This window comes from Pagrus pagrus, assembly GCF_965226575.1.
Source record: "Pagrus pagrus genome assembly, chromosome: 2".
Lineage (NCBI taxonomy): Eukaryota > Metazoa > Chordata > Actinopteri > Spariformes > Sparidae > Pagrus > Pagrus pagrus.
The window spans coordinates 33,882,415-34,026,593 of NC_140186.1; the positions used below are offsets into that span (position 1 = coordinate 33,882,415).

The following is a 144,179-nucleotide window of genomic DNA, read 5'->3' on the forward strand; positions in this document are numbered from 1 at the left end:
ACGTGTCTGTAGTTTAAGTGTAATCAGTTCAGACATTTACGTGATCAAAGTTATAGTGAATATAGCAACTGGCAGAATGCGTTTATATATTGATTCATCATTTGCCTCTGTATTCAGTGTTATTCTGATTGTGAAATCATCATTTAATGTGATTATGGTGTCTTTTGAACACTGGAAACTATGTTTAGGCTAAATTTTTCAGGTAAAACTGAAATGATGTAACATATGAAACCTGACACTCAGGACTGATCAGCCTGACGCGTTTAAAACAGACCATGAAAAGAAAAAAGTTTCCACTGAGTAAAGAAAGTCCTTTGTTTGTGGTCCTTTTGTTCTCCCACAGTCAGGCTGACACATTTTAACTTGCTGGTGAATCAGAAAACAAACTAAAAAAAATAAAACTTGATGGTGCCACACTTGAGTTGAATCTGTTATCTATCTTCACTCAGGTATGAAACTCCAGTCATGTGTGACCTATCAGATCAGTCTGATCTGCTGCAGTGTCTAGTCAATAACTAAGGGGGCGTATGCTGGTGAAAGACTTCCGTGAAGGCAGCTCTTATGTGTCCTCGCTCATCGCTCCTCAGAGGTCGCCTCTCGATCCTCGGAGCACAAATAGTAGAATTTGGATGGCCTGCAAGATGGCAGACAGGAACGACTTCCGGTTCAAGCGAGGAGCGAGGAAAACGACAAATAAGAGATATGAAAAGTACCCTTAGAGGAGCTAAAGGCCACACCCTCCCTACTTCTCATCCACAAACACATCAGTGACTAGTGGAAGCTGGTAATCATCTGTTGAGATTCATTGTGTAACAGAAACTATAAGCACTTGCTTCGTCAGAGAAACTGTCACACCTATCTGTGATGCAGAGGGCGGTGGATGATGTGGCTTTGTATGTTCCCGTACATTGTTCGTGACAAGAATCAGGATATTTTTGCAAAGTGAGGTCATCCTGAATATTTCTCAAAGTCAGGGTGAAGGGAGCGGGAAATAAAGGTAGTCAGTGACGTGTCCTCACATATAAATAGCAGTACAAGGATGTGTGTGTGTGTGTGTGTGTGTGTGTGTGTGTGTGTGTGCACATACTGAATAATCTATTCCCTTTCTTCCACTATTGCTTATGTACATCTTCATGTCTAAGTATCTTATAAAGAACCCAGTAGAATATATTGAAGAAGAGAAAGGCCAGAGGGAAGCCAGCTCTCGACACAGTGTCAATCTTTTTGGCTCTGTCGATAAATAACTTCCTCATCTCTTCAGTGCTTTTACCCCCTCCACCTGCTGCCACTCCAGGTGGATTCTGGGTTGTGTTTGCTGTGGCTCCTGGGGTGTTCAGTGCACTAACAGCATTGTTAGCGCTGGCCTTGGAGTCCTTGCTGTTGCTGGGAGTGGAGGTCACAGCAGCTGTGGAGGTCAGTCTGCTCTCATGTACTTCCCCTTCCTGTTGGGGAGACAACGAGGAGGAGGAAGAGGACGAGGGGGTCACAGATCAGATAATAGAGCTCATTATTTTCTTTACCGATGGCCATGCCAATTATGGGCCCTTCTGCAAGGCTCTGAATGAGGTATAACACTTTTTTTCTAAATGATATTGATCTTGGATTAGTTAGCACAAAAATTTGACATTTCACAGGAATGTCAGTGAGTTATTTTGTAGTTTGTTTAAGAGGCTTAAAGGTGAATTCAGGTATTTTTAAGCCTGGGCCCTATATTTACATGTTTTGGTGTGTAAATTATTCATACTTAACAAAAGTTTTGGAATCATCAAAAGTTTGGAATCATCAGCCGCAACACGGCTGCAACAGCATTGTTAGGGGCAACTCCGACTGTCAAAGTTACGTCCACTGATAGTGTTTTTGTCACTGACAGGCTCAGGTTGTTATTCTGACTATCTGACAACATTATGGAAATTATTCCTACAGAGAGAGAGAGTTTTAATAATAATATCCTTTTTGTAACCAGAAACACAAGTTTTGAAGTCAAGAAGAAGTCTGAAATCATGTAAACACCACAAGGCCCAGGTTTAAAAATACCAGAATTCTTCAACAGCCTGAATGATGAAACATAACAACTCACAATCAAACCTGCTTTTGTTCCTGTGCAAACACCTCCAAAAATGAAGTGTTGTTTACATTTTTATCTATGCATGTTGTGCAAATTAAAACTTTTTAATAGGTTGAAAACTGGCCAATATGGAACATTTCCTAAGCTCACTAAATATTTTAAAAGTGTTGTTGTGTACAGACACTATACTTAGCACATTACTTTTCACAAGCTAAAAGGGGCATCAATTTGAACTATAAGAGTGGCTAATGGTACCAAGCTAAATCTGAGGAGGCACGTGATGAAGTGATAAGAAAGACTTAGAATACATCTCTACGAGGGGTGTAACGGTACATGTATTCATCCTGAAACATCACAGTTCAGTGCATATAGTCTTACAAAGAATACGTCTGACTCATGTCAGTACATCTGTTCTGATCCACAGTCCAATCAAGTAGGTGGATTGAATGCACATAAAAGCTGTTTTCCAACTGTCATGAAACAACAAAAGTAGAAGGAGAAGACACTGTGACTGACTGTACACTATGACAAGTGCAAATCAGAGCTAGAGGACGCACCTACTTCTTTCAAATCAGATGCGTGGGAAAATTTAGGAAAAAGCGAGTGGAGGATTGGATGAGGACGGTGTGTCTGCATTGTTCAACAGCTGAATGTGAGTGAAAACACAAAAAAACTTCAGCGCATATTAGATGGCATCACCCAGATGTGTCAGTCAACGTGCGTTATATAGGGGCTGTGTTTCGGTGCCCCGTCACTCGCATTATATGGATATAGCGGCGCTATGCTGGATCTAATTTCGTCCGAACGACTTCAAATGACACCAAAGTTATCTGGGTGAGTAAATGATCATATATTTTGCTAGAAATAAGGTCCAGGTTGTAAAAAACAGTAGTTATCCTTTAAAGGGTAACTCCATGAAAGTGTGTGTACAGGTCTTGGAGAGCACTACTGCCTATGTGAACAAAGTAGTATAAAGCCTTTTGTGGCTCCAGAGGAAGCTGCATGTATTCTGATAAGCTGCCTCCAGTCATGTCACTCAGTGATGAAGTTGCATTGTGGGTAATGTAGGCACCCAGATTTTCAGTCCACTGGTCTGCATTACACTCCTTTAACACTGTTGGACTCATTAAGGACAGTTTAAAAACAAATGATCCAAATCAATACAGCAGAACCAGACATATGACCTTTTTATTCCACACATTCTTATTCCTTTTCAAAGCCTGATGCCTACATTACCCACAATGCAACATAGCCACTGAGTGACATCACTGGATGTCATGCAGTTATCAGGTTACATGCACAGTCACAAAAAGGCTTTATACCACTTTGTTCACATATGCAGTAGTACTCCCCAAGACCTGTAAACACTTTAATGTGTACAATTAATGGAGTTACTTTGAAATGCACTAGAGGCTGCAGTAATTATCTCAGGTGGAACAAACTGTAACTTCCACTACTGCCTGTTGATAATAAAAGAAACATAGCCTCTTGCATTTGGGATTTTGTTGTTGCTATTCTTTTCAATTCTTTCTAACTTTCGTACTGAACCGTGACACAAAAACTGAGTTACAAACCAAAGTGTGACCTCTTTCTCTCATTTTCACTCAAAATTAAAAATCCTTTCAATAATACAATCCAATAAGGGACAGGCTTTAAAGGGGTCGCATGTACACATTGCTTGTGAAGGTGAAAAAACTAAATGTTCATTAAAAATTGATGAGGACATGATTGTTCTACATGTTTTATACGTTAAATGCTCAGAATGGGAATGGGACATTCAATGTTGAAATAATGCCAAATGAATATAATAATGATCATGATTGATGATCATGATCATTAATATGATAATCATCACCCAGTGTCCTGTCCATGTCTTCACTACACCAGCAAACTGATGGGGGAGGACTTACACTTACAACATCACATTAGATGGATCATGCAAATGAAACATGCAAACCACAACCCACCCACCCACCCAACACACACACACACACACACACACACACACACACACACACACACACACACACACACACACACACACACACACACACACACATTACCCTGTGGTTGCTGGTGTAGATGTTGGTCATAGATCCATACAGAGGGTCTGTTGCTTTGAGGCCGTTGTCAATGTTAACACGACGGAGGGAATCAGCTAGCTCCTCTGGATCAACTGCACCTCCACTGTTCTACCAGTCGACAGCATGCACACCAGTAATCAACACACAGAAACCAAAAGGAAAACAAAAACAAATAACATCCAAAAAGAGGGTTGGGACACCCGTTCATTCAGTCAACCTGTGTTTGATGTTTAAATGATAATTCTGTCAAATTCATTTTTTTGTGTGTCTAAATTCTGAACAGCTCATTTATATTTATAGAACAGCTGAAATAGTATAAACTAATGCATGTTGAAATTAAAACACTGTCCAATCAATACAAAACGTACTAAAAGTGGCCTTTTATGTGTTGCCATATTGCAATCATTCCATTCGTCTTTTTATCTTATATACCAAAATCTACATTTACTGTAATAAGTTGTTTTGCGCTGCTCAGGTGTCTTGTGTTTTTGCTCGTCTCATCCTGTACATGTCTACTAACACTCTTTTGAGACAGATTTCGAGCAGATCCAGCCATCTCCTCCAATTATTTAATAAAGACAGCTCTACTTCCTACTACCCCCCTACATTAGACCAACATTATACTATATGCTCTAGTTGTTTTAATCCATTTAATCAATATTTCCTTAACAACACTGACTGTTTTTGAAGTTTTATTTGATTTTATTGAAATCACATTATGACTAAAACATAGCAAGTCTGTCCAGCTGGTAAAACATTGTAAAATAACAATCAATTAATCAATCATAAACTTTATTGGTATTTGTGATTGTGATATACTATATGTATTTTCCCCTGTAATTTGTTTCACTACAACTGAACTGAGGAAAAACACAGTGTTTGATCAGATAACAATACTGTAAGCATATTTTTACTGAGATGCTTCTGAGTTGACTGACACATATTGACATTTTTGATTTCCCGCTTCCTCTCAGGTAAATGCTGTTTGTGTACATGAGTTGACTGAATGCTGAGTTGATCCTTTCCCAACCCACAGAGATCCCAATCATGCACTGACAACAGGCTCATGCTCTGTTTGGATGGCCCTCTGTCAGAGAAATAACTCGACTGTGAACTAAAGAATCATAAAACCACATAGATGAAGTTACAGCCATGCTTTATCATGCACTGATAAGACAAGTGAAATGTGGTGTTTCAGGAAACTCAGGAAGCATGCACAGTCACATGCATTAACACTTTACATCTACTGTCACACATGGTGTTGTTTTTATTACTCTCCAACATCATGATTATTACCCCTCCCTCCCTCGGTCTCATCTAATGCTGTGCCTGAGTAGCAAACTGTAATAGCAACAGGTCACCACAAGGTGACAGCCTCGAACCAGAGATCAGTTATAATTCCATGTCTGTGTGCAAGTTTAGAGTATGTATATGTGTTAAGATGTAATTTGTTTTTTTTGTCTGCTCACACTGGATGATGCGACTGTGCTCTGTGTTGTGGGACATTTCAGTACCTTGCTCTTGCTCTTGTGATGCCGTCTGAATCTCAGCAGCTCTTTATGTTGCCTCGACACAAAGTTTACAGCAGCATACTCCAACAGTGCAGAGAACACGAAGAGAAGACACACTGCCATCCAGATGTCTATGGCCTTCACATAAGAGACCTGAAAATACACACACACACACACACACATACACACACACTTCGTGAGTCCATCAGCCACCACCACTGATTGTCACCCAGTAGAGGCCTCTTGTAAACCTGGTATGGATGAGATGGTCCTGTTACAGTTTCATAAAGAGTTGAAAATATTTTTATAGCACTGAAGATCTCTAACTTTGTTTAGGTCATCAGCAAAGCATCTTCTACTCCCAATCAGTCCAGCCCCCAGTTATGTTGATATGCTAGCTCCAGTCTGTCCGTCTGTCTAGCTAACCTAGCTGATCAGTGTATTCCTTGGTCTGTTTTTTTGCCAGCCACTTCCAGCGCTGTTTTGTGACTTTGTGCCTGACAAACTTGAGACTGAAATAAACTCACATTGTCACATTTGATAAATGCAAACAGGGTAACTGTTTATGAACTACAGCTCTGACAAGATAACTTGCATTTTTCAGCAGCTGCCTTGTGTGGACCAGACGAGAAGACAGTCCAGACAATGGGCCTAGTGACACTCCTCACAGTTTAGTTTTAAAACCAGACAATGATGATCTTGTCTCTCAGTCAAGGTTTAGATACCACTCTGAACTAATACAAGATTGAAAGCAAAGGATTGATATTGACTATTGACTCCCACCTATGAGCTTGTGATGATATTGTAGCCAAAGCTGTATAACATTGCTAGAACTGGACTAATCACCAGGCAGTAGAGAAACAGCTCAGTGTTATATTTTATTAGTTTCTACATTTTATATTTTCTACAAATTCTTATTTATGTATTTATCAATGCATGTATGCAAACTTTCCTCCAGGGCAGCCGACCCTGGACCCGCCTAGAGAGTCTAAGGTTCACCCACCACGTCTCCCAAAATCCTCTGGGAAAAACTCCTGCAAATGAGAGTTTGTTTCAAGGTATACACATTTATTTCATACTGTATGAGGTAATGCTGAACACTAGTGAACTTTCAGATTCAGGCCCACTAGAGCGGTAAATGTTGGTTAGTATGTTGGTCAGTCCACTTTTGATCTTTGGTCTTCAAGAAAGATCCAATATTCTTATTTCTATACTGAAAACTGCCTTTTTCTTTCAACTGAACATCTCAACCTGACTGAACTATTCTGTCACAATAGTAAGTCAACAATATCGTTACACAAAAAGTTAATATCAAGATATAAGTTTACAGTGACAATGGGTTTCATTTGGTCTCTGTTGCTGTAACCTCCAGGAGAGAGTCAGAGAGTGAGGAAGGAAGTCAGAGAACGAGACCACACATAACGTAAATAAAACTCTAATACATTACCTCAGTTGTTTAACAATGAGACAACAACTCCCATGATACCACATTACTGACTCTTTTGTTTTGTTTTAATAGAGAGATAGAGGCAGAAATTACATACTGTGAGCTTCACTTTTTCTAATGTATGTCCTAACTAATTCATATTGTCCTACCATCATTACAGACACTACTTTAGGTCTGCAGCTGCTGCCCCTCACACACATCCACAGTGCCACAGATACTTTTGGTGTCAAAATGACACATCCTCCTCCCTTCATGTGATAATGACTTATTCAGACACGTGTAACATACTGGAGTGCAAAATTCTGTTGAGCAATGGAAACATGAGAAACCTCTAAACACACACACACACACACACACACACACACACACACACAGAAAGACACGTCGACAGACAGACAGAAAGAACAGTCAGACAGACAGACACACACACACACACACACACACACACACACACACACACACACACACACACAGCCTCTCTCATGTTGTTAAGGTGTAAGTGTACAGGATGTGTGAGAGAGGTGGCTGTGCTAATAAGGGTTATGTAACAAAGTGCTCCATGTCGGATTTTTTCTCATGCATACAAGATACCAGAACAAGACTAAGGGGCTCTTTCTCACACACGCTCTAGCGGACGCATGATGTGTGTAATCAACACATACTTGTGCTTGCTCATGCAAAACATCCAGCAATTAAAAATGGAGGGAAAAAAGAGGCATTTCAGGTCTCTGCAGAGTGAGTAAATCCCCCTCACTCACCTACTATACAGTACATATATATATATATATATATATATATATACAGTACATCTATATATATACATATATACAGTACATATTTATATATATATTTGGTATGTCCACCTTTTGCAGGAATTACAGCAGCACATCTCTCTGGCATAGCGTCAATATATTTCCTGAGAACTTTAACACTAATGTTATTCCATGCCTTCTGCAACTCCAGCCAAAGGCTTTCGTTTGAATGTACAATAGATCTGTCCAGTTTATTTTCCAACTCAGCCCAAATTTGCTCGATGGGGTTGAGGTCCTGACAGCCGAGGTCCGGACAACAGATTCCTTCTGTCGCAGGTAGTCCCGGCAATAGTTAGAAGAATGTTTAGGGTCATTGTCCTCTTGGAAAATAAATCCACGCCCAATTAGACGACTCCCAGATGGTACTCCATGCCTCACCAGAATGTTGTGGTATACTTTCTTGTCCATGATGCCATCAATTTTAACCAAGTCACCTGTTCCAGAGGCTGAAATGGCACCCCACACCATAATACTACCCCCTCCATGTTTAATTCTTGGCAAGAGACACTCATTTTTATATCTCTCCCCCTCCCTCCGTCGGACATACACTCTTCGCTTGTTCAAACTTGGACTCATCAGTCCACAACACTTTATACCAATCTTCCTCTGTCCATTTCTTGTGTTCTTTTGCAAATTTCAGGCGTTTCACTCCATTTTTCTAATTCAGTAATGGTTTCTTTGCTGCTATTCTGCCAACAAGTCCTTCTTCTCCCAGTTTTCAACGCACAGTTCTTGAAGACACTGTTGCACCATTAGTCATTGCGGTGTTGATCTCGTCACGTAGTTTTTGTGAGGTCTTTCTTCGGTCCTTAAGACTGAGAATTTTGAGATGCTTCACTTCTCTGTCTGAAAGTTTATTTTTTCTACCTCTCCCCTTTCGGTTCTGGTGTGAATTGGTAGCATCATGGTGGTCTAAAGTGTACTTTACAGTGCTTGGACTGCATCTCAAGTCCTTCGCTATGCGGCGGTAACTCCAGCCAGCATCAGAAAGGGCCTTTATTCGAGCCCGTTGCTCACTCGTTAGCTCCTTCTTCACCTTATCACCTTATATGTGTGCTCTAGCAAAAGCCTGGGAGTTTAACCCTGAACTGGATGGTCACAGTCTGTCTGCATATCCAATGTTAAAGTACAAACAGGAAATGCCTGCAGCTAACGCAGCAGGGCTTGTTATATAGGGCAGATTTACTAAAAACGATAAACTAAGCTCAAAACTACTGTCTCAAACTATTTCACTTTGTCTCCCTCCAACAACTATCAACCTGCCTCTCTGCTCTCCTCCCGCCACTACCTGTGTCATCTTGTTTTGCAGTGCATGTAACGTAAATGTTATTTATTTATTTATTTAACGTAAACGTTATGTATTATTGGCAATAAGGGTAGCGGACGCCAAAAGACTGAACAGACTGATCCACAAGGCCAGTGACGTTGTGGGGGTGGAGCTGGACTCTCTGATGGTGGTGTCAGAGAGGACGATGCTGTCCAAGTTACATGTCATCTTGGACAATGGCTCTCATCCTCTCCATGAAGTGGTGTTTCAGCCACAGGAGTATGTTCAGCACTAGACTGATCACACCAAGATGCACCACAGAGCGCACTCTGAGTCAATAGCAGGACTCTGGACGCTTTGTTTCTCTCTTTTGTATTTTTTATTGAGTTGACAAACCAAATAATGTGCAATAATTATGACAAATAATGTGCAATAACCCATATTTCAACTGTAGCATTATTTATTACACTGTATATATAGATATATTTCTAGTAGAATGTACATTTATTATATTTTTATTCCATTTTATTATTCTTGCTTATATATAGTTTTTATTTTTCTGCATATTTTCCCCTCAGGGATCAATAAAGTATTTCTGATTCTGAGTCTGATTAATGTTATACCCAAAATAATATATGACATGGCTAGCTAACACTCGTTGTGGCAATGTCATAAGCCTGTTATTAAAAGTGTGAAAAACAAGCAAAAACAGCCTTTGGTTGAAACAGTTAAGGGCTCAGTGTAGTGTCTTGTTGACATGAACTTGAGCTAGATTATATGGTCTGTGATATGAGGACTCCAAACTGATGTGATGCCAGTTTTTTTTACCTGTATATCTGTAACTGGCTTATCCAGTGCATGGGGCTAGAGCATATCCCTGTACACACTAGCTTAGTGGCAAAGATAAAGTGTGGACAGCTTGCCAGACAACCACAGAGCTGACAAAATCAGACAGACAGCCATTCACACTCACATTCATACCGATGGGCAGTCTAGAGTCTCTAAGAGGGAATTCAGACCTGGTATTAGGATTCCTACAGAGTGATCCCATCTGAAGTCCGTCAGTTCACACCTGACATTAAGATGTATGTGAGTGACCACTTGTGATCATATCTCACTTCCCCACTCTATATGCAAATAAACACATACATCACTGGGACAAACAGACACAATATTTTTTACACAAAGAATAACTTATTGTAGAACATATGCTGAATTTACAAGAAGGCCCACATAATGAAGAATTTGTCAGAGACAGCGTTTCACAAAGTTTATAAAGTTTCTCCTAACTCAACAACTCACTAAATTGAGAACTTTTCTGGAGAGCCTGGAGACTTTCTTAACAAGGACAAAGAAGTAGCCTATATTGGTTACTGTTTACTGCATTTGTAATATTTGACATATTTACCTTCAATAAAATGTTGTCAGTGAAGTGTGAATTTACAAGAAGACACCAATGATTCAGAATTGTTGCAATTTAAAAAATAAACAAAATAAACAAAAGAAAGGCAGCCTCCCAGACCAACCCACCAGGGCTGTCAGAGCTGGTGACTAACCCTCTACCCTAACCAGAAGAAGCAACTAAACCTAACTGAGACAAAGCCATGAAAACAGGAATACCGCACCCATCAGATAAACATAAAACAAAACATAATACCACAGCCAGCCTCCAGGCTGACTGACTGCGTCGCTGGATAGAAGGTGGAATGGAGAGAGAGACAGAGCCTAGTGCCCCTACCCCCTCTTTTTGGTTGATAATCAGCCAGACCGGAAAGGCAGGAGGCCAAGCATCAGCCATAGTTGCATGTCCTGCTAAAAGAATGTGGTCACATGTGGTCTAGACGACTTCTGAATGTGGTCTGAATGATCAGATCTTAAATGTGTCCTAAATGTATCTTGGGGGTGTTCACAGCTGTACTTACAGCTGTCCACCTGTGATTAGATCACTCAGGACGATGATAATACCTGGTCTGAACAGGGCTGAACTCTCCTAAGCTGAACATGATGGACTGTGGGAGAACAGTGAGGCCATCTAAAGGGAGCCCACACAGATACAGTTGAATAATAAGATACACAAACCCAGACCTTAGGTAGTGAAGTCCTGGAGCCTGAGCTCTGTGTTGTCATTGTGAGGACAGTGGTGATGCCCAGTGCAACCCTGGCTGGGGCCGCATCCATGTTGATCCAGAAGGAGACCCAGGACAGGATGACGATGAGCAGAGAGGGGATGTACATCTGGATCAGGTAGTAGCCCATCTGACGCTCCAGGTGGAACCGCACCTCAATACAAGTAAATTTACCTGCAACAAAGATGAGACACACTTAAATAATATTCACTTATTATTACTACATGATTATTTTATAAAATTATTAAGCACAATAATCATCTGCACATAAGGGCCACAGTTGAAATCTTATAAGGCACTGTTTGCTTTTTTTTATCTTGGCTTCAACCCTGCTCCTTCCATGCTTTACCCAGTGCCCAAATTTGGATTTCCTGATTTTCTGATGAAAGCAGACATTCACTTTATGCCGGTCTTAAAAAAACATCCCTTCAGAAACGAGGGGCGTGGCTTCAGAACGTGTTCCTGACTCAGGGTCAGCTCATTATGCGGCCCAAAATCTATAAATATCTATAATCCCAGTCCTTCTCTAAGCCTCCTGAATTATTCAATGTCCTGACCCCTACACAGTGGCCCCAGGTCAGACATACCACATCCATGTTTGTCTACTGTCAATGGTCAAATCCCATTTAATGAAAAGCCTATATCAGTCTGGATGTCAGTCTGCTTGTTTCTTCCTCTTGCAGCTGATTTGTTCTTGTCTTGATCCCAGCAGCACAAACATGATTGATGAAATGTGGCAACTGCTTCACCCTGTGTGCATGTTACCTGTGTTATGATGCTCACGGCAGTGTGTGTGTGTGTGTCTGTGTATGTGTTACCTGTGTTGTAGTGCTTGGTGCAGTATCTAAGGTCTGATTCATCTTTGAGGATGAACTGTGGGAGCGTGAGGCCTTCGGCCACTTGGACTGGTCCATTCTCCTGCCACTCAAAGATCAGGTCGTTCATGGTGTAACCAACTGAAAACAGTAAACAAAGAACAATTTAATAATCAACTATAATAAAACATTATATAATAGAAATAGAAATAGATTCATGATTCTCTGACATTTGACTTATTGTCAGTTATTTGAAGGGCCTGGTGCTCCTTGCTGAGATTTTTCAGCCTCAGTTTGGAATGTTGGGCCATTTTCTCAAATTCTATTGACACTGCTGTATGGCAGAATATGAATTTTGCCACAAAAAATATATTATCTGAGGAATAAAAATAAACAACAACTGCAAAAGCAGCTTTATCCTCAGCAGACTGATGCTATCTCGTTAACATATTGCCAGCCAGTTGTGGCAGAAGTGGCCAGATGCATTATTTAGGCAAAAGTAGCACACCACACAATAAAATGACCCCATTCAAAGAAAAAGTTCTGCTTTAAGTAAAAATATATAAATAGTCTGAGCAAAATGTACTGAAAGTATTGAAAGTAGTATTAAAAGGAATTGACACAATGAGTTTAGGGCCGTCCACTCCAGGAACCATCACTATAACGATGTCAACCTTTAGGCCTGGAACGATATCAGATGTTATCAAATATCGTGATGTCTGCTGGAGTGAGGGTGAGAGGAGTAAGGATGAAAGGAGTTAGGGTGAGAGGAGTAAGGATGAGAGGAGTTAGGATGAAAGGAGTTAGGATGAAAGGAGTTAGGGTGAGAGGAGTAAGGATGAGAGGAGTTAGGGTGAGAGGAGTAAGGATGAGAGGAGTTAGGATGAAAGGAGTTAGGGTGAGAGGAGTAAGGATGAGAGGAGTTAGGGTGAGAGGAGTTAGGGTGAGAGGAGTAAGGATGAGAGGAGTTAGGAAGAGAGGAGTTAGGTTAGGATGAAAGGAGTTAGGGTGAGAGGAGTAAGGATGAGAGGAGTTAGGATGAAAGGAGTTAGGGTGAGAGGAGTATGGATGAGAGGAGTTAGGGTGAGAGGAGTTAGGGTGAGAGGAGTTAGGGTGATAGGAGTAAGGATGAGAGGAGTTAGGAAGAGAGGAGTTAGGGTGAGAGGAGTAAGGATGAGAGGAGTTAGGGTGAGAGGAGTAAGGATGAGAGGAGTTAGGGTGAGAGGAGTTAGGGTGATAGGAGTAAGGGTGAGAGGAGTTAGGAAGAGAGGAGTTAGGGTGAGAGGAGTAAGGATGAGAGGAGTTAGGGTGAGAGGAGTAAGGATGACAGGAGTTAGGGTGAGAGGAGTAAGGATGAGAGGAGTTAGGGTGAGAGGAGTTAGGGTGAGAGGAGTAAGGATGAGAGGAGTTAGGAAGAGAGGAGTTAGGTTAGGATGAGAGGAGTTAGGGTGAGAGGAGTAAGGGTGAGAGGAGTTAGGATGAGAGGGGTTAGGATGAGAGGAGTTAGGATGAGAGGAGTAAGGGTGAGAGGAGTTAGGGTGAGAGGAGTTAGGATGAGAGGAGTTAGGGTGAGAGGAGTTAGGATGAGAGGAGTAAGGGTGAGAGGAGTAAGGATGAGAGGAGTTAGGGTGAGAGGAGTTAGGGTGAGAGGAGTTAGGATGAGAGGAGTAAGGATGAGAGGAGTAAGGGTGAGAGGAGTAAGGATGAGAGGAGTTAGGATGAGAGGAGTAAGGGTGAGAGGAGTTAGGGTGAGAGGAGTTAGGGTGAGAGGAGTAAGGATGAGAGGAGTTAGGAAGAGAGGGGTTAGGATGAGAGGAGTTAGGGTGAGAGGAGTTAGGATGAGAGGAGTTAGGATGAGAGGAGTAAGGATGAGAGGAGTTAGGATGAGAGGAGTAAGGGTGAGAGGAGTTAGGATGAGAGGAGTAAGGATGAGAGGAGTAAGGGTGAGAGGAGTTAGGGTGAGAGGAGTTAGGATGAGAGGAGTTAGGGTGAGAGGAGTTAGGATGAGAGGAGTAAGGGTGAGAGGAGTAAGGATGAGAGGAGTTAGGGTGAGAGGAGTTAGGGTGAGAGGAGTTAGGATGAGAGGAGTAAGGATGAGAGGAGTAAGGGTGAGAGGAGTAAGGATGAGAGGAGTTAGGATGAGAGGAGTTAGGGTGAGAGGAGTTAGGGTGAGAGGAGTTAGGGTGAGAGGAGTAAGGATGAGAGGAGTTAGGAAGAGAGGGGTTAGGATGAGAGGAGTTAGGGTGAGAGGAGTTAGGATGAGAGGAGTTAGGATGAGAGGAGTAAGGATGAGAGGAGTTAGGATGAGAGGAGTAAGGGTGAGAGGAGTTAGGATGAGAGGAGTAAGGATGAGAGGAGTTAGGATGAGAGGAGTAAGGGTGAGAGGAGTTAGGATGAGAGGAGTAAGGGTGAGAGGAGTAAGGGTGAGAGGAGTAAGGGTGAGAGGAGTTAGGATGAGAGGAGTAAGGGTGAGAGGAGTAAGGGTGAGAGGAGTAAGGGTGAGAGGAGTTAGGATGAGAGGAGTAAGGATGAGAGGAGTAAGGGTGAGAGGAGTAAGGATGAGAGGAGTAAGGGTGAGAGGAGTAAGGGTGAGAGGAGTAAGGATGAGAGGAGTAAGGGTGAGAGGAGTTAGGATGAGAGGAGTAAGGGTGAGAGGAGTAAGGGTGAGAGGAGTAAGGATGAGAGGAGTAAGGATGAGAGGAGTTAGGATGAGAGGAGTAAGGGTGAGAGGAGTAAGGGTGAGAGGAGTAAGGGTGAGAGGAGTTAGGATGAGAGGAGTTAGGATGAGAGGAGTAAGGGTGAGAGGAGTAAGGGTGAGAGGAGTAAGGATGAGAGGAGTTAGGATGAGAGGAGTTAGGGTGAGAGGAGTTAGGATGAGAGGAGTAAGGGTGAGAGGAGTAAGGGTGAGAGGAGTAAGGATAAGAGGAGTTAGGATGAGAGGAGTTAGGGTGAGAGGAGTTAGGATGAGAGGAGTTAGGATGAGAGGAGTTAGGGTGAGAGGAGTTAGGGTGAGAGGAGTTAGGATGAGAGGAGTTAGGGTGAGAGGAGTTAGGATGAGAGGAGTTAGGGTGAGAGGAGTTAGGATGAGAGGAGTTAGGATGAGAGGAGTAAGGATGAGAGGAGTTAGGGTGAGAGGAGTTAGGGTGAGAGGAGTTAGGATGAGAGGAGTTAGGATGAGAGGAGTTAGGGTGAGAGGAGTAAGGATGAGAGGAGTTAGGGTGAGAGAAGTTAGGAGAATCCAACACTCTTGAATGAATATCAATTATCCTGGCAATTGTCAGAGAGCATTAGTGAAGACAAAATTAACTTCAGAGACACCATCAGCACCAAAGACTGTTCGGCAGTTTTAAAATTGTGTAATTAGCAGCTAAATATATGTTTAATAAGTTGTATTAATAACCAGCTACTGAAGTACATCATTTAAAAAGTGTCTCCTAAATGTCATCAATTAGCTTTCATAAAAGAAGTTGAGTACAGTTAGAGACTGATATTATAATCATTCCTGCATCATTACTTTGTAGGAAAATGTCCCCTAAATCGAGCTTGTGAATTCAGATGGATTCTGATTGGCTGTCAGTGTTTCTATCTACAGAACATGATCCCAAAGACATCTTTTGCCACTGCTTAAGTGTTGGAAAATGAGCAAAGTTTAATTTGATAATTTAAAGCAATCCATCATCCATTTTGTAAGCAGCATCACATTTTATTTGTAACATTTAATCTGTACAGTAACTAGTAACTTTAGTAACTCACTAGTAACTAACTGCCAAAATAAATTAAGTGGAGTAGATTTATAAAGCATAAAGCATTAAATGCAAACTCCAGAGAAGTACAAGTACAGCAAAATTGTATATAAGTACAGTATTCGAGTAAATGTACTCAGTTACATTCTAGCACTGTTGTCAGCACAGCAGCTGCAGTCCTGCTGCACTGAGAACCATTTTGACAGAGCTCACAGCCAAATACTCAATCAATGTAGTTACACACACAAGTCAAATGGAAATACATGTGACAGCTCCAGAGTACGTCCAGACACATGATCAGTCCCGAAGTGTCTTGATGGATGGCTTAACCTCGACACAAACTATTCTCACTATTATGATGATGGTGGTAAAAAAGAAGTCCCTCGAGTTTTTGTTAAAGAACAATGTAAACAAAGGCTCCACTAATATTCTCATTTACATGTTGTCTCAAGCACTCAAACATACAGACATCCTTAACTTCAGTTAAATTGTTATGCTGCCTCTTCCAAACATGCTTGGTTAAAGTTACTAACGGAAATGAGTGGTAAAAGAAACTAGGAAGAAGAACAAATGTATGTGCATAATGACTGGGAGAGTAGAGGCCACATTAAAATGCATGCACTCAGTGCACTGTAGGGCTTTTTGAAAAAAGCAGAAAGCAGCTGGTACGTGCTGGTACAAGCCTACAGCCATACACAAAAGATTTAGTTCATCTCTCCTCTTCAGGTTCAGCTAAAAGTGTGTGAAAAGTGTTGAATGTTGGAAAAAACAAAAAGAAAAAAGAAAAAACGGAGAAGACCATGCCCTCAGCCTTTCACACAAGGAAGCTTCGTGCTTAGCTCTGGATGTTTTTAAATCTAACAATTGCCCGTGGTGGTAGCAGTGTCCGACTGTCAACTCAGAGCATTTACAAACTCTGCTGGTCACACCAACTGCATCTACTCATAACACTTGTTTTTCCATATCAACTACTTCTGTCTGGTAAAAAAGAAAATAACAAATGAAGGACAATCTGAACAATATGTTACCCTCCAATTTAATTTCATACTACACATTGTATCTAAATGTGATGCATAATAATAAATCAAACTGGAGATGGAGTTGGATCAAAGCAAACATGCATCATGTCATGACTGGAACCATTGACTCTCATCCTCCCTCCCTCCCTCTCTCTCTCTCTCTGTCTCTCTCTCGTGTGCGTGTCTTCATGCTCCCTGTGTTCTCATGACATCAGAGACAGCAGCGACACAGCAATGAAAATAATCTATATACATATATAAATATAAAAACACAGAGCTAGATCTATGTATGGTAATGCCTCTGGCCAGTAGGCTGGAGCAGAAGAAAACCACCAATGAAGTCAAATTATGTGCCCAAGTGTTTTTCGTGTCCCCTGCGGCCAGGCTAAGCTCCTGATTGGACAAAGGATGAATTAGTCATAATAACCCTATCATCATTATATACACGGCTGTGTGTTTCCTTAAAAAGATGCGGCCATGTGTCTGCGTTAATACTGTTTCAAAGTGGGGGAAGTCGAGGGGAAGGAGCATGGTACTAAATATACTTTGGTAAGATGTATGGGTGAATGAAGAATGAGGGACCACGTGAGATACATGGCAAAAGGAACAAATGGATAACATGGGAATTTATGCTTAATATGATATATGTAGTTGTTTGCATATCTTTATCCACACAGATACAGTATACATAGTTTATACAATGTCCACTTGTTCTAATTCATTTTATTCTACAGTATCCAGCTCCTGTCTGCACAGGTGGTGGCACACATTGTGCTCCCTGTATGAATCAAGGCAGCATGCTAAACATTAAGTAGTGTGCACAGTAAAAGTCCCTGTGGGTATAGAGACAGACCCCAGCAGTCACATCACTGAGGTATGTAATATATATATGGCACGAACAAGAGAAGCCAACGCAATTATAATGAATAATAAACTGAAGCAGGAGGAGATGGAAGAGGCAGGAGTGGGGGGCCGTGGGCTGAGTGATGTTAACTTATTAATCAACAATTTGTGACTGACATTGTTGATTTGTAAGGACATTGATGTAAGCAGTTTTTATTTTTTTTAACCAATTCAATTACAAGTGCCTCTTATGATGAATAAGAAATAAGAGAACAGGGGGCAATGGAGGTGAAGCAAGAAATCAGCAGAACTAGAAACATGGAGTTTATGTGGTCCTGAGGTGAAACAGAGCGCCTTGTTCAGAGGTTTAAGATGGGTACTGTTCAATAGAGCTGGGTTCTTTCCCCAATCAACTCAATGCTGATTCACAAGGTTCAATCAAATTTGATTTCCGATTTGTTTCAATATCATTTCAGTTAGGGACATTTCAATTACAGTATCAGAGTTGCTTAGATGTGAAATCATTTCTGAGATGACAAATGCTGTATATTGTTCAGTAAAGAAGCCTCTAACCTGGTGCATCATAAAAAATACTAAGGCCTACAATAAGAATTAAATAAATGGTTTCAGAGATTTGTGGTTGCTGTAGTGAAATAACTAGACGGTAATGACAGATGTAAGCCTGTATACACCGATCAGCCACAACATTAAAACCACTGACAGGTGATGTGAATAACATTGATCATCTCATCACAATGCGATGTTCTGCTGGGAAACCTTGGGTGCTGGCATTCATGTGAATGCCACTTGACACGCACCACCCATCCAAACACTGTTGTGGACCAAGTTCACCCCCTCATCACAACACTATCCGATGGCAGTGGCCCCCCAGCAGGACAATGTGCCCTGACACACCACAAACACTGCTCAGGAACAGCTCGAGGAACACAATAAAGGGCCCAAGGTGTTGACCGGGCCTCCAACTTCCCCAGATCCCAATCTGATCGAGCATCTGTAAGACGTGCTGGAGCAGGTCTGATCCATGGAGGCGCCACCCCCCAACGTACAGGACCCAGAGGATCCACCCTGGTGCCAGACACCACAGGACACCCTCAGAGGTCTTAAGTCCATTGACAGGTCAGAGCTGTTTTGGCTGCACAAGGGGAACCTTCACAATATTAGGCAGGTGGTCATAATGTTATGCCTGATCGGTGTATGTCAACAACGGAAAAAAAAAAATAATGGAAAATCCTTTGTGGCCATTTGTGCATAGATTTCTGAGTTGCGCTGAAAGATCTCGAGATATTATGAATTGTTGTACCCAATAAGTCAGCTACTAGTGTTTTAACTATGCTCATCCATTTCATAGCTGTCTAGTGCAGGGGCGATTCTAGGGTCAGAGCTTTAGGGGTGCTGAGCACCCAATGAGCCCCACTGCCACCACCCACCCTTTTTTCACACAAAAACAAAAAATACGTCTATTGAAAAATAACTTTATCATTTTAACATTGGTTAAGCTAACTCCAAAATCCAGATTTTTTTTTTTCTTTTTTTGGAGACCTTTCCAGAACACCAGCTTTATTGTAACAGTTCACACAGACACCTCCCTGTAACAAACACAAAACCTTCTTCACTCAGCTGGTTTTCCTGACCGTTAACTCCATGTGCCTCCTTTTGTATCAACAGACATTAGATTAGATCTGTAATTTTAGCTTAACACTTTTCAGAAGAAAAAAAAAAAAAAAACGAGACAGAGGTCATTATGGACTGTCCCTAGTCTCTCACCTGAATCTGTCTTTTTTCTTTTAAAGAACTGTCGTATGTCCATTAGTCACTGGCAGGCCACACACACACACACACACACACACACACACACAAACACAGAGAGAGAGAGAGTAACGCTAGGAGTTATCTTTCACACATCTCATACCTGTGTGTTATAAATAGCCTATATATATAGACCTTCTGTGTGTGTGTGTGTGTGTGTGTGTGTGTGTGTGTGTAGTATATGCTACTACGCCTGCATGAATGTGATGTGATTATTATTGTTGCAAAGCCTGGTTCAGTTTAAATCCTCTGTAAAACATGAATGAATACAGCAAAAGAAAGACATTTAACTTTCTTTTATTGTCTAGTTTGATAGTCAGACACAACTGAAAAATAACAGATATAAATCTAGGAATAAACAACAATTCATTTAAAAAGCCACAGTGAGTGTTTTCACACATACTGGTGGTATACAGTGATATGTCGTTTCGTTTTTCAGCTCGTACACACGCTTGTTTTCACTCTGGTCCAAACGCCGCACCACTGGCAGGGCTTCATGTTTCCATGACGACTGACCAGAAAAGATGCGCGTGACGTCATGTTTAAATGACTCCCGATTGTTAAAATGAGTCTCAAAGTAACGATAAACAACAGAGACACACATACGCACCACACAGGTACGCAGTTTATTTGTCGCGCTGCTGTTTTTGTTTAATAAACGGACCGCTCCAGTTCGACTGTAGCCGCGCTAATGGCGCTAACGGAGCTAACCAGGCTAACGGAGCTAACTGGTAAACGGTGCCTGGACTCCAGTACTCACCGAAATGGTATCGGATTTGGAACAACTCTAGGTAAAAGGAAAGAAGTGTGAGACACAGCTTTGGAGCAACTTACTTAGTTGATTCACAACACTACAACTAAACGGATTCTTACTCTGCGTGTGTGTCGCGCTGGACGACGGTTGGGCTGTGGAGCGGTGCAGGTACAGACGAGAAGTAGCAGGTGAGAAGAGGATGATACCATTTGCTAAGCGGGGGTCTTTTCATTTTGGTCCTTAACATATACATTTTAAACCACAAACTACGGAGTATGTTCTGGACATTATTTAACCTTGTCAAAGACGAACAAAAATTTTAGAATAACATTTCTTACTTCAAGTTTTAGGGGTGCTGAGCCCCTCGCCCATGGTCTAGTGTAACTGAAGGAAATTGAATTTAAACAAATATTTTCCTCATTTGTACTCCTTACAAATGAGGAAAATATTTGTTTGAATTTAACTTCCTTCAGATAGCTTTAATTAGCTGCAGTAATGTGGCAATAGAAGCAGTGTCAGTCCATTATGGTACTCTCATTAAGGAGTACACTGTGTGCAAACACATTAATATGCAAATATACTGTCACAGACTTGTAAGGTAATCTTTATGAGAGTTTTAGAACTAGTGAATAAGGATATTGGGTGTGTGCGTGGTGTGTGTCTCAACTTACAACTCTCCAGCTGCATGATACAGGTCTGAACATCCATCGGGAAGTTTTTTAGGTCCATGGGACATGACAGAGTTAATGTTAGTCTGAAAGTGAAGAGAGAGGATAGAACGAGTGAGAAGTGATTCAAAGACACTGACAGCGTTTAAATACTTTTATAAATGTCATACGTAGTATCAAAAAGCTTTTATCTGTGCTTATCTTATATTAATGTGGCACTAAGTGGGACATCTTCAAGGCTCCAAAAACAGAAGCATAACCTCTCTGCAATACTTCTGCCACTTTTACTCTTGCTTTCCATCGCATCTACTGTAGTGAGTTTAACCAGAAGTATAACCTGGTTCTCTTGTTTTACAATCACATGCATGTTAAAGCATTTGGCAAATACAGTGAAGACAAACACAGAAACTTACATACAGACCTACTGTTAACAGAGCACCTCCTCTTGAAAGTCAGAGTTGTGGCATTAAAGGCAAACTAATGTGTATTCCTCAGTTATTAGTAACTACTGACCCAAATCAAACCTTTTGAGGTCAGATATTAGGAACAATTGCTTTTGAACAGGAAAATACTTTTTGAGACTTTGCTGTCAGGTATTTGAGGCCACAACAGCACAGAGGGAGAATAAGCGGTGAATGACACCAGAATTAACACTGACTCAAATAACTTTCAGTCACTGGGTTGGTTCTGTCAACAGACACGTCCTAAAGGTCCCTGCAAGGTTCTATTTTTAGTCCTGTCCATATTTTATCAAAGAAGATCAATTTGAGTTTCATATCTTTGCAGATGACACCCAGCTGTACATTTCTGTGTCTCCAGATGATTTTAGTCCGATTGATAGGTAAGTGTTATGTCTTCATACATAAATGTATGGATGTCACAGAACTTCTTACAGCTTCAAGAAGACAAATCATTAGCCGTTCATACCAAGGACTAGATACTCCACCTGCAGACCTCAAGACTACTCTTTTTGGCCCGATTTTGATTTAAGGTGTCTTTTCATGATTTGTCATTGATTTTTAAGACTTTTGTTGTAATCCTTTGTCTTTATTTGATTTACATATTTTAATGATTTTTACTTATTTTAACATTTTATTGCTTTATTGTTCTAATTCTTAAGTTTTGCAAAATACTCTTTATTGTTGTCTACTTTGTTTTTGTATGAGCTACATTCATTTTGCTAAGCACTGTAGGCTGTCTGTCTCTATGACAGGTGCTGTAAAGTTAAGTTGATTTGAGTTGTTGGTTCATGCATTGCAAAAAAAGAATTATATCAGACAATGTTCAAATTCATTCTTCAAAGAAATATCCTAGCAGTGCACCATCGTACAGAACTATAGTACACATGCCGATGTATTCACGCCACAGATAATGTGTTCCTCTAAATCCTGTCTCTTCCCAGCTGTACTGTAGGTGTACTGTGTGCCTCTAGCCTTGAAAATGCTAAAAGTTTATGTGTTGACACACTGTTTCTTGATTAATGCACACAGGGCTTTATAGATTCTCAGTCTGATCAAATTCAAGTATGTTCAAAATGGAACCTGCCGGTAACTGTCAAAACAATAACTTATTTTGGATTGTCTTAACTCAGATATGACTGTGCATATAGTGTTGGTCTTTGACCTCCCCATCCCTCAATTTGTCACCACAAGCTAAAAAGGGTATGTTCCCACACTTACCTTATAGAATACAAAACATTTCCATTCTTAAATATCCTGAGAAGTTTGTTGTCTGTAGTGACTTCGTGAAAGTGGGCCCCCTTCTCATTCGCAAAGAACAGATCTGGCTTCCAGATGGAGTCTAACATGGAGGGGTCCAGGTCCAGAGAGTCATCAGGGTATTCAGCATAGGCGAGCCTGGGATCATTCCACTGCTGACGGAGGAAGATATTTACTCTGTAGTCCTACAGACACAGAGAATAACATGAGAACATCACACAGACACATTTATAAGAACACTTTTATGGAACCTGAAGTAACTGGGTGATTACTTAACCAATTACATAAAAAAATTGCATGATGAGCCATGTTTGGCTTGGTACTAGCATCATGGACCATTTTCTACATCTGAATGACAACCATGAAGTTACACCACTTTATTTAGCGTCTTTACTCCAGTGTTAGATGATCCAATTATAATACCTACAGTAAGTGAATCTGAGAAACTTAGTTACTTTGATTTCCACTGAGAAGCACATAGGCATAGTTGCCATTGGTGGGTTATTACAAATGAATACAAAATAAAGCTACACTCATCATTTTCATACAGTGTCTGAAACCAGATTTCCTAGAATCAATCATCCGAGCTGCTCAGTTTATCACATTTTCATCCTGATTGCAACCTGCTCAAGGTGCACTGATGAGGCAGAGGCGTGCAAATCATCTCCATCCCTGTATGCCAGCTGTCTCAACAGTCACAGTGATGTATACTGTGTCATGTCACGTGTCAGCAGGGGAACAGTATAGTACATGAGTACACATGTTACAACTGGAGTCTTCATGTCTGCATGCACACACCTTCCACCACATTTGTAGGCAGTTGTAGCCTCAACATTACCATCAGCACACACAGCACAGACACCGGGGGGGGGGGGGATGGGGGGGCACTGGCGCTTACTAATACCACTCTCACACTAAAATTAGCATGTATATGCTGGTTTTTAAACGTTGGTACAAAACAGGTGCCTTCTCCATTGCCAGTGGGTGTGTTTGCCTTTCTGTTTTATTTTGTTGTGCGTCACGTTCATCATCGCCTATCCCACACTGGAAAAAGAGGGAACAGTATATAGTAGCTGATCATAATCCCAATCAGAATACATCTAAGACATTGCTATGGAGTGAGACATCTCACTTCTATCTCCATCTGTGTTGAGAGCATTGACTGTAAAACTAGTGGACAGAGCCACTGTGACGTCACCTATAGGTTGTGCCTGACTCCTCCCATCTCCGTCTCATCAAAAACGAGCAACGACGTGGAGGGTGGGTGGAGCGCCTTGTTCGTTAAACAAGCCCACTGAGCTGGAAGCTACTAAGCTAGCTAAAGCTAACAAGCTATCTGTTTTCACACCAAAAGAATGAAGTGAATCTCACTGCGGCCAGAATATCTTGTACATTATCAGAAAGATAGTGAGCAACAACTGGCAACAAGGATGTGTGTTTGTTTTCAACCTGAGCAAAGTTACACTCACTAGATACTCGTTTTTTACTCCTTTTCCCATCTCCTCTCTGTACGTGCATGAAGTAAAGTAACCTTACATTTCTCCTTCATTCAGCAGTCAAATAAAAGAGGTACCATACACTTCAGCTGATTTGGGCACCTCTGCAGCTCAGTATGGCAGGCGAGTAATCCTCTTTTTATTCCCAACAGTTTTAAGAAACTCTATGTTCTCCTCAACTCCTGCTGCTGTCTACCGGTTGATCCTAACAGAGTGGCGTGTTACTCCAAAACACCCGCCTTTGTCCCTCCACACCTGTCTGTTAGTCCAATTTACCTCCCAGAGAGAACTATTATGTGTCTGATATCCAATTTAAATTCCACCAAAAGACACAAACCAAATGCTATTTTACAAACCATCTGGGATCACATTTAACCACAGCATCATATTTAACAGCAGTAACATAAACAGCAGTGTGCTGCCAATCTGACTGTTGCCCAGCTGCTTTAACCTGTCTCTCTGTGGAAATTAAAAACAATAGGAGGAGATAAAACTGGCTTAGATGGGGGAGGGGAATGGTGGTGCATAACTCAGGCATGTTATCATACATGGTTCTAGGTTCTTTTATGTGGAGCAGAAAATGCTTTTGGGGAAATTTGGGTCATTTGTTTGTTTCTGAACGACTTAAATAGTCCATGAAAATAAAAGCAGCATAAGTGACTGGGGGGAACACAGGGTGTCTCAAACTGGTCCCCTAGATAGTATACCGAGTGTCCCGGTGCCAGTATCACTCCATTGAAGTGCAAGTTCAGCTCCCTTGAAAATTCCCAGAATGCACTATAAAAGGCGGTGAGCCTCTCTGCTCACTGTGCTCACTGACTGGAAGTGACATCACTACTCTTCCACTTCACTTCTCTTCCAGCCGGAGTCATCGCACGGTGAACACAGATGCAGCTAATGAAATAAAACAAGGTGAGTCTGATTCAGGTGAGACAGTAATATTAACTGTTGCTGATGATTTTGGCCCACATGAGTTGAACATGCAATTTGTATTCTATATGTCTTCTGCATTTATGATGACTCCCCTTGAAAATCAATGCAACTAACTGAATTTACAAATGTATCATTACAGTTATATAAACCTGTTTACACTCTTTATTCTTTATTTTTCATTGCCTTTTAAACCACCGCTGGCCCAGCTCTCAGAAGAACACATATGCAGTTATCACTGCTGCCTAGGAATCATGTAGCTGATTCATCAGAGCTCCAGTGCTCACTGATGCACGAACCTCATCAGAGCTTGAAATAAAATTCACTGTACAGTGAATCACTGCCTGCCCGGGGTTATCCTGGACGTCCATACCTACAGATGTGATCTGTGTTGGCCGATAGAGAGGCCTACATTTCAGCTATTCACAGTAATCAGTTCTTTCTGCTGGTTTCCTCATTACCAGTGTCTGAACAACAAGAATTCAATATACATCTGTCTCTTACTGCCAACTCTTTCCCCAACTGCATACTGCATACCACTTTTGAAAAATAAAGAACACAAAGAAAAAACAGAAAAGAGTGTATTTAAAATAAAAGTGCTGAGTTTAAGAGACATTAAGCTATTCATTCAAGTCAAAGTGAGCAATGCATCAACATGAATAGTGTACAGACCAGAACGACCAAAACTATCCCACACTAATTATCTACAGTATGTTGAGAAGATGTCCATTACCTTTATCAGTAAGACACACAACTCTGTTTATGGAGCTTAAAACTGCATTAAATCAATATTTTTTTGACAATAGATCAAATGGCTTTCACCGAATGTTTAATGTAAGAGGTATTGCTTATAGTGGACATAATTATATTCTCTCTCTGGAGTCTCCCTCAGCTCTTTAAGCCTCTTGCAGCTCTTTATTTTGGCGATATAATCCACTAACTCTCATTGACTCGCTAACACAATTGGCTGTTTTCATAAAAAAAGCTCAGTTAAAGGGAAACTTTGCAAATTTTCAGCCAGCTTTGTATCACTACAATGTTGGTAGTATACTGTAAGAACAATGGTAAACCTCTGTCTATTTGGCCTGCTCCCAGAGCAAGAAAGGACAGTTGTGCAGCATGAACTAAAGATTAGACTTCCACATTTTGTATGTGTGCATCCACGGACACAACGTGTATGGTCGAATTCAGAGGGCAAGAGCTGCCTCTCTATCTCTTGGATTGAGTCGTCTCACCAAACTAATCAAACTGTCTAAACCAGGCAGTGCTAATACCCCTTTTCTACTTGGTTTTTCTACAAAAATCCCACTTAAACCCAATAAGATCAGGCTTTTGTGTGCAATGGGAATGTGCACATTTACACCCGGGTCAATTGACTCTGCAGTAGACACAGGTTTTTATCACCTCGGCTCGGCTTTGATCTAAACGTAAGCTCCGTGTGAGCACGCTAAATTCTGACTTATATCCTGCCCCACAAGTGATGACGTGTAATCAACATCCGGTGGTGGTGCGTAAATAATGATACTGTAGTAAAATGTACAAACTGGTGATCAACATAAGATCGTCACTGGCCTCGATGCTGCCTACTGCTTGCTTGTATTTACTTTAACTGGTGTTAACCTGTTTCCAGCGCATTCGTCACATGAAATGTGACGTCAGTGACGTACAACATAAACCTTCAGATAAAAATCACAGACGGGCTGCCTTGGTAGATATAGCTGAGCTAAAGAAATACGTTTCTTTCAGGAGTAGGCTGAGACTGAATTTCATCAGGTGGAAGAAACGTGACTCCATAATGCGTGTTTTGCACCATGCCTGTTGAAACTGTAAACAGGAAATTGACTGTTAAAAAGAATGTCATATCAATTGAATAAGATGTTAATATGTCAACACTGAATCACTCCAGGTGCACTGCTAACATGACAGTAAAAACTGCTCTCCCATAGCCATTAACTTGAAGTGGTGCATGTGAGCACAAACCTGTGGCATTATCATGTCTCCCTGTGTGGTCGGAAAAACTGCTCGCACATAGATAGAGAATGGATTAAGAGGGATGGAGAGATTGAGTGAACAAATGAAAAAAACACTAATCTAACAGTCTAACAGTAGTAAATCTGTTTAACATAGATAGCGTGTATAGACCAGAGTGAACCAACCTGGCACTAAGCCCCCTGTGTTTGTGTGTGTGTGTCTGTGTGTGTGTGTGTGTGTGTGTGTGTGTGTGTGTACTGTATCTGTGACACGGGGCATTCAAAAATTAACCCTCAATCTCTCCTCCACTTATATTATCAGTCAAATGTTCTGTTATCTGAGTCTTTGACAGCACTACAATGCATGCTCCATAAACCTCCTGATAATGTATAGGTGGTTGAACTAAGCTCTCCATAACAAAACAGATATGAGTACATTTAATGGGTGGTTTAAGAACCATTCACATAATGCCATTGCTTCAAACTAAGACTTAAGAGGCCCTCAGAAATCTGCCTTTCTCTGTGTCATCGTTACACTCTCAGGATGAACATCTTGGTGAGCTGGTGGGTTCTTTGTGTTCAGCAAAGACTAGTTTTGGCAACATGCAGTCCTTATGGACATAACACTTCTCACTGTTGAAACAGGGAAAATAGTGCATTAAAAAAAGACTGCATGCAGTCATATAAAGTGCCAGGCAGTGGGATGAAAGTCAAACAAATATCAGCCACCTGGAGCCGAGTGGGCGTTACATCAACAGCCTGGAGTGACCTCAATAGTTTTCTGAGGCTGTTAGGTCAACAAATAAATACACAAACAAAAGAAAAGCAGTACATCCTCATTCATTACAGCCATACATTTATAATAATAATAATAATAATAATAATAATAAAAAATCCAACTATATTAGATATTCACATATCTCAAGACTGTTCATCACGGTCTGGCTTCATGGCTTTGCAGACTGAAGCTGGACCCACACGTGATCCCTTTCATGAGATCTCATAGGGAAGCAGACAAACAAAATGGAGAGCGTGGTGCAGCAACTTGCTGTAGTAACGTGTTGCAGTGAGAAAAACTAAAAACAAAAGCTTAAACGAGTCTGAATGAGTGAGGAGACGCAGTCAACACAGGTTTACTACTCTTCAGTGAGAACTGTATGCAAGATTTTAAGTTTCTGTCAACAGTAGTATGCTAACATTAGCCTCAAGGGCTACAATGTTTACCGTTGCTTGGCAGCACTGCCAGCTGCTGTGGGAGGCCTCTCTCATTGGTTGTGATGGTCCAGCTCAGAAAGTACTGATGTAAGCATCCAGATTTAAAATCTTCAGAATCAAATAATAGATAATCTGTGCCAAACAGCATGTTTTGAATGGACACCGCACTACTACTACTACTACTACTACTAATAATAATAATGTCAATACAAACAGCACCAATTCAATCTATGAAGGACATAAAAGAAATTTTTTTGACACCGGAGTCAATCCATTATCTCCACTCCAGCTGTTAATCTGTCAGCTGAAATGATATCCAGCTGCAGTTACTAGTTGCTACTTGTTAATACTTCCTGTCATGTCAGTAAAACATATTTGAAATGTGTTGTTCATGTGTTGAGGTTATGTCACTGTGCTCTCTTGTTTGTCAGAGGAAGAGAGGAGTGGATAGATGAAAAGACAGATGGTGAGAAGAGAGAAAGGTCTTAATCCTAATGTGACATATGGCCCCTGTATACGTATCTCTCAGCGCTCCTCTCGCTCTACAGCTTCTACTATAAACTGTATATCATGACCTCTGCATTTGTACAAACCTTTACTCTGCATAATACTGAAGGTTTTGCCTTTTTTTTATTGAAGTCCCTTCATTATACTAAAAGCCAGAACAAGCTTTTGACTTAACAACAGACATCCTGAATCCTAAATTAAAAGAAATTAAAAATGATAACAATGTCCCTGCAGTGTAGTCCAGCAGACAGACTCTAAAAAGAATTCACACAGACAGAGGGCCAGGATGACACACTCACAAAGCTGGCTCACTGTTGTGTCAACACACACACACACACACACACACACACACACATGCGCGCGCACGCACGCATACGCACACACAGTCATGAAAAATTCATTTGAGTTAGATAAATAATAAAAGTCAAATGAAAGCAATATTGTACATTCTGAAATGTTTCATGACAGTTCTTGCTTGGCAAACACACACACACACACGCACCGCATACATACAAATGGCACCCCTGTCAGAAATACTCCCAGCGGTGCAGAAAGCACTTAGACCTTGTCGCTTCAATCATCCATCCACTCGTCCATCCATCCATCTTTAGAGAGGGCTTGACTGATCACAACCAGTTCTGCTCTGCTAATTATGCAGGAGACTGAAAGTGAAGTGGTGTCGGAGTGAAGTGAAGAGTCACAAATGTGTTCAATCATTACTGACTTACAGACAAAGAAAAATGGAGTTCTGGCTCACTATCAGTCAGCTTTGGCTTATGAAAACTGTCAGATGTTCTGATTGAAGCTGCTGATGAACTAGGCCTTACTGTGAGACAACAAGTCTAACACTGTCTGTACAGGATGCACTCAGGCAGAGAATTAAGTGTTTTGGTGATGCTCAGAGCTAAATACACTATCACTATAGCTACACTAGCAACACATGAATATAAAGCAGTTGAATGAAATATGCTTTGGTTCATAAGTTAAACGTGAGCCGGAACAGCCTTTTACTATGGTGGCCGACAAGGGAAAACTACGACTTAAAGCTCAAGCTGTGTGTGCCGTGTCAGCCTTGTTGTGTCTTGTTTTCGTTTCCCTGTTGTGTTTTCCAACCTGTTTCCCCCCTCCTTTGTCCCTCACCGGCTCCTTCTCAGTGTGTGTGTGTGTGTGTGTGTGTGTGTGTGTGTGTGTTTGTGGCCATGGCTTTCTGGTTCCTGCTGCAGCAGAGAGACACACCTGACAATCATCCACTCATCACCTCCTGCTACATTACCCTGATCTCCCCACCAAAGCGTTCGGTGGCTATACCTGCGCTCTCTTTACCCTCGGTGATTTTCAGTGTTTAAGATAAACATAAACAATCATACATGGACCACCTGACTGCAACAACTTTACAATGTAGCAACCACAAGTGTGTCCAAGCTGTGTTTAGCACTAGTGTCCTGTGGAAGCACTGCTGTCTTCTGTAATTGTAGTGAGTTCATGTATTTGCTTGTGTTGTGTGTATTTGCAGTGTGTTTGTGTATTCTGCTTCTGTGTGGGCACACTCTTAATGTGTTAAACCAGCTAGTGGCCCTTGAGCTGCAATTTTCAGCATTTTTTTCAGCGAAGTATCTGTGCATTCAGGTTTGATCATGGTTTTTACAACACTGAAGAATCCATCCTCATATTTACTTACATTCTGCATACAGTATAACTGTCTGTCCTTGTTGATAATGAAGCATAAATTGCAAGTGTGGATGGGCAACATCCTGGAAAGCATCACAGCTACTTTGAATCCACCACTATCTTTGAAGTGCATTCTGTATTTCCACACAAACTGAAATTTGTCTTGTCCCAGCCTGGTTCGGGGACTCCCAGGTTGGGACAACTCTGCAGCTCTCCTAAAGCCTGGAGGAGATGGAGGGACTTATGAGGGTTATGAAAGCTGATAAAATGTTTGCACTCCTGTGCCAGGAGGTCAGACCAAATTTCCCTCACCAACATTTTTAGCACATTTTTACTCATCTAATAGCCACACACCCTGAAACCCATTAAAATCCTGATCCTGGTCTATGTACATGTGTGTGCACACATAATATTGATGAAAGCAACTTGTGTGCAGCCTGCAGTGACTTCATGTCACTTTAAAGTATCTGCTGTCAGAGTCACTAAATGTCTTCACTGCACATCTGCTATTCCTGTCTGCCTGTCTGTCTCTTCTGATTTCTGTCTGTGTCTGCCTCCCTCTGTTATTATTTCTGCTTGTCACTGTGCCAGCCTGTCTGGACACTGTGTGGAGCTTTTCCTTCTTCCCCTTCCAAATGATTTGCCCTTCTGGTAGGTGCTAATATCTGCCTCAACAGCAATTACTGATTACAATTACATGACAAAATGTAATTGTTACTAACAGTGAATAATTTATACCACCTGTTTTGCTGAAAAGATATCTATGGATTTTACTCTTCTGACTGGTCTCACCAATCAATGTGCTGTCTTAATTAGAGCAAAATGTTAAAATATAACATTTTAAATGTAAATTTAAGCCCCCCCTCCAAATGCCCATTTTAATCTTGACAAGATGTGAAACTGTATTCAATAATTCACAACAGACCTTGAGGCTTAATAATGACTGACAGACTGCTACTCTCCATGCCTTCACTATCTGCGCATGACCGCCAAACTCAAAGCTTTTTAACAACTGCTGTACTTCTCTTCACAGTTTTGAAAACCCACATGAATCACAGGTGAGACTTGTGCCTCTTCTTAACCAGAAACCATTTCAAATGTCAAACTACCAGATATCCTTACTAAAGTGGCTAAATTTGGGTTTCTAGAGTAGATTAGATTAGACACACATTCTGCTGTTCTGCTGATATTCCCACTGGTCTGAAGTATATACTGCAATCTGCATCTACATATAAACACATGAAGAATCTACACCCTGTGCACTCATCAGGAGAGCAGTGATCAAAGACTTAAATCCTCAATGCTGCCCTCAGTGGCCTAAAGGTCCACATTCTGAATTAATGATTTCTGACCTGACTGAAGCGTGACAGCATCCTGTCTGGGCACTGAGTGAAAACCAGAATTTTCAGCCCTCCACACTAAACTCTCTAAACTGTAACTGAATGCAGGTCTGTGTGAATCAAGTTGCACAGAGCAGTGCACAAAGCCTGATACTCACAAATAGGCAAAGTAATGCTGCTTACTGTGTTCACCTCTAATACACATAACATTGTTCTATTTGGCTGCTGGTTTACAGGGAGTATGTTGTGTTAAGATGCTGGAACAACTCACTGTGAGAAGATACTTGTTATTTTAACATATAATAATTTTATGAATGCTTTTTGATGAAACAAGGTTTATGTAACACTCACGTTTAAACTTTGTTTGTGCCTTTATGCTAATTTAACCTTTCTGCTAATTTATTTTGGTTTCTCTGTTACTCACCATGGTGGTCTCAGCAATGGAGCCAAAGCTGTTGATGAAAATGTTACAGGAAACATTGACTGGAGGACCTGCAGGGAGAAGAATAGAGAGATTACAGTAGATAGATATAATACAAAACATCTGTTTTTCTAAGATAAACTAACAAGATGCTTGAGAATATCCAGGCTGGTTTCTTTGAAGCTGTTTTGAAGTGTACCTTCTGCCCTCCAGCAATCAATCCTTTCTTGGTGCAGCCTGGGGGGATGCACAGCACATTTGACATCACAAGTGTCGAGCCGTTATAGATGCATAATCCAGCGTGAGGTTGAGGTATCTTCAGGAAATTTAAAGCAGCCTCATGAAGAACATTAACAGGATCATGTCTTTGGTTGTTCTTCCTTCATTTCCTCTGTGTTCTTCTGCAGCCCTTCTGATTTGAGTGCAATGAAAGCAACTTGAATGAAATTTAATGATTTTAAGGATGACAGTAAAAACTGTCTTTAACGGTAACAGATTGAAGAAAAACTCAAAATACAAACTATGCCATGGGCTACAGTACATATGAAGTTTAGATGAAATAAGGTGCTAAGATCAGCAGCACTATTGAACGATATATATATTCCTCTATTCATTTGAGGTGGGAGACAGCAGCAGGTGGCCGGCGCTGCAGTCCCAGCTGCAGGTGTTTGATAATCACTGGTCAACTACTATCTCTCCTGCTGTGAACGCTGACTGTGCATGCTAACAACTTCGTCTGAGTTGAGATGTAAGGTTTTAGTTTTGTGTCTTGGAGCTGTTAGTCAGATTCTACTCTCTAATAAAACCATCAGTGTGTACAAATTGCTGCAAGGCTGAGCTGAGTTTCACCAGTGACAACAATGTGCTGCAGATGATGTGTAAATGTTTCTCACTGTAAAGTATCACACTTAAGGCCTTATACATGTAAATATGGGGAGAGCCATAACAGGATACTGGTGATATTTTGGCACATTACAGCAGGTGTTTGGTGTCTATGTTTATATTTATACGGACAATCTAAAGAAGCAGAGTGACTCTGCTCTGGTCTGTTGGACTTAGAGAGGAGAGAGAAACAGCCTTGCCTTTTATATGATATGACTTGAGATACCCTTGCATGGCGTCTACCACAGTGCATGGCGTCTACCACAGTGAAAAGATATGTGACAGATCTTTTTAACCATTTCAGAAGGAGTGCTATGTCCCAATTAGCAGGTGGTGCACCCCCAAAGCCTTCTCCACAATTCCATCTGTTTAAAAAATGTTTTTTTTTTAACTAAATAAGATGTGATAAATTCTCTTATCCACACTTTTACTAGATGTTTTTTGTATGTTTTTTCTGTGACTGAAACACCACTCCAGTGGGCATTTAATTGTTTTAATTAAAATTATTATAAAATTAACAATTTTATCAAATAACACTAAATAGTCTTCCAATTTAATCTAATTATAGGTCCATTTTATCCAAATATAGGCCCAATAAGCTGAATATACCCTTTGGTGCATAACGTCCACTGGAGTGGACAGATCTATTTTCTGTCACATGGACAAAGAAAAATGTATTGAAATCCAGATAAAAGTATTTCTTCCATCTTATTTAGTGAAACATTTTTTTCCCCAGTCTGGCTTTCTGACAATCAAAGGATTTAAAAGTTATTCCTGAGTCACTTTTGAGACTGTCCATACATGCTGTCCACTTGAGTTTACATAACTCCTTAAAATAACATACTTTAAAAAAAGTCATTGGAATAATTTTTCACTTGTTTAAAGGTATAGTTGGTAATCCTGTTCAGAAACACTCTTTGTTATACTGGGTGAAATGGTCTTTCCACCCTGAGAGTAGTCCATACATAATGTGTTCAGAAAAAGGAACGAAATAAATCAGACCTCTGTGGCAAGCTGCATGTCTGTAAAAACTCTGACCAATCCCTGCCTCTCGGCCCGAGTTGAAAGAACCAATCAGATGCCTTCATGTCTCGTCCTGCCTGCACCCCTCTCTGTCCCCCCCTCCTCCCTGCGCGCACTAATCACGTGTCACCGTTGCCGGATATATTCAGCACACTGCATATGGAGTTAGCAGGAGATACACACTCCAGGTCAGAAGGTGGCGGTAATGCACACCTAACAGTTGTTTGCCAACAGCCATAAAACAACAGCAGAAGAAGAGTTAGCACAGTTAGCAAGAGACAACAATGGCAGAGAAAATGCAGCCAAAAGTAGCACTTCCAGAAGTGATGCAGAGGTTGCTGTCTTTCTGTTGGACAGGTAATTATTTGTTTTGCTTCGGGGGGATTTGTTATTTTCATGAAATATGTAACGTTAGCCAACTAAGCTACTTTTGTAGCTTGTATTAGCCCAATGCTAACGGCTCTCCTCTGCCCTGCAGACGGACTGTCTGATGCGCGTTCAAGTTTGTGGGGGCGGGGCTTTGGACGGAGCACTGACGGGAGGGGGAGAAGGGGGTGGAGCTTAGACGAGGTGCCACTTTCAAATCTTGCTAGCTCTCCAACATTACCAACTATACCTTTAAGAGTTAAAATAAACATTTTATTTAATGAAGTGTCTTTGAGGTTCTGTCCAGTAAGCAAAATGAGAAGTTTATACAATACTGTGTATTGTGGTATTTTACATGATGTGTCCCCACATCAAACTAGCACTTCTATCGAGGAACATTTAAAATGCTTCTGTTGTCAAAGATAAAACACTGATTGGTGGATGTGCTTTACATTGAATGTGTTTCAATGTAAAGGCACTTTAGTGAAGCCATCTCAGAAATGTGGACAGTGAGAAAACAATAGAGGAGGATATCCAGCCTGGATCTCAATAAGAACAGTTACATTTCAGCAACTGGATTTAGGTTTTTACTAAATGTGAAGCTGCCTTTCACTGTGTGGGCTAGCCTCAAATTATGTACTGGTCATTCAACATGTTGCCCTGTCTGTTCTCAGGAAGGGACATGGTTCAAAGTTAAGCTCAAGTTCAATTCAAGTTTCACGACGTGTGTAGCAAACAAACAGAGGGGGCAATACCTGTGGCTGTTGTCACCACCCGATGTGAGTGGCTGCCCGATTTCCGTAGTGTACCTAAGAGTGCATCCGCCATCTTGGACAGTTAGGTGGACCTTCACATAAACCGTAAATTTGTTAATGATGATTTCGAATGGTAGTGCTCGGTTGCCTTTCATAGCATAGCATTTTTTCAATTCAGTTCAATTGTAAGGGGCTATATTGACATGTAAATTATAAGAACAAAATTAACAAAGCAGGGCCAAAATGCGAATGCCAAAAGTAAAATTTGTCCAAATAGTAGGACAGTACACAGTAACAGCAAGATGGACACTGAAAAATCTGCTAAGACGGGTAACCACACCCTGCCATCAGAAATAATCATTAGGAAAACTAACAAGGTCATAAACTAACTCAACAGTATTTACGGCTTTACTGCAGTTCTGCTTGTGGTTTGTCCTTGTGGTGTTGCCCTACCTAGCTGTTCAAGATGGTGGACGCACTCTTGCAAGCACTACTCAGGTCAGGTGGTGACAGCTGCCTCTCATATAACGTAAAAGAAGATGTTAGAGTTAGACACAATCATTATAAACTGTAGCACAATGTATCCATGTTATTATGGATAGTGCTTCACAAGGGTGGCTTAGTTAAAAAAGAAAATGCAGACAGACATAAATAGCCAGATAGATACCTTTAAAGTTGGGTCTTATCCTGGCATCATATCCAGATGTCCTCCCCATCAGTTTGTCCAGGAAATCAGACGGAGACATTGGGACCTGCCGTGTCCTTGCAGCATTGTCCACCTCCTTACACTGACCCACACTGTCATGGAAACAAAACACAGATTACACAAAGTAATCATCTGTGACATTTTCACAGCAGGAGGCGTATTGTGCTGCCCTCCTTGTCAGCTGATGTAAAGCACCATACTGAGTCCAGGTAGTGACTGCTTATGGCAGCTTTGATGTTTGCTATTTTAAATTCCTTGGACCTAATCTTTAAAAAACAAGAGCATAAAACCTTCAAAATACAACTGTTAACAATGCTCCTATTGGCGGCATCTCAGCTGGCTACAGCTGGGGGGCGTATGACTTCTGTGTCCTGCATGAACTAACGTTAAGCTTCATTTATATTACAGTCATCACACTGTCATTTTGTACAGACATGGCACAACAAGGTGTGTTTGTGGGCGTGTGTGTATGTGTCTTCTTGGGTCAATGGGTGGTAGCGTCGTAGACACACAATACATAGTAACAGACAAAGGAAAATGGTAACACACATATATCCATGATGTGTACAGTAGTGTCTATGTGTATGTACAGTAGGGGTGTGCAGAGCAGCCGATATTTGTATCTGTATTTGTATTTGTATTTGTTGAGGGGGGAAAAGTATTTGTATTTGTATTTGTATTTGTATTCGAGTAAAATTCAAAATAGGTGTAAATATATATATCTTTTTGAGTTACACTTCTAATTTTCGTTATAGTGTAAGTATTCTTTAATTATCCATTATAATAATTATGGATATGCAATATTGGTTGATGTTTTTCCATAAATCCAGCAATGAACATGTCATTGAGAAGAAAATAACATAACAGCCATTACCTCATCCATGGTTAACCAACAACTAATAAAATATCATTGTGAACATTATGAACCCCACCACCACCCGTCCTTGTTGGAGGACGTTGAACAGACAGAATAAAAACAAATAATACTTAAAAGAACTGTTCTTTGTAATGCACAGCGCTCCAAGAACTAAACTTGATCTGTAAATAATATGACATAGTGGCCTATAGCTAACGGTCATTATGCTTCTGGCCTCTACCTGGTCTTTTTAGTAAACTTTTCTCCCCCGGTCTGCTGTCAGCAGGGTCGCTGGCTGCAGCAGCCTCGCGCCCGTGAAGTGGGCTCAAGCCGCGTTCAGCCGCGCTCGAGTGTGACACCCGAGCCTGTGACACAATGTGTATTTCTTTTACTCTGTGGAAGATCTCCCAACGGAGTGAGGGACAAAGCGAGTGGGACAGATCTGCCCAGTCCCTGAGCAGCGCGCGTTTCACAGACAAGCCACAACGCAGAGTGTAAACAACGTCACCTGGTTCAGCAGCACCATGGACAGCTGCGGGGGCGGGGGGGTCGGAACAGCGGTGTTTCGACTCCCCCGCCCCCACCTCCGACTCCTGAACGTCACTCACTCACTCATCCGGGCATGTACTGCGGTCTCATGAGGAAACGTAGCTTTTTGATATGATGTTTTTCTTGTTCCCGAATACAAATATTTTTTAAAGTATTTGTTCGAAATAAGTATTTGTAAAAAACACATTATTTGTGCCTTTCCGAATACCGTATTCGGGTTCGGCTCCACCCCTAATGTACAGTATATTATATATATGTGTGTGTGTGTGTGTGAGAGAGAGAGATAGAGAAAGGCAAAATGTGGAAAAACACTAAATAAAAGTTATAACGACACTGAAGTACACAACTATCCAAAGCACCGCATGGCACTCTGGCTTGGTGGGGGTCAGCTGGATTTGGCTTGCTAGTCATTCAACTGTTTTGGGATGCCCAAAGCAGCCATCAAGGAACTGTGTCCTCTGATGAATGATTTCTTTGAGATCACAGCTCAAGTTTGGAATTCATACATTTTATTTTGTCTTTAAGTTTGTCACAGTGCTATGGCAGTCTGGTTTTTTACGTTGTTTTGTGTCTTTTCCTCTATCTGCCTTTCCCCCTCACCTGCTCCTTTCCCTGTGTGTGTGTGTGTCTGTGGGCGTTTGCAGCAGCGGCGAGGTGCACCTGCAGATCATCAGCTCATCAACTTCTGCTATTTAATCCTGGTCTCGTCTCCACTCCGGTGCCAGATTGTTCTGTCCCGTACAGTGATTATCAGTGCCACTTGCTATTGTGTTTAGCTTTCTTCAAAGTATTTTCTAGTGTTGGGCTTTCTCTCGTGCCTGTGCTCCAGTATGTCTCATGCTCATGTTTTGTTTCCCTCATGTGCAGAACCTCCAGCGCCTCTCCATTCTGCTTCCTGCTCCACTGGCTCACCTGAGTTCCCCCCGCGCTGCCACCAGACAACCCAGCCTGCCTGCCTCATCCAATACTTCCTCAAGAATGTCCTGTAAATAAATTCCTTTAAACCTGATTTCCAGCCACCGATCTCTGCATTTTTGGTCTTGACCAAAACCCCATGGTAACAAAGTTCTTGCAACATATCTTGTTCTTTCCTCTTCTTGTGTGTAGAATGAGATATGTCCTTCCACTTCCCACAACGGAGATGATTATGTTTCTGGAGAGTTATACTGTCTGGAAAGAAATTTGTTTCAATTTTTGTCTGTTAAGAGTGAGGTGTTGAATTGCACATACTTTGAGGGGTCAGGTGTGTTTCATGCACTAGGTGGAAGCCGACCGATGCATTGTCTAAAATAATATCCGGATGAATTTTGGGAGAGTTGGGATCTTGTCTAGATTTGGGTTAATGATTGCATTATTGTGAGTGTCCCACTATGATTACCGAGTCAAAAAGTTCCATAAAGGTGTGAAGTAAAGGAATAGCTGACTGTGGCTATCCTGTCTTGACTGTTGCCAGTGTGGGGAAACGAACCCACCATGGATGATCGATCAGAATCATGAGTCAGTAGTTCAGGTTTAATTCAACTCTTTATTGCCGCTTGTAATTGAAAGTGTAATAACCCGTAGAGCACCCAGTGAACCAACATCCTAACACCAGCTCCCATAATGTGTACAAACCTATAGCAAATATCACATCAAGAACACCAATTCATGACCTTACTCACATAAGTATGTATGCCCACCGTGCTGAGGGACAAAGGACTGGCTGTGTGGGAGAGGATCAACTGTATAGGGGATAACAGATGGACTAATTGGGTGCACTGCAGGTGAAAATGGCCCATCCCACGGAATGTACCATTGTGGTGGGGGAGTTTGATTACCTTTTGTACAAGGTGGGGGAAAACTGTGTGAAAGAATGTTGGATTGTTATTGGTATTCACAATCACAGTCCTGAGTACTCCATTAATAGTAACAAGCGGCCATCTGGGTGTACAATTTTATTTTTGTCCTGGTATACAACATTTTCATACTAAGCAGAAAATATGTGGTTTATTCATTTACCTCTGGGTCTTAAGCCAAAAGCTGGGGTACGTTTATGTAAGATTAAGGACTTTCACTTTGCCAGTGAGCCCATTCCCCAGATGTTACCTTCAGTTTGTGGGTTAGTACTGTTAAGAATGACAGTTTTACTGATGCACTGCGGAAGTCGTGTGTGTATTCCTCTGGTAGTAGCTTCTAAATGCTAAAGGTAAAGCTTGATGATCCTGAAACAACACTTGTGTTCATGTTTGTCTGTTGGGAGAAGAAGGAACATTTCCAAAAATAACTCTGCTCACTGCCAGGGTCATACTGCTATACACAGGGACACACACACATACATGCACACACACCCTATTCAGCCCATGCAAGTGTAGTTTCAGGATCATCAACCTTTACTTTGGCATTTGGAAGAGGCTTCCATTTACCCCAGCAGGGTGGAGCCTTACCCAATCCTGAGAATAGAATAAGGGTGTTTACCATGAGTTTGATTACTCATTTAACCTCCTCTAAACATGCACACACACTGGCGCCGACAGCAAGAGACAAAAAGAGACATGTACTCATTCATTTCCAATGCGCTCTGGGAGATGAGGAGCGACAGACAGCAGAGTGACAGCTGGAAAAGGAATCTTACCAACGTGAGGTCAGGGGAAAGTCGACTTCAGCAACAAGCAAAGGAGAAGAGAGGAGTAGTGATAAATGTTCATCTAATTGTTGGGACCCACAGATTAAGTTGTTCACTGAAGTCGTGGATTTTAAAATGGACTCTGAACTGAACTCAGTTTCCCAGAATTCCCCAGTCTTCACACCTAGGTGCAAATTCAAATCCACTGACCAGATAGTCAAAACTCCAGCTCTTTCCTTTGTTCTTGCTCTTCTCCACCTCTCTCTCTGCATTTCCAGCAGGCCCAAAGAACTTCTCACAGCAGCGACATGAGGTCCTGCTAGTATTCCAGCTTAGTTAGTGCCAGCAGTGGCAACGCAAAGCTTTACCAGCTAACTACACAATCCAAGAAATACGTAGCAGTTAGCACTGAGCTGCTATCCCTGCAAAGGTAAGGAGTGACCAGTTTGTGTTTGTGCTGTCTTTCATCAGATCTTGTACGGCAATAATAGCATTGTTCTGCTTGGCTCATCAGCCAAGGAACCACCAGCACTTTTTCTTCAAAGAATGTTAATGTTGAACTGGGCCTAGATAGCACACGGTCCCTTTTGATCAGCCATTTTGTTTGTAGTCTTTCTTTGTCCATGCCGTACGGCGTGGTACTTTGAACCCTAGCCACCTTTTTGCTTTTGTTCTTACACACACACACACACACACACACACCTGTATATAGTACATGTTAGTTAGTGTGTTTTCATCTTTGTGTTAAATAAAAGGCTTTTGAACCTTCATGCTGTCTATTTAATATTGTACAAGAGTGACTTTTGCCAACCTCTACTCTGTCAAGAACTCCAAAATCCTTCAACCATTACAGCTGTTATGGTAATTGTGGTGGTAGTTATGAAGTTTACTATTATTCAGAGTTACAAACTGACAGTTTAGTACCTTTTTATGAGACTGATTTGGTGAATTGGCTATCTTTTCCCTTCTTCAAGGGTGGTGCCCCTGAGGTGATCTAATGTTAATTGGATCTTATTATTTATCATAATTAATGATTATCCCTAATAATCATTAATTATTATTGATAGCCAAATTTAACCCAAAACTCCCTATTACTGTTGCATGAAACACTACATAATCATCTCATGATCTTCTGCTAAATAAACTCTTGACTTTAGTTCCTATCAGCAAGTCTGTTCCTATCTATAACAAAAAAAAAAGAAAGAAAAACAATTGTAGTTGTAGCTTTGTAGCTTGCTTGGCCTTATCATTGTGTACTGTACACACAAGGACAGTTAATGTATATAGTATGTTTATCTTTATTCTATTCTAAAAAAATTTTTATTATATTTTTTATTCAAATCGTTATTTTACTCTTTCTAATATCTCTGTATTAATGTCTCTTTATTATTATAAACATGTCATGTAGGTGTCATGTTTTCCACACACACGTTTAACTGATGCCCTTTTAATAATGTCATGTTGTTGTGCTCTCTTCTTCTGCAGTGGTTTAAAGGCACCCACCTGGAGAATTAAACCACAAAGTGGAATGCAGTAATTCTCATTTTCTTTGATTTTCTGTAAATTTGGTTACATTTTGCACTAGATTTGGATGGATACCTGGGTAATGTTAGAGATTTTACAATAAAAAGAATGCAAATGAGGTGATGAGGGTGATGAGGGTCTGCCAACATGACCTTTGCCCTCTGAGTGGCTCTGATTTGACAAATATGGCCAAGATTATTCAAGTTAGTGCTAATGGTATTTGGCCCTACCGCATGTTAACTTTTGAATATAAAACCAAGCATCCATCTGCAATAAAAACTTGTCTTTAACCAATTTATCGTTACATTAGAAAGGCTTACACAACCATTTGAGAGCAACCAATTGAAATAAACCTCTGTATAAACAAACATTTCTTAAGTACGTGCATGCAGGTGTAACCCACATAACAGAGTGACTTGCATATGAGAAAAAAAAAGGAAAAATGAGTTATAATATTATAGTTAAGTCACTCAGTTTAAGTTCAGAGTATTGTCTTTAAGGAGGGTATTTAATATCCATTGGGCATTTTAGAGGAGAGTGACATGTTAGTTTTGACCAATCAGCAACGATTTGAGAGCGAGTGTGTGTATCTTTCTTCTGGTCTGTACGGAGAAACGGAGCAGACAGAACAGACGGTAAACTGAGTGAAAAGTGAGAGATTTAAGAGGATACAGTTTAAACTTCATAATACTTTGAGTTTATTGAAGTGCTAGTGAAGTACTGCTTGGAAGAAGTGCATTAGCATAGCCGCTAGCTGCAACGCTAGCAGCTCCAGCTAATAGCATTAGCTTTGAAAGTGACCTAAGTCTCCAACACGCAGTTCATCTGTACAGCTCCGAGGAGCAAGGTAATTTAGTAACAAAGGACTTTCCAAATGTTTAATTTAATAGTGAGAGCTAACTTAACTGTGGGTTATGTATTAAGCATTTTGTTGCTCTTGTTGTATGTTTTGGTTTTAGAGACTTTACTGAGCTCCGCCATTTTGTGTCTGAGCGCCCAGCCTGTTACATGAGATCGGTGAGATGTTCATTTTCTTTCCAAATAAGAGGTTTCATGTAAATTGCATCACATTGGGCTAATATATGCACTTTACTGTAGGCTGTGAGAAGCTATTTTGTTACAAAAGAGTAACAAGAGTTATGGTTTACATTTTGATTATACAGTGGATAAAAATGATTTTGTGTTGCACTTATGCATATGTACTTTGTATATTGAACTTTACATACAATTAAAGGTATAGTTGGTAATGTTGTCGAGCTAGCAAGATTTGAAAGTGGCACCTCGTCTAAGCTCCATACCATGGATGTATTATTAGTGGATACCGGATTGGAAAATGGCCGCCATTGATTTCAACGTAGTTGCTCGCCTGGCGCATACGCCGAAAAAGTTTCTGACTTCCGGGTTTACTTCCGCGTTATGGGGCCCATAGAGCATGCGCAGTTGAGTCACCCCCCATGATGCTCTGGGGCCTCGCATCATGCCCTGGGGCAATGAGAACGAGCAAATTGCGTTCTGGACAAGCTTGTGGATGAGTTTGACAAGTAACGACAGATCTCCACATGACTATATGTGTTTAATTTGTGTTGTTTTATTTTTTCTAAGTAAGGATAAAACGTTGTTCTCTGCTGTTTTCCTAACCCTCCTCCCGATCGTATGCATTTGTTTCAGCGAAGTCAATCAGTGGATCGATGGATTATCATATACATGTTATGTTGTGTGTATTTGTGTAGTCTGATCTGTCATAAACAACAGATTACATGTTACGGGGCGCGTTTGTGTCGCGGACTCACGGTGCCACAGAGATGGGAGCTTTTCTTTTTTTTTTCACTGAGACGAGAGAGCTGAGCCTGTGGCCAGAGCGACTGTCTGTTTAGTGTTTCATACTGTACACAATGACTCAACTAAATCACACACTTATGGCACTATATTGTACACATGTAAGCCACAGTAATTATGGCACATGTTCCACCAAATACTAACAAAGTGATACACCATGTCCAGTCTCCCTCTATTCAGGATCCTGACTCTCCCTTTCAGGTGGAGCTGGTGTGATGTGTGAACAATGTTGTGTGCGAATCCAATAATCTCTACCGAAGTGCAAGTGTCATTATTCATGTGCATTGTTAAGTTGATTGTGCATATAGGCTAATTCCAGGCCATCAGACTGAGACGGTTCAAACCGTAATAAAAGGTTGTTAAGACAGGATGAAAAGGATATTGAACATCAGTCATCAGACCCTGGTAACACCGTCACCGAAACTATCACATGCATGGTAAATAACTTTTCGACTTTTACACAGCAGTGGCACTGGCAGTAAGTGAAAATGCGGTCATTAAGCGGGTAATTTAACGCCAAAATACCTTTAGAATTGCATTTAAAAATACATGCCATTAAAATATGAAACTTGTATCACAACTCTGTCTTGAAAAAGACTCACCCTGGAGTCATTTAATTCACTTTTCCAACCTCATTTAGCCCCGTTCAGAGCTGTCATTAAGCCAACAGGCATCCTCACTCCTGAGACACAGCACGACCGCGCTTGGGAGTTCACGCACACAGCTGTGACGTCACCATGGAAAATGAGACTTTGGGGGGGGGCTTTTCTGGGATTTAGAAAACTTTTTGACAGTTTAAAAGTCCATGACTTAAAAATATGGAATACACAGATTAGCAATTAACAGTGGTGACAGCTGGAGGTGTCCTGAGGACAGTTTTACAGGCTTCTCTTTTACTATTACGGCTTATGGGAAAAATACTTTCTGGGCCCCATGGGATTTTTTGTTGCAATACCACGAGTGGCCACTGGAAAAAATCGGCGTGCCTGCTGAGAGGCTTCGTCATATCCAGGTTATATTATAGATCCATGCTCCACCCCCTTCTCCCCCTCCCGTCAGTGCTCCGTCCAAAGTCCCGCCCCCACAAACGCGCATCAGACAGTCCGTCAGCAGGGCAGAGGATAGCCGTTAGCATTGGGCTAATACAAGCTACAAAAGTAGCTAAGTTGGCTAACGTTACATATTTCATGCAAATAACAAATCCCCCCGAAGCAAAACAAATAATTACCTGTCCAACAGAAAGACAGCAACCTCTGCATCACTTCTGGAAGTGCTACTTTAGCTGCATTTTCTCTGCCATTGTTCTCTCCTGCCAACTGTGCTAACCCTTCTTCTTCTGCTGTTTTATGGCTGTTGGCAAACAACTGTTAGGTGTGCATTACCGCCACCTTCTGACCTGGAGTGTGTATCTCCTGCTAACTCCATATGGAGTGTGCTGAATATATCCGGCAACGGTGACACGTGATTAGTGCGCGCAGGGAGGAGGGGGGGACAGAGGGGGGTGCGGGCAGGACGAGACATGAAGGCATCTGATTGGTTCTTTCAACTCGGACCGAGAGGCAGGGATTGGTCAGAGTTTTTACAGACATGCAGCTGCCACAGAGGTCTGATTTATTTCGTTCCTTTTTCTGAACACATTATGTATGGACTACTCTCAGGGTGGAAAGACCATTTCACCCAGTATAACAAAGAGTGTTTCTGAACAGGATTACCAACTATACCTTTAATATGTTGAAATTTAAGGTTAAAGGACCTAGGAAAGAAACGTGTTAAGGTTACACAACATGATATAAACTACTGCTAGGACAGACAGTAAATAATTGAAACTCATGATATTTCTCTGACACTGTCTGTTGACAGGTCAGGTTTTTTCTTTTGTGTTTTGCTTTCCCTGGATTTGATTTTCCAGTGATGTTGATGGCGAGCCTTCCCACCTGGATCTAGAGAGAGAGAAAGAGTGGCAGTATCTCAAGATACTACAGTGGCTACTGAACGAATCCTGTTACTACTGCACTTGGTGGTGTGGTAGGCCAATTGCAACAGACACTCTCACACTCAACCCCATCATTCCCATTCCCCCGGATCGACACACACACACACCCACACACACACACACACACTTTTACAACACAAAACAATCAAGAAGTCACCATTATAAGATACACATGCACCCTACACAGGGATGGGCAAAAACAAGCAAAAATTTATTTTGATACAAAATAATAACACTTTGTTGTGTAGCGGTAGCATCAAAAAACAAATGACTGGTTTAAAAGCAGCACATTGACTGCACCAGTTTTCTATGGCAAACACCCCCACACCCCCGATTTCTGAGTCCAACACCACGGTCGTAAATACAAATCCCAGGTCTGTAACAATTTGGCAGACGTAATGTAGGTGCTAGCTACAAACAAAAGTCATCACATTATAACAGTGTTATGTCTGAAAACATGCATGGAATGATGTGATCCCACCCTCTCACTGAAGTTACATAGTCCAGAAACAAGAAACTGTACCATCAAAATGATTTTAAAGCTTTTATTTTAATGTAAAAACAGTTACACAATGTTGCTTTAATGAACTGCGCTCCCCTTGAACTCTGGACTTGAATTCACACTTTAATTTTAATTTTTTCTTCTTGGACTCTGGACTGAATTAACCGAAAGACTTACCTAGTCATTCTGTGGAACTGTGTGGTGGGATATTTTCCTTCATAGTGGTGATTGTATGCATAACTTGTTTTTTTTTTTTTTTGAGAAACTTGAATTTAATGGCGGTAACTTTAAATTCATGTTATAAGGGTAAACCCAGGATAGAAATAAGATACAGAGATATAAGGTGAATCTAAGCAATTGCTAAGGTGTTATTCTGTGATTCAACGCAACTAGTGTCGTGATTGCTGTGAGTGGTACCTATATTTAGTTTGTATGTTTATATCTCTTATTTTTTATTTTTTTTTCACTTTATTACAAGAAGGCGCCTTACAAAAAATTAACCTTTTATCTCTGAGTCTCATTTGAACATTTCACTGTGCTCCAGCAGCCAAACCTACTGGTCCATCACACATTATAGTATTGCTCACTACCTACCAGTTCCTTAAAGGGGTGTTACATATAAATTTGCCGAGCCAGCCAGGAGCACTGTGAATGTTTAAATTGTCAGACACATGAATTTGACCGGCAGCTTTTACAGCAGTTCTTCCGTGGTTGTTGGGATAATGCCCTCATAATAGACCTAAAGCTAGAACATAGAAAACAGAGCCCGCCTTCCTTTGTAGAACCTTACTGCTGCTCAGAACTGAGGAGGATAAGCAGGCTGCAAAAGTCAACTGTATGAGACAGCACTTGGGCACGGCCAAGACTGCTTCCAGCGGCACTAAGCAGCTTGTCATGTCTCATCTGCAAACTGCACATGCTGTTGCTGAATCAGAATATGAAGTGTTAAAGAAACAACTAGCAGACATTAGTGCCCAGCTCAGTAACATGAAACCAAAGAGTCATAAACAGAATCAAACTTACCAACAGAAATCTAAGTCTCCTGTGGCAAGTGCCAAAATCGAGGCCTGGCCTTTGAAAAAGAAAGCAGCACAACAGCAGACTCCTCCCACCAATACAAACAGCAGGCCATGGCCTTGGTATTGCTTTCAGTGCGGGGAGGATGGTCACATTGTGTCAGCTTGTGAGAATGAGCCAAATCCTTCCCTTGTAGCTGTCAAGAGAAAGCAGCTGAGAGACAGGCTAACTGGGACAATTCCAATGTTTTGGAAGGAGGTGAATATTTAAACTGAGACCTGCTCCCATTGAGGGACAAATGAGAGCAACATCTGACAATGCGAGTCCCAAGTCAAAGAAATCTGTCTCCAACAGAGCTCAGGTCAAGTCACATTCTGTCAAACTCCCAAAGGGCCTTGTAGGAACTAAAACTACAGCCCAAGTGACTATCGCAGGAAAAGACACAAACTGTCTCTTGGATACGGGGTCACAGTTGATGACTGTATCCAAGTCTTTCTAGAAGCAGCATCTTTCAGAACTGGCTATCCATCCACTACATGATCTCCTTGATGTGGAAGGTAACAACGGCCAGTCAGTTCCCTATTTAGGATACATTGAGCTCTCTATCATCTTTCCCAAAGACTTTGTAGGGTCAGAAATTAAGATTGACACCCTGGCTCTGGTCATCCCTCACCTTCATTCTACAGCCCAAGAACAAGTACTTGTTGGTACGAACACTCTTGATATCCTTTATGCAGATTTCATCTCTGATCCAAAGCTCTCTACCCTCCAGCCGTTGCCCTATGGCTATCGAGACGTTCTCAACATTCTTGAACTGCGTCAGAAAACCTCCAGCAGTGGAAATCTTGGCTGTGCCAAACTGCAAGGAAAGAGCCCAGAGATTGTCCCTGCACAACAGACAGTTGTTCTGGAAGGCTTTGTTGGCATCCCCAGTCCTCATTCTGAGAGGTGGGCAATTATTAACAACCATCAACCTCTTCCTTAACTGGCGGTCTTCTGGTTTCAGCCTGCATTGTGAGTTTGCCAAGACTGCCTGTGGTGTTGAAAAATGAAACTGATCATGATATTGTCATACCTCCCAGAACGGTGTTGGCAGATGTTAAGGCCATAGTGCGAGTGCCGCATGAGGAGCAAACTGTGAAAGAGTCACCTACCTCTGAAACACGAAAAGAGTCACCCCAGACTGCAAAGCTTAACTTTGATTTTAGAGACTCCCCATTGCCTACTGAGTGGAAAGACAGAGTGACAGATATGCTGCACTCCATGCCAGAGGTCTTTTCTCAGCATGACCTGGATTTTGGACACACAGATAAGGTGAGGCACCATATAAAGCTCAGCGATGAGACACCATTCAAGTATAGAGCACAACCAATACATCCTCACAATGTGGATGCGGTGAGGAAACACCTACAGGAACTCCTTGACTCTGGAGTCATATGAGAGTCAGAGTCTCCTTTTGCTTCTCCCATAGTCATCTTGAGGAAGAAGAATGGCTCGGTTCGCCTTTGCATTGGCTACAGAAAGTTGAACCTCCAAACCATCAAGGATGCGTATGCTCTCCCGAATCTTGAGGAGGCGTTCTCTGCTCTAGCAGGGTCAAAGTGGTTTTCTGTTCTTGATCTTAAATTTGGTTATTACTAGATCGAAATGGAGGAATCTGACAAGCAGAAAACAGCGTTCGTCCGCCCACTGGGGTTTTGGGAATTCAACAGGATGCCCCAGGGCATCACCAACGTGCCATCAACCTTCCAACGCCTTATGGAGAAATGTATGGGGCATATGAACCTAAAAGAAGCTTTAGTGTTCATTGATGATCTCATAATTTTTTCCTCATCCTTGGAGGAACACGAGCAGCGTCTGAAGCATGTGCTTCAGCAACTGAGGGACTATGGATTGAAGCTGGCTCCGGAGAAATGTAAATTTTTCCAAACCTCTGTGAAGTACCTCGGCCATGTTGTCTCAAAAAAGGGTGTGGAAACTGACCCAGAGAAAATAAAGGCCCTGACAACTTGGCCAGTCCCCACGAACCTGAAGGAACTCAGGTCCTTTCTAGGTTTTGTGGGCTATTATAGGAGGTTCATTCAGGGGTACTCTCACATCACCAAGCCCCTTAATGAGCTCACCTCTGGTTATCCACCGCTGAGAAAGGGAAACAAGAGACCTGAGAAAGGTGCCAGTACAGAGTGCCACAACCCAAAGGAGCCTTTTGGCCAAAGGTGGACACCTCGCTGCCAGCAAGCATTCAATCTCATAGTTCAGAGCTTGACCTCTGCTCCGGTTTTGGGCTTTGCAGACCCCCAGCTTCCCTACATACTGCATACAGATGCAAGCACAATTGGCTTAGGGGCTGCATTGTATCAAGTCCAAGATGGCCAGCCGAGAGTCGTAGCCTTCGCCAGTTGAGGTCTCTCAAAGAGTGAAATGAAGTATCCTGCCCATAAGCTTGAGTTCTTGGCCCTCAAGTGGGCAGTCACGGACAAGTTCTCTAATTACTTATATGGCACTGACTTCACAGTGGTGACTGACAGCAACCCGTTCACTTGTATCTTAATATCTGCGAAACTCGATGCAATGAGCTACAGGTGGCTGTCTGCCTTGTCCACTTACTCCTTTCAACTCCAATACAGAGCTGGCAAGCAGAATCTAGATGCCGATGCACTGTCTCGCCGCTCTCATGGGGTCACCAGAAGAAGATCCCACATCACGAAAGGAGAGTGAGAGAATTCGGCAGTTCACACTTCACCACCTAAGTGATGCGGAACCCTCATGCACGATTCCCCAAGATGTGATTCAGGCCATCTGTGACTGGCATATACTCACTACTGAGGAAGAGACCTCAAACCCTGAGTTAGCGCTGGTTGAATCCCTCACTCATCATTCTACAGCCATCCCAGACAGCTTTCAAGAAGAAGAAGCTGATGGATTTCCTCTTATTCCCTCTCTGTCTGATGATGAGCTGAGGGAAAAGCAGAGATCAGATCCTGCGATCAATGAGGTGATTGTTCGCATAGAGACTGGTCAAGCCTCACCTCCCAGTCTCAGCGAAGAACTGCCTGACCTCCCCTTACTGCTGCGAGAACTCAACTGGTTGGAGTTACTTAATGGAGTGCTCTATAGAAAGAGGCAAGATGGACCCCACATCATCTTTCAGCTTGTACTGCCTCAGGAACTGAGAGCAGTGGTGTTTGAGAGCCTCCATAACAATATGGGACATATAGGGGTCGAGGAGACAGTGGATATGGCAAGAGCTAGATTTTATTGGCCAAAAATGCAAATGACCATTGAGAAGATAATCAGAACCTGTGAATGTTGTGTCCGCAGGAAGTCCCCACCTGAGAGAGACGCACCCCTGGTGAACATTAAGACCAGTAGGGCTCTAGAACTTGTGTGCATGGACTTCTTATCTTTGGAACCAGACCAGTCCAACACAAAAGACATATTAGTCATCACTGATCATTTCACTAAGTACGCAGTAGCTGTCCCTACCCCAAACCAGAAAGCACATACTGTGGAAAAGAGTCTCTGGGAAAACTTTATTGGCCATTATGGATTTCCAGAGAGGCTTCACAGTGACCAAGGCCCTGACTTTGAATCAAAGACCATAAAGCAACTCTGTGAGCTCACTGGCATGAAGAAGGTGCAGACCACTTCGTACCATCCCAGAGGAAACCCGGTTGAGAGGTTCAACCGAACCCCCCTCCAAATGCTTGGAACACTAAGTCAACATGAGAAACAGCAGTGGAAGAACTTTGTAAAGCCTCTTGTCCATGCTTACAATTGCACAAAACACAAAACAACAGGGTTCTCTCCATAAGAGCTAATGTTTGGGAGGCAGCCGAGACTTCCGATTGATCTTGCTTTTGGGTTGCGCATCAATACCCATAGGAAGTATCACTCCCAATATGTCAATGACTTAAAAAGTCGCCTGGAGGAGAGTTACAAGATTGCAACCTCTCATGCACAAAAGAATGCTGATCACAACAAGATCAGATTCGACAAGTGAGTCACGGCCTCACCCTTGGAGGTGGGTGATAGAGTTCTCGTCCGTAATGTGAAGTTAAGTGGGAAGCACAAACTTGCAGACAGGTGGGAAGTTGATGTTTATGTTGTCCTCAAGCAAGCTGGTGATATACCAGTTTACACAGTCAAGCCTGAGGGTAGGGATGGACCTGTGCGCACCGTACATCATGATCTGCTTCTGCCTTGTGGCTTTCTGCCCTCAACTGTACCAGATGAACCTGTTAAACAACCTTCAGTCAGGAGACCGAGAACAAGACAATGTCCAGTGAGGAGGATGATCATTCTGACTCAGAGGATCCACCTACTTGGATATCTGCCCCTCTCCTTATTCAGAATCCTGATGTGTTTATCACAGTCCATGAGACTCACAAAGTTGAGAAACCCTCCATGTGTGACCAGACAATCAAATGCACTGGATGTGTCACCCACTTCAGTCCCTCCTGCTCCTCTAGCAGTTGACCTCCTCGCAGAGGATGGAGAAAGGGACTTACCCTTAAAGAACTTACCATTGATACCTGAAACGAGAGAACCTGTGAAGGGAAACTTACCTGAACCCGTCAATCCACCCATCAGTCAACTTACCCGATAAAGACATCCCATCAGTATGTGACGACTCAACTAAACCAGATCTCTAACCTGATGGTGATTCACTTGTCAATCAGCAACAACCTGAGGGAACATCCTTCATTGCAAACGAGGCATTTCCAGCTTTGTCAGATATGGCTGATCAAGAAGAGACATCTGATAGAGGACAAACTCTCACTGAACAACCTAAATCGGTGAAGTCACAGAATGAAAAACTCAGAAAAGCTGAAGTCCCTCTTCGTCGCTCCAAAATTCACATTTGGGCAGTTCTTTATTGTATGTGGTGAATGCCCTTTTTCAAGGTCTGAGTGATGCATTTGCTAGTTCCCTGCAATAAGTTGACTATCCACCTGTAGGACATGAGAAAATGTACATGTGATGCACAGGGACATGCATACCGTCAAGAGGGGAGGGAATTTATATGTAACACCCCTTTAAGGAACTGATTAGTGGTGAGGTAGTGAGCAATACTTTAATGTGTGATGGACCAGTAGGTTCGGCTGCTGGAGCACAGTGAAATGTTCAAATGAGACTCGGAGACAAAAGGTTAATTTTTTGTAAGGCGCCTTCTTGTACTAAAGTGAAAAAATAAAAAAAACATAAAAGATATAAACATACAAACTAAATATAGGTACCACTCACAGCAATGACAACACTAGTTGCGTTGAATCACAGAATATCACCTTAGCAATTGCTTAGATTCACCTTAAATCTCTGTATCTTATCTTTGTCCTGGATTTACCCTTATAACATGAATTTAAAGTTACCGCCATTAAATTCAAGTTTCTCTCTGATCAGATCTAGCTCAATTTCACATTTCACAGTTCCACAGAATGGCGAGGTAAGTCTTTCAGTTAATTCAGTCCAGAGTCCAAGAAGAAAAAATAAAAAAATTTAAGTGTGAATTCAAGTCCAGAGTTCAAGGGGAATGTGTGTGTGTGTGTGTGTGTGTGTGTGTGTGTGTGTGTGTGTATGTGTGTGTGTGTGTCGATCCGGGGGAATGGGAATGATGGGGTTGAGTGTGAGAGTGCCTGTTGCAATTGGCCTACCAGACCACCAAGTGCAGTAGTAATGTAACGGATTCGTTCAGTAGCCACTGTAGTATCTTGAGATACTGCCACTCTTTCTCTCTCTCTAGATCCAGGTGGGAAGGCTCGCCATCAACATCACTGGAAAATCAAATCCAGGGAAAGCAAAACACAAAAGAAAAAACCTGACCTGTCAACGGACAGTTTCAGAGAAATATCATGAGTTTCAATTATCTACTGTCTGTCCTAGCAGTAGTTTATATCATGTTGTGTAACCTTAAAGGAATAGTTCACTCTAGAACGAAATTCAGTCATAATCGACTCACCCTCATGCTGATGAGAAGTCCGGTGTAGTTTCTCATCAGCATGAGGGTGACTATTTCGCATGTCGGAATAGTGGTATGTCGGAATGGTGACATGTCGGAAAGGCGGTATGTCGGAATTTTGGTATGTCGGAATACCAGCATGTAACCCAACGAGACTCGTGATAGATACACACCGGTATTTACATCCTGCTGTGAGCGACCGAGCGACACACAAACACAAGAGGGATCTGCCTGCACTAGTGATTTGAAACTTTGAAACTCACAGCTGGATGTAAACGAGTCTCGTTGATCTTGTCTGGTGCGGCATCCGTAGTGCAAATGCTGTGAGGGAGACTCGCGTGCACGCAGGAGCGTGCCTTCAAGGCAAATATAGTATAGTGACTGTTTAGGCTAGAAAAATTTACTATATGACGTCATATCAAGTCTCTGGATGTCGCCACTTCAGGACACTTGGATTGCAGCGGACGAGCAGTATGGAGGAATATTACAAAGTTTTTGTGTAGTTTTAATGGATCTTTTCGTCTCGGACACCATTTACGCACGTTATATGGATTTTTGCTACAGGAGGGTACCCCCGCGGGTCTCCAGCTGCACTTGACGAATAAGAAACTACACCGGACTTCTCATCAGCATGAGAGTCGATAATGACTGAATTTCGATCTAGAGTGAACTATTCCTTTAACATGTTTCTTTCCTAGGTCCTTTAACCTTAAATTTCAACATATTAACTGTATGTAAAGTTCAATATACAAAGTACATATGCATAAGTACAACACAAAATTATTTTTATCCACTGTATAATCAAAATGTAAACCATAACTCATCTCTTTTGTAACAAAATAGCTTCTCACAGCCTACAATAAAGTGCATACATTAGACCAATGTGGTGCAATTTACATGAAACCTCTTATTTGGAAAGAAAATGAACATCTCACCGATCTCATGTAACAGGCTGGGCGCTCGGACACAAAATGGCGGCACTCAGTAAAACACTGTAGCTGTGTCCAAATTCAGGGGCTGCATCCTTCGAAGGGCGCTTTTGAAGGCCAATTACGTCACAACGCTGCGCGAAGGCTGTCAAAATTAGAAGGCTCCATCAAATGCAGCCCACAAATGCAGCCTTCTTTTCCCGCTTTTCGGAGGACGCACCGCTACTATCCTTCGCGGCCTCCCATATCCCAAGATTCTTTGCGCGCCACTGCTCAGTCCCGAAAAAGAAGAGGGAAAGCAAGGAAAATGGCGACATCAAGTGGCGCAGACTTGACATTTAAATGTAAGTATTGGGTTTATACTCGGTTTTTACTCACTTGAACATCCAACGGCTGATATGTTAAACTTCAAGGGACTTGGAAAACTTTCAGTTAAAATATGTGACGCTGGTAGTGCATTAGCATACGGCATAAATTAGCATTATGCCGTTGGAAGTAAAGCCTTAAAAGACTTCACTTTCAAAATGTTAGACGTTCAGAAAACCATAAAATCCATTCAGTCAACTCTCTTTCACGGTCCTGGGCGGCAGAAATCGTGACGTAAGGGTAAGGGCGGGAACATCTGGTGACGCAACCAGGAAATACTCCGAAGGCTAGACCGTCCAAGGTCTCTCCGAAGGACTCGCCTTCGGAGGCCGCAAAGGCCAGGTCCTTCGAAGGATGCAGTCCCTGTATTTGGACACAGCTAGTTTCTAAAACCAAAACATACAACAAGAGCAAAAATGCTTAATACATAACCCACAGTTAAGTTAGCTCTCACTATTAAATTAAACATTTGGAAAGTCCTTTGTTACTGAATTACCTTGCTCCTTGGAGCTGTACAGATGAAGCATGTGTTGGAGACTCACAGTCACCTTCAAAGCTAATGCTATTAGCGGAGCTGCTAGCGTTGCAGCTAGCGACTATGCTAATGCACTTCTTCCAAGCAGTACTTCACTAGCACTTCAATAAACTCAAAGCGGACTTCAGTATTATGAAGTTTAAGCTGTATCCTCTTAAATCTCTCTCACTTTTCACTCAGTTTACCGTCTGTTAGCAATGTTACCACACGATGCTTGCTCCGTTTCTCCGTACAGACCAGAAGAAAGATACACAGGCTGTATTCAAAACCACATACTATACTGCCAGTACGTACTTATTTGGCCAAAATGTAGTATGTAGTATGCAGTATGCAAACAAAAGCAAAATCTGCAGTATGCGAAAAGTTCCCGGATGTCGTACTGATTCGGAAAATATTTCCAGTATGCATCCGACCAGTCTTCTTTGCCTACTGTTTCCCACAATGCAATGCGCTGGAGCCTGGATCATGACGTCCTCTTCACGTACTCCGGAGCAGTACAGCATTTATGTTTGTTCACATAGCATAAGTACAAGTGCATGGGCGACTATTGTGATGAAAGCTATATAGGTACAAGTACTTTTTTTTTTCATTAATATTTGGTGATTTCGGTACATACAGAGCTCCCGAGACAGCGCTATACTGTATACTGTCCACTACAAACATGAAGCTTCCCTCTAGCGTTTAATCTTCAAAGAGCAGCGGTTAAGATAACTGGCCTGCTGTCTCCCCTGGGACGATGATGCATGTTGGCCGGCGGAACACCTCTGGAGACAGGGCTGCTGCCTCTGAGACGAGCTGAACTTAAACTGAGTGAAACAACTTAACTATAATATTATAACTCATTTTTCCTTTTTTTTTTTCTCTTATGCAAGTCACTCTGTTATGTGGGTTACACATGCCAACTGTTTGAAGATTAATTGATTCTCTTCTGCCAACTACTACAGTGTTTCAATGAGCAGCTGAACTGAAATTAACAACATGGATTTAAGCCTAGCTGCAAAGCCAAACACAACAGCATCACATCGCATGGCATAAAATTAATAGAAACAGACAATTACACCTTTAATCAAATATATTTGTACAATAATTGTCACCTAAATTTCAAGATTGTGATAGCCTTGCTGTAGCTTTAGTGTAGGTTAACATATAAATCAATAAATGCGCTTACATGTCATATATATTCTCTTTTGAAATTGCACATATGTCCTCAAAGCAGATGAGGACACTGTCTCTGCTGACCTTGGAATCATGAAGAAAAACTCATGGTCAAATCACTGCTGTGATTAGAGAGGAAAATCTCTTCAAATACACACTCAGACATAAATCTGTTCTTATTGTCATGTCTGACTTTAGCACCGTCTTGCTTGGCAGGGATACAATCTCCCGTCCTGCCCTCGGCCACAGAGTGCTGACACAGAAGCACGCTGCTTGGAGCCGAGTGGAGAGCTGCTTCCTAGGTCGCTGCCTCACCACATACACTGTCTGCTGTCTGTGTGAGTCTGCCCATGGATACGGATGTGTCTGCTTGGAGTGAGTGAGTCATGCTCAACATCATGTATGTGTGTTTGTGCTGTGTGTGTCTGTGTGTCTCTTCATGTTACTCCCTCTTAGACAATAGCCCAGCAATGTTTCTACCTGGCAGTGGATGCAGGTGCTGCTGAAGACTCTGTTGATGATGTCTCAGGTCCACAGACAATATTAACAGTTGATGCAGATTAAAGTTGCTGTAAGTGATATATTTTTATTCAAATAAGTGTGAAATAGCTCTTTATTCCAGCAATAATCACTGTTAGAGTGCATTTGGTCAGTAACCCATGTCGCTTCTCCTCCTGCTCATTCAGTAATGGAGAAAAGACATTTTCTGGTATCCCTCCCCACATCCAGTCAGGACAGAGAACTGGATCCTCCTGTTCTGATACATACGCCGACAGTGGTGGAACAGGGAAAGCTACCAATTGCAGCGCTTCTGGTTAGGGCTTATACTACCAGACAGGTCAAGCGATGAAAAACACTTGAAGAAGAGAAAGAGGCAAAGAGAGCTGCCTCGAAAAAAAGAGAGGGGCCGTGTAAGGGTGGGGATCAGAATTCAGAATCAGAATCAGAATTCCTTTATTTGTCCCGCAAATGGGGAAATTTCTTTGTTTGTTTGATGTAGAGCGGAGGGGGTGGACTGCTAACTGCAAAATGGACAGGAAGTTAGCTAAAACTACAACAACGCTTACAGCAGCTTTAAGTATCCATTGCAATATTTAATCAGATTTATTACATTCTTAATGATTTTGTTGAACCATTTCACTTTGTCATGATAATAACAATTAAAAAGCTAGTGTGGAACTCGCATCTGGTTCTGGATTGAAACTAAGCACAGCCCCAAATCTCTTCCAGATATCTGCAGGAATTTGCTAATTTTTTTAATCAAAAATCCTTTTGTCCATTCCTGTTCGTCTGAAGAACTGCTTAGGTTTGGAAAACTAATCTAACCGTTTGAGGTGGAATTTGAACATGCTGACACAACAGAGTGTATTGTGTTGCTCCTTTTTCTACCACTTAATCTTGTTTTAAACACCAACACACATTACAACGATTGTAGTGTGAACCAGTGCTTGCTCATTATGTGATCTACAGACAGTAGTCACAGCTCCACCGTCACAGTGCAGTACAATGCCCACATTACTGCTGACACTGCACCAGTCTGCCTGTTGATCTCACGCTCCATTTTACCCTCACTCCCGGACAAGACCCAGAGGTACAGTACTTGAACTGAGCAATCAAGGTGCTGTGGCTACCTCAAACATGTCTGTAACCAGAGCAGGTCAGAGAGAACTGTAGACTGACGTAGACGGCAGTGATTACAGCAAAAAAAAAAATGCGACAAAAAGTATTGTAGAAAAGGGCTCTGCTGAATTTTATGGATATGAACCAAACATGCTACAATGACACAAGTACCTGTGCGGTGGTTTTCCTGGTATTTTCAAAACCTGGGACCTATATTTACATGTTTTGGTGTGTAATTGATTCATACTTACCAAAGGTTTTGGAATCATTTCAATAGATCTCTTCAACTGCAATGGCCGCATCGCAGTTCCTTGGGGCAACTCCGAATGTCAAAGTTACATCCACTCTAAGTGCTTGTTTTTGTCACTGGGAAGCTGAAGTTGTTATTCTAACCCTCTAATTCCACCAAATCCAAGTTCGGTCCGTCTCTGATCTGCCACAGAACTTCCATTGGCTGTGAGGCGTATTTACTTCATTGCAGCTCTGGCAGTCCAGACCCTTCCTCAGAAGATAAGCAAGGCTTCTATTTGCAGGAGAGAGAGTCTCTGGGTGAGAGAGAGTGGACAGGCTTGAAGTCTGCAGGGCAGGGTTTCATGTGTCTTAGTAGAGTTGGTTTAAAGTAATATTTACTGCACTTACAATTGTGACAGCATCAGCAGGTATTGTTTTCACTGTGTGTGTGTGTGTGTGTGTGTGTGTGTGTGTGTGTGTGTGTGTGTGTGGGTGTGTGTGTGTGTGTGCGTGCATGCGTGCGTGCTTGCGTGTGCGCGTGCGTTTGTGTGTGTCTGTCATCATGGCAAACTGTGGTCCTGGAGACACCTTTAGTAGCGGTAACTAACACAGAAGCAGCTTTGAGTACTTTGTCAGGTGTTTATCTGCCTGTCTGTCTGTGGATAGGCCCTTGCAGGATATAGTCATAAAACTTCCCAGGTGTGTAGTTAAGCTCAAACTAAAGGCTGAGTTCAAAGATGGTTGTGGACCTACCCATGAGGGCTGAGCATCCCTGAGTAGGGGTAAGTGTATTCCCATCTCAAGGTGGTCTTTATGTGTTGTTTTGTTTTTTGAATGGCCACAAACAGAAAAGAAAGTGGTTACAGCTTCTTCTGTAACTGATTGTGTTAAATAGGCAGATATATTGTCTCATATTGATCACAGGCCCCTGAATCAAAGCAACAGAAATTGTATTGTGGCAGTCTTTGCGATATCGGCATATATTGTATCATTGTCCAAAGAATCAATAAAATATCGTATCCTGATGAAACTAGTGATTTACACCTGTAGTTATTACAGTCATGTAGATTGTCATGATATGTTAAATATTCAGCCATGACTTTGAAAATAACCATTTGTCCGCAGTTCCTGTAAAATGCAAAACACACTGGCTCCACAGTAGAGCGTCATATGACACGCGTCATGTGCCACCTAGAGCCCAACCGATAAAGGATTTTTAAGGCCGATACCGATACAAATATTTGGTGATTTAAGAATCCGAAATTCCGATATATCGGCTGATATATATATATATATATATATAAAATAAATCCAGAAACGCGTAACAAAACATTAACAGATTTCCATAACATTAGTTATTTGTAGTTATTTATGAGTCCTCACTGAAATAATATGATAATGCAGTTTAAAAATAAACTTGTTTGTTTTATTGTCACAATAGAACAGAGGAACATCAAAATTACTAGCAAATTCAGTTTCACTCTCGGCTTACACCTAACAGCAGCAAAACTGGACATGGTAGTCACAAATTTTGTCATGCTTATTTGAGTTAAGAGAACTGATGGGGATGTTCTTTTAATTGTTAATCAAGCATTTTTTCATGACAGTTGCCAACTTACAATGAACACACTTCAACGATGATCTTAGATCAGAAATATCATTTGTGGAAATAATGTATTCTGTGGGTAACGGGGGCGGGACTAGATAAGCATCTGCTTCTCCCGCTTTCCCTTTCGGCCATGTGTACTACCTGATTTTAACTAAGATGATGTGTGATGATGACTGTCTAATAACATGCCGAAATAAATAAATAAATAAAATAAATAAATAGTCGTGGATAACTGGTTTGCTCTGCCCGACTCTGGCTGGATCAGCTGGTTGTAGGGTTTGTGGCGTTCTAAACACGAGTGTTGCCAGCAGGGACGTTGTAGAGTGTCCTCTGGCTGACAAACTATGCAACGGCAACACTAACATGGTTGAAGAGTGTTTCATCCATTTTTATTTTATTTTTTAAATATTCATTTATCAAAAACATGAACTGCCTACCACGGACAGAGCCAGAGACTGCTGGAAAACAAAACGGCAGATGGTGTTGCTGTGACTCAGCTTATCAGGTGTCAGGTGTGTGGTTTAGAATAGTGTTTAAGAAAATTGGGTTCTTTTTTAAAATGTTTTGTAGGATTAAATAGTTTGCGTTAAAATGAGTTTGCAACCTTGTATTACACGCAGTCATAAAAAATAAAGGTACTTGAACTGAATAGTGTTATAGTGTGTTTCTGGATGCTGGATGCTAAGTTGCTTTCAGGAGAAGTCCGACAGCGAGATTTCCACTTGTTCATTTGTAACTATGGTGATAACTTGGTGTCCAAAGTTTATCACCAGGAAAAATTCATTCTTGATGCATGTTTCCATCATCGTCTCCCTTCAACAACTCGCCTCTCACGAGATTTCAGAGCAAGACTTGTGTTTCTTGTTACAAAAAGGTCCATATTATTTAACAAATAGGTCCATCGCTGTAAGAATAATTCCACTGATGTTGTCAGACACTCTGTCAAACAAGCACTTTTAGTGAACGTAATTTTGACGGTCGTTGGTGCCCCAAAGGATTACGCTACAGCCATTGCAGTTGGTATAAGTATGAATCAATTACACACCAGAACATGTACATATAGGTTTAAAATTACTGGAATTCCCCTGTAAGAGATTGTATTGATAACAGAGACTGAGACTGAACACACTGGTCAGGAGGGGCCAGCTCCATCCTGGACTGTCCACTGGATTCCATAAAGGTGGTGGGTGAGAGGAGGATGTTAGCCAAGCTGACAACAATCATGGACAACAGTTCTCACCCCCTGCACCAGACTGTGGAAGCCCTGAGCAGTTCTTTCCTCAGCAGACTCTTACACCCACTGTGTACAAGGAGCGCTACCGTAGCTCATTCATCCCCACAGCCATCAGACTGTTCAACTCAAGCACTACATGAACAGTCACTTTCCACTCACTTGTTTGTTTTTTGTAAATATCTTGTGTTTTTCTATTTATTTTCTATTTAATATTTCTATGCATATTTTTATTCTTACTTGTACTGTTGCACCTCGAGCTGTTGTAACATGTGAATTTCCCCATTGCAGGATAAATAAAGACAATCTTAATCTTAATCTTAACAGAGGCAGGTGGAACAGAGTCTAGTGTGACATCAAGACTTAAACTGAAAAATCCATCTTAAATTATTACAGCTAATCAGTCCAACCTTTTAACTTAACTTAACTATTTATGCCCACAGGCCATAGCCATAGCCATAACACTCAGAGACACCGCCACCAAACTTGAGGCCTCATTATTCAATATGTCAGTCGTACTCCACCTCTCCAGTTTTATCCTTTGGACGCTACGGTTAACAGTCACACTCACGCAGAGTTGTCAGCTCAGAGCATCTTAAAAATCAGCTGTTAAGCTGCTTAGGTTGCTGTAGCGCTACCTCTCCCCATCTTTTCCTCTGTTCTCTCCCCCTCTCCTCTCTGCAATTTCCTCTCCTCCTCTTCTTTCTGAACCCTCTCTTTTCTATACTCTCCTCCTTTAAACACAATAGGAAGCAATGTCGAGAGAAACAGCGTAACATCCAATCCTTATCAATAATGGATGAGCTTTTAATCTAGAGCTACCGCCTCTCTCTCACACACAAAGGCCATCCAAAAGGGAGAGCTGAATATATTTAATGCATTTTTGTCATGTTTTAACCTGCTGCTACTACTGCAGTTACCACCGCTTGTGGTAGCAGTTCGGCTGCTTCTCTGTAATATCATTAATAAAAAAATCACTGGTGGTTTCTAACTAGAGGGTTCAAGTGAGCATAATTTAAACTGAGTAAACCACCAAGCTACGATTTTGTGGATGTGAAGCACACAAACCATCCCCCACCTTAATGCATGGATTTCTACACAGAACCTGGAAATTAAATAAGTGCTTATCAACAGCTAATAATAAAACTGGTATTATATTGTACGTGAAAGTGCAGAGCATGCTTCAAGTGCAAGAGGGAAAAAAATTCCAAGCCAAGTAATGCCACTTTATGGTAACAAAAATGGTTGGGCAGGTTGAGCATAGCTTACTTCAGGCCTGCCTTAAAGGGATTCATCCAGCCCATTATGTTTTTAATCTGAACCTGAATGATAGTGGGTTGTGAATCTATGGGTCCTTTCTGTTGTGTTGGCACATTACAAATGTTGTGTGGATTAGGCCAACTGTGTCACACTTAAATGTCACACTCTACAGTATGTGTGGTTGTGCATGCTGTCAACAACTGAACAGCATTTCATTACAAGCTGAAGGGGTGTCAAAAGTCTGAGACCACATTGAAAAATTGTCACATGAATCTGGAACTTATAGTGTCAGATGTCAAATTGTTATTCTAATCAGAGAGGGTCTTTCTTAAATTATGACTTGATGAAAGTTTTTTTTAAGGGAGCAGTGCATGTACATCCATTATGTTGTACAGAAACTGGATCAGTTGTATCCAAAGCACGAGGAGCCAGAGCCATACTGAGCACAGCACACCATCAGGAGATCAATGCATCAAGCTCAGTTCACTGAGAGATAGAAAAGCAACTTCATCACAGATACAGAATTCACTAAATAAACAACACGAGTCCAATCAGCAGTGGTCCTGTCAGAAGGCCGTCTTGTAGTGTCTCAGGACGAGCAGCAGTTTCTAAACCACTTCTGAGGAGGGAAACAAGGACAGAGAATTGACTCCTGCCTGACTGAGGAGAAACACCACTCCATTCATGCTCCGACCTCTGGTTTGATCTTTGAGGAGAAAGTCTCAGTCTCTCATTGTAACTTTGCATGTACTGTCTAGCGTTCAGTATCAGCATCGATCAGTTTTTTGATATATGATCACTTTAAACAGGCTTATTACGATATGAAATAAACACAGAATGAACGCTTTCCTTTAGAGTTGATAACTGCATTTTGCGAACATACAGCTAGAATAGAAAGTGATTACAGTGGTCATACTTAAAGAAGAGAGGACGAGCTTGTCTGTTACTGAATTCCTGGGCTTCTCTGTATGTACCACTGTACGCCTGAACAAAACCCATCTATATCCTATTGACATTTGTATAAAGAGAGGGATAAAGAGAGCTCATTGGCATAGGTGAAAAAAATTCAGCCATTTTCCATTTACTGTACACATGACATTCTACAGTTCACCTGTTGGAGAAATTGAAGTGGAATATTTAATCACAAGAAGTGATACATAGAACATAGAGTTAAATTATTATTGTCTTAATATCATGTTAGATGTTTCCTTTTTAGGAAACAGCAAAAATAATTTCTCCAAACTTGATTTGTGATAATTTGGTACAGTATATTCAGACCATTAGACTCCGACTCACAGATCCCACAGGATTTAGCATCAGCATTCATCTGCACATATATACAACGTATCACCTGCTCTCTGAAACTAAGATGCTAAAAGCCCAAGTCTGTCTGGGAGAGGTTTGGGTTAAAGTGCTGACAGAATTATTTATAACTAGCTCTCTGATTATGCAATGAAACATCCCCATGAAGCCAACATGAAGAGACAGAGAGAAGGCCTTTCTCATCTGGCCATACCGAGTGTGCCTAGGAGACCTTGGTTTATCCCGACCATTATGTAACATCCCCTCAATCAGCACGACAACAAGCATGCAGGAAACTAAAACTATCCATTATTCTAGTGTATGATCCGTGGGTGTGTGTGAGTGTCAGCTAAATGTATAACAGGACTGTTTAGACCTTGAGCTGTCATTAAAAATGAAAAAAATCAGTTTATCAGCAGAGACATCCACAACATCAATCCCCATAATCTGTTTACACCATGGCTGCCGAAAGTAGGGCCGGGGGGCCAAAGCTTGCCCACCGTAAGGTTAAATGTGGCCTGCCAGATGTTTCAATTAATAAAACATTTTAAAATTTGTCAAAATAATAATAATAATACAGTTTATGTTTTTTATTTTTACTTTTTACTTTAAATATGTAGGACCCTGTTAAACTCCTGGTCATCATTCAGGGAAAGGAGAAGAGGGGGCAGACTCATACAGGTTCAAATCAACCAAAAGATTTGACTGGTAACATCGACCCCCAACTCATGAAGGGACAGAGCAGATCCTTCACTGTGTCATCTATAAGTGTTGTGTACACTGTAATCATAGACTTCATAACAAACACATTTCCCCATCAATAAAGGTTTACCTTGTCTTTAGTTTCCCCCAAACCATCCACCCATCCACCCATTCATTCATCAATCCATCATCTATCCATCCATCCAGATGGATATCTGTCCCACGAGGCCCAGACACTAACATTCTCAATGATCTATTTTATCGCCAAACACAAAACCAATGTGTTCATCACAAAAAAGCTTAAAAAAACCAAAACAAAAAGGTTAAACAGGTTGGTGAAAATGTATGGCGCATCTCCGTTTTCTAATTTTGAAAAGCTGGCCCAACAGAAATTGTAATTGAATAGCCCTGCTCTATTGCATTGCCACTGAAAAAGAAGAAACTAGTGAGAATAAAGGATATGGATTGTCTGGGGGCCTGAGCAGCTGCATTTCAAATGAAAAGAAGAATGGCAGAGGGTCACTGATGCGGTTAGTCATGTGAGTTCTGAGCACCACAAGCTGGAAGAAATACAAAGAAAGTGGCATGATTTAAAAGGAAGGCCAAAAAGTGCATTAGCACACAAAGGCAGAGCCACTGCTGCTGGAGGAGGAGGATGGACACCGGGCTGCTGGCTCAACTGTCACACTGAACACTGATAAAAAGACAAATTCTGATGTGGAGCTTTTACACACAAGAGATCGAAACATTTCAGTATAAGAATGAATAGTCACGCCTATGCTGACTGGGGAAGGGGAAGTTCACCCAAGTTTCAAAAGAACAGATTTTCTAATCATCCATCCTGGTATCTGCAAGAAAGTTTCCTTTTCTTGGGTTTTGAGATCTTTCTCCTTCCCACCCATATACAACTGAATTTAATTTGGTTCACAAAGATGTGTAAAGGGACGTCATCATTTTGTGATTTCCTGTTTTATTTTGTAGTTCTCTCCTCATGTGTCATGATTCACTTTCCACTTCCTCCCTTTGTCTGTTTTCGAGCCCTTTTCTGCTGACACCTGTGTGTCATTAGTTAATCACCCCGTGTATTTAAACCAGCGTTTTCTCCTGACTCTGTGTTGGTCGTCTGTTTTGCTCCTGTGCTGCCTGGTCCTGTCTTCTTATCATGTTAATTTGCATTTGCTTCCTGATTCCTCATGCTATTTCTGGTTTGTACTTTGTTTAGCTTTTTGCTCTTTCAGATATCTGTCAGAAATCTTTAAGATTTCTCGTGTTTTGTTGTCTGCCTTTTATTGCTGGTATTTTCACAAATGCTTGCTTTGAGTTTTCCACCTGCTTGCCTCAGTCAGTGATGTTGCTAGGTTTTTGATTTAGTGACTCCCCAGGGTCATTAATTTAGGAAATTTAGTGAGTCCCCAATAAAATATGGGATTCCTGACAAACTGTAGCGTTAAACCTGTGTTTGTGTTTATTTTAACAAATAAAAAACAAATAAAATCCCAATTCTGAAAACAAAACACTGGCACAACACTGACTTCTGTGTACCATTACACACTCTCAGCGTATTAACAGTGGAGGTAAAACAAACTTTGCATGATATTTAAGTTGGCAACATCTTATAGGTAACATAATATTAGGTTGTTTAATATTAGAGATGTGAATCTTCACTGACCTCAGACCCTCAGGTTTCGATTCAAGTAAGATTGAGCGGTCAGCAATTAGAATGCAAAACGATTCTCGATGCAACTTGATGCATCCTCAACGATCTATATTACTGCACATGGCTACTTTTTCAGAAAGTCCTTGCAATAATCAGACTACAGCAGTCTACAAAATAAAAGCTTCATCTTTTCAATACATAAACATTACAAAAACAAAACATTTATCCATCTGCCTACATGTTTGTTGTAATCTACAATAATATTGTTTTCACATGGCAGCTTTAAGATAAGGCCATTTATAGACTCTGCTGCACACACCTCTCTTAGAGTTGGACATCAAAGTTAACAGAGCCTCCTCAGATCATGGCTGATTAGCTGGGCTTGCTGTTACAGTTATTATTTATGGCTGCAGACGTTAGCTTCAGGTGGAAATGGCAAATGTGATTAGTAATTGTTGTGAGGCAGAAGTCACGCTCAGCGTAGGTCTGGTCCAGTTCATGCTTCCCAGCAAGATCATAAAATCCAACATTTGGCCTGTGATGTCCATTTAAAAATTTATTTTTTTTAATCACTTACAGATGATCTCTGCCTCCCTCCGACATACCTACTACAAAAGTAACTTTAGGCTAATGTCCGTCTTCAATTCAAAAAATGGGAGCAACGTCACAACATAACTTTATTGTCTAGCTGAGGCCGGACAATCAACAATGAACATAAGCTGCAGACTCTTGGTTATGCTCTGTCTCTGCATCGATACAGAATCTTCCACGTCCAGATGCAACTTATAACTGAGAAATTTCCACACCTCTAGTGAATATGCTGTTAATTCATTCATTCATTTGGCATGTTTCCCACAGGCCATTTTTCATCTGCAACAACTACATGTGATACCGTCGCAAACGTAAACCTTTTTCAAAAAAACACATAATTCACCACCTTTCACAATCACAACATTGAGTATACTTCTTACATAAATAAATGGGCCTTTTCATTTGGGTACAACAAGTGAACTGCACATATTTAATGACCAAATCATAGTTTTTTTTTATATAAATTTGTTATTATGATAAAAGAAAATCTGAAAAATGTCAACATGCAATTAAAACTATCTACAACCTTTACAGTCAATATAGTATTCAATAGAAATAAACTGCAGATGAGAAAATGAATGACCTATCCCAAACTATAGTGTTGTGCTCATATTTTCACTGTTCTCTCCAACAGTTTCAGTCTCACTGTTCGCCTGTTGTTGCTGCTGAATCCAATTGCAGGTTTACAAATTATTTAGTAATATATAGTTGCTTTTGGTGTAAGCAGAATCTCCAAACACCAAACCTCAATTTCAGGCCTTCTGGAGGTGAAAGTGTTCCTCTGTACTGCTGACGAGACATGCAGGAAGACCTACCAGAACAACATCTATTCCGCCTGGGTGATTTCTATTCATGTGTTAATCTCTGGCCAAAAACAACCAAATGAGCCTCGTCCTGATGTTCAACTCAAAATATGAATGGATGTCTGTGCCCTGCTTCACCAAAGCACTGCTTAATTAGGCCAATCGTTGGTGACTCGTTGTTACGGCTCTTCTGTGTCAGTGACAATGCAGTGCTCAGTGAGAAAATAGTCATCAGCTGGTGCACTGACATAACTGCAATTTCCAACCACTGCTCTCCAGATTTGGAATATGTGATCATCCGCTGTGGGCCCTTTCACTGCTACCTCAAACACAGTCCATTCTGCTTGGCTAGATTCACAACTGCATAATGTATCACTGCATAATGTACCACAGTGAGGATATTTCTCACGGGGGATTTTAATCATGCAAACAGGAAGACTAGTCTACCCAAGTACAAACAGCTGATCACCTTCTCAGTGGAGGGACGTCATAGAAAATGATGGGCTTTTAGAATGTGCACATAAAAGCATCAGACATTTTTTCTACAAGCCTCCTGGGAGATTCAGATAACGCTGATTCCAGACAGACGAGGCTGAGCTACAACTAGCAGGAGGAGGAGTGTAACAAGACTGAAACACGTCCAGTTGCCCACGATACAGCACTTAGGGTTAGAAGACTGAGCAGCCTGAAGATGGTTGCACATACATGCGGTATGCACTGTCACATGATTAATTTCAGGTAAGTAAATCATCCATTATTGTCACCCCTTTGAGGATTGACCTCTGTAGGAAAGCTTACCTTGGCACCACTCCTTTTTTTATTCTCATTTTAAGTTACTCAAATTGATTTGGTTAGTGATGAATCTTTAGTCCTGATGAGACAACTCATGTGGATGTTTCTGTTTAAGGGTTGCAGACACTTGACTCCACTTTGAGGTGACAGCTCTTGCCTGCCGTCCTCTTTATTTATTTTCCTTGTGTTAATATGCAGCCTTTCTAGTCTATTTGCGGCTGTAGTACTTGTTCAGACTAATTAGCTGCTGGATTAACGCATACATCAGAAACACTACATTTCCCAGCTACCCCTGGGGTATTTTTGGCATTACAGCCTAGGACAGCCCAGTGCAGTGACAGGGACGGGGTCGACTATTGCCTTCAGCCAAATGTTCACTTGGTGTGGAGACTACCACCATCGCCTCCCCTCTACTACTACATACACACAGCCAGGCAGAGCACCATTTAACTGAGCTTCAGCTTCAGCCACATGATTTCTTCAGCAGTAACAAGTGTTCTTATGGTTATATTTGTCATGCACCATTACAATGACCATGACAGACACGCACAAGCTCACATACACATACACACACATAAACTTCATCCTGGTTTGATATGATATAAAGTTTGGTTCCTTATTTTTTTGAAGAATTTATTAATACCACAGCGGCAACTAGCACTGATTCTCTTAAAACTTGACAAAGCTTGACCACGTGACATGAGCTTTTAATGGGACAACAGATTAGATACTGTCCAACAAGCTGTCCCCAAGGGAAGTTAAAGATGTATGATATGATATGTAAGATTTCTGCATTAAAGTGCCTAAAATGTATGAGCTGGGTTCTTACATTATCCCAAATGTTTCCATCACATAAAGCCTCAAATAAAACCACAGGATAGAAAGTTTACTCAAGGTAATGGTGCGTTTTAGTGAGAGATCAACCTCACAAAATTCAGCACTCACCACAGACCCTGGTGCTCTCTAATTCCCCCCTCTCTTCTCTGTAATGTCTTCATAAAGTCCACTGAGGCAATGTGATTGTGATTTTGGGCTATATAAATAAAACTGATTTGAAATTGATTCGATAAAGTAAAGTACAGTTCCCCTCCAGCTCCAGTCAGCAGTGAACATTACAGAACATAAACACCCGACAATGGAGGTCACCTCCACGAATCACTGCTGCAGTCAGGTTGATAAACAGGAGTGAAGATAAATCCACTTTTTAATCCAAAAATTCAAAAGTAATCTCTGAGCTCTCCTCCCATCAGTAAACAGCTCCAGATCGGAGCAGAATCTGATGTGAATGCAAGTGTTTATTCCTCTAGGAGGTCTGACTCTGCACACAAGTCTCTCCTCCAGAGCTGGCTGGCCCTGAGCAGACAGCAAACAGAGGACCAGCCCTTTACCCTCACCCGTGGTGAGGAGATTGTCCGGTTTGGGAACCTCAGAACTGCATCCCTGCTTCTTACAGATGACGTGGTTCTTGCTGGCTTTTTAAGTCAGTGACCTCCACCAGGCACTGGGGCAGTTTGCAGCCAGGTGCAAAGCTGTCAAGATGAGGGTCAGCACCTTTAAGTCAGAGGCTATGGTTTTCTGCCAGAAAACAGTGTAATTTCCCCTCCAGTTGTCGGGTGAGCTCCTGCCCCAAGCGAAAGAGATCTGGATCTGGCCTGGAATACGCTACTGAGCCTGCTGCCAGTGGACCCAACCCCGGATAAGAGGACGACAATGGATGGGTGGATGGATGAATTATATGAATTAATGTCCAAAAAACAATCAAATCTTTAAATGGCTGTACCATTTTCTGATTGTTTTGTTAATAATGATAAGTTATGAAAAGTTTACAAGCAATATACAGTATATTTGAATATATGGCTTAATTTGTGTTACATAAGGGTCGGGGTACAGACCAGAGGCATGTAGGAATGTTTGAAAAACACTTGTGCATTTTAAGGGCTAAATGGGACACGATAAACTTGTATGCATGCATTAAAATGTGTATTTGCTTTTATTTGAGCTTTTACATGCCATCTGTAGGCAGTAATTTCTGGTATTTTTGTGACAACTGAATCATTTACACCGTATGTTGCTCAGAGGGATTACACCCGCTAACATCTTGTGCCTGCATGGTAAATATGTTTGACTTTGTTTGATGCTATGGTGGATCTAGAACCATATTATCTCATTTTATATCTGTTTATACTTTGCATTCTTTTAACTGGATTATAGCCACATGCTATGAAATGCTGGTTAAATAAAGCCTGCATGAGCTGACAGATTAGAGCACACTGAGGCAGGCCTCTGGCTGAAATGTTGATACTGCTTTAATTCCCCTGTGCTAATAAACCAGATAAAAGAATCTGTAGCCTATGGACTACTGATTTGCGTGTGGACTATCTTTTCTGTTTTTTGTGACATCCTCCTTAGGCTGACACAAGCCTTCATGACATATTAAGTTTAAAACCTCCGTTAGGAAGGATGCTTAATGGTGAAATAGAATGACGTCAGAACAAATGTAAATAAAAATGTAAAAACAAGGTGGATGAGGACATACTCAGGGACACTCGATCAGAAGCTGATATAATTTTGGAAGTCAGATTGAAAGTGGGTCCTAAATCACTAGGGGCAATGTATAAAACTCTGTATGTTCAGGTGTAGAAATCTGTGTACACACAAAACAGGAAACATGCATACGCAGTCTTTTCGTCAGATTTATAAAACCCCATGTTCGTCTGTTCCCACGTGTATCTTCCTCATACATCTCAATCATCCTGAAATTTTACACACAAGCACAAGCTGTTTTACAATAAATGACTCTAAACACACCCTCAATTACCTGTTTGCAAATAAAGGGCCAGAATTTAGTTTAGTGCTGAGGAGAAATGTTAGAAGCAAACAAGCAGTTGAAGAAGAAGAAGCATAATTTTACAGACCGTGAACTTAAAGTAATGATTGATCAAACTGACAGACGAAAATAGTTTTATTTGGAGGCTACAGTTCTGACTTTAGCAACAAAATGAAGCAAGTGAAACGGCAGAAAGTGACAGATGTGATTTGAACACTGCGAGTTCAGAGTCACGGACTAGTGTGCGAGTTACTGTAGGAGGAGAGGGGAACCCCGCTCTCTATCAGTATGGCCGGTTACACCTGAAGGATTCTACTCCAATAATTCAGGAAAATAATCTTCATGTATATAAAGATCATGTATTTGTTTGTTTATTTACATAAAGAACATTATCATTATAAATATCATAATGCACACTGACAAACATATTTACAGAAAACAGTAAAAACAAGGGTAACAACTCATGCATCACTGTTTGATCATAGTGAAGGGTTTTAAACTACGATGTAATCCTGACATAATTTAGTGAAGAAAAAAAACAGCTCTAGATTAAACGTCACCCTAATTCACACCTTTCTTATCATTTTTTCCAGCTGATAACATCACAATAATCAGACTGAACAGACTGCGTGCATGGTACGAATAGTGTTACAGATGTGTACCAATACGAATTTTTCTATCCCTCTGTGGATTTTCATACATTCGGAAATCTTCGTGGAAAGTGGTAGTGTAAAAGATTTGTACCAGTCGCACAGTCTCACCGCCCGCAGATTTTTATACATTTGGAAACCTGCGTGAAAAGTGGTGTAAGTACATTTTTCATGTGTGTACGCATGGTTTATACATCTGGCATTTCTAAAGGACAAGGGCTGACACCAGAACAGAAGAGCCCACTCAGAGAAACAGTAGAACGTTTGCTGCCTTCACAAAGAACTTGTGAGCTTGTGGTTAGGGAGAGTCATGTACACTGTTACCGGTGTCACACATTGTGTAACTAATTGAACACACTGCATTTCATTAATACAGTGCACTGTTTCTTTGTGTCAAACGGGCCGGGGTAAGGGGGAACACCCGTCCTGTCACAAGCATATTAGTTGGTGGGAAATTTGCATCACCACGGCAACCATTGCACACGATATGCTTGACAATCAAGTTGTTACGTCGCGAGAACACAACTGCTAAACAACAGCATTTAAAAGCCTTTTTAAACAATTTAGCAAGCTAAGAACCAGGTAACGTAATGCAGGAAAAGCAAAGGCATAATGTCCGAGGAAGAAGAGGCCGTTAGGATTATCACCATTTCCCTCAGACATAAAACATAAAAGAAACTCTATACAACTGAAGTTGCAATATATTTATTTACCATCCAGAGAAAAAATAACTTCTGTGGCCTCATGCCATTTCTGGAAACACCAACTAACAGTCACAACTCGTATGTTTTGAGCTTTCATTTCCACTTCTGAGGTCGTGAATAGAGTCGTGTTCATATAGACTCTTCTGGTGTGCGTGGTAAATACGGCCCCATTTCAATGTCTAACATGACTAGATCTTTGGTGTATATCTTGAGGGGTGTACTTACATTATCGTTCGTGTTTCTAACGATGTTAAAAACACTGAGAAATCCATAATTTATACTCAAGGTGACAGTGCTGAAGTGAAGAAGAAAGTTGGTGAATGTGACTAAACGTGATATGCATAAATCTTGAATACATGAGCTCGTCTGTGAACATTTCTGTCACGTCAGATTTTCATTGGCAATGGTGTTTACATACTGTGTGTTTGATTAAATTAGGATAATATCAAAGTGATTTTATCATAATATATTATTACAATATTATTTGTTTTTCATTCAGCTATGCATAGTTATAAGATTTCTTTCTGTCTCTTATGGAAAAGATCGACATATCATGTATTGAATCTGACAGTTTTTCAGTTGTTTTTATTTTCTTCTTGTCCTCAAACAGCATTCTGCAGACCAGAAAACACAGACCGGAAAACATGAGGCCCGAGGCTTACAAAAGCTTGTAATGGAGTGTGGAGAGAGAGGCAAATACTAAAACATTCAAGAGAGACAGGTTTCTGTGCATGCACATACTGCATTATGCAAGAAACTTAAATTAAATTAAAGGACTTTTGAATCTATGTAGAGTGGTACACTCATACTAATGATCAAATGTATGCTTTTTGTGGTTGGTCACCATCAGACACAATATCAAATGATCAGAACTGAGATTACGTTAGATTATTTAAGATTAGGGAATTAGGTTTAGAATAATTCTACCTACAGGGGGGATTTACAGTCATTACAATCATTCAACTTAACATATTTTAAATACCACTTGAAATGTTTTACCTTGACATAAAGTGACCCCCTGGGGTCTAACCATCACCCAGAGTGGGAGAGTATCCACCGGTAAACACAGCTTCAACAAGACTGATACCAAACGATTGATACCTCCTAACACTGAGCTTTACGCCACACAGCAGATGATGGAGGTCTTTCATACAGTAAAACAGTAAAAGTATTAGATCAGTGATTACATAAATTTCTGTCGTTGTTCATGTTGAACATACCACATATATGCACACAAACGTACAGCTGCAGAATGTATACGCCTGCTGATAATGCTGCTGAATAATAAATTACTGCATAGCCACTGTTGTACTACCATATGACCAATGACCACAGTCCCTCTGCATTCAGACAAAGAAACAACGGAAAAACAACCAGGAAGGGAAAAGAGGGAGAAACAAAGACTTTGAGTATTATACAGGAATGACAAGCTGGAGGCAGATCCAGTCCAGCTCCCGTTGAATGACAAACTATAAGCCTGTTAAATTTTGTCTTTGAATCCATCCATGACCCTCTAAGAAGATTTGCTGTGGCTTTGATCTTTTCAGCTGCTTTTTATGCTGAAGCTTGCTCAAAGTTCAGGGAGTATGTTTGGTGTGTTTTACTTTTACTATTACTATTAAACAGTCTCAATTTAATACTGATGCCTCTGTATGACCTACATAAGCAAATGAGACCATTGAGACCATTGCCTACATGTTTGTTGTAATCTACAATAATATCGTTTCACATGGCAGCTTTAAGATAAGGCATTTATAGACTCTGCTGCACACACCTCTCTTAGAGTTGGACATCAAAGTTAACAGTGCCTCCTCAGATCATGGCTGATTAGCTGGGCTTGCTGTTACAGTTATTATTTATGGCTGCAGACGTTAGCTTCAGGTAGAAATAGCTAACGTGATTAGTCCAGTTTGTGCTTCCCAGTAAATTCATAAAATCCGACACACGGCCCGAGTTGTCTGTTTAAAAAAAGACTAGGTGAGTTTTTTTATCACTCTCAGATGACCTCTGCCTCCCTCCGACATACCTTCTACATAAGTAACGTTAGCCTAATGTCCACCCACAATTCAAAGCATGGGAGCAATGTTGCGACGTAACTTTATTGTCCAGCTGAGGCCGGACAATCAACAATCATCATAAGCTGCAGACTCTTGGTTATGCTCTGTCTCTGCATCGATACAGAATCTTCCACATCCACATCGCGATGCATCTTATAATTGAGACATTTTCACACCTCTACCAATCAGTGTGGTAAAGGGCGATGGATTCAAAGAGTTACTTCTGTAATGTTGCCTCGAGCCCGAGTACATTATGACATCAAGAGCTACTTAGTCTAAACACGTGGTAAAGCCTTAAGAGCAAGAATGATGATCTTAAGGTCGAGATAGCCAGGTCAGACAAGCTAAAAATAGCTATGACAAGCAACTGCTGGACAGCTCTCATAGACCAAAGTTAACTTCAAAACTACCTGTAACTTCATCAGTGCTGACTGGGAAATGCAGTCCAGTGTGATCCTTTCTCCAGAGCTGACACAGTGACACAGTCTGGAAATAAGTACAGCTATGTCAGACTAGTGGGCTCCTCAATCCGGCATATGTCAGACAGCCTCGCCAGAGCTCATCAAGTCAGCTGAGCACTGGATTAAATTGAAGTGCCTCTTGTATTTCACATCATTTTGCGTCCCCCCCCCCCCCCCCCCCCCTAATAATTGACTGATTAGTTCCAGGTTATGGAAAGCAAAATTAAAAATCTAAATGAATTGAGACATCCCCAGTGCAAAGATCTTTAACAGACACTGACAATCAGTTAAGTTAAAGGTGGCCAGTAGGTCAATGGGCTTCAAATTCAACTTTATAATTTATCTATCTGGATGTTGCATATTTACTATTGCTTACTTGACTGTAAACCCCTGCTTGCGCATAGTTTGAATTTTAGGTTGACTGTACAAAAATGACATTGCAATATTTGTAGGCGATATCACCATAGACGATATGCATCTTGATTGTTCACTTTAAAATGGCTGGCACTGGGCGACAAAATTAAATGTCACAATATTTTTGACCCAATATCTCAATATCAATATTATGAGTACGTACTGTACTTTGACAAAATATTAACAGATTTTTAATCTGTAATCATAAGTAATGCAGATATAATGACAAAAAAGTGGTAAAGTGGATAGACAAGTTTTAGAACAAGTAGAAGAGTCGATAAGTTAATATAAGCCTTTTAAACCAAGACAACACTGATGCCATATCGCCAAACAGCAATATCCAATTCCATATCAGGATATGTACCGTATATACTGCCAGTTCTACCTTAAGCGCTCTTCCTCCTTCACACCGCTACTTCTTTTACTTTTTGTCTTGGAAAAAAAATATGCAATACCATGAAGTCTTGATAGAGACTGTCCTAAAGTGTGTGCTGTTGTGTGTCCCTTTGCTATGATTCATTGTGTCTCACCCTTCTTGATCATTGAGTGTGGTTTGTTTCAAGCCTACCTTGGCCTTACAACCACACAGATGGAGAAATCATCACACAAAAACAACACAGAGCAACTTAGGCTGTTGAAAAATATTAAATATTTGCAAGTACAACCTAACAAATTCTGAATTTCCTTTAAGGATTTAAATTAATTTTAAAGGATTACAAAAAGAAGAAGACAATCTAGAATCAGCTGATACTTGATTTTTACTGTAGATATAACTACATGTGATAAGGGATAAGCTACTTCAAGAATTGTGATAACAATGTATAGCCTACTGAGAAAGGGACACAGCAGGCTTACAGTTTTCAGTTCAACTAAAAAACACACAATAGAAAAAGAATAGATAACAATATGAACAGAGTATTTCACTGGTAATCAAATACTGATAAATGTATGAGTAACGACTCATTAAAATGCAGCCTTTAAAACATGCGTGCTATGAAATTGGATTTGGTAAATCCCCCATTATTTATGCCACTCGTGACATATCTGTAATAAGTGAATTTTGTCAGATAACATTAGCCTCGCTAACACTGGTTTGGTACTGACCCCTTGCCATGGTACAACAGGCCCCAGGTCAACACTTACACGGCACAATATTAACAACTTCTGATGCAACCAAATACATCTATAGGCCACTTCAAATCCATCTGAAACAACTTAGCCACAAAACGACAAGCTGTGATCTCTCTGACCTCACTGTGTGTGTGTGTGTGTGTGTGTGTGTGTGTGTGTGTGTGTGATATTTTAGTATGAGCAGGATGTCATGACATCAACTTTTCCAGGTCCACCACTTTTCTTTCTATCTATCTATCTATCTATCTATCTATCTATCTATCTATCTATCTATCTATCTATCCGTCCGTCCATCCATCCGTCCATCCATCCGTCCATCTCTCTAACTGACAGGTGGCAGGTAACATAAAGCCAGTCTCACCTGAGTACCAACAGTTTCCATGCGAGGATGAAGCCCGCCACAGAGAGCTGCTGTCTCCTCATCTCTCTCCTCGCGGCTCGGACACCTCTTCTCTCCTCGCGGCTCGTGAAGCTTTCAGCACCGCGAACAGCGCTCGTGCTCCAGCTGTGGTCACACAAGACGCGGGGGGCAACTCACGCACATACTGTAGCAACAGGAACTCCAAGAAAGTGTTTTTGTGTTCGCTTCATTCCCATTACTGGAACGGAAAATCAAGCCGGGCTCCAAACATGTCACAGAATGGATGACTGAGTGAGACGGAGCAGAGAGAAGCGGCGGACCGCTCGACAGCTGTTCACACTCTGCTCTGGGCTCGTTCTCTGCCCTCGCGAAGCACGGGGGCAGAGGGACCCGCCCCCCTTCTCCGGATCGGCACGACTGGCAGACAGCTCAGCCAATCACTAACAGTGTTGTTAATTTTTCCAGCTGAAATTAGAAGCCTATCCAAGTGGATCAAATTGAACACCCACCCATGCATTATAGTGCCTTCTCCTCTCCCTCCCTGTGTATGTCTGTATGTAGGTCTCCCTCCTGCCATCCTCCTCATTTCTTCCCTTCTACTTCTCTTTCTCTCTGTTTCTCTCTCCATCTGCCTAACCCTCTCATTCTGCTCTGTTAGGCAGGATCTCATAGAGTCGCATGTGGCTGTGATTCCCGGCTGTAAAGTAGCCTGTGTTGATGACCGTTTGCCATATGTGGCCAAAGTAGGCGTGGGTAGAGTAGAGATACCCTGAGGCCAGAGTGGGTTCAGTGCTGTCCCTAAGAACTTGAGAGTGCTGGGTTGCTCATCGTGGCTCTATTACAGCACTTTACATTCAAATTACACCCTGACTATGAGGATACATTGGTGACTTACATGTAATCATATTGGGTGAACAGTGTGAGGCAGTAGCCTGTGTATAAAAAGAGCTGCAATTTCTGCACGGTTTATCAGATGTGGATGCAAACACCCTCAAGTTAAAGCCGAGAGGCAGCTCTTTAGCCCCACAGTCATTAGGCACAGCTCTAACACTTAAGTGTCTGAATACTGACACAGTGCTGTATTTAGTATGCATATACAACAGAACATGTTTTCTCTCTACTGTATATTTTTGTTTGCTGATCTATTCTCAGCAGTTTTGTGTTGCACAAAATATGTTTACATCTTATCCATACAATCCATCTTGCCTGCTGTAACTAAAAGTTATTAAGATGTTGATGAAGGCTTCTTCAGTTCTGAAGTTCAGAACTAAAGAAGCCTCTTGGATGAGAGGTGAAATGTCTTCAAGAAACTGAAACAAGTCCAGTTGCCTTTGATACAGCACTTAAAAGTTATTAATTCAAACTATCAGACACATCTTGACACACACGTCAGTTATATTTGACCTTTTTCCTCCTAGTGTGTTTCTATTATCTTTTGTTATTTTTATTTTAAATGGCCTTTAAATTAATAATGTTTCTTCTTCACAGTATATCAAAGGTTCCCAAATCCTTTCCTTTGGATGGCCCAAACTGAAACTTGATGGTGGTCCATGGGCCAAGGATGCAAACACCTTATGTAATGTGTTCTTAAGATGCACAATGGTACAAGGATCCCAAATTACCTCAATTGACTGACTTCCTGCATAAAGTGTCAATCAGCCTACCATGTTCAGATTATGAAAAATAATTAATAACTAGGTATCCTGCATATTTTACAGAAGAGGATTACAGGCCACAGTAAAAAAACATGGGTTAGAGTTAGGATAGTATATGAGTGCAGAATTGAGTTTAAAGTCAGAGTGGACAGAACATTCAAGTTGGTTCTTCATACTGTAGTCTGCGAATATGTGAATTAGATTTTGGGTACTGATGATAAAGTGATATGTGTTATTGTGATAATCATGTAGAACTTAACCTTTCAGTAGCACTGCTTCTATATGTTTTGTGTTTTGAAAGCACAAAAGTGTGGCAGTGAAGAAGCAAACACTATTTACTGTTGTTGGAGAGATGTGAGTGTTTATAGATGGATAGTGGAGAAACTGATTATGCTTGACACTTGAGTAGTCTCATGAATGTTCTAATACTTTTCTTTAATACTTATTTCCATCCTGAAAATGTGTTAATGCTTGAAAGCCTGTCCCACCCTCAGCACCCCCTACTGTGCGTCGCTCCTTGATGACTTTCTAGATCGACTCCTGTCCTTTTTGTCCTGTCTGTGTGTTTGTGAGGGCAATGCCACGAAACACAAAAACACAAGACAAATACATGGACTACACTCACAATGCACAGCAATCAGCACAATAAAGCCCCTTGTAAATGAAGATATCTCTCCTTTGGAGCCTGAAACTTTGACTGGAGACATATTTGCTGCCTCAGACAGTGAAGTTGTTGGAGGTTCCAGCCTCCTCTTCAGTTACCACTGCAGTAGTGTAACTAACAGTCATTGTTCTCTGTGAAGGAGTGATGTTTAGCAGCAACCCTTCCAGTCAAACAAAAGGCTTATACTCTACTGTTCCTCAAACACTGGATAGTATGTCAGTGCTTTGTAATGCTACAGTAATATAATTGTTATGCAGTACAGTAAGCCTTTTTCTGTGTCACTGAGATAACTCAGGTGGTGTTTTTAGCTCTGCTGGATGATAGGAATGATGAGTAAATGTATTGCGATTTCCATAGAAAATCTGAGCATCTATTTTAATGTGTTACAAACACTCTGGGATTAGCTGATTAACACAGATTCAGTGGTGTATTTGTTGAGTCTAAAAATTTACAAACTTTATGTTATGTGTCACTGTAGAACTGCTTTCCTTTGCCTCTCGGGGAGCTTCACTACAGAGGTGTCCTAGCATGGAAACACAGCTGCAGTTAATAGACTTAATGTGGTTACGTACATTTATATAAGGTAATGAGCAAGCACTGACATAATTAATGATATTACTTGCAGCTGTGTTTACCCTGCTTTGACATGTAAAGCACATCTCTTGTTGTCTGTTGAAGCATAGTGAACAAAGAGGCTTTCTTCTTACAGTGCTCTAGAAAATGGCTAACTACCTATTTCAAACACTATATCAAGACAGGATCAGTCTGAGAAGCTGTGTATCATTTGCACCATACAGCCAAGTTGTTATGTTGAAGCGTTGAGGAATAGGTGTTGTACAGTTGGACCTGCACATAAACAAAGCCGCTCACAGAGCAAGAGGGAGTGGAGGAGTTTGAGGGTGCGGGCACCAGCATGACATTCCGACATGTTCAAGGAACATTGGAGATGTCTGCTGTGCATTGCTGTCATTCACGCCTCCATCCTTCATCCTCCTCTCACTAATGTGCAGGTTATGAATTAGACATTAGGCTCTGGGTTTTACAGAGCAGCATGGTGAAACTTTTAACATTGCCTGTCAACTCCTGCTTCCACATGTTCTATCCTGCTCTGACCCAAGTACAACCCCAATTCCAAAGAAAACTCGGGACACAGGTATGTTTACCACTGTGTTACATTACCTTCTGTCCTGTCTATGTTGTCTAGGAACCTGCCTTGGGACTACGGCTGAAATTTAGCAGTTCTGCTAAGTCCGGCGCATTTACACTGATGCTTAACGCATCAATGTTGATGAATGTGAATTGTCCCAACTCAATAAATAAATAAATGAAATGAAATGACCTTTCCTTTTTACAATCCTCAGTAAGAATTTGGGAACAGAGGACACTTGTTGAAGTTTTGAAAGTGAAATTCTTTCCTATTCTTGTGTAAGATTATAATTATAGCTCAAAATATTAGTGTTAATATGGTATTAATTAAGTTCATTATGCAGACTATTGGTCCACCAGCGAGATGACCTCATAGTCAGTACAATAACACAGTGAAACCCCTTCCCAATCAGGTAAGAGTGGGTCTTTTAACACACATATTAATTCAAGGGAAATAATTTATTGTAATTTATGTAAAGCATTAGCAAAATCGGAATGTGTTCAGTGACCGAACTATAAAATGTACAAAAACCACAAACAATGACTTTATGGTCAAACATTTATTTACTACAAGAGGTGACAACGGCAGCAACATATAAACTACAAGCCATTACACAAAGACAAAGAGGTTCAGGGGTTGGACCAGGTGTAAATGGAGCTGTGTTTAGGAACACAATAGGACGTAAATGGAGGAACCTTAAAATAGACTGTGCTTGCAGTATTCAAAGCTGAGGGTACTGAAAGTAACCCAAAAGATCTAAGTTTGGACTTAGTGAATCTTAGCCTACACTTGTTTAACCTGTAAACCATCAATCATTGGTTGTGGTGATTCTCCAGTCGGCCTTTGCTGGTGTAGAGTCCTGCATCTCTCGTTCTCTCTCCATTCCATGCACACTTTGGAAAGTTGTGCAGGCTGTCTTTAGTTTCTTCATTCCTGACTTTGCGGAGTCAGGAATCAAAGGTGCAGCAGGCCTCTGGTGCACCATGCATGCTGTTGTTGCAAACATGCAGCTGAAGTCTGGGTGAGGTCCGACCCCCCCTCATGTCTGTTTGTCCCAGTGATGTACGTGCTTATTTGCATATAGAGTGGGGAAGTGAATTTGGTTCACAAGTGGTCACTCACACACATGTTAATGTCATTTGTGAACTGACCTGAAATACTCTATACTCTTACGTATGAAGACTGAAGCCGACCTTATTGGTCCTTCCTTCTATCCTCACCTTTAAAGTCGTTGTACACTCTGCTGATGGTGATACTGATGCCTTTTGAGTCCAGGGTGACTTGAGTGTCTTTGGGGTGAGCCTAGGATTTTTTAAATTGGGAACCCAGGAGGGATCAAGCACTAGTCAACAGTCTCATGACAATTCAACTCAAAGTCATCTCAAAACAGATGTTACAGCAATGACTACAGGCTTACACTGCATACTGTAGCAAACATACTGCTTTTGTGATAGTGTGTACACCTGTGCAGCATGAATGTTAGCATGTATTTACCCTTTATCATTTGCTTACATTATTTTATTGTATATTTAAATGCTAGCCTTCTTTTTACATAAAATCACACAAATATGCATTCAAGGAAACTTCACCTGCTTTTGTGAGCTACTTTTTTGTATTTTCCAACATCATCCGTATTATATCTTCTTTCATACAACACTGACCAGCTATTATCATGGACATTGAGGGAAATTCTTGATCATTTTAAAAGTGGAAAAACAGGCAGGTATGCAAAGTGCACATCAACAGCTGTTCCTCTGCAGTTTCTTTCCAGAGGCTTCCGCTACTTCTACAGTTCTACTAAAATAATTTCAGAATTGGCCTATAGATTTAAGCTAACAGAAACAGAAGTGCATTTCTCTAAAAGGGCTTTTCAGTATGGAGCGCTTGAATCCCAGTCATTATCTCACACTTAGAAAAACACTGGCTCCAATCAACAGTCAAGAAGATTACATGGAAGATGCTCTTGTGGAAACTTTCCTATCATCCATGCTCACCAACTGTGGATGTCATATCATTTCATCCCACTCTCACTCTGTCTCGGATGGGTAACTGCTACATGACACACAGATACTGTTCATTACAAACACGTTTTTGGATCATTGCTATTAGCCTATAAAAGTCCAATCAGTGTGGGCGAGTAGACCCCTCAGACCTCCTTGTTATATTAAACATCCCAAAGGACACAGAGCATAACAGCCAGTCTGTCCTTCAGATTACAGCAGACATTATGCTCTCCCGGGTGAATTCACTGTAACTAATTGCTGTGTACATGTGTGGCTCATGTGAAAACAACTTATTTTTAGAGTAAATGAAAATGTATATAAATGTATTTATTCCACTGACCTGCTTAGCATCTATTTTTGTGTCTACATCTTACTGTATGTTTTGGACATACTACACTGCACTGTACTGTACCGTCCTCTACTGTACTGTACTGTCCACTACTCTACTCTACTAATACCACACCCTACTAATACCAGACTATACTATGTAATACTATACTATGCCTTACTATGCTGTACTCTACTATCCTAATACCACACTGTACTACACTACACTACACTACACTACACTATACTATACTATGCTATACTATACTACACTACACTACACTACACGATACTACACTACATTAGAATAAACTACACTATACTATACTACACTACACTACACTACACTATACTATACTATACTATACTATACTACACTACACTACACTATACCACACTAAACTAGAATAAACTACACTATACTACACTACACTACACTATACTATACTGCACTACACTATACTGCACTACACTATACAATACTACACTACACTAGAATAAACTAAACTATACTATACTATACTATACTACACTACACTACACTATACTATACTATACTATACTATACTATACTATACTGCACTACACTATACTATACTATACTATACTACACTACACTATACTACACTACACTAGAATAAACTACACTACATCATACTACACTACACTACACTACACTATACTAAACTGCACTACACTATACAATACTACACTATACAATACTACACTACACTATACTATACTACACTACACTATACTATACTATACTACACTATACTATGCTACACTACACTCTACTATACTATACTACAATATACTATACTATACTACACTACACTATACTATACTATACTATACTACACTACACTACACTATACTACACTACAATATACTATACTATACTACACTACACTATATTACACTACACTACACTAAACTATACTATACTATACTATACTATACTATACTATACTATACTATACTGTACTACACTGTACTACACTACACTACACTACATTATACAGTTCTACACTATACTATACTACACTACACTATACTATACTGCACTACACTATACAATACTACACTATACTACACTACACTACACTATACTATACTATACTGCACTACACTATACAATACTACACTATACTATACTATACTATACTATACTATACTACACTACACTAGAATAAACTACACTATACTATACTACACTACACTACACGTTGCTATACTATACTGCACTACACTATACTATACTACACTACACTACACTACACTATACTATACCACACTATACTATGCTACACTACACTCTACTATACTTTACTACAATATTCTATACTATACTACACTACACTACACTATACTACACTATACTATACTATACTATACTACACTACAATATAATATACTATACTACACTATATTACACTAGACTATACTATACTACACTACACTATATTACACTATACTACACTATACTATACTATACTATACTACACTACAATATAATATACTATACTACACTATATTACACTAGACTATACTATACTACACTACACTACACTATATTACACTATACTATACTACACTACACTACACTACACAACACTATACTACACTACACTACACTATACTATACTATACTATACTACACTATACTATACTATACTATACTATACTATACTACACTACACTACACACACTACACTATACTATACAATGCTATACTATACTATACTATACTATACTATACTATTCTATGCTATACTATACTACACAATGCTACACAATGCTATACTCTACTATACTATACAGTGTTATACTATACTATACTATACTATACAATGCTATACTATACTATGCTATACTATGCTATACTATACTATACTATACAATGCTATACTATACTATACTATACTATACTATACTATACTATACAGTGCTATACTATACTATACTATACTATACTATACTATACTATACTATACTATGCTATGCTATACTATACCATGCTAATGTAATCTCTTTTTCAGTTTATTCCCTTTACTTCAGTGTTTGGAGGGTGGTGGACTCACTGCCTCAGTGGTCGTGGCTATGTGGCTGTTTTTCCACTGAGAGACTCTCATTACAGCCACCATTAAGACACATTATTTCATCTGGATCACATAACTGTTCCCATCTGTGTCTCTGTGAAATATCAGCCAGAATAGTGAAACAGTCATGATATGTTAGACACACATACACCAAACAGCAGGCACTTCATGTGTGTGTGTGGGTCTATAGAGGTGACCTTCCTCTGAGGGAAGGATGACCCTCATTTAGGCCATTCTGCGACTGACAGTGAAATGTTGAACAAATCTCACCAACACACGCACACACTCTCTCTGCTCTGCAGTGTGTTATCCTGTGGGTTCTCTCCTTTATTCTCTGTGCCTCCTCACAGCTGCTGGAGCTAAACATGCTTCCAGCGCTTTATTAACACTCTGCGTTAATAAACAGACACACATCATTAGTGTTTACATCGTTTCACCATGCTGTTCCAGACTCTGGAATTAACCTAGTAAACACTATACAATGTAAAGAAAAAATTAGCCCTCTAGTATATAAAATCAGGTAGGTTTTACAGTCTACATGCCCACACCAAAGGGAATTTGAAAAATCATTATGAAGGACCTTCCTGCCACAGTGCTCTCTGATGTCATTAGTGATTCTATTCCATCTATAACCACACCAGCCTTCGAGCTTATAAATCAAGAGGAAATGTTTGTGGGTGGAGTTTGGTATGGCTGGTGATCCTCTATTGGTCCCTGGGGGGAGGCAGGGAGTGGGGGTGATGTCAAATGCCAAAATGTATTTTCCTCTAGTGTTTTAAATTAATTTTCTGAGAAGGATCTGCCACACCACTGAGGGTTTTCTTCAAAAAGCTACTAATATGAAAAAAAAATCTCTTCAACCTTTGTTTATTTCTTCTCTCCTCCATCCTCTTTTATTGATGAAGCCTATGGAATGGCACGGACATAAATCTTCAAAAGTCAGTGGGCAGAAAGAGTAAAAGAGTTTGTTACAGTATCACTTATTCTGCTCACTCTCATGCTATCAAATCTGCTTTTAAGCAAAAGTGGCACACTCAGCAGTCATACCCTGAATTAGACTCTTTTTTTGGTGTGTATAAATGGGACTGTGATTTTTGAGACTGCTTAGTTCATGCTGACTTGCCCCGTAGAATTAAGTCCCAGCCTAATCAGCCCCCTCCCTAGTGGCAGGTACAGTTAACCGTCAGCATAGTGATTAGGAAAAGCTCTGTCAGAAGTGCCTCCCATAGAACTGTATGTTATGATGTGCTCTTACGGTTCAGCATGATACAAATGTTACAAAGAGGTCATCAAGAGGTCACATTAAGAAAGGATGCCATAAGGTAAAATAACCCCAATTATCCTGGTGCACTACATTATAATTATGCAAATCATCACGCCTGTATGTTAAGATTCCCTGGCTTAGAAAAAGTCAATCTGTTAGTGAAAACATGGGATCGTGATTTACCACTAATGTGAAGAGAATCTTTCTGGGTCACAGACAACATGACCCAAACAGAAAGTGTTCTTATTGGTTTGTTATAATGAACCCAGAATTCTGAAATACATTTGCTATGTTTGCTGTGGCTGTTTTGTTTTTGCCTGCAGGTCTTACATCCAAAACATGAAAATAAAGTGCAGAGAGCTCATTATCTTTTGTTAAATATTTACCTCTGGTTCCCTGTCCTAAGTGTCACCAAAGTCCTTAAGGCAAATCTTGCCACTCGTCCGCCTTCTTGGCAAAGCCCCGGGCAGTTTTTCTCACAAACAAGACCAGGCCCCTGTCTAAATGAATGGGGGGAGTGTTACAATTTATAGATTGTTTTATGTTAGACCCAAAAGTGTAAACCAAGACAGGGGTAAGGTTAAAAGGAATTTAACTTCACTTTTGAATGTTCTTCAGAAGGTAAAAACTGCATGTATAGTCACCAGTCAAATCTGATTAAAAAACGCTGAAAAAGTTAGGTGACTTTGCCCAAAAGTAAGGTTTAAATGCCTTTTACCCACAGATTAAATTTCTACTACGCATGTGCACGGTTTCACAACACCAACTCCTTTTACAGCTCAATCCAGAGTGTTGCAATGTGAAGCCATCTGCTCATCCCACCCGACCATTTGGACAAACACAAATTTATTGTTTAATGTTTGAAGAACCTCACCTTTCTTGATACAGTAATCTTATGCATTAGTGTGATATCATCCTCTGACATGCTTATTAGAATATCTTTCCTGGTTTGCTTGTGATAAAGCATGCAATTGACCTCTGGGGGTAAGGGGTGGGATACATGTCATACAATCACCATCTCTGGCATTACAGACTTTTCTCTTCATAATGCTTCAAGTGGTTTGTCTCCTCTCTATCATGTCCATATCCATATCTGGTGTCACCCAATTCTGTTTAAAGGAGCAATATGTAAGATACTACAAAAATGTGGTTAAAAAATATTCAAAAAATGCACTTACATTATCCACAGAGTGTGAAAAAACAACAGTGTTGACTTTATGTCATAGACGTCTATGTACAGTACTGTGTTTCAGAGATGTCTGCTAAAGTTAAAAAACTAACCAGCTAGCAAGAGGTGACATATCTGATAGTATAGACCCTGTAGTTTCAGCTGGGAGATATATGCAGCAGCAAATTCGCTACTTAGTCTAAGAAGTAAACAAAAAAACTCAAAAATGTCAAGAAAGGAAATATTTTTACTTACGGAAAAATACAACTTCACACCGTCTGAATTCTAATTTCTCTCTTTTACTGAACCAACACAAGCTTAATGCCCTGTTTATTCATTGTAAAACACACTTCATTCAAACTGGACATAAACTGAATCACACCGTTTTGACCCACTGCTGATGTCTGACTCTCTCTCTACCGCTTCATGCCTCTCCTGTCCCTGCCTGCTGTGTCTTCTTGTCCCCGGAATCATACTCCTGTCAGAGCGGCTGTAATCACCTCTGTACTTTATCCCCCTTCTTCAACTTGGCGTCTGAAGGCCTCAGAGGCTGTGATCAGTCCCAGCCAGGTGTCCAGCTGTCTTCACTTGGCCTGGTCGAGCAGTGCCCCGTTGCCCGCATTGACTCTCCCATGATCTGAGTCCAGGCAGACTCTGTCAACTAATAGAGCCACTTAGCTCCAAGCTAACTGGGCTGACTTGCCAATGGCAGCTAGTCGCTTCAGCCAAAGATAACTACAATAAAGTGAGCTATACTTAATGGTTATACTGTCCCCTATAGTTTTGGAGCTAATTACCTCTACAGATAAACAATGGATCTAATGACTACAGTATGTGTAATCTGAATGTTGTCTCTCATAGTGATGGATCCGCAGAGAATTATCATCTCCCTCTAAAATTCTCCTCAGCTATATGGACTGTTTTAGGCTCTTTCAGCTATTTTTTTATAGCCAGCAACTTCAGTGTTTTGGTTCAGTGTAATTTTAGGCCACAGCAGGGAGCTGTTTTCACAGAAAAAACGTGGATAATCCCACTGCATGCTACATGTCAAAGTTGGTGACTAGCTGATGAACATAGTGGAGTACTTAGCAATTAAACGGTATGTAACTTCATAGGTAGGACTGTCATGATGATAAACATGTTCCCTCACCTGTGTTTTTGGTGACAGCAAAGGCAAAGCTGATTTATAAAATTCAGCTGTCTAAGAAATCATATACAACAGGTATACAGTGAATCAATTTAAAACCAATCAGAATCATGTTCATTCCTTTGAATTACACCAGCCAGGACACCGGTCCTTGTGAAGAGTGACACAGACTGGTAGCCTGTAACATAGGTGCGTAGATCTGAATTCATTATATCATCGCAAGGTCGATGGTTAGTCAATACTTAAGACCGCAGTAGATATTTAAGGATTAGGGCGAAGGTGTTTGGGCAAACACAAATTCTATCACAGCTGTCATCTTAGAGTCCTTCACCTCCTCAGAAATATGGGCAAACAAGAGAAAAACACAGAGAAAGTGGTTGATTTGATTTGCCAAATGGAGGCTGTCCCCCAAAAAGCAACAACATTTTATTTCATTATTTCATCATTTCAGCCCCCTCTAGCAGCCATAGTTCTTAAAGGAAATAAAAAAGTCATTATCTCCTCAAGCTGATGGCAAGTCAGGTGAAGTTTTGTAGTTAAACAACTGAAGTAGCTGTGGACAAAAAAAATGACTCCATACAACTGGTCCAGCCATAGACCCCAAATTGATTAACAGAAGACTTTATTTACCTTGACGTGCGGTCAAGCTCGTGCACCCACTTTTTGCAGGTTGCATGCTTACCCTTTTAGCTTAGCAGCTACAGTGAAGATTTTGGCTTCAAAGTTGTTTTTTGTTTGTTTTTTGACCTTATAAAAAACATCTGAGTAGATAACAACTGTTTTTTTCAGTTTTGGTTAAATTATCCTTTAATCTACATGGACAACGTCCACATAGGGAGTTAGGATGAGGTGGATGACGGGATCACCAACAAGTCAGACTTTAACACGGGAGACTGCTGTTCATTTCCTGTTTCAGAATCAACATTGTTTTTTTCAAGTCTGACCCTAACCATGTCCAAGTGTTAGTAGTATACTGGTATACCAAGTATACTGCCCGGCCCAAAAAAAAGTCACACACTGTAATATTTCGTTGGACCGCCTTTAGCTTTGACTAGGGCTCACATTCACACTGTGTAAAGTCTTCTCCAGCACATCCCAAAGATTCTCAATGGGGTTAAGGTCTGGACTCTGTGGTAGCAAAAATATTCCTGAAGACAACCAGAAATGGCCTCTGTTACATCAGAATTGTGCCATTTGCAGTCATTTCATATTTACCAATTCTACTTTTGGGGGGGATTAGCAAATGTCACTTTCAGAGTAATTTACGTAGTTTCACATTGTCATTATTTTTACTATGCATTTTGATAGTAGTGTGTACAAGCTCTACTTGCTGGACTTTTTGTTGTTGTGAACTCAATGTGTTTACAAGACATGAAGTCACATCTGAATGTGTTTAAGGGGCAATGTTATTGAGTCTCTCAAAGACTCACAGGACTGTTGCTATGTAAAAAAAAATAGAAGTCTGGAGTTAGGTGCATGATAGGAAGCTTATGTGATGGGTGGCAAGCAATTATTTGAAGGGATTGGTAGGTGCATTCTGTGTTTCTCACATTCTACTGTGGTCAGCTGACAGTCAGATCATGAATTGAAATGCAAAGTCTATTCTCTTTAAAAAAATGTCTTACTAATATGCAATAGTCTCAAGTGGTAGGCTAACATGTGACTGTTAGGACCAGTACTTGAAGCATTTTCCTGGTGCAGCTAATGAAAGGATGCCATTCCCTTTTGTATTGTATCCCTGCTAAGTAGGGGTGTTCCAACAAGGGTACCTCATGATTCGATTCGATTTTGATTATGGGAGCTTCGATTCGATTATTGGCCACGATTCTTCGATTATTGCAATTTTTAATGCTTTTTTCCGTACAAGATTGATTTTGTCTTCATCTGTGGCTATATTTGTAAATAAATAGCCTATCAATTAACTCAGTTCCTCTAAAACTACACTCATAAAGTAAATAACAAGGTTTTTTGAACATTTGACTTGTATTTTTCAAAGACACAAAATATTTTATTGTATGACTATGTAAACATTTGCACTTTGACCTACTTAACTTTGACCAGGGAAAGCTCCACTTGCAGGAGAGCCCCCTCTGTTGGCGGAAAACACTGAAAACAGTCAAGCCCTGGATTTAATGAGGCGTAAACATGTGACGTGACGTGGCGTGAAGCACGAAGTTGGGCAGTGATCAGTGACAACAAAGTTGTCTTCAAAATAAGAGCTTTACATGGCACCCCATTGGATTTTAGAACTGGGTTCTTAGCGGGGGGCTTTTAATTTGAAAGTAGCGACCGTTCGTAGCTTGCAGCTACACAACAGCTGACAGTCAGCAGCTACTAGCTGTTTGGTTGTGTCCGCTAGCTGTCAGCTACAGAGACCGAGGAGACGGTAGCATCTCCCGGATCTCAGCGGCTTTCCAGTTGCTTTCCAGTTGCTCACCTTGACATCAGCGGATGAAGTGTTGAACTGACTGCTGTGATCAGCTGTTTCCTGGTTTTAAAACTCCCGGCTGCGGGTCGCACAACAGTGCACGTTATCGACACCTCCGCCCATGTCCCGCAATTGCCGGCACATTGACGCCTTGGATTTAGATAGCAATGGAGGCGGCAGTAAGTGACCCTCAGAGGCATCAAATTGGCGGACCAAAACAGACCGCCAATTTGCCGCCTTCTGTCTAAATGTGCGGACCTAGCAAAGCATCAACGTTAATTAATCGATGCCGAATCGTCACGTGACACATCGCGATGCATCGCCACATCGATGAATTGCACCCACCTCTACTGCTAAGGAGCACATTCATGCACATAAAGCAAACCAACTTGATATGAAAGAAGGATATGATGTTTGATGATGATGATTCCCTTAGCACTGTTATGCAGATGACACCCAACTGTTCCTCTCTTTTCCTCCATCCTCCGACCCCCACGTTGCAACGCGCATCTCGGAATGTCTGGCAGACATCTCCGCTTGGACAACTGCGCACCACCTCAAACTCAACCTTAATAAAACTGAACTCCTCTTCGTCCCGGAGAAAGACTGTCCTCACATGGACCTATCAGTCCCTTTCGAGGACGTCACAGTATCGCCTTCATCGGCTGCGTGGAACCTGGGTGTAATCCTCGACAACAGACTATCCTGCACCCCAAACATCACTGCTGTGGCCCGATCCTGCAGATTTGCCCTCTACAACATCCGCAGGATCCAGTCTTTCCTCACAAAGGAAGCAACACAACTCCTGGTCCAAGCGCTTGTCATCTCCTGCATGGACTACTGCAACTAGCTCTTGGCTGGACTCTCAGCCTCTGCGACTAAACCGTTGCAGTGTATCCAGAACGCTGCAGCGCACCTTGTTTTCAATCTACCCAAATTCTCCCATGTGACCCCCCTCTTCCATGACCTCCACTGGCTTCCTGTTGCAGCCCCGATCCAATTCAAGATGATGGTACTGGCCTTCGAGGCCGTCAACAGAACTGCACCCATCTACCTCCAAACACTGGTCAGACCACATGCCCCAGCGCAAGCACTTCGCTCCACTACATCAGCTGGCTGACTGGTACCGCCATCACTGAGAGCAAAAAAAGGTCGCTCAGCAAAGTCACAACTCTTCTCTGTTCTGGCACCTCAGTGGTGGAACCAACTCACGACCAATGTCAGGACAGCAGAATCACTTGCCATGTTCCGCAAAAGACTCAAGACTCACTTGTTCAGACTTCACCTCAACCCCACATAGCACCAAACATTTAAGTGATCTCCGATCATGATCATTCAAGGTCTTTTTCTGACAACATTTCTCTCTGGAAGATGATTGTTCACCACTATCCTTCCAGGTTTTAATAATGCGTCGGCCAGTTTATAACCAAATTTATATGGTTTCAGCGATCACCTCAGTTGTTTTCTTTGCTTGATGCAGGGCAATAATTTGACCCTTCTGAAACAGAGTAACATCTTTTCCACAACCACAGGATATGTCTTCTGACATGGTTGTTTAAGAAATGAGAAGCTACTCCCTGCATCAGCTAGGGTTAAATGACTTGTTGCCAGCTGATACACATTAATCACTGCAGTAATTATCCAACGGAAGGCTCTTACTTATTTGTTTACTTAAATCCAGGTGGTGACTTTTTTTTTTTTTTTGGCCCAGGCAATGTATGATATGATGTGTCCCTAACCACAGTGAAACAGTAATTTTAACCCCAACCATGATGTTTCCATAACCTTATATAACCATAATCAAAGCAGTTAATGACCATAATCTCTCCCTAAACCTAACCAAATCCTTGTGTGCCTACACCTAACCAATGTATATAAAACTAACCCTAACAGTTATTAGTGATGCTTTTAGAGTGTACTGACATGGACAAAGAACAAACTGTTGGCAATGTTGACTAATCCGCAGTGTTATGGTCATTTTGGTCTTTTGCCCTCCATTTGCTCTCTGTTGTCATTTATACAGCTAAGCACTCTCTACACAGAAAACTAAACAAAAACATTTTTTTTGTACATTATTCCTGCATTTAAATGAGTCAGACAGAACATTAGAAACTCGTTACAATGTAAAGCAGTCCAATACAGCACCCTAGTACAGTTTGATTTTACCAGGGGACTTCACAAATCAATGACAATGTGTCAATAACAATTAACTAAGGCAGTTCAAGGAGGGAGTATTTATCAAAGCAGTGATGAGTTTTTGTATTGAATTTCAATAGAGTGTACAATTAGTTTTACGGATCAGTATGTTCTTCAGTCCTCATCTTCCTCAGCAGCTGCTGAGAAGAAATCTACTTGGAAAAGAGGAAGCATCCAAGTTGAGCAGATTTTGTTCCTTTGCATGTAAACTCACAACCTCATTATATTTAGCAGCGACCTTTCCTGAAGCCTCTTTCGTAACCTGGTGTCATTATGGATAATTCATGCTCAAAATCAGCATTGATGAATCACCTTTTTGTTGTATTGTACTGTATTACTTTGTAATGTAAGGTGCTTTTATTTCTATTCAACTACAACTCCTTACTGAGGCTGAGCAAACAAGCTTCAACATCTTTCCAGCAGCCAACTGTGACATGAAAGCATATTGTGTGTACATGTGTGTGTGCGTTCATTATGATGAACTTCTATTATTAAACAATACAATCTCATACTCTTTTCATTGATGTTTATATATAGAAATAAGTATAGATATAGATGTATATACAGTAAATGTCATTATGAAAACTATTGTTTTGTCTACGTCATAGCTATGTCCTTGTAGTGTCATAATGTCTTTCTGGTGTGTGAAGTTAAGTAAACTCAATCATGAAAATTGAAATGGTTCATAAAAAAAACTGAAACCGTGGATTAGTCCTGAACTTTGTCGCTCTCACTTGCACAATCTCAGCTGCACCTCTCTGTGCGTATGTGTATCAGGTGAGGATCATATTTCAAGAATGTCTCACTGTGGGCACGCCCCGAGTCCACTATTCACCAAAAGAAAACAAAAGACAGAAAGAAAGTCTTGTACGTCTCTCTTTCAGAACTGAAGTGTGTTTGCTCCCCAGATGGATTTACAGATCAAAACAGGGAAGGTTTACCTGCGACCACGCAAAGCTGGCAAAGTGAGTACAGACCTGATTTGAACATTGCTGTTTCTCAGAAGCAGTGATCATTTATGAGTGAACATACAACCTTGCTTTCTAGCAATGGATAATAATTGATTTGTGTTATGATACAGCAATAAACATGTAGTTATATCAACCTCATAGGAACACTGCTGTAAATATGTAACTAGGAAAGACAGATAGAAAAATAATGTACTGTCAAATTAGCTTTTAATACCGCATGGCTCTGTACTTCAAGTACTGTACATAACAGGTGACATAACATGTGCAATATATCATTTTACCAGTTTCATTCACATTCCACAGTTAGCTGAGGGAATTAAATATGATCCACAGCTTTGGTAGAAAAAGCTCTCAGTCTGTCTGTGTGGAAAGCAGGAAACCAAATGAACAAGTTGAAACACAACACAATTTCCATGTTGCACATTCCTGTGCAGCTCTGACAGATAGCACACACTCATGCTGTGTGGTATCACTGCAGTGTTCACTTCACTGAATGAACCATAATCTTAACCTAAACCATCACACCTTTAACCTGAAACTGGTACAGAAATACGAAGGATCCATTTCAGATCACTGCCACAGTGCTGTAAATGATCAGTTTAGATGCATCACATGGAACATCATGTTTCATGAAATGAAACATAGGTTTCATATAATTATTACTGCCACTTCGAGTAATAATATATGTTATGTTTAGATTGCAGTTCTGTAACATTTATAAAACTCACAAAGAATGGCATGCATTCTCTCTTTTATGTTGAAGGGACGACTGGGTCAGAGGTGTGTGGTGGTTGCCCTTTTTTACCCTGTGACTGTCCTCTGATGGAACACAGAGAGGATGTGACTCATGTTTACCTCTCTGTGTCACATGTTGGACCATTGAAACTGACAGTGAGGCTGAGGGATTAGGCATGTGGTAAATTATGTAATCTGCCGTACCATACCATTTAAGCTATGTGACGTCGATGTATTTACATGCCGGTGAGGTGACATAGTTTCGTTCGATGGCATTATCCTGACCTGTCATCACTAACTTGTATTTTCTCTGTCATTAACCATCTCTCTCTGTTTCTTGTCAGAAATGGAAGCCAGTGCTGTTGTCTCTGTTTCCCCACAGTAGCACAGGAGTGGGTCGACTGGAGATCCAGGATATGGGAGGTACAGCAATGTTTTCTACTTCTATCACCATTTGTACCACTGATGTGTTAAAGGAAAGTTCCAGTTTATCCAAACTTTGGTCTGATTTCATAGCAGCTTTGGTATCATTGTACTCTGACTGAGATCTGGCGATGTTGTGACATGGCTACAGTTAGGTCTAACAGCACAACAAACACAAGCAGTCAAATGACATGAAATGTTTTAAAGAAACAACAATGATAGCAATTAATTATCATTGAGAGTAGTACTCATCCCAGGAAAACTGTCTGTTGCTCTGGAGGAACTTTCTAAAAAGTCTACATAAAACAAACAAAAACCAACTAACACTGATGATGTCATCAACATTCCTACGTCCAACTTGTCATAAAACTACATGGTTAGGTTTAGGGAAATTTCATAATTTGGGTTAAAATAACAACATTAAAATAATAACATACTTATGTGGTACAATAAGTAAAAGTTATTTTTAACTTGAACCCAGGAGCAGACACCAGAACAGGGAAAAGGATTTATTTGATTGGTAAGTGGCAGTCAAAGGTGGCAGGTAGTTTTGGCTCTGGCCGGTTTATCCAGGGAAGATGAGAGGCAGACTCGCAAAGGTGGAAGTAAGTGGGCAAGTTGAAGCGCAGGGGATACAGTGTGTGAAGACTGGTGGCAAAAAATAGTCCAAATGATGACACTTGTGTAAGGTACCTAACTTACTTAAAGTAACTTAAAAACAATTCAGCCTTAGTCACACAATAAATGCAGAGATTCCTCTCCTGGTTGTAAGCACAAAGGGTCACAGGTTAGGTAGTAAGATGATTCATGAGCCTGGATAGCAGAACATCATTTTGTGTAGCAGAAATGTATTTCTGGTGTATTTCTGCATTTTTTGTGAATGAATATAACTTTACCCTTTTTAGCTATCTAAGAATTTTCAAATAAAACAAATTACAAAATCAACAAACAGAATATCACGTTTTGGTCAGTCTGGTCACATGTGGAAGACATACATCTTGTGGCAATGGGTTACAAGCCAAAAAGGTTTGGAAACATTGTTTTAATGCAGCAATTAAAGTTACTGCGGTTAGTCTCCTTTTAGTTTTCTTTGGCTACATAACTAAAGGTGCTGTTAAATATCAACTGTTGTAGGAGTTTGGATTTAGTTTATTATTCCATTCCTGTTTTAGCAGGCTTAGTTCTAAAGTAATCCCCAGGTGAATGAGGGAAATGCTTTTCATTTGAAATAATATCAAACTCTATCCTCACATTTTAGTGACACCTACCCACTGTGCATCCTAAATGCTCTTCGTGTTTTTCAGAAATTGGGTAGAAGAGTGGCTGAAAACCTTAATATCACCTCCTGGGAAGCCAAATGTAAAGCCAGAAAAAACACGAGCAGGGAGAGATGAGTGCAGCCCCTGTCACGGGGAATCATGAGGAAACAGCCCACAGGTGGATGCTGGTTGGTGGTGGTGGATGTGTTTGACAACAACAGAGAGAGAGCAGCAGCACAGAACATGAGCAGTAGGTTTGACAGTTTAAATAGAGCCCAGAATTGGTGATGGCATTATGTAAGCTCAGTGGATCCATCTGCTCCTCTCCAGTCATCTGTCTGATGTCATGTGCAGGCTTTACTTGCGCAAATAATACATTTAGTGTACATATTAAATCATCCAAGGAAGGAAAAGTGACATGGAGTTTTAGAATGATAACTAGACTTTAGCAAAGTACCATACTATAAAAAAGGACAACTTGGATCAGAGTGAAAGCTGTGACAGTAAGTGGAGGAGAACAGTGTGTGTGTGTGTGTGTGTGTGTGTGTGTGTGTGTGTGTGTGTGTGTGTGTGTGTGTGTGTTTGTGTGTGCGTGTGTGTGCGTGTGTGTGTGTGTGTGTGTGTGTGTGTGATGATAATGGGCCAGCTGAGGTGGGTTTCAAAGGACGGGATGAAGACTTGGACAGGGTGTTTATGATGGCAGAGGGACTGCAGTCGATTTGGACAGAGTGAGCTGATCTAATGCAGTCAGAGCTGGTTGAATAAAGAGGAGGGGACACGGAAGGAGCTTCACCTGTATTTCTTTAGCCGACATAGGAATATATTTGTGTCAAAGCAAAAGAGATTCCTTAATGCCAGCCTTAGAGCAATGCAATTGTTTCTCATCAACTCATTTTCGGTCGATATTACATTTAATGAATAATAATAGAAAAATGTGCAATTGAGATTATTACATTTACACACACACAGGATCATCTGTATCAAAGGACCTGTATGTTAAAAGCCTCAGCTGAGACATAAAAATGAAAATGTTGACCTCTAGTGTTTGTTTTCTGTGCTTGTATATAATTTGAGTTTGTCTGAGAACAACTCATTCATACTTTACTTCTTTTTAATGTAGTCTTTTATTATTCATTTTTATCCTCACAGATATTTAGCTGTTTAGCACTAAGACATTTGTAGCAATGACTTCATACATTATATACTTTTGTGTTTACTCTTTTGTCTTTTAAGCTTTATATTTTTAATTCATAGTAATTACAGAGAGACCAATGTCATCTCACTGGTGTCACTTCAGTTTAAGTCTCTTAGCACTGTGACATTTTCCTTTCACCTTATACATCACTTTTTACATTTTCTAATTTCTCATCAATTTCTGGGATTCTGGGAGGAATTTTATGGGCATTGACAAATCACAGACAGCCACTAGAGGTCTAACTATCTTTGCACTGCATCTGTATTGCAATCAACAAAAACACACACACACACACAAAAGAAAAAAGCAGACTCAGTAAGAACTGACAGGCCAACACTCCAACTCCAAACTGCTGTGTTGGTTATGAGAGTTGGTCTAGGCTCATGTAAAAATTATTTCATACAAAGTCCAAAGTGCAACAGAGTTCAGAGTGTTCTTCTATGTTTGCCAAGTAGGTGTGTGAAGATGCAGAAGTGTTTGAAGTTGCACTGGGAAAGCACAAGATTTACCTCAAGACTGAAAAGACACACTCAGTCTATCTATCTATCTATCTCTCTCTCTCTCTATCTATCTATCTATCTATCTATCTATCTATCTATCAATCTATAAGTTATTCTATATTATTTTTATTCTTTAAAGAACTGCATGAAGAATAAATCCACAGTAAATGACAAAACAGAACACTGTCCAAGCACAGCTTTTTATATGCTGAAACATGTTGCACTGATTACAACACCCACTTTGAAAAGTTGAACGTGCAAAATATTTGTTGGTGTAAAAAACACTACAGGCATGACACCAACATTATTTTATGTGTATGCAAGATTTAAAGCAGCACTACAAAAATGATGGTCAGCCATATCCCTTCACTTTGACGCTGTTTGCTGTGCATGCATGTGCTCACCTGATGATCAGACTGAATTTTAATTCTTGTATTCTTCATTATTATTCCATTTGAATTGCTGAAAGAATATGAGATGTGAGCAGTGATTCACACGTCTGGAACCAGGCTATACATGAGCCATAAAGTAAAAATTACACTGTTTTGTGACTTTCGAGGTCGAGTCATGCTTTCACATAAACCAGAAGTAGCCACACTTTTACCCCTGGGCACGCACACTGTAAGTGTCCCACGTGCCAGAAGCAGATGTAAATTCTAAGATGCAAAACTAAGATCCCAAGTTTCAATCTGCGAGGCATGCTCCGATTATGTAAAAAAGTAGGATGCTAAATACTTAAAAAACATTTTACCTCACAATAAATGAAACAGCAAAAACATTATTATATTCTTTTATATATCTTTTTGTTTTTGCGAGAATCCATCTTTGGCCCACGGACCCCACTTTGAGTAGTCCTGACATAAACAGAAGATGAGCTCCAACCTCTAACAATGTTTAAAAACAAGATTCAATTTCCATGACTAAAAACCAGTGGACACTTCAGTTCCAGCTGTAACAATGCTGTTCTGTTTATTTGACTTTCCTTCAACAGGTATCTCCATTTATCTCTGCGATTTTATGGATTCAGGATATTTTCATCACTTTAGAGCAAAACTTTGTCTTATGACCTACATATTCCAACACATGAAATTTGTTTCTCACTATAAAGCACATGGAGTTAAATCTAGTTCCTTTTAAAGGTTGCTCCATTTCTCATCCAGCCAAAAATCTCCTCACACCTCCTACTTAAAGCTATCACCTGTGGCTATTTGGCATTCAGGAAAGCAAGTTGCCTCATGCAGCGTCTCCTCCCTGAGAGGGTTTGTGCAGAATATTTTCACTGCTCAAAATACAGAGCTAATTGTATATGACTGCTGTATCTAAATTTGGCAAATGTTATGAAACAACATTAAATCAGTGTCAGGCCCCTGTGGGGAATTATCTAAGGTTATCTTTTAGGTTTTCTCAGTAAATCAATCCTGTGTCTGTTTGTCCCTTATTCTCTCCAGGTGGTGGTGCTGGAGCTGATCATGGCGCTGGGGTCAGGAGACACCACCAGCCTCATGCGGACAGAAAGCTGAAGGTGGTCCGACTGTCAGAACTGATCAGTGTCCTCAGACTCCCCCCGAACGCTGAGGCCTGTCCCATGGTCAGCCTGTGTGGTTGGTTAGAATCTTCACATGTATCACACATAGTTAAAAGAATAATACAAGCTGCTATTTGTGCTGTTTGCAGGAGAACATGTCAGCATTTTGTGTGGAGACTCAGGACAGGACGATGGTGTTTGCTGCACTCAAAGATGACTGTGTGGAGTGGGTAGAAAAACTGTGTCACAGCACGTTTCAGGTGAGAGGACAAGAGAAACACATCAGTTGTGTTAGCTGTTTGTACCTTGGTAATTGTTGAGGCAAAACAGGCCACAAGATAGTAGCTACTGTAGTATAGGAATCAGTTGTCTAGGCATTATAACTGGATTTATCATCTTGGTGCTTCCTTCTCTCCTTGCTCTCTGTCTCTCTCTCAGAGAGGTGCTGACTCAGGCTCTAATCAGCTTCATATGGAGGAGAACCAGATATATGCCTCCACAGATGACGGTAAAGCTTCTGTTTCTACATTTTTATCTTCTCCTCTTCTTCACCATTTACACTTCTGCTCCCCACCTTTCATCAACAGTCCTTGATTTTCCTCTTTTATTCTAACACTTACCTTTTATCCCTTGAAATCTCGCTGTCCTGTTTTGAATGGATTTATTGTTTTTAATGCATCATATAAAAAGAAAGATAACTTACCTCAACTACATGCTTTTACCAAAGTGGCAAGCGGCAGTCTTGCCCAAAGGGAGAGAAGCCTTTGGGTAACTTTTTAATTTGAGTGCATCCCTGTGAGTGTGCACCGATAGAAACAAAAAGAGACCCACTCTTAAAACTGCTGCTGATGGTCAAAAACTCAACAAAAAAACTCAGTCTCAGGCAGACTTCTGGAGAAATAAACACCCGGAGTCACATCAGGTTCTGCTCTGATCCAGAGCCGTTTTCCGATGGGAGAAGAGTTCAGAGATTACTTTTTAACTTCTGGGATTAAAAAATGTATTTATCTTCAATCCCGTTTATCAACCTGACTGCAGCAGCGATCTGCAGAGGTGACCGCCATTGTCGCAGAAGGTGAAAATTTGCTTTGCTGGAAGTGAACACACCATCAAACAACTACCACTACTGGTGAAAATCTATATTATATGAGAGTGGCACAGATGTTCATGTTCGCCGACTTTCTTCCTCTCCATGTCAGAGCAACTGGCGACCAAATGAAATGCACTGTTACCTTAAGTAAACATTTTAGATAAAGAACACAACTCAACAAAATGTATAACAAATGTCTAGTCATTTTTGGACAGTTTAACTCAGACATCCAATGACTGTAGAAAAGAGATCATGTATGTCACTTAACAAAAATGAGCAAGTTGTGCAATGTGGAGGTGGTTGCACTATGCGGCCTCACTAACTTAATGCCCAAATTTTTGTTGTTAATTCCTGAATTTTTACAGATCCCTTTGTTGTAAAATGATGTTGCCACTCTATTTGATAGTATGTTTACAGGATGTAGTAGTGTCCTGCTTTATTAAACTGCAAGTTGTTTTATTTACATAGTAATGACAAAGAACATTCTCCTTCTTCTGTTCAGCCACAGAGTTCTGGGTGGTGGTTCAGAGGACTAATGCAGCGACACGTTGCAGCCTGCAGGGGTCATACTGGCTTCAGGTGGGGCCAGCGGCACTGCTGCTGAGAGACAAGCAGAAGAAGAACATTGTTAGAGAATGGCCATACGAACTGCTGCGACGATATGGAAAAGATAAGGTAAGGTTCTCCATATCATGTTTTCCATATGTTTATACATCGCTACAGTCTGTTGCATTGAACTTTTCATTCTTACAATTGTTGGTTCCATGAACATGCTTTATATGCCTCTTGTTCTTACCAGCTGGCCTTAACCATTGAAGCAGGTCGACGCTGTGACTCTGGTCCTGGATCATTCATCTTTGAGACACAGCAGGCTGACAAAATCTTCTCCCTGATTCAAAGCACCATCAAACGGAAGACTTCAACTGTTAGTTTAGGCAACCAAATCCAAGAGGCTGACAAAGCTATGGTCACAAACATACAGGCTCATTCCCCTCTGCCCAAAATACCTGATGTGACCGGTATGGCTGCCATTCTGGAGAACAAATTGAGGACACAGGAGAGCGCACCTGCTCCAAAGGATTCATCAGAGAGTGTGTCACCACAGCCAGCTCCTATCACCCTCATGCCTCTCCCACTGGTCCCCACACATGACGGCTACTCTGGAGGTGGACAGTCAGAAGCTGTGTATGCTGACCCAGCTGATTGCATCCAATCTGTTCCAAAACCACAACCAACCATGGCTCTGTATGTAGACCCTGCAAGTTTGCTTCCGCTCAAACCCCCTGGTTCCATAAACACTCCCTCTCCTCACTCCTCCACTTCTAATCCTTGCTGTAACACCAAGCAGCTAGACTCGATCTACTCAGAGGTGTATGATAAAATCAGTCCATTGGAGGATAAACAATCTGTCACTCAGTTCAGAGGAAAAACACAGTGTTTTGTAAATGACGAACCCATTTATACTGAGCCCATGAGCAAAGAGGAGGAAGCGTCTCGTAAAAATGAAAGTAAACCCGACCCGTTTGCCCACCTTTATGCTCAAGTCTGCAAAACAACACCCTCATCTTCACCCTCTGCTTCCTCTCCCTCCGTTACCACCAGTATGAGCACAACCAAAGCCACTGACCAGTCTGTTGATGATGTGATCTACGAAAACCTGGGCATCATTTAATTCAATTATGAAACATTTCACTGTGCCTGGTTAGCACTTCTGTACGGATGCGATTTCTGTTGTGTATATGTGTATACAAATGACAGAATGACGTCAAATGTTGTAAAAAAAAAAATAAAAAAAATCAAACTTGTAACAAAAATGTTTTGGTTGGCTCACTAAATGAACTAGAAAGGACCAGATTTCAGTTAAAGTTCAAGTTAAAAGAGCACTCCACTGATTTGGCATTGCACATGGGCTAACATTTTCAGAATCATGATGGACAGTTTTCTTTTTTTAAAATGGGGGTTAAATTGAAGCAGCAGAGGTGAGAGGTGTCATCTATTTTATGTCACTCATTATTCTTCCTTGTCAGAGCCTGGTGCCTACATTACCCACAAGGCAACTCTACCGCTGACAGTTAAGTGGAAGATTTGAGTATGTTCTAGTAGCAGCTAATTTAGCCCCAAGCACCTGGCCTCAGGCAGCGATCAGGAGCAGCTCACTTCAGATTTATTCAGCACAGCCTTATATCTACAGGACTGAATAGGTTGAATGCCAGCGACTCACAAAATTACATATCACCCTTCTGAAAATAACATTTAATGTGTTGGTTTCCTTTTATAATGTAATTATGGAAAGTGTCTATGAATATCATGAAAAGCTCTGTATAAATAAAATCTATCAGTATTATTATCATTAACATAACTGTTGCAGCATATCAGTGGCAGGCATACGTGGTTTGTTTAAAATAACTATGTTACTCCTGTAACTTCAGCTACATACAAAGTCGCGTACGTTACATATGTAACTTAAAGCAATATGATATAACTGTTTTACCTTCAAATAACAGCTGCTTCACTATCATTTGATGGTAGTGTCTTGTAACAGGGTGAATGTTGTCTCTGTCATTCGTTTCTGCCCTATGTCATTTAGTTAGCACCTACATTACATCTGACAAATTGTCACAGACCTGGGGTTTGTATTTGCCACAGTGATGTAGCACTTGCCAAAATCAAACAAAATACCCATTTCTACATAATGTAGCTTTAAGTTAGGTTCTTTTAACTTGCTAACTTAGTGATGTTAAGTCACTTCCAGTATGTAGCTGAAGTTACTTTTGTGACATAGGCTGGAAACTGTGATACATTTTGTTTTGAGAGTCAATGTCAATTGACCTGTTCAGTAGAGTTAGTCCTGTGTTAGTTCAGGTAGTCCTGTGTTTCTTTAACCCAACCATCGGCCCTTCCACCTCCCTATGTGGACTTGGTCACTCTTTAAACTACTACACCTGACTTCCTCTTTTCTGGTGTAATAATTACTAAGAACCCTGCTAAGAAAAAAAACATAAATATGGTTCATAAAAAGATGCTTTCACAGTTGACCTGTAAGGTGGTGTTTCTGATGAGGACGAGCTGGATTTATTTCAGTTTCAACCTTGAGGTCTTAAGACCAAAATGATGCTGACTCACTTGACATCACTTGCCCTGAAGCTACAAAAGGCTTTATACAATTTTGTTCACATAATACAGATCTACCCAACACCTGATGTATAAATCAATAGAGTACCCCTTTAAAATGACTACAACCCCAATGTGACAATATTTAGTAAATAATTTGCGAATAGTCAATCCAAAAATACAGTGACAGGATCACAGGAAGGTTTCAGACTTTTCAGATATTTATTGGAACACGATAGTATTTGTGTAACGCCACAAAGTTGACAATATCGTAAATGTTAAATACATGTTGGTTTGCTTATGATTTTTTTTTTTTTTGCTGAATAATTCAGATAAGAATGCTTACAAGAAAATGTACCATAGTTACAGTTCATCTACGTCTGACTCTATGTCTGAATTATGTATAGTGTTGTGTAAATAGTGAGGATGAAATCAGTATTTGTCATTTTCCTGGAGAGTTACTGTGTGTTTTTTTCAGTGTTTATTTTAACTTTATATGTTTGTAGAAAAAATTTCAACAACTCAACCCATTTTTAACAGTGTAGAGTTAAAGATAAGTGAATTCAGAGGTGTTGCTGCTTCAGTCTAACTTGGGCTGATATAACCAGTAGCTCTAATGGCTAATGTTTATCTAATGTTTCCAAACGTCACACAGATATTCCTGTGTAAAAGACTGTTCTAATTGTGCCATCAGCCCATACTGTAGGTGTCATTACTCAGCAAAAGTTACATCGTTTCAACCGTTTTTTTGAATAAAGATGTTAATAAGGAAAACTAACATGTTATCACTAGCAATTCCCCATTGTTTGGAATGTTATTAACCAATTTCTCAATGGAACAAATGAACGTCTGGACCAGTTGTAATGGATTTCTTCCATGCAGTGATATTTTTCATTTTGTATATAAAGTTAAATCTTTGTCTGATTGTAAGACAACACATAGCAATATATATTGTATCACATACTGTACCATAAAGGGAAATGTTTCATCTTTATTGTTGATGTTAGGGTTTGTCAGTCTTGAATGTAAACTGAAATTGTAGACGCAAATATGTATATTTCAAATACATTAAACACTGACGGACAAAGTGTCTTTCCTTTGATTCTAGTGAAGTTCTGCCTGTTAAATAAGTGAGATAATTAAAGTGAGATAAGTATTCGTTCATGGGTTGGCTGAGTTATAATTTCCTGTTCTGATATAAGAATACTTCCACTCTATGTGGATACACACTGTTTGATTATTTGATGGCGGCATACTTGCTGAGATGAATGTACTAAATGTATGCAGTGTTACTATAACATCAGCAGACAAAAACACAGACTTGAGTCCTGGGCATTTTGACACGTCACATTAAAATGTGCTTCAAGCAGCAGACATATGAAAGAGCAAACCGTGTGGAGGGTATTTTCCCAGCAGATTGTTTTGCTAAGCTGGGCAGCAGCGGAACAGAACCCCTGAAGAGTCATGGTGGGTTCTTTTCCTGGAATTCTTTAATGTGTTAAACTGATATTGTGTACAGATTGTAAATGGCCTTGTTGTTGGAGGGATGTTGTGTGTTGTTCCTCTAGGCACTCCATAAATCTATGTGGACCTTTCCAACTACATATTTACTTGCCCAATCAAGGTTTTTGGAATGTCATATCCTTGTTACTTTGGAAAAAGACCAGAAAAATATACACATGAGAGAAGTTATCCTTCATAACACTTAGTTAAAGCTTTAACTGTGTGTTATGAAGTGATACCACCCAAACCTTCTTCTCCTAAACCTAACCAAACAGCAACAGAAAACTGAAAAAAAGAAAAATAATAAGTGACCAGAAAATAAGTCTCATCCTTAACCCCTTCAGCCACGACAGCTTGCTCTGTGCCAGATTTTGTTGTTCTTTCACACGTGAAATGATTCCTTAACAACATTAATTATGATGTTCCAGGAACAACACCAACACAGTGATCAGTTGAACTGTGATGCTCCTCAGAGTCCTGTGCTGTTTGGGATTCATTTGGTGAGTACCGCATACAAATTTTCCAGCAGATGGGGCTGTTTCTCTGGTAGGATTATTCTATTTTAGGGTATTGGCAGGGCTACAGAATGTTCTGCCCACAGTGCAAACGCTGTACCTGTGTATGAGTTCCTGACCAACTGAATGTTGGAGACCTGAGAGCCACTAGGTTTTCTTGAGGATGTGGCCTCAGTGCAGCGTTTCACTCTGCTGTGGACATCATGCTCAGGTCCACACTGTTGTACTTGCTCCACTCAGTTTGTATAATACAGCATTGTTACTGTGCTCTCTCTTTTAACTTGACAGCCACCAGAACTCATACTGTTCTGTACTTTCATGTAAATATGGCGAATATTTTGGATCTTGACAGGACAAATATTGCATCGCTATTACACTATGACCCTACTTACCTCCACCAACCAATAGAATTTTATAAATGTTAAAATTATCTGCAAGGCCTTTTAGACAAACACACAAGTGTAAAATGTGAAATGAAGACACAAACTCAGAATGTTCCCTTATTAACAAGTACACAAGTGTATTATTTCATTTTATTTATATATGCAAGCAAGTTTATGTCTTTACAAATAAAAAAGCCACTGTCTGCCCAAGCTGTTGGCACAGATATGTACAAAAATGGAGGAGTGAATCAGATTAAGCCTGCTACTAAGCAACCAGAGGGAAGTACAAAAAGTCTAGAATACTATGGAGAAACAGAAAAAAAAAAAAAAAAAAAACTACTTCCAGCGTCCAAAATGTCCAACCTGACATAATGCATGGATCTGAAACACGTGATGATCAGTTTAAGGTCACAGACTGACATCATTAGTTTGGAGATCTGTGGTTCAGTTCATGATGGACAAAGAGCTGAATTTGTTCAGGCACAGAGGATCTGATTTTTCATCCTGTGATACAGAGCTGAGGTTTTATAGCTGCAGAAACAGTCAAAAACAGATCAAATCTTTCTCACAGAGGGTTAGAAATCAGATTTCATCTTATTGAAATTCATGCTTTATTGTGCTGACATGGGCAGTTTTCTGAATCCTGTCACAGAAGCGTGTTGTCAGGATCATGGAATGGTAAAGTGAGTCCATGTTCAGCCGTGGTCAGTGGGTAGACAAGAAGGACGCAGGATTAGAAGGTGTCAATACAAATATTCATCTTTACAAGGAGATGAGGGTTCGAAAGTAAATGAGGAGACTTTAATCAAATGGAGAGCGAGCTGCTCACACCCTCTTCTTGACCGTAACAGAAGCTGGATATTTTCAAGGCTTCATTTAGGCTACATTTACACCACCTGGCAAAGATGAGCCAATTTGACATTTTTACTCACATGAAAAACTACATATTTTAAGATCTTTTTTGGGCCCAGTCATATTTGGACATCCAATTCATTCCATTTAAGTGGAATCTGATATCTGCCAGTATTGATTCTTCTTCACCTTCAGATGTGATTGTACAGCTCTAAATATGCTTCGGAAATAGCCTGATATATTATTTTGCCTTGTTAGCGTCCATTACAGATGGTGATTTGGCAGTGTGAGCTGGCCAGACTGTGCTTGTTGCTTGGTTACATGGAGCTTTACTTATGCATCAGTGACTCTTGTGTACACACGCGGTTGTTTCCAGCACACAGGAAATCAGACATGAGTCACTTTTTAGTTCAAATATGGTCCAGAGAAATCTGGACTGAACCGGACATCCAACATCGAATGTAGCCTAAACAGCCAGACTGAGGAAGAGGATGTGAGCAGAGGTGGGTGCAGGATAATGGGTGGCCAGAGCAATACATTACACCACATCTGCAAATCCGCTTTATTAGGATAAACAATAATGAACACCATGATCATATCACTTAAGACTTGCAATCAAAGATTCATGCACTTTTATGCCAGAAATTTATGGGTATGGATTTCTTGTTTATGTCTTGATTTCATCAAACTGCTACAATATATTGCTCTGGTGGTAAACAACTGAGCAAGCAAGCTAGCTTAGCAACACCATTAGCAACAGGAACCGCAATACTGCACACTGAAAAGTGGAAAACAAAACAAAAACAGCAGAACAGCGCCAGTGGAAAATAATATTATTTTTTTTGTATTGTTTTAATCATTAAAATTATGACCATTGAATGCATAACCATGCCACAAACAACAACTAGATTCACTGTCTTTTTTTTCTTTTTTTTTTTTTACCTAGTATAAGATTATCTTCATTATTATGAATTCATTCGTTTTCATCATTGTTATTTCTTCAGGTTATAACCAATGCTGCAAGACTATACACAGATCCCACTATGGGGATCTCAATGCACTTACACACCAAGAATAAGAGAGAGAGAGCACACAATGGTCAATAAGTGCACAAAAAACTATTTTTTCTTTTATCTGAGGTTAAAAACACTGACAAGACATCCATTGTCAGGCAATGAAATGATAAAATACTGTTACTGTAAAACTAGACCCTTAAAAATACTGACTGTATGCAGCCGAGACACACCTGAACAGGACACAAGTCTGGTGGAGTCTCCCATCATCGACACTGATGGTAGGTGTTTTAATTGTTTTGTCAAATAAAGCTGCATTTACAGGACACAAGAGCTAGATTTACATTTAGTTTTACTAAAATACATGTGGATGAAATTAGACTCCACACAGGCACAAGTTCAGCGCCTGTGTGGACTTTCAGCCAGCAAATGTGTCATTGCATGTTATGTTGACTGGCTGTCTCCATTAGTTTGGCATTTATACTGGCTCCAGGCTGAGTAAATACAGCGTCTATGATGGACCACTAGCTGCACGGCTAACTGAGCTAACTAGCAAACGCCAGCTTCAGTTAACAAGAGTTAGCGGTTACTGTTTGGAGTATGACTCCAACAGATGGCCAGTTCTCACACATTGCACCTTTAAAGGGCTACACATGTCTTTACTTATTTTAGTGAAATTAACATCTTGCCAAAACTTTTCCAAAGTACACCATTAGTTTATGAAATATTTTTAATGACACTTAATCAGCCTATATAACCACTGCCATGTGAAAATCATCTTGCAGAGAGGCAAAACTTAATGATTTGTGGCAAGGCTTCATTTTTTTAAATATATTTTTTTGAGTATGTTGCAAAGATGTGAAAACTTAATTTCTTTCGTGTGTGTAAATGCAGCTCTCTAAGGGAGTAAAAGCTCAGGACATTGGGACTGAGCCACCCCCTCCAGACTCTGTAACCAATAGGAAATCATTCTCCCGGCTGCTCACCTCAACTGTTTCACATATATGTATATCTTTATACAGAGTTAATGCAGGTACAGTGCTTAATACTGCCCGCAAGAAAAGAAAAATAAAAGAAACACATTTCTTTTTTTCTAATTAAATGAGTTCACATTTAAAGAGTTTCAAAGATTTAAAGTTGATAATAAAATAGTGAAATGTTATTGGTGAAAAGTAAAAGAGCAAAGAATTATGGCTCAGAGTGATGGCGGTGGTGGAGTGGGTGCGTGTATTTGTTTGTGTTTCTGTGTGTATGTATGTGTGTGTGTTTGTGCTGGTAGTCTCATCAAATCAAACCCTTCAAAGACCAACATCATCACCACTATCACCATCATCCTCACAACCATCTTCATCATCATGCTGAACACCCTCTCAGTCGTCTCTACTGGCAGATAGAGAATCATCACCTTCCTTCACAGCTAGAACCAGGACAGCACATACAATCCTCTGATTCTAATGGCTGGCTCAACATAACTTCACATATAATACAAACAGAACAGCCCTGCACACTGGTGACAGAGAACTAAAGTCATTTCATGTCCTGATTTCTCCCTGCTGTATACACTGCATCAAAACAGAATATATTCAAGTTCAAGTTCAGAGCTGTTTCTGCTCACAGGTCTGATTTGTGAAGTCTCATCAGCCTCTTAAAAACACAGCAAGAATTAAAATTGCTTAGAACTGAATTTGAAAGTTAAAATCTCATCAGAATGATCACATTTTAGTTGATCTTATTTGAAATACCTCATTTTAAGATGTAGTCTGAGCAGATTGCAATTACAGTATACAGCAGTCAATATAGTAGCACCTGAGGAGATAAACTGACACACCAAATATATGCTGTAAAGCAAATCATTCCTAAACCATGAGCTTATTAGCTGGGACATCATTCACCTTGGTCATACTCAATAACACTACACCAGTTAAATCAATCCCTGCAGCCACTGATGGTGAGCACCATCGTATTTTCTGGTTTCTGTAGCACCTCACCTCTCCTTCCTTTTACAATTCACTGTTCTCCCATCTATCAAGTTACACCACTCCATCCCATCACACCCACCATCTCATTTCAAAAACCTCACAAATTCTTCAGAAGATGTTACAAATTCCTACACCTTAAATAGCTTTTGGGAAATGGATCCTTCATCTTGAAACACATCCCCCAACCTTCAGTGAGGCTCTTGCTGTGCAACCAAACACCACCCAGAATTCACAGTAATCATCTGTTTATGTCACCAATGACAAGTTGACTATTAGTATCTATAGTATTAAATTCAACTTACAAACAAACTGTAATTTTGGTCACATTAGGGTTGTTTGAAAGAAAGGTAGAGAAAAGAAAACATGACAATGTGAGAGTTCAAACTCTCAGGATGATTGGTGTATACGCATGTGTATGTGTGTTTGTGTGTATTTGTGTGTGTGCAGAACCACTGAAATACAGAATCATCACATGAAAATGTGAAGGTGATACAACCCCCAACTACCCCCACCCCCCACCCCCAACACACACCTGCCCCAATTAAATACCCCCTCCCCAATGCTAAAATTACACATAAATAATACTGATAAAAATGTGTCAAAATTCCAAAAAGTGAGAAAAAACATTATTTATCAGACTGATGAGAACATGACACACATTAAAAAGACTTTGTGCTGCTAAGATGTGCTGTTTCTGAGGACAAATCACAAGTTTATACAAACTGGGGATGAAGGGGAAAGGATGCAAAGCCCTGTTTCACTAGTTGTTTTAAATGGCCCCTCTGCCATCTTAAGTGCTTTTATTCCGAAAGTTCAAGTGAGCTTAAAGAGCCCGATATGTGGTATACAGTACAAATACAGCAATATTAGGGGAATTTGGAAAAGAAGATAATTCATGACATCAGTTCATCTGCATATTTTATCAATCACTACATGGTTTCATTATCATTATTTTATTAATATCATTACAATGAACTACGAAGCCTGCATTTCATTTCAAAAACCCATCCCCCCGCCCTGCAAATGGCCACTTGTAGGACAGTCGGCATGTGTAACAGGAACATGTGGAACAACTACTGAAACTGGGCTCAAGATGAAGAGGTCAGAGTAGAGAAAGAGGAGGAGCAGAGTTGGAGGAAAAAGGAGGGGAAAAGAGAGAGGAGGGGAGGAAAAGTTAGCAGTGCTACCCAATTGTACCTGGGTTGTACAAATTTCCTCGTGGACCATATTTCTCTGCAATACCAGTCATCATAATGTGGCGAAACGACACGACACAGCATGACACCACCGTACAACACTGTCTGCACAACACCGACCATTCAGTCACATCTATGTGTGTTTACGTGTGTGTGTGTGTGTGTGTGTGTGTGTGTGTGTGTGTGTGTGTGTGTGTGTGTGTGTGTGTGTGTGTGTGTGTGTGTGTGTGTGTGTGTGTGTGTGTATAGATTGTGCATGGTGTGTGTACTGCAGGTATTGAGGCTGTTGGGGGGGTGGTACATTGTCCTGTTGGACGGCCCCCACATTAAACAATGAGCTCATAGACACCAGACTCACTCATGTGTCTGCTGTAGATTGATGGCTCTGGTGCGCTGTGCTAACAGCTCATAGCTGCGATCATCTCCATACAGCAGTTAGCATGATTAGTGATGACAAGCCAGTAAAACTAACACAAAGGAGAGACTAACTGTTGATGAAACAATTAGCATTTTTAAAACAAAAGCTGCCCATCAAAGCGTAGGCAAACTAATAACATGCTTAAGGCCACCACGGGGCCACAAACAAGCAAAACAAATGCAACATTTCTTTGGGTTCTTCTGTTCATCATTTGTCTTGTCTTTTTGGTACTTTATGAAGTTTTGTTATCTTGTATGTTTCTTGTGCTATTTCATTCATGCATCATTTTGTTTTGCTAAATTTTTTGTAACTTTTCCATGGTTATTTTTGTTTCTGGATGGGGTTTTAGGCAAGTTGTAGTTGATTGTTCTGCACATTCACACACTGCAAAGCTACTTTGGGGCATTGGGGGGTGAAGGGGATGCAGAGCTTCAAGCTCCAAAAAGGCTAAAATAGCGAGGATGAAAAAACTTCTTTCAGTCGATGTGGCCAAATTAATTTTTTGGAACTATTTTCATTGAGCAATTGTGTACAATCTCCCGTCACAAGCACCACTTCCTCTGTAGAGGAACGTGCTCTGCTTGTTATCACTTTTCGGATAAAGCTAAAGTCTTCCTTTCACTCAGAAGCAGAGGTCTGGGTCAAAAAGTAAAGAAGTATGTATGTAGCAAACATATTGAATAATAGCATGTTAGCATAGATCACCTGAGCCAATGATCTGCTGCGAACACCAGGATGATGATGGTGTCTGTGTTTTCATCATTTTATGTTATCAACTAATTCCTACTTGTGTCTTTATTCATGTCTTTGAATGTATGTTTGTGTTTGTTTTTTCAATCATGCTTATTCTGTATGTTTCTGATATCCATTAGGTTGTGTCAGGCTCTGTGTATTTTTGTGTGTGTGTGTGTGTGTGTGTGTGTGTGTGTGTGTGCATGTGTGCATGTATCATCTTGTGTGTGTCTGACAGGCTAGTGTGTGTGTGTGTCGTTTCTTGTAGTTGTGTGTTTATGTGTAGGCATTGAGGCGTTCTTTGGAGCGTGTAGAGTGGATGTCATGCAGCTCCTGCTCCTCCTTCGACTTGATGTCCTCATACTTCTGCATCCTGCTGGCGTCCTTCAGATAGCCCCAGTTAGCAGCTAGAGCCATCAGGAAATGGACCTGAGGGAGGAGAAGAGAAGTCAGGGTTAACAACACTGCATATGGAGCATACTGGACAACAAACCTCTGGTTTGTTTTGAGTACACTGACACCTTTAGTGTGCATGGTAACTCAATTAGGGGACATCTGTAGCTTGGATGAAGCAGAGTAAAGCAATAGATATTAGTTGTATTGAGAGATGATTCTATCAGGCACATGTAGTACCATTTACTTTACACTAACTATCACTAAAACAATGTTTTTAAGTTAAGTTTTGAAGAAAGTGTCTGATGGTATCCTGGGAATAAAATAGTTGCTCTTTTTGATTAACAGGTTGGTGGTAATAACTGCTTAGCATTTCTGCTTGTTGCACCTCCGCCAGTGCCTAGGTACCAGCTGCAGGGTCCTCAGCTGGATGCCATCCTTCACTGATGTTTCGCCCCTTTACTTCCAGTACATCTCAGGATGGTGGGGCAGTGGTCAGGGACGTCTCCCTGCCGCTCCCTGCAGCTGGATTTGGGTGCTCGGGTTCCGCTATGTGGCTGACTTAGCCCCCCAGCTCTTGTCTCTTCTACGTAACCAGAGCCAGAAACTCCCTTTCTCCGCTTCTTCAGAGAGGTCTTTCTGGGCTTTCCGAGCTTTTGTTTCTGAGAAGCCGATGTCTTTCAGGAAGCGCTTGGTTGAAAGCCCCACGAAGCCACGGCAGCCGACTTCCACTGGGTAAGTTGTTGCTCTCCAGCCCCTCTGCTGACACTCCGCCACAAGGTCTGCGTACCGTAGCTTCTTTCTTTCATACGCTTCCTGAATTGCTCCTTCCCATGGGACCGTCAACTCAATGATCAGGACCCTTCTCTCAGCTGTCGACCACATGACCATGTCTGGTCTAAGTGTGGTGATGGTGATGTTCGTGGGAAACTTCAGCTGTGAGTCAAGGTCGGCTCTCATTAACCAGTCGCTTCCTGGTGCCAGGACTGATGTTTTGCTCTGAGTGGGGTGATTCTGTGAGGACTGACCTGCTGCTATGAATCGGACAGGAGGCTGATGTTGAGGCTGATGTTGGGCTTGCCTATTTGCCATGACTCTCTTGCTCTCTGTAAGTTCCGCCAGCTTCCTCAACACCTGGTCGTGCCGCCACCTGAAACGACCTTGTGCCAAAGCGGTCTTACAGCCGCACAGGATGTGATTGAGTGTGGCTTGGGCCCTTCCGCATAGGCTGCAGTTCTCTTCCGAGCCAAACCATCGGGCTAGATTGGTTGGGCTTGGAAGGGTGTCATATGTGGCTCGGATTAGAAAGCTCAATCTTGCTTGAGGTATCCTCCACAGGTCGCTCCACCCCATCGTTCTAGGGAGAATGCCCTCCCATTTTGTCCACTGCCCTTGCTGGGATTGGCTGATTGACTTGACCAGGAGCCTGTCCTCCTCCATTCTCATCACTTCTGTCACCACCATCCTCTTTCTTTCACTTACTGAAGCTCTGGACCATAGCTTCTGAGGCTCTCCCCAGCACAGCCCACACCTTCCTTGCTGGGTTTTCCCGACCAGCTCTTGGTGCTTCAGTCTTGAAATAGCACTGTCCACACAGTCTTCTGCCTTCCATGCTCTCCCTGTTCGGATCTTGACGCTAGCATTCCTGACCAGCTGATCACTTGACTGCCTCAGTTCGAGCACCAGCCTGGTCTTCTCCAGCCTGTAACCAAGAGCGATGCTCTTTAATGGTAAATGCAGCGCGTTTGTTCCAAACAGAGGAGTCTCTGAAAGGCATCTTGGAAGTCCCAGCCACTTCCTGATGCAGTTATTAGCTGTGGCGTCAAGCTTAGTAACTGTTGATGATGTTATCTCGCTCATCTTGAGTGGCCACATTATACGTTGGTATAATGTAAAGTGATAACACCAGATCATGTATTTACCAGGAAGGTAGCTCTGGTCGATCCTCCTCAAGCCCTCTTTCAGTTGGTCCTTGACTGCTGTTGCCATGTGCCTGTCTTTGAGCTCTGCTGTATATTCTCTCCCCAGACTTCTGATTGGCTGTTCGGCTAGCACCGGGATTCTTTCTCCTGCCACTTGGAAAGAGACTGAGTCCACTCGGCTACCCTTGCGGATTGAGAGGCTGCGTGATTTGGCTGATTTTATTTTCATCCTGGCCCAGGACAACAGTTCTTCTATTCTTTTGAGGAGTCGTGATGTGCAAACAGCTGTCTGCAGTAGGTTGGTGACATCATCCATAAAACAACGCAGAGGTGGTAAGCGTTGCCCTGCACTGTTGCGCACTCCTCTGGCCATCATCCTTGTGGCAATCAGAATGACCTCAAACGCAGCAGTGAATAGAATGGGTGAGATGGAACATCCCATCGCTATTCCTCTGTCCAGTTGTTGTCACCCAGTTGTATAGTTTTGCAGCGCTTGACAGATCTTCAACTCACCATAGTAGCTCTCGATGATGCTCTTGACACCTGCTGGCACGTGGAAGAAGTCTGGGGCAAAGTTTATAAGCTGATGTGGGACAGATCCATACGCATTCTCTAAGTCCAGCCATACTACATGGAGATCCCTCTTCTCTTTCTTGGCAGATTGGATCTGATCCCAGATCAGTGACGCATGCTCTGTGCAACCTGAAAACCCGGGGACTCCTGCCTTCTGACAGCTTGTGTCGATATAGTTGTTTTGCAGTAGGTACTTGGTCAGTCTCTTAGCAATCACTGCAAAGAAGATTTTTCCCTCTACATTGAGCAGCGCGATGCTTCGGAACTGCTCAATAGTAGATGCTTCTTGCTGTTTTGGAATGAGGGTGGCCACCGCTCTCCGCCACTCTACAGGCACACATTGCTGTTTCCAGACCACCCTCATCAGTTTCCAGAGTTCCTTCAGGACTTGAGGGCATCTTTTGTAGAGCTTATAGGGAATCCCGCTTGGCCCGGGGGCAGAGCTTGATCTTGCTTTTTTGACAATAGCACTCACTTCGCTCAGCTTTGGTGGAGCCATCTCAAACTCACAGACTGGTGCAGCTGGTTGGGGCACATGGCCAGGGGATCCAAGAGGGAGGTGTTTCTCCGGATCTGACATTTGCTTCCTTACATGGTCCTCGAGTTCTTCCTTTGCCATGGCCAGCCTGCCACTCTTTTTCTCCTCTAGCAAACTTCTGGCCATCTTGAAAGGGTCTTTTAGGAATTTTGAACGTTGACTCTCCTTCCTCTTTCTCCTTTTTCTAATCCGTTCTGCCCTCCTGAGTGATGTTAGGCGGCTCTTGATTTGCTCCCACAAGGCTTTCAGACCTTCCTTCTCCCGCTCCTCCGCCTTATTCCATGCCTTGCGTAGTGCTCTACGGTCTTTTATGAGCTGAAGATCTCCTTTTCCCTTCTACATCTGGCTTTGGGCTTGTGTTCCTTCTTCTCGATTAGGCCTAACCTGCTGAGGCATTCATCGTATATGATATCACTGAGGATGTTCCCTCTGCTTTCTGCGCTGCCCCTGAGTGAGTTCAGAATGGCTGCCAGGTCTTCTCTTAGTACTAAGTGTCAATAAAGTGTCAAATTCAGCCACCACTGAATCTCACACAAGACCTTTATTCTACATTGTAATTGTATACAGTGTGTACAATATTGTATATGAAACACACTCTCCCTTTTAGCTTGTCGAACTCTGGTGCCCCATGGTGACCAAATGCAGCACAGCAATTTAATTCATCCTGAGGTATTCTAGAAATGAACTACCTCAACAGTTAATGTCAATCGACTGTCCATCATACTGTAGTTACTTTTATTTCTATTGTTGTAACTTTTATATATTGTATTACATTAGTAACTGAGCATACCTGTAGTAGTAGTATTTTGAATGCTTTCTCTTCCACAAATCCATCACAAAGACAACCTTTTATATGCTCGCCATACTCTACTGCCTCTCATTGTGATGGTGACTGATTCACATGTACTGTAAACAGCCTAAAGCATACACACTGATACGGATTCTTTAATATATTACCCTGTTTGATAAACTCTAAATCTTAAACTTTGACAGAAAAACCTGCCATACCAGCTGCCGCAAAGCAGACATACTTTCATATGTTGTCAAATTAGATGTCCCTCATTACACCAAGGTTTTTTAGTGTTTAAATGCTTCACCATTTGATTCTCTGACAGAAAACAGTGGGGGAGGTGGACAGTGTTTCTGGGATAGACTCCAACCCCCCCGTGATGCTAAACAGGAATAAACAGGTACAGAAAATAGATGGATGTGTGTTAACATTCTGCTTTTCAGACTGGTGATGGACAGGAGAGAGAAATGACATGACAGTAGTGATCCCCTTCACACCTGAACAGCTCGCTGACTCATTGTCTGTGTTACTGCAGACACACAGGAGACAAGTCACTCCTCCCAGTCTCCCTCTCTCTGTCTCAGTCTCTGTCTGTCCCCCTCTCTCTGTGTCTCCCTTGAGGTGGTTTGAGACTGAGGCCTATTTCTATTATTTGTGCTTCTAGTGATAACAACAACTGCAAACAGAACATTTAGTTTTAAAAACATATACAGTACAATACTGGACGTTTTGACCACAGTGCAATACAGGTGTTCTGGTGAGCTACGTGTCAATTTTATTTATATTGTGAAGCTGATGGTGTTGTGTTGAAAAGTGGTGGTGACATAAAGCCTGAGATGGGGAAAAAAACAACATTTTTTAAAGCAACATTATGTAGAAATTTGATTTTTGTGCGATTTGGCGCCCCCTGCAGTTTCTGAGTGCAACACCACTGTAGTAAATACAAATCTCTGTTAATTTTAGGTCAAAAATTTACATCACGTTGCTTTAAACGGTCTTCAACAATGTAATGTTATAAGGGGATGAGATGAGTTCAGAGTAAATAATTATGGTATGGATAGGTTATATTACGAACATGGATATCAGTATATGCTGATCACATCTATTATCTTTTGAACAAAAGCAGTTTCCTGCACATGATGTAGGCCTTTGTGTAGCCTCAGTGTACGTCACTGCACATGTCAGGTTAAGATTTTGTCATAATTTCACCTCCGAATGAGCCGCAGCATGTTTCAACTGCAGGTGCTGATGGAGAACCATCAGAGCCATTCATTTACATTGGTTAGTTAACAATTCTTGGTGAGAGCTATTTTCAGAACATTTTTAACAAATGATGCTTTTAAAAAGTGGTGGTGGCATGTCTCCAGTGTAACTGACATATATGTGGAAGTCATACCAATCAGCACCTAATAGTACTCAAGGCTCATAGCCAATCAAATATAAGGGTTATGGTCCTCACCATAGCGATGACAGCAGCTCCTGCTCCTGCCAGTGCGCAAACAAACAGATGGAAGGTCAAGTCCAGCTGTAACACACAAGAGTCATTTGTGTTGAGTTTTGATTTCCCTGATGTTTGTCTGGATACACGTCATGAATCATTATATTTGCCTTTCACTTCAAGTATAAAAACTAAAATAAACACCAGTCATGGTCCATGTTTCATCTCACCTCATTGGAGTCACACATCTTGAAGAACTTCTCAGATCCTGTGCACACCTTCCTCTCCTCAGAGATGGTCACGGCTCCTGGTAAACATTAAAAACACAAAATATCATCTTCAAAATCACTTCAGTCATCCATACTTAACAAGAAGGCTGAACCTTTGGATATTATTCTCTTGCATTTATTTAAAATTGACAGATTAATGCCTCACTCGTCCTGCACTGTTGGCCACTGGGAACTGCCCAGTATGACCACAGTGTGCTGCTGCCCGGACAGCACTCACAGTGACCTCATCATTATCACACAGTGCTGAATCCAAACCTTTATGAACCAGTAATTGAAGTGAAACATTGCAGTTATTCCCCATGAGAACTGTTCATTAGATACAGTAATTAGTTTCCTGACAGGAGGTCTGTTAGCAGCTCGGCCAGTAGATGGCAGTGCTGCAAGAGACTCTACAGAATGCCTCTTGTTGTGTGTCTTTTGGCTTTATATGGGCACGCTGGAGAACAACATGGTGGACAGAGCTGTGACTGCATCATGTGAAAGAATACCTCACATTACATTGTCTTTGAAATACAGTATTTATTGTAAGCATGTGCAAAGGTGGATATCTGGAATCAATCAGTCTTTTAATTGTATGGTTTAATATGGTGTTAAAGACACTGAAGTGAACTGTGTTCTCAATTGCAAAAATCGCAAAAAAATGTCTATTGTGCCATTTATTAATGATGCAATCAGTGTGTCATGATTTGGACTTGCAGTGTGGGTTTTTCCTGTGCCTGGTGTGTGTTTTTGCCTGTGTGTTTCCAGAAGTGCGTTTCAGAGGCTGGGCGTTTTTTTCGTGGAGGGCTGGAGCTCCTGCCTCACACACCTGCAGTGCATCTAATCATCAGCTCCAGCTTAAATACTCTGGTCTGCTCTGCACTTGCTGCCAGATTGTTTTTTGACTCCACACGTGGTAGATGGCGGAACCTCATGTGTCTCTGTCTGCGCCTTTTCACCGACTAATCGTAGTAACAGAACAATCTGGCCCACATGGACCCAGCAGGCCCAGACAACTTCCAACAAGTGCACAAGGAGTGCTCGTCGGCCAACATCAGCACATTCTCCATAAGGTAATGGACTCCCTGCATGGTCTCAGCTCCAATTTTAACCAACTAAGCGCTCAACTGAATCAAATCACAGCTTAACTGGCTTCACCTTCCCCTGCGACCCCTGCACCCCTGAGTGGTTCATCCTGCTCAACCGACCTCCCCCCCTTCAAGAGAGCCCCTTGTTTCCCCTCCGGAACAGTACTCAGGTGATCTGGGCACCTGTAGCCGCTTTCTCCTCCAAGTTTCTCTTGTGTTTGATCAGCAGCCCTCAAGTTACCCTACAGATAAGTCCCATATTGCCTACATTATAAATCTCTTGAGGGGAAAGGCAGCTTAGTGGGGCACAGCGTTGTGGGAGGGGAAATTTGTCATTCTTGACTCATATTCTACTTTTGTTAGTGAAATGCGTGAGGTCTTTGACCACCCAGTACAGGGTCCAGAGACAGGTAATCATCTGTTAGCCTTACGACAGGCCTCCCAGTCAGCTAGGGTATTTTTGAAGGGGGTAAATGATGACCTACAGGATGAGTTGGCCACTTGTGACCTTTCTGAGCCCCTTAAAGATTTAATCTCTCCAACTATTCATGTAGACAACAGACTTGGGCTACAAAGACTGGTAGGCAAGCCATATCTCCCCCTCTTCTATCTACAGACACTGCCTGAACAGCGACCTACGCAATGTCCCACTACCTACTTGAGCTCCCCCCTGCTGCCTTGGAGGAACCCATGCAACTTGGTTGGACTTGCCTGTCACCTACTGAACGCCAAAGATGTTTTCTTAACAGACTCTGCATCTACTGTGGTTTACCTGGCCATCTCCTCACTTGATGTCCTTCTAAACCAAAAGAGCAGGCTCACTAGTGAAGTGAGCTCACATCGGTGAGCCAGACCTCTTGGAGGGCTACATCAGTGACTCTCTCATGGCTGGATTAATCTGACCCTCTTCTTCTCTGCTAGGGGCAGGATTCTTCTTTGTTGCCAAAAAGGATAAAACACTCCTTTGAACCCCTTCTGCCATGCAAGGTTCTCCAGAGGCGTCTGGAAAACAAATTGTTTGTGAAACCCGAGAAATGTGAGTTACATTCCTCTGCTGTCAACTTCCTGGGCTATGTGGTGGCGCAGGGCCAGCTCTAGCCTGACCCCACTAACATGTCCATGACTACAGCAAGGTAGCAGCACACCTCACCCATCTGACCTCCACCTGCTCACCTTCTCGTGGACAGAGGGAGCTACATCTGCTATCAAACAACTCAACAGATAATTCACCAGTGCCCCTGTGCTCAAACATCCTGACCCATTCTGACAGTCTGTAGTAGAACTGGACGCATCTGACTCTGGTGTAGGAGCCATCCTCTCCTAACGTGATCCTATCTCTCAAAAACTCCATCTAGCTACTAAACGTAACAGTGCTTATTTCAGATTCTTTCACAATTCAGCTTTTAGATTTACTCTTGACCACACATAGTGGTACGGAGGACAAATATAAAATAAAAACCATGTACAATGGTAAACAACCAGTTAGATCACCAACACAAGCTAAGTTTATTAAAAAGAAGCAGAGGGTTTCTCTGAAATGCACCTAGTTTACATATTATCTCTGGTTCATCAGTCTGTAATGGTTTAAGGCTAAAGGAAAAGTTCACTCAAAAATGGAGAGATAATGTCTTTAGACAGATACTTCTCTGTCGTGAACAATGCCCATGGTTTTACACTCAAACAAACTCATTCCCCAGGCAGTAGTCATTACATATATTAAGAAATCTTTCATTCCTTTTCAGATCTTTCTATCTTCACAGTAACTCCTGTTTTTTTCTGACTAAAAGTGCCTCTTAAATACACATCATAAATCACATAACTCTGGAATTAATAATGCCACTTTCCAAAATCTGATTTATAAAGTGGGTAGTGTAGGCGTTTTAAAAAGGAAGAATAATGTGTGGAATTAAAAGATGATATCTATGGTTCTGCTGTATTGATTCATTTGTTTTTAAACTGTCCATAAAGAGTCCATCAGTGTTATGGGAGTGTAATGATAGACCAGTGGACTGCTTTTCAAAAGCTGGCGCATTACACTACATAAACCACAATGCAATTTAATGGGACATCACTGGAGGCAATTTATCAGATTACGTGCAGCTTCCCCTGGAGCCACAAAAGGTTTTACACTACTTTGTTCACATATGCAATAGTACTCCCTAAGACCTGTAAACACACTTTTAATGTGTAAATTGGTGGACTTGCCCTTTAAATAACAGTTATATGCACTTATTTTTTGTGCAGAAACTCATAAAAATTTAACTGTGTACACACGTTTTATTTTTTTATATAACTACATTCTTTGTTTTATAACACTAGGCACATCTGCGTTTTAGGGTTTGTATTCTGTTAACTTGTACAGAATGTGTCAATGTGGATTCCTAAACAGACCTACGTAAAACGACATATCCTTTCTCAGAATGTGAGAGGAGTGCCAAGGACACAAAGAGTCACTCTCGTAGCCACATTTTCTGTGTCTAACCTTTAAATCACAGGCCTGCCTGAGTAATCCCTGGAATACCACTGCCATCACATGTTCAGTCCACAGGCCTTATACCCACATCTCCTAATAAATACACATGCACTACCTCGTCGCCTGTCCTTTAACCATAATAAGGCCCACGTTAGTTCAGCTGAATAAGTCCTTTTGTAGGTGTAACATCCTGGGCTTCATTGTGGCACATGGTACACTGTAGGCTTTCTACTGGTAATCTGGCAAATTAGTTGCACACACACAGGTTTTTCCATGGTGTGTGCCAGTTTGGTATTTTGGTGAGTCGCCATAAACTTGCCTGCACTGAGAGGAAGGATACACACAGTATGTGTTCCTTCAGTAATCAGGCAGTGCATGAAAATGAGATCTCCAGGATTAGGAGGACCTTAATTTATTCATTGGCACTAACTCAAGTGCACATGAATCATGAACGGACGGCATTCAGAAGCTGATCAGCCTTCCCTGTGAAAACCATTTCCACTGTAATCAATCCCATAGGGAAGAAAAATCGATTTTCTTTCAAATTGTATAACTTATAATGTTGGGATCTAAATGGTATCACTGAACACAATATGGGCAGTTCTAATAGTTCTACTCAGGCTGGAACAGCACAGTGGACAAATGGGTCTGATCAAAAGCAGCTCAAAGTTCACCAAGCAGGAACCCAGAGAGCCAAGAGAGATAGATTCTATTCTCTGACGTGTCCTTGTGTTTGAACTGAAGTGAGCAGAACAAGGAAGTGTTACCTGACTGCACCATTACACGCCCTGTGGCTTTTAAACAGAGAAGATTTTGTGTCTCTTGTCTCTTGTTTTTTTACTGCCTTTCTTATGATTTGATTTGTTCATTAGCCCCACATACTGCAGAAAAAGACCACCAGCTGCCAATACTGTAAGAACATTACACAAGATGATGCAGAGATGGTATTTCCATGATAAAAATTATGTGAAAGTAGATCCAGGAAATGGCTTGTTGACACTGATGTCAACACTGATGTTATTGTTATCCACCTGTATCATCTGATATTGGATTTTGTTAACTGTATTATATTTGAGTTTTATCATAATGTTGTATGTATATTAACTATTGTAACTGTTGTATCATTTCTATTTATTCTAGGATGCCCATTAACAGCATGCCAATAAAAACTAGCCATTCAGCTTACATTTACATTAAGCACACCAAAAACATGGTAGAATAAAGAATTACATTAAGGTAGATTTTACACCTCCATCCATCCGTTTCAGAGATACGTCACATTATCATTGTACACACCAAACTGACGCAGGTCCAGGCAGAGGTTGGCTCCCTCCACCACGCTGGTGTTCTGACACATGGACCAAACGTTGAAGTACATGAAGACCGGCAGGCTGGTGAACGCTGTCACGCCGAGCCACACCAGGAAGAACAGGTAGGCCAGGAACATCAGCTGCAACACAGAGACAAGACATCATGAGTGGCACAGATGATAATGTGTTTCTGAAGCACCTTAAAAACTTAAGGAATGATTGCCAACAGGAGTGTCCAAGTGACATTTACCTTATATATGGCATCCATAATGTCGGCTCATTTATACATGTCATGCACAAACATTTCTCTGCAGCCTTTGTTTCCCATAATGCTGTTAATACTTGGTGCTTGTAAATTAAATTCATGCTCTATGTGATTCATTGCACAGGTGTGAAGATACTGTGTTAATTCCCTCCATCATTTCACACAGACAGAAAACACTTACACAACTGACTACTCTCAACTCTGCGCTTTTCTCTTTTGCCTTTAAGCTTTCTCTCTCAGGCCAAACCTGTGTGTGTGTGTGTGTGTGTGTGTGTGTGTGTGTGTGTGTGTGTGTGTGTGCGTGCGTGCGTGCGTGCCTTGCTGTCTCCGGAGGACTGTACCAGAAAGCCTTCCCTCTCCACTGATGTGACGAAAACATTTCCTTAGCAGATGTGGACAATGCTCAATCTCTCTCTGCGTCTCCCTCCTCCACATGAATCAGACGTGACTAACAGAGAGTTGCCACATGCAGACTGGGCTTTGCAGTGAGAAACGCAGATGAAAAATATCTAATATTTCAGGGAATAACTGCTCACAGATCTGTCAGACTGATATATTGAGTTGGGCCAGTCTTAGGTTTGTTCTAAAACAGTTACTGCTTCTCAGAAACACTCTGTGTTTGCTGTGCTTCAGTTGGCAGTGCCAATGCTGCCTGACTTCATCACTACATTATCTAAAATATATAGCATATAGACTTATCATTATATAATACTATTAGTCAAATGTTAATCAACTGTGTTCTATTTTAATTAAGATGAAATTATACATGTTGGACTTTTAGTCTGACTGTCAGCTTCATGATACAGGCCCACTCTGTAGGATGTGGTTGCATCTAGCAGTGAGGTCACAGATCGTAATGAACTGAATACCTAGATAGATGGGTTTAATTCTAAAGTAACAAAAACACAGCGATTCTTTAAGGTCAATGACACTCATGAAAACATGATTATGTATATTATATTCCATTTTGGCCCCTAAATATCCTGAAATCCTACACACTGGACCTTTAATAGCAAGAGCAACATTTCTTATTTTTGCTCACAATACGTAGTTTTCAACAATTAAATTACATGTGTGAAAACAACTTTTCAACGTTGAAATATTTCAAAGGATACTGTATCTATAAAAGTATTTTTATGAATGACAATGCGTTGAGTTTCTATTAATCTAATTATGTTTATCCAGGACCTGAAAATGGTATGACTTCATCTGGAGGGAGATAACATCAAACAATTCATCCCATGGAAAAAAGAAAACCGGTGATTTCCTATTTTTTTCTGACTTCCCTGGCTCTTACCTCCTACCAAAATATTTCAGGTATTCCTAAAACAGCGGCTCACTTTAGTTCTTAGCAGATGTTACTTAAACAGGAGGAAATGGTGTGTTTGTTGGTGACTATTTTCAGAGGCAGATTAATCCACATTCGGCACCCTCTTGAGAATTTCCAGCAGCAGGACAGTGTGTGTGGGATTGTGTGTTCATGGTAATGAAGGAACATGTTTTTGGACAACAGTGGAGCTCTATGGCACAAAAGGAAGAACATATATCTTTGGATACACAGATAAAATTTGTTAGTAGGATCTATCTTTATTTGGTCTTTTTATGGTATTTTTTGACAATAAGAAAATTATGATAAATTCAAATATATTATCAGCTTTATCCTTTGAGTACATAATATTTTACTGCAAACTACCTAAAACATTTAGCTAAAGGCACTGTAATTATCTCCAAGTGTGACAAAACAAATGAAAACGTCAGTATAAAGATTAAGTGTACTGGTTACAAAGATGTCTTACGAATGCAGTCAGGCAACGTCCGCAGGCAGTGATCTTGAACTCTCCATAGAGATCCCTAATCGCTCCAGTGGTGAAAAAGCCCTCCACCAGCAGCAGCACTCCAAACACAAAGAATCCAGCTGCAAGGCCGTATATGATGTACTTCAGGATGTCAATACTGTGGAGAGAACATGCACACACCCACAGTGTCAGTAATTAATGAGAATTTGGTATTTTCATGCTACACTGCATCTTGAAGTGTTATTTGTAGACTTCTTCAGCTAAATGAATATGTGTAATTGCCATAAACAAGCCAGAGCTAATGAGTGGGAGCACAGGGGGAACCTGGATTTGGGATGGAGGCAGCTGAGGCAGTGGATGAAACCACCAGCACTTGCATGGTCTCATCACTCACTTTTACATTTGTCTGATTCCTACTGGATTTATTTCCACGTTTGACCCAAAACAGAAAACATAGTGAGTTTTTCTGTTCTTTGTATAACACATGCCTTTAGCCGTGGAAGAATTTCTGACCAGCCCAGTCACCAGAATAAAATGTTGTCATTTACATTTCTGCAAAACCACGTATATGTTTGCATTTGTATAGTATGTGTGATAGGCAGGTGGTGGGGATGGTGGTCAAGTTACATGGAGCAGGCAGAAAGCCATACTTCAAGACTGTGTTTCAACATTTCAAAGAGTGAAATGACTGGATATCTTTAAGGAGACCATTGAACAACTTCCTGATGTGTTTGTGGTGACAAAAACAGGCATTTTAAGAAAAAAATATGATCTTTTCTTAACCCTAACCAGGTGGTTTGTGGGCCCAAACCTAGCCAGAGCTTTGTCAAGAAACACCAAAAAATCTTTGTTTCTTACAACTATGAGATTTGTTATAATTATGATTTATGTAATTGTGAGAAGAAAAAAAATGCTCAATGATGAGAAAGATTACATTGGTGGAAATGGGCTTCCTTTTGTATCTGATCTGATATATACACAATCGTTATTGTGATATGAGACTAAATACTGTACCAGATTCTGGATATTGTTATATCATGTTATGGCATGAGTGTTGTCTTTTCCTGGTTTTTAAGGCTGCATTACAGTAAAGTGATGACATTTTCTGAACAGACTGTTCTACTTGTTCTAATCACAATATTGATAACAAGGTATTTAGTAAAAAAAAACATATTGTGTTATTTGATTTTGTTGACATTTCCTAGCATTTATGAAGTGGTGTAGAAGAAGTATATAGTGTATCGTGATATAGCCTAAATATATGACAATATTATTTCAAGGCCTAGTTTGAATCATGTGTCCTATTTCAGTCTTCTCTGGTGTTGTGTGGGCTTTTTTCATTTTAATTTACAGGGTTTTTCAGAAATAGGCCTCCAGTGTTTTGGGTTTCAACCGTCAAAGAGCTTCATTCAGTCAAATAATTGAAAAAAGTTTTAATTTGCTTAAAGTTGCATTCAGATGGAATGTTTGAATTGTATATGCATTATATTTGCTTTCTGACAAAATCAGCAAAATCTGCTAGCAGATTATTGTTGCTGAATCAGCACTGAAACAGACACTGCAGCTTGAGAGATTAGAAATCAACTCAGAAACTTTACAGATATTGTGCGACACACTAGCCATTTTATACTGGACAGCAACCCGCCAATTTGGCTGTCCTTTTTGCGGCTAGGTCCGCGAATTTAGACAGACCGCGGGATATTGGGTGTCTGTTGTGGTCGGCCAATATGACGCCTAGGAGGGTACACTTTTTGCCGCCTCCATTGCTATGTAAATCCAAGGCGTCGATGTGCCGGCAATTGCACGACATGGGCGGAGGTGTCGATGATGTGCACTGTTGTGTGACCCACAGCCGGGAGTTTTAAAAGCAGGAAACAGCTGATCACAGCAGTAAGTTCATCACTTCACCCGCGGACGTCAAGCTGAGCAACTGGAAAGCCACTGAGATCTGGGAGATGCTAACCATCACAGCCGAGAGAATCATCAATAACCAGATCACTCGTCACTGTTCACGCCCAACTTCGTGCTTCACGTCACGTCACATGTTTAGCCTATTACACCTCCGTTTCACATGGACAAGACGGCAGATTGCAGCCTTTACCTGGCTGCAAATGTGGCGCATTTTCTAACTAAAAGGGGCTAATGAAAATGTGAATCTGAAATGTGAATGAAAAAGTGCATCTTTTAATCTTCCTGAGAAGAAAAGGTCAAAACCAATCACTCACATGGTGAACACATCCAGTGTTTCTCCTGGGGCTCTGATCACTTCAAAGTAGTTCTGGAGGATGGTGACGGTGCCGCTCAAAGCCTCATGGCCACACCCACAGAACAAGGCCACGCCCATGTAGAGGAGGATAGTGGCAATGAGCGAGGCCCAGGGCAGACTGCCCACACATCGCTCACAACACTCCTTACAGCCTGAAAAGACACAAAAAGACAGAGTTGTAGTGCTGACAGGAGCTTCATTCAGCATGATGGTTACAGCAGTCGGCAAAATGTTCATATGTAATGTTGATGATTCAAAAAGCTGAAGGAGAAAAGCAAGTACACACACGTTGGTATGGTGATGGTGATGTTAGGAATATATATAAGGCTGCTGGGACAATCAGTATCATTTCATCTGTCCAGTGCAGAGAGACATCCAGGATGTATGTAGCTTTAACCTGAAGCACCAGATGGTTTGTTACACAGAACCATCTGGAAAAGGCACTTCTAGATAATGTAAAAAAAGCGGGCACTTTCAAAAATACTTGGCAGGTGATATGATGAACCATCTGTCTATCACCGTCTATTACTGGCTAGTCATGCATAGCCAGATCTATCTCCAGAGAGCTGTGTCAGCGCTGCACCAATTCTCATTCTGATGTACAGGGGGGAAAGAAACGCTTTTTTGTATTTCTTTAAACCAGTCACAATTGTTTTTGGTGATGCTAAACTAACTAGGCTAACTTCAACCAATTAAATTGACTTTTACCGAAGCCAGTAATGAGAAGAGCGAAATTCTTTCCATCATGAAAAGCTGTCATTGTCGTTCTTTGCTCTTCTTTCAATTAAATATATCCCCAGTGTCGACATAACACATGCTAGAGTAGCATCTATGCTAACCTCTTGAGGAGCTGCCATTGTTGTTTTCAAACCAACAGTCACTTCTCTCACTGGTTATCACATCAAAACCAGTTACTCACAAGACACTGATTGGTTCGAAGCTTTGGGTGTTCAGCCACAAGTGTGTAACTTGAAGTCTGGCAACATGGATTTGCAAGATCACGTGATCTCACAAAACCCGCTGCTTCGCAAGGTAAATGTAGTTTAGTTTAGCTTAAAGAATGGAAGCTGGGGGATAGTGCTAGCACAGCTAATGTACAAGGGGAAATAAAGCTGTATACATATCACTGCACGGGCACTTATGAGTGGTCAGGCAAGAAAGCTGCTGAGAACCGGACCTTCTATCAGTTCATCCTGGAAATGGCCCCGTTTAATGACTGTCAACAGCATGTCTGTGAAATAAACCAGATCAACAGAGATGCTGCGTCTGGGAAAGTGATGCTGCTGCTGAGTTTTTAAAATATATATTTTTTTAATGCTATGAGAACCACAAACAAAGCTAAACCCTAAACACTTCCACTGTATTAGGGTGGAGGCAGAATATCAAAACCCCATCACATCAAACCTAAAATGAACTGCATGTCTAGATACTGCCAGAGGTAAGTTTGAAATATGTTTGTCATTTGGGTGAACTGACCCTTTAACTTCATCTCAGATATAGAAATAAGTGCAGTTTTAATTAGACATATCCAAAGTTTGCAACAGATGTACAGGCTGTTATCTAAAGCCTCTATTTACATCATTACAAAATAAAACAAAACATTAATCATATAAACCTGCGGGCTACTTGTTAATAAATCTAGATGAATCCAATCCTTTATTGATATAATATAATTGCTCTGTGTGTCCCAGTCAGTGCTGCTGAAGATTTCCTTGTGATCACTTTTCCATCCTCCTGTGTTGACGTGATTAATTAGAGTTCTTCACTTTCAGTCATATTATATAACTGTGCAGTGGCTGTGACTGATGCACCAACAATTCAGGCATTCCAAAATGACTCACTTGTGCGGCTGCCTTTGTAACTGTGATTTGCTGTAGTTGCTACCAGATAAAAGGGTAATCTTTCCTCTTTTAGAATAATGAGGAGGAAAGGCCTCAGTGCAGGGGAAAGGCTTTTAGTCCAGAAATACTTCAACAATCCACATATTGTGTTCATGACAATGTGTTCCCGTTGAACACACATCTAATGTTAGGAGGGCAGGTAACACTATTCCATCTTAACAGAATTAGATACAGAGCATAAACACACCTTAACATTATGTCTCCAGAACAACTGGAACTACACAAATAGGTGTGCCACCATAACAAATAATTACATTTTCTGTGGACTGTTGTATTATGGCGTTGTTTAACTGATTTGTCTTATAGAGATACATATGCAGGAGAGAAGAGTGCATGTTGATGGGAGAGTGGAGGTAACTGGGTTTATTGAAGTGGTAACCTGGTTACCACTGACTGGTAAAATCACTGTGGATGTCACTTAAGATGTTGTGTCTCTAAGTGCTTCCAGATGCTGCCTCAGAAAATATGAAAAAAATTATGATCTGTATTAAAATCATTAAAAAAAGGAACATTTTTGGAACACGATATTCACAATTAATAATATACATCTTGATTTAGTCTAGTTTCTTCTATGTATGTTTCTGTTTAATTTTGAGATGTCTGGTCCCATAAAAACATATCACAGTTCAAAGAGAAGTATTTGGAGCTTCTTTGCCAGATTGACAGGTGTCTCTGCCTGTCACAGCCTGTTGTGATGTCTGCTGCTTGCTCACCTAGCTCCACATAGCCCTAGGCTATCCAGTTGTGATAATGATTAATAATAATCATAAGAAGAATATCAGCAGCTTTCAATTCAAAAGTCTGCGAAAATCCACACACAGCCACACATAAGGTATCAAAATGAGCACACATGCAGCCTCGCCGACTCACTGAAGCCTACATGTAGACAGAGCGACAATCCAACAGAAAGATGAAGAGAATCACACACACGCTGCTTCCCTCCTTCACCTCCCTGTTGCACAGAAGGGGTTTGTGTGTGTGTGTGTGTGTGTGTGTGTGTGTGTGTGTGTGTGTGTGTGTGTGTGTGTGTGAGTCATCGTGCTGCTCAGGTTTAATTGACCAGCCTTGTTGCCATGCCAACAGGGGTGTGGCAGGAGCCTGCTGACCCACTTTGCCTGTAGCGTTGTCATGGCAACAGCGCGGCTCTGCGAGCGCTACAGTCACACTAATGCACATTTTGCACACACACAACAGAAACACTCACATCATCCATTTGCACAGACTCATAGTCTGTTCTCTTCATGATTGTTTCAGTTTTTGGAAAACGTCAAGCGTACAATTTCAGTGTGTTTTCGACCAAAAACGAGCCGGTAACGGAGGAACAAAGATGTCTGCTATGCCCAGTAGGATGCTACCATTTTGCACTGACTGACTCCATTTAATGCTCAACGCCAATGTGCTACATGCTAATTTTGGTTCCCTATACAAACTTGTGAGTCAATTCATGTACATTGTCCCTCATTGGCTCATAATACACACAAAGAATGAGATTCAGGCCACAATTGTGTGACAACTGTGAGGCAGATGGACAGGCACAGAGAGGAGAAGTGTGATATAAATGTGCTATGAGCATGTGTGAAGGTGTTTCTGAGACAATGTTTAATGCAGCATGTGTGTCTTGCATCTAAATATTTTCTTATCTGCAAAAATCTGCATGTGTCTGACTGTGCAGTTGTGTTTCTGACAGTGTGTGTTTGTGTGAGTGTGTGCCCTGAATTTCAGCCATGTTATAATCCTCGTCATATTTCCATATTTGGGCTTTAAGCGCGGGAAAGACCCAGTGACCTGGTAAAAACTGGGACAGGCTAAACACAAACGGCTGTATGCGGCATCTATATGTGTGTAGCTGTTTTCTTTGTTTAAGAAGAGGTAAATATTTTCAGACATATATAACTGCAAGCGTGCATTTGCTGTACTATTATTCAAAATTACTGCAGCACTGATAATGGAGTTGACCATTTGCTACTATTTCAAATACAGCAGTTACATATACAATGGCTGTTAGATAGCATCCCCTGATAACATATTGATATCTCAATATGTTTTACTATTTATGTACTTCATAGTAGCATCTTGAAAAATGTCATAAAACAGAGTTTTTATAAAGGTTGGTGGACTTTGCAAAAACCAGGGCCAACAAAATATATATATACACCGATCAGGCATAACATTATGACCACCTGCCTAATATTGTGAAGGTTCCCCTTGTGCAGCCCAAACAGCTCTGACGTGTCAAGACATGGACTTAAGACCTCTAAGGGTGTCCTGTGGTGTCTGGCACCAGGGCGTTTTATAGTGGATCCTCTGGGTGCTGTATGTTGGGGGTCGAGGCCTCCATGGATCAGACCTGCTCCAGCACGTCTTACAGATGCTCGATCAGATTGGGATCTGGGGAATTTGGAGGCCCGGTCAACACCTTGGGCCCTTTATTGTGTTCCTCGAGCTGTTCCTGAGCAGTGTTTGTGGTGTGTCAGGGCACATTGTCCTGCTGGGGGGCCACTGCCATCAGGTAGTGTTGTTGTGATGAGGGGGTGTACTTGGTCCACAACAGTGTTTGGATGGGTGGTGCGTGTCAAGTGGCATTCACATGAATGTCAGCACCCAAGGTTTCCCAGCAGAACATCGCATTGTGATGAGATGATCAATGTTATCACCTGTCACCTGTCAGTGGTTTTAATGTTGTTAATATACATGCATATACATATGTGTGTGTGTAAAGTTGCAAGTGATGTTTATAAACCTTTACAAATGCTTAGTAATTGGTTTATAAAATATTTAATTAACAGTGAAATTACAATTAACTCAAGTTGAATTACCTATAGATTAACCATTTGTCACTTATGGTTATTATAAAAAGTATTACTAAAGTAATAATCAATAGAAAATAAGCACAGAGCTTTAACACAAAGTTTATTTTGTGTAATCAGTAAATATCTTTAAATTTCTAAATAAAACCTTTACTAGTCATTATTCAGGCAGAGTTCATGATGAACGATGATATATTTATTTTGGTTTTTAACATTGTCAAAACCATATGTTTTTACCAACATTGCATTATTTATTATTCATTTGTTAATTTATTTCAGTAATCATCTTCAGATCAAATGTCCTTCTGACATCCTGACAAATTGTTATTTAAAAAACCTGGTGATCTATTTTCGCCAAATCTAATCTGAAATTGTTTTCTCTCATGTGCTGAAGAACAGGTGAATACGGTTGCTTTATTGTTTTGTTGTTGACTTTTCACTTTTTTTCCTTTCAAGGTGAGGCCAAATCAAATGTTAATGGTGGGCAATATTTGGCCCACAGGCCTCACTTTTGGCAGCCCTTAAATTCTAAGTTTATATTATTATTCTGGTGACATTTTTGTATACAATGTACATTTAAAATAGAGGGTTTATCGTGTCTTTGATCAAAAATTACACTGTATTAATCCCTGTAGATTAACAGACAACAATCAACTTGTCAATCAATCATGTCCAGAGGATGATTTCTAATTTAACTTTGGATGTAGTAGTTCCACCACCAGGACAAAATTGGCCCATATTCACAAGAATGTTTAAATACAATGTGACATTTACTGAGAACATTGAAGTGGATGAATCTATTAGATCATAATAACACAGTGGTATTTTCTTTAATAGCAGCATCTATACAATCAAATTGTACCAAATCACTGGAAAGAACATGTTGTTTGTGATCATTATTTGTTATCCTTCTGTGTTTCAAGCACATACTGTACACACACACAGACGCACATACACACACGCACACACACACTCACACACACACACACACACACACACACACACACACACACACACACACACACACACACTAGCTTTTCAATCTCAAACACACATTCATACTTTCACAGTCTTGGTGCTCATTAGGCAGCAATTTGGACTCTGTCTCGCCTGATTGTCTAACAGACAACATAGCTGCTGTATGTGTGCTTGTGTGTGTCTGGATCACTGTGTCTTAGCTCTGTGAGAGGATTACTGAGGTCTCACACAGACACACACATACAGACACACACACACACACAGAGAGAGAGAGAGAGAGAGAGAGAGAGAGAGTGGCCTGAAGATGCACTCAAGAGTCAAAGCCCTGTTCTAATGGAAAATGACAAGTTCAGCCCCACTGCACCATTTAGAGTGAGATGCAGTTCAGCACTATAAATATATATGTACACTGAAAACACTCGTACTTCATCATCACGCATACACAGGTGGGGTGTCTCTTCAGGATGTATTGAAACTATCATTATGATTATGGTGTTTCATTCAAGTCTGAGGCAGATTAACAGAATGTCCTTTTTCATATGGATTATATGGATATGTACAAACACACACACACACACACACACACACACACACACACACACACACACACACACACACACACACAGTTAATGGTGCTAGCCTCTGTTGGCATGGCCTCCTGAAATGATTTTCCTAGCTGCCAATCAAATTGTCTGTTCATCCACAAATCCCTCCTTGCCTCTCCATCTCTGTGTCCATCGCTCGCGGAAAAAAAAACCCAATCTCAAGTACTGTTCCTATTGTGACTTGGACATGCAAAGATTGTTAGATTGTTAAATGCACTAATTTTTACAACAGATATCTATCTTGCTATCTGCTATTTGCTGTACTCTGTGCTCTTCACCTTTGTTTGCCTGCAGTAGCTGTAGATTGACTGGATGAATTTTACTAGATGATCAGCCGAGTCACCAGAACAAAATGTTGGCAGTTAACATCTCTGCAAACCACTGCTAGTTCACATTTGTTTGCGTCATAGGCTACATACCAAATTGACATTTCCACAAAATGTTTCAAATCATGTTAACATTACATGTTTATGAGCTGACTTTCATATCAGGAGATTGAGGGGGTGGTGGAGTTACAGGTGAGGAGGCTGCCAAACCAGTGACCACAGTTCAAGACTGCATTTTCAATTATTTCAATTATACCACTGGATACCTCGGGATAATTTCCAGCTGCAACAAAACCCAGACATGTCTGATGTGAAGGCAGGCCACAAAACTGGGTGTTTTTAATAAAACTTTTGCACATTTCCAGCTGTGTTTGTGGCAACAAAAAACAGATATTTTAAAGGGAAGTCAGGATATCTCCAGCATTGTTTGGGGCAACCAACACAGACATTTTTGGCCATAACATGATCTGTTCCTAACCCTAAACAAATGATTGCTGGGCCTAAATCTAAATAGAGCATAACAACAGTGTTGTCATGACATAAAATAGAAAACTGAACCTAAAGAAACTTAAAGATGCAACATTAAAAGATGAGAAGTTTCAACATAACTGTGGTTTGCAGAAACGTGTATTGCCAACATTAATGTTGGCAATTGGGTTGGGATGAGTAAATGGTTAATTACCAAGAAATTGTTGGAATGCCTGTAAATCATCATTAGAGAAGAGCAGGTAAATAACACAAAAATCAATACTTAGCTATACAAATACTACTTATTGGGTACTGATGCATGTGAACATTCTTTACTGAACTACTTTTACTTCTGTTTCAACTGCTGCTGCATTATCTCCAAGGCCCTCTCAACTTTTGTCATTTGTCAGTGAACAGACCATTGTCACATATGAATCCTGGAAGCCCACGCATCACAGCCATCCTCAGTGTTCACCCGTCTATCACAGAGGAGATTAGCTGTCATCTGGTTACAGCTCAGACAATGACAAAAAAAATTAGGATAACGCAGTCATTTTGTCCTTTTCTGATAATTAAAACATCAGTAACTGCGAGATATGTAGGAATGATGTCCGCTACAGCCAATGTATCAAGAGTTATGGTAATCATGAGAAAGAGGATTCATTGCAGCAATAAAAGCAGGAGAGGGAAGCCCCAGTGAGACTAATCACATTTCAGTGATGGATGTCTTTTAGACAGGCAGACAGAACCCAGGCAGGCTGTAAACACCAGCGATTATTACAATCATTTAACAGTCCATACAGTGAAAGGTCACACTATTGGAATGGTCATATACTATTCATGTTTGACCAAAGTTTGACTAGGAATACATGTGTGTGTTTGAACAAGCCAGATATTTTACCAGCTGACTTACAAATGTAACAAAGTACTACAACAAATCATCACAATTTATCTGCAAGGTAGCTTTAGATACATTCATTCTAGGTTCCAATCATAAAAATGATGAAGGGGGACAATACATTTTCATCATCGGGAATCAAAACGAAATTCAAACACATTAGTGGTGTTAAAAATACGCAAATAGGCATATATAGGAAAAAAATCCTGTTAACTCATTGAGGTAATGCAGTACTAATGGTGTGTGATGATGTGAATGTCAAATCTCTTTCCTAAATTCTACATGCAACTTCCAGTTGTTGTGACTGATCACAATTAATCTGTGGATTCTTACATTAAAAGGTTGCTGTTGGGTCAGCCAGTTCACAATACTCCATGTGTATGTCCATGAACGCTACACCACGATACGCCAAGAAGTTCTCAAAAGAGACTCACAGAACAAAAACCCATGGGCAAAAGAAATTAAACAAATTCTAAAGTGTACAATATTCGCATTAATGTAGCTAACAATTCCACTATAATCAGTGTTTTTTATTTTTTCTATAATAGCTGCTATTATATATTGATTGAAAACATTTTTTTCCAGACTGTCACACTGAAACCTTCCACTGAAACAGCTCTTTAACCAACCATTTCAACAGCACAGAAACAAAACACACAAGGCCACAAACTAACAATTCATTTGCAAGACATCCTTACAAGGAAAGGAAGAAAAAACCTTCTTTCTTTATCTTTATCGTAATTGTGCAAATGGAGAATCTGAACCACTCCCTCCCTCTTCTAAACAGCTCGGAGACAGACTGTAGTGATGATGTCATGCACAGACTAATGTTGGAGCAGCTCCACAGACAGTGAAAACTGGAAACGCTGCCAGGACTCTATGACAGCAGCCTTGGTGACTTTACAGTGATATGGGAGGATTTTCAGATTTAAGGCTAACCCTTACACAAAGTCAAGACACAGTGCAAGCAAGCTCATATATTGATTGTGCACAATCACTAATTTGTCAGCGCTAAACCACACCTTGATGTTTGTGTGATTATGAAGTGGTGGTCCTTCTGCGCACTGATGAATAATTAAAAGAGGAGTTAGAGTCTAAAAAATGTAACATCTACGAAAATGAACCATACTCAGTAACAGGGTCAGACACAACTCCTCAGACTACAGGAAAGGAATATTTAAATTGGCAATGGACACCTTTTTTTTTTTTTGGTTTCACATATCATTATGAAGTAAATGTGATTGCACAATGTAATCACTATTTGACACCATCTGCGTTAAGATAGTTTCCAGTATAAGAAAGGTTCATTCTCTGGAGAGCGTGAATATGCTCCATAAATTTCCCAGCAATTTGCTCATACTATTTTTTTTACAAGCGTGCAAGTACAACTGGAAATTCTGGGTTGATGTTGGTACAAGAATACCATGGCAGTCTGCCCAGAAACTGGTGCTATCTGAATTAGAGTTGGTTGCACAAACCTACTACTAGCAGAGTAATAATATATTGAAATCCGGGTTTGAGTTAACCTCGTCCACCCACTATGGGTAAGAATGCAGCTGCTCACTGTGTGTAAATGCGATACACTCACAGGCAGCAGAATGGACCTTGTGTCGGGCTAGTTTTCATTTGTGGAAAGTAATGAAATTGCTCTTCAAAGCAGAACCTTCCAATTGAACGGCTTCCTCCACTGTTTCTCTCCCTCTCCAGTAACCATTTCTCCCATCCTCCCCTGCTCTCTCCTCTCTCTCTCACCCACTGTGGGCCTGCTAAGTCAATTTTTATTGACTTATTCCTCTCTCCATTAAGTCCCTTTCTATTAGTGGTCATAATAATGAAATGGATATGAGGCAGATACACATGGTCCACTCTCAGCTGTATGACTCCTGTCAGTTTTCACATTGACTTTCACAATAAATTTTAATTTAATTTTCCAGATTGTCCAGGGTGAGTAATTATTGCTGCTTCTGCAGGTTTAGGAAGTGGCCATATGAGGTATACCTAGATCCATGCCAAGTACAGACCATAATACCTTTTGTACTTTTTCCTGAAAACTACCTTTAACAGTTGTTCAGAGTCTTAATCTCTGTCCAGTTCTAAAAACTCTTTTCTCAGTGAAACACCCCACAACAAGCAGGTATTTCCTGAGAAACATTTGAATACACATGAAGTGGTGTGTTTTATGTCTCCTGTTTGACTGAACTAAATTTAACAATAACTGAATAAGAAGCATAAGGTGTGAAGTGTACTTTGTTTGGACAAAAGACGAGACAGTCTCCAAAGAATTGAACGCTGCAAACTCAAGCTTGACAAACAGAAAACTGGAGGAAAACACAGTTCAAACAAATACAGGACACAAACCAAAGACAGTTTCTTAGGTTTTGCTTGTAATCTGGGTCTTGGAGTATTTTTATTTTGGTATTTTTCTACTTTAAGTGAGGGCTAAATGATATACCTCCATGGTCCCATAATCAGACCCTCCACTGTGCTCAGTGTCAGACCCATTCCATACTGTCTGGAGGAAGGTCCTGTAAAAGTGAGAACTTACATCCATAGAGAAAGGATACTGTTGTCAAGAAGTATTTTATCACCAGTACCCACAACTAGGTAACAAAATTAATATATATAAAGTGTGAAATGAGTTCCATAAAATTACATTTTTCTCTATGGCAGCAAGTCCTGAAGAACCCCATGGGGCTGGAGGGAGGAGTCCTGTGTGATAGGGTCAAATCTGTTTTGGCTATTAGATGATGGAGACTTTAAATTTTAATTTTTAATGAAAACACACTTCATGGTGAATAGATAAATCTTTTTCAGAGGAAGGCACTGGGTGGGAATCACATTTTTAGCAGCCACTTTCTGATGTAAATCTAATCAGAATTGGCTAGCATGAAAATATACACTGAATCACAACTCAACAACAGAATTAGATGGATAGATGATCCTATGAAATGCACAGAATTTGAAACATGATCATTATATTAGGGGAAAAAAGCTAAAGTAATGACACTGAGTGCAGGTGTCTTTTAGTCATATCAACAACTTTCATAATAAAAACTATACATTCAACGGGTTTTAGGACAGAAACCATTGTTCTAATTTGTCATTCTGATTCTATCGCTTCTTTTTTTGTTCTATCTGACAGTCAATTTAGGACATGGCAGCACATCAAGTAGCTAACAGACTCACCCATTCTTACTCCCAGTGCATCAAATACAGCAGCCTGGTCAGGGGCCTTACACCCCTCCTCTAGCATAATTTCTGGAAGCACTCCAGTCGTTCAGTAGTGTCAGACCGAGAGAAGTCCAAGGTGTGGGGTGGTTGGACGGGTCATACACAAGACTTTTATTTTTGGTGCCTAAACCTAACCAAACTGCAACTGTTTAACAACGTGAACAACTGTCCAAAAATCATAATAAATCATAATATGTGAACTGTTTTTCAGCAAGCTTTACTTTGAAAGTCTAACCAGACATTGCATATTATGTCTTATTGGTGACTTCACCTTCACGTAGCGAACGTGACACTACAGTGGGAGGAAGAGCTTCATAGTTTGAAGGCCACTGACCAAGCTGCTGTATTTGACAAGTTGGGAGTGAGAATGTGCTAAACAGGCTGGCTGCACTGAACACCTAATGTACATGGACCATTCACAGAGTGGCTGCTGCAACACTACTCTGTAATCAGTGAAACTGGCTACGCCACGTGTGAGAGCAGCGCATAAATGCTAGGTATGTGCCACAAAGACCTGATTAGCAGGTGTAAGAGTACAGACACAGTCTTCCATTTATATTTTGTGTGAAGATTTTCTTTAATTAAACGACTGTTATACTGAGTGACTGGCTTCAGCATTCAACTTACAGCTGGTGGCTGCTTTGTAACTTTATGTGGCATACTGTAGTCTTTAGATGTTAACTTACCTATATTACAGTTTCTTACCTATATTACAGTTTCGCAGTGCTGCTGGGTCCAAAAACTAAAGACACAATCCCAAAATGAAAGCTTACCGTCTTGTTTGGACTCACACAACCCTATCCCACACACTGCAGGTGTAGCCAGTTCAAAGATCCATTCCGCTGCACAACAGTCCGTATACGATGAGTGTTCAATTTAGCCAGAACATTGTATTTTGGTAACAGCAAGTTCTGGGTTTGTGCTTACATCAATTCTCTCAAAAATGTGGCATTTTCCTTTGATTCTGCAGCCATCGGCTTTCATTCATTTCCTTACAGTATGAAAATCAATTAGCGAGACGTTGTGATACTAGGAGTTTAATTGATTTTCATACTGTACTTAAAATATAAGAAACCAATGCATGTCCAAAAAATAGGATAAATACATTCCGCACATTCACTGATACATGGTGAGCAGCAGTGTAATGTTTACAAAATTATTTAATTAAGGAGATAAAACTTGCAAAGACACAGTTCGACCCTGTCATCTACACACAAAGACATGGTCGGCTGAACTGTGCACAGTAATGACAAGTCAAATGGATTTCTCTGTAATGTTATACACATACTCTATATGGGTGAGTGATGACGTCAGTGTTCACCTGTGGCAACTGAGTCTGTCTCCCAACAGAGAAGAGGCTCTCTGTATTAGTTCTGCTCCATTTCTTTAAATAGTAAATATGCAGGCTAAATAAGTGTTGTGGGAGCATTTAATTAATCAGTTTATCTGAAATATGTAAGGAGCAAATACTGTTAAACTGTGTCCCCAGCAGGATGACCTGCTACAGGAGAAACAGATTAAAACCTCCTGTTTCAATTTCTCTTTCAAATCTTTCACACTCGCACTCGGATTAGATTAGACAACATGAAACTTTACTGATCCCTGTAGATAACTCACATTAGAGATTCTTATATAAGATGATGCAGCTGATGAGTAATAAGATCACGTTCCTACTTATCATGTAATTCCATCAATATTTGTGTTTTGAGATGTATAAATCAAGACCAAAGCCTTGTTTGGACTGCTTTAATATCTCTATGGGGAGGCAGGGTGATTTCAACATTACCTGTGCTGTGATATTAATCCAGAGGGTAATTGTACACCCCCACCCTGGTAATAATTAGCCGATTTCAGCAAACTCACTGATCCTCCTGTAATTTAAATCCCATCTTGAGCGATGCCCGTGTGTTTTAAAGTGGAACTCTGAATTTATTTATGCAGAAAGAGGCTGCTCATCACAAGTGGGAAGTGTGAATTTTGTGTGGAAATGTTAAAGTCAAATGTTTTATGCCAATCGATTAAAACATACTTACATCAACATATGGGCCCATTTGAGACCAACATGAGAAAAAAGAAAAAAAAAAGATAGAAAAATATAAAAAATAATTTGAGGTGAACAAGACTCTATGAAGCTTATAAAAAGGGTTGTAATGTTAGAAACAGATAGGTACTGGTATTCTCTTACAAGCCATGTTTTTTTATAAATTATATAGAAGTACTATATTTGTTTACATTTTGTCAAGTGGCACCACTGAAAGAATGCCGAACTAGCCATTAGCAGTTCATGTTTGCAGTGTACCCATGGATAAACAGACAACTATCACTGGATTACTTTAATACCAAAGAAAACTTAAAAATATGATGAAGCTCAGCCAAGTTCTGAAGTGTCTTTTTTCTATGATTACTTAGCAAATTTTGGACATCCATATGTCTATTATTAAATATATATAAACACACACACACACACACACACACACACACATATATATATATATATATATTAATATGTGTTTCATGTGTGTGTTAAGATTTGTCCTGAATGTTCACTGTGACAGAGCACATCCTGTAATTTCACCCTGGTCAAAACGTTATCCCTGACCATGAGTTCAATTACAGACAAACATAGTGAACATTTTTTTCTCCACCTCCCCTGTGATGCTAGTCCTGTCTAAAAGTGAAATATGGCCTCGCAATAAGCATCCCAAAATCTTGCAAGAACAATTTTCACAACATTTGGGTGATCATTGTTAACTTTAAAGCATGTGCCAACAATGCACGGCACGGCAAGTGGAGGTGTAAATGATTTTAACAGCCTGCAAAGGGATGATCAGTATCCTTACAAGACCTAACAGTGGAGGTTATGTCTGGCTTCCATTATTTATATCCTGTATATCTTATATCCTTTTCATTTGTCCAATTAATCTGATACAAACGAAAAGCAAAGTCAAAGCAACAACCTATAAAGAAGTTTGTGTTCATTTTCAAACTCTGATGACTAAATGCAGCAAAACTGTGGAGAACTTCCACTGAGAATCCAGTGAGCTCAAAACCAATCATAAACACAAAGTCTAGATCAATAGTCTTTTTATTCTAATTGTGTTGCAAAATTTCTTTTTTTCACTGGTAAACGAATTCAACATGATTTATTTCATCAGATTTTATTATTAAATTGTACTCAGGTGAGACTGCCAGCTGTATAATTTGTATACTTTGTAACCTATATTGAGGATCCCAAATTAACATTTTTATTTTTGATGATGATAGTCAGCAACACACCACAGCATTTTCAGAAGTGCAGAAAATTGCTCCCAGTTTCTGCAACAAGCTTAACAATTAAACCTTCAGTTACACTGATTTATGACCTTACCAGACCTCAGACATACAAACAATCTGAAAATGCATCCAAGCATTAAAAAGGGTTATTATCAATATTAACCCTATAAAAATTAAAGGTAATTTATCAATTCAAAATGAAGTTCATCCCACACACCTGTATTTTGTCAGCTGTGTGTATCCCATTTATGAAAACTTTAAGAAGAGGGAGAGAGGGGGAGGCCAGTGACAGCTAAATTATACAAGAATGTATAAAAGAAAGCAATGACGATGGAAAGAATGACACGGATGTGGGATGGGAACTAGTTGAATGGATGAACAGAAGGAGTGGGGGTGATAGCTAGGGAAAAAAAGAAAAGTGGCTGGGATGAAATATCATGTTCGTTTGAAACATCGTACCTCCCCATTCAGCTTTCTGATTGGCTAAAATAGGTTCCTTCCCGAAAAAACATATAAATCCGCCTATCACACAACAGAAGACAATTTCCATAATGGTGTTACCATAGATACAGCATTAATAAACATTAATACGGTGATAAATTCAATTCACAGTTTATTTTTTATGAAAAACACCTCCATTGTCGTTTGGATTTGAGAATCTGTGTAAGCAGCACCGCTCATGTCTGATTTCAGACTGAAGGTGCGATGAAGAAAATGGACACGCCCATTTTTTACCGCCGACAACAACAATATGGGAGGATGCGATGAAAATCATGAATACGCTTTGTAAAAATAAAACATACAACAAGAGATTACCTTTGATTGAAATGGAATGTGCTAGATTAGAAATAGGCAAACGATGGATGGAGAAATTTAAAAAAAGGCTGGGAATGAGGGAGGAATAGAGGGAGGGAACGGGCACAGTGAGATGGAGATGAGCAAGAGATGAGTCCAAATAGAAGGTTTGGGGCGAGAGAGACAGAAAAAGAAAGAGAGAGATGGGAGACAGACACCTGCAGAGGAAATGAGACAGACTGACAGACCCAGAAAATCCATTTGGAAATACACTGAGTCAGAATGACAGAAGAAAAAAACCCATAAAGGGAGAGGGCCAATGATAGAGAGAAAATGGAGGGAAAGGGTAGGGAGTGACACAGACAGCAGAAAAAAGGGAGACATGCAGAGAGCGAGGGAGAGAGGAGAGGAAAAGGCGTTCAGACAAGCGTGAAGCATCAACAATGGAGGCTAACAAAGAAAACCCCAATGGAGGCATCAATCACTGCTCCACTTATCCCTCCTCCCTCTGATTTTTAGTCTTTATTGCAAGGTTTTGCCCCATGCTCCCTCCTTCTCTCACACTCTTCTACCCCTTTCCTCCCCCCTGCCACTCCCACCTCCTCCATCCATCCAACCATCCATGCATCTGTCCATCCATCTGTCCATCCAGCCTCCAAAACAACACCGACCCTCCTGTGTCTGCCATCTCCTCTCATCCCCAACACAAACAATCTGCTCATTTATGCATCCATTCATCAAAACACCCAACAAAAAAGAGTTGCATAATCCGTGGTATTATCAGAAGCAGACATATAGATGTCTTGATTAAAATCCACAGCCTATCTTTCCTTTTCATCTGTTAAAAACAATAAGGGAAACCATTTATGTGAATTTTGCAACAGAATGTTGAAATTAAACATACAGACAAAAATCTATTCGTTGTTTTTTCTGCAGGACATGTATGCTGTCTTCTTTCCCTCTGCCCACAACACACACAAAGGAATCCCATGATACCGAGAGGGATGGATAAACAGAACAATGGCAGAATGGCACAGCTGATGAAAGATAAAAATTAACAAATTGCTCTTCCGTCCTACCTTTCTGGCTTTGCGATTCATCCATGTTTTCCTCCATTGTGGCAGGTTACAGTCCCTTTGTCTCTATTTAGTGTGAAGCTGTTTAAAGCCCCTTGCTAGCTCTGAGCACAGTGTACGTGTGTGTGTGTATGTGGGAGGCTGTGTGTGTGTGAGTGTTTTTTTTCCCTCCCTGCAGATGATGGAGGCTCAGGGAAGTCCCTGTTTTAACACTGCTCTCTCTCTCTTCACTCTGACTATCTGGGCTCCTCTAGCATCCTATCTCTGCTTCTATCTATAGCTTTAGCTTTCTATAAAGATATTTCTTGAATAATGTTTAATCAAAAATAGAAAACCTGTATGGGAACAGCAAAATGTAATAATATTTTTTGAATAAAAAGCTATATTTCATGATTACATATGTGATAAAAATTAAATGTCAAATACACAAAATAAAACCTTCAATGACCTAAAACCTTTGTTATACAACAAGTTAAAATACAAAAGTGTATATGAGCAAGTCACTCTGATGAGATCTAAGAAATGCAAATACACACACAAATTTAGATTCTCCATGACAACATCCTTCAATTACAGCCTGAGTCAAATACACTGGGAAACACCAACAAAGAGGACACATCAAACAAGGCAGCTCTACACTCTGAAATGACAACAATTTCAAGTGACATGTACTACAATAGAAGAGGCTGTTTCGACTGTACACAGCAATACACAAGAAAGAAAGCTCTGCCACATTAAGCTCTAACCATACTAAATTATCTGTGTATTTTATCTTAAAGCTCAAATACAAAACAAAAGAGTTAGAGATGTCCCTCTCTGACATTTCTGCCCTTCCATGTACAATGGATGTGAATTTCATTGTTGGTACTCACAGCATTCATTAAAATTCAGACTATTTTTTTCACTATCACTTCTTACTGCTCCAACTGTATTATGGGGGCAGAACATGAGTACTTTAAAACCTGGACAACTATGAGCAAAGCCCTCTGCAAAGC

General features: G+C 40.7%; 3 protein-coding genes across 4 annotated transcripts; 1 reads left to right on the plus strand and 2 right to left on the minus strand.

The window, feature by feature from the left end:
* Positions 1-1,112: 1,112 nt before the first annotated feature.
* Positions 1,113-76,483, minus strand: glra3 (glycine receptor, alpha 3; the record flags this gene model as incomplete). Of its 2 annotated transcripts, XM_084365440.1 has the most annotated exons (10): positions 76,205-76,483; positions 35,940-36,070; positions 32,250-32,317; positions 22,661-22,884; positions 20,985-21,067; positions 12,131-12,268; positions 11,272-11,486; positions 5,664-5,813; positions 4,129-4,257; positions 1,113-1,442 (listed from the first exon to the last, which is right to left on the minus strand). In XM_084365440.1, exons 1-10 carry the CDS (start codon positions 76,264-76,266, stop codon positions 1,113-1,115), a joined length of 1,530 nt encoding a protein of 509 aa, XP_084221566.1. In that variant the 5' UTR covers positions 76,267-76,483. The 2 variants fall into 2 exon arrangements, with proteins under 2 accessions (XP_084221566.1, XP_084221567.1); XM_084365441.1 differs by lacking the exon at positions 4,129-4,257.
* Positions 76,484-94,387: 17,904 nt separating this feature from the next.
* Positions 94,388-102,633, plus strand: LOC311272990 (docking protein 1-like). The gene is made up of 6 exons (XM_084379803.1): positions 94,388-94,434; positions 98,837-98,976; positions 99,063-99,173; positions 99,352-99,421; positions 100,506-100,678; positions 100,803-102,633. Exons 1-6 carry the CDS (start codon positions 94,428-94,430, stop codon positions 101,673-101,675), a joined length of 1,374 nt encoding a protein of 457 aa, XP_084235929.1. The 5' UTR covers positions 94,388-94,427; the 3' UTR covers positions 101,676-102,633.
* Positions 102,634-105,627: 2,994 nt separating this feature from the next.
* gpm6ab (glycoprotein M6Ab) lies at positions 105,628-143,391 on the minus strand. The gene is made up of 7 exons (XM_084341058.1): positions 143,188-143,391; positions 126,786-126,978; positions 124,561-124,717; positions 122,486-122,639; positions 117,590-117,666; positions 117,381-117,446; positions 105,628-112,134 (listed from the first exon to the last, which is right to left on the minus strand). The coding sequence occupies exons 1-7, from the start codon at positions 143,222-143,224 to the stop codon at positions 111,982-111,984; spliced, it is 837 nt and encodes a 278-aa protein (XP_084197184.1). The 5' UTR covers positions 143,225-143,391; the 3' UTR covers positions 105,628-111,981.
* Between the last annotated feature and the right edge of the window lie 788 nt (positions 143,392-144,179).

What these genes read in the sequence shown, in the direction of transcription:
- LOC311272990 (XM_084379803.1), top strand. An exon ending in ATATGCCTCCACAGATGACG is followed by an intron (nt 99,422 to 100,505) that starts GTAAAGCTTCTG and finishes TCTTCTGTTCAG; the next exon opens with CCACAGAGTTCTGGGTGGTG. An exon ending in GACGATATGGAAAAGATAAG is followed by an intron (nt 100,679 to 100,802) that starts GTAAGGTTCTCC and finishes TGTTCTTACCAG; the next exon opens with CTGGCCTTAACCATTGAAGC.
- gpm6ab (XM_084341058.1), bottom strand. Translation starts at nt 143,224, where the DNA reads ATGGAGGAAAACATGGATGAATCGCAAAGCCAGAAAG. An exon ending in AGATGTGTGACTCCAATGAG is followed by an intron (nt 117,447 to 117,589) that starts GTGAGATGAAAC and finishes TGTGTGTTACAG; the next exon opens with CTGGACTTGACCTTCCATCT. An exon ending in GAGCTGCTGTCATCGCTATG is followed by an intron (nt 112,135 to 117,380) that starts GTGAGGACCATA and finishes CTCCTCCCTCAG; the next exon opens with GTCCATTTCCTGATGGCTCT.